Source organism: Vitis vinifera, chromosome 18 (assembly GCF_030704535.1).
Source record: "Vitis vinifera cultivar Pinot Noir 40024 chromosome 18, ASM3070453v1".
Lineage (NCBI taxonomy): Eukaryota > Viridiplantae > Streptophyta > Magnoliopsida > Vitales > Vitaceae > Vitis > Vitis vinifera.
Genome location: NC_081822.1, coordinates 10453184 through 10582766, shown reverse-complemented (window position 1 = coordinate 10582766; position 129583 = coordinate 10453184). Strand labels below are relative to the sequence as shown.

General features: G+C 35.0%; 11 protein-coding genes, 2 long non-coding RNA genes and 3 other non-coding genes across 25 annotated transcripts; 8 read left to right on the top strand and 8 right to left on the bottom strand.

The window, feature by feature from the left end:
* Positions 1-16030: 16030 nt before the first annotated feature.
* On the bottom strand, positions 16031-18200 carry LOC104882555 (uncharacterized). Of its 2 annotated transcripts, XR_002028802.2 has the most exons (3): positions 17914-18028; positions 16316-17549; positions 16031-16245 (listed from the first exon to the last, which is right to left on the bottom strand). It is a non-coding gene; the product is annotated as an uncharacterized LOC104882555 (long non-coding RNA). The 2 variants fall into 2 exon arrangements; XR_009465027.1 differs by having other exon boundaries at positions 16031-17549; positions 17914-18200.
* Positions 18201-28060: 9860 nt separating this feature from the next.
* On the top strand, positions 28061-33528 carry LOC100267647 (uncharacterized). The gene is made up of 5 exons (XM_002281456.4): positions 28061-28322; positions 29782-29843; positions 29937-32297; positions 32420-32528; positions 32682-33528. The coding sequence occupies exons 1-5, from the start codon at positions 28214-28216 to the stop codon at positions 33305-33307; spliced, it is 3267 nt and encodes a 1088-aa protein (XP_002281492.1). The 5' UTR covers positions 28061-28213; the 3' UTR covers positions 33308-33528.
* Positions 33529-35630: 2102 nt separating this feature from the next.
* LOC100257468 (glucan endo-1,3-beta-D-glucosidase) lies at positions 35631-40070 on the top strand. 2 transcript variants are annotated; one of them, XM_002282700.4, is made up of 5 exons: positions 35636-35891; positions 36341-37005; positions 37079-37402; positions 37555-37858; positions 39826-40070. In XM_002282700.4, the coding sequence occupies exons 1-5, from the start codon at positions 35825-35827 to the stop codon at positions 39861-39863; spliced, it is 1398 nt and encodes a 465-aa protein (XP_002282736.1). In that variant the 5' UTR covers positions 35636-35824; the 3' UTR covers positions 39864-40070. The 2 variants fall into 2 exon arrangements, with proteins under 2 accessions (XP_010664681.1, XP_002282736.1); XM_010666379.3 differs by lacking the exon at positions 39826-40070 and having other exon boundaries at positions 35631-35891; positions 37555-38157.
* Positions 40071-42701: 2631 nt separating this feature from the next.
* On the top strand, positions 42702-46711 carry LOC100247211 (protein LIKE COV 1). 2 transcript variants are annotated; one of them, XM_002282757.5, is made up of 6 exons: positions 42702-43064; positions 43618-43670; positions 44829-44938; positions 45788-45955; positions 46040-46264; positions 46365-46711. In XM_002282757.5, the coding sequence occupies exons 1-6, from the start codon at positions 42933-42935 to the stop codon at positions 46469-46471; spliced, it is 795 nt and encodes a 264-aa protein (XP_002282793.1). In that variant the 5' UTR covers positions 42702-42932; the 3' UTR covers positions 46472-46711. The 2 variants fall into 2 exon arrangements, with proteins under 2 accessions (XP_002282793.1, XP_059590814.1); XM_059734831.1 differs by having other exon boundaries at positions 42713-43064; positions 45788-46711.
* Positions 46712-48158: 1447 nt separating this feature from the next.
* TRNAE-UUC (transfer RNA glutamic acid (anticodon UUC)) lies at positions 48159-48230 on the top strand. Its single transcript has one exon. It is a non-coding gene; the product is annotated as a tRNA-Glu (tRNA).
* Positions 48231-48847: 617 nt separating this feature from the next.
* On the top strand, positions 48848-64349 carry LOC100252335 (glucose-6-phosphate isomerase). 6 transcript variants are annotated; one of them, XM_002282738.4, is made up of 24 exons: positions 48848-48981; positions 49363-49423; positions 49505-49581; positions 49750-49831; positions 49907-49954; positions 50205-50360; positions 50437-50533; positions 50687-50729; positions 50843-50910; positions 51022-51106; positions 51502-51550; positions 52511-52583; positions 52662-52722; positions 59762-59828; positions 60221-60277; positions 60393-60446; positions 60524-60652; positions 61622-61685; positions 61786-61859; positions 62157-62210; positions 62288-62356; positions 62947-63036; positions 63227-63334; positions 64106-64349. In XM_002282738.4, the coding sequence occupies exons 2-24, from the start codon at positions 49373-49375 to the stop codon at positions 64154-64156; spliced, it is 1707 nt and encodes a 568-aa protein (XP_002282774.1). In that variant the 5' UTR covers positions 48848-48981; positions 49363-49372; the 3' UTR covers positions 64157-64349. The 6 variants fall into 6 exon arrangements, with proteins under 6 accessions (XP_002282774.1, XP_059590258.1, XP_059590257.1 ...); XM_059734275.1 differs by lacking the exon at positions 64106-64349 and adding an exon at positions 63799-64014; XM_059734274.1 differs by lacking the exon at positions 64106-64349 and adding an exon at positions 63794-64014.
* Positions 64350-65129: 780 nt separating this feature from the next.
* Positions 65130-66948, bottom strand: LOC100242070 (deoxyuridine 5'-triphosphate nucleotidohydrolase). Its single transcript, XM_002282804.4, has 3 exons — positions 66208-66948; positions 66013-66104; positions 65130-65649 (listed from the first exon to the last, which is right to left on the bottom strand). The coding sequence occupies exons 1-3, from the start codon at positions 66597-66599 to the stop codon at positions 65405-65407; spliced, it is 729 nt and encodes a 242-aa protein (XP_002282840.1). The 5' UTR covers positions 66600-66948; the 3' UTR covers positions 65130-65404.
* A 4741-nt stretch (positions 66949-71689) lies between these two features.
* LOC100262487 (protein ESSENTIAL FOR POTEXVIRUS ACCUMULATION 1) lies at positions 71690-90013 on the top strand. Of its 2 annotated transcripts, none has more exons than XM_010666376.3 (10): positions 71690-72207; positions 74925-75013; positions 75212-76126; positions 76216-76333; positions 76419-76484; positions 76848-77642; positions 77804-80498; positions 88787-88980; positions 89060-89119; positions 89281-90013. In XM_010666376.3, the coding sequence occupies exons 1-10, from the start codon at positions 72138-72140 to the stop codon at positions 89661-89663; spliced, it is 5385 nt and encodes a 1794-aa protein (XP_010664678.1). In that variant the 5' UTR covers positions 71690-72137; the 3' UTR covers positions 89664-90013. The 2 variants fall into 2 exon arrangements, with proteins under 2 accessions (XP_010664678.1, XP_002281503.1); XM_002281467.4 differs by having other exon boundaries at positions 76419-76610.
* Positions 90014-90577: 564 nt separating this feature from the next.
* LOC100264357 (uncharacterized) lies at positions 90578-92968 on the bottom strand. Its single transcript, XM_002282841.3, has 3 exons — positions 92485-92968; positions 92184-92399; positions 90578-90960 (listed from the first exon to the last, which is right to left on the bottom strand). Exons 1-3 carry the CDS (start codon positions 92710-92712, stop codon positions 90883-90885), a joined length of 522 nt encoding a protein of 173 aa, XP_002282877.1. The 5' UTR covers positions 92713-92968; the 3' UTR covers positions 90578-90882.
* A 2127-nt stretch (positions 92969-95095) lies between these two features.
* LOC104882553 (uncharacterized) lies at positions 95096-97393 on the bottom strand. Its single transcript, XR_788300.3, has 2 exons — positions 97205-97393; positions 95096-96950 (listed from the first exon to the last, which is right to left on the bottom strand). It is a non-coding gene; the product is annotated as an uncharacterized LOC104882553 (long non-coding RNA).
* Positions 96297-96377, bottom strand: LOC132253303 (small nucleolar RNA R16). Its single transcript, XR_009465178.1, has one exon. It is a non-coding gene; the product is annotated as a small nucleolar RNA R16 (small nucleolar RNA).
* Positions 96690-96776, bottom strand: LOC132253304 (small nucleolar RNA R16). The gene has a single exon (XR_009465179.1). It is a non-coding gene; the product is annotated as a small nucleolar RNA R16 (small nucleolar RNA).
* Positions 97394-98427: 1034 nt separating the features above from the next.
* LOC100257372 (uncharacterized) lies at positions 98428-100050 on the bottom strand. Its single transcript, XM_002281474.4, has 3 exons — positions 99516-100050; positions 99070-99408; positions 98428-98962 (listed from the first exon to the last, which is right to left on the bottom strand). The coding sequence occupies exons 1-3, from the start codon at positions 99798-99800 to the stop codon at positions 98468-98470; spliced, it is 1119 nt and encodes a 372-aa protein (XP_002281510.1). The 5' UTR covers positions 99801-100050; the 3' UTR covers positions 98428-98467.
* Positions 100051-101427: 1377 nt separating this feature from the next.
* LOC100252240 (transcription repressor OFP7) lies at positions 101428-102822 on the top strand. Its single transcript, XM_002281479.4, has one exon. The coding sequence runs from the start codon at positions 101505-101507 to the stop codon at positions 102711-102713; it is 1209 nt and encodes a 402-aa protein (XP_002281515.4). The 5' UTR covers positions 101428-101504; the 3' UTR covers positions 102714-102822.
* A 2641-nt stretch (positions 102823-105463) lies between these two features.
* LOC104882551 (uncharacterized) lies at positions 105464-113263 on the bottom strand. Its single transcript, XM_010666373.3, has 6 exons — positions 113083-113263; positions 108397-110431; positions 108210-108288; positions 107176-107597; positions 106104-106202; positions 105464-105993 (listed from the first exon to the last, which is right to left on the bottom strand). The coding sequence occupies exons 2-6, from the start codon at positions 110359-110361 to the stop codon at positions 105820-105822; spliced, it is 2739 nt and encodes a 912-aa protein (XP_010664675.1). The 5' UTR covers positions 110362-110431; positions 113083-113263; the 3' UTR covers positions 105464-105819.
* Positions 113264-119280: 6017 nt separating this feature from the next.
* On the top strand, positions 119281-128779 carry LOC100259086 (outer envelope pore protein 24B, chloroplastic). Its single transcript, XM_002282872.5, has 3 exons — positions 119281-119587; positions 119812-120168; positions 128501-128779. The coding sequence occupies exons 1-3, from the start codon at positions 119384-119386 to the stop codon at positions 128579-128581; spliced, it is 642 nt and encodes a 213-aa protein (XP_002282908.1). The 5' UTR covers positions 119281-119383; the 3' UTR covers positions 128582-128779.
* Positions 128780-129583: the final 804 nt, after the last annotated feature.

Here is a 129583-nt window from a genome sequence, read left to right as displayed (position 1 = left end):
AATAAAGTGCATGACATGAGTATGCAATTTATGAGTGACAAGGAAAGTAAAGGAGTGGTTCAAAATAAATTGAAATCTTTTATAAGTGGTAATCTTATACATTGCTTGTACACTTAGTACATTTCCCTTATACAATTAGTAAATACCTTTGTATAGTGACACAAATTTCATATCTCCGTAGTACATGTATATCTATATGTGTATTAAACATGATTCTGGTAGTTTGATTAAAAAAAAATGACGAAAAACTTAAATCCAATTTTTTTATGAACATATTACATTTTTGTGAAAAAAATATACAATTGACCAATTCCTTTATTTAATTGTGAACATATTATATTTTAAAAATAAAAAAGAATAATCAATAAATGAAATTTAATTCTTTTTATTATCTTCATATAAAAAAAATAGTATTAGGCAAGGTCTTCAATTTTCGTTTTTAAAAATATTTTTCATTTTTTAATTAAATGTATTTTCAAAAAGAGACAATATAAAAAATAAAATTTATTTTTAAAAATAAAAAATAAAAACTAGAAAAAATATTTTAAAACCAAACTCAAACATAATCTATATAATTTTTAACTACTTGTTTTCATTTAAAATGAGTAAATATATCATTTAACCTTTTTATATGAGAAAAATTCAATCTCTACTGTATTATGTATAATCCATTTCTAAATACCAAAACATTTTAGTTGGATATTTAAAATAAAAACTCTTCATCTATCATCTTTCTCTCTTTTTCTTTTTTCTTATTTCAATAAATTTTCAATTAATTCAAATCATTAAAAAAATTCCTTAATAAACAAATTTGGAACATTCATATAACTTATTACCAAAAGTCTATGTTCAAAAAAATATTAAAATATGGAAGGAAAAAAATAAAAAAATAAAAAACTTTAAACCTTTTATTTTATAATAGTAAAAAAAGCAAACTTTAGAATACTTTTTCGTATAAAAGAAAAAAAATAGTAAATACATTTATTTTAAATAGTGTTTTAATCATTAAATTATTTACTTCTAAAATGTAAAAAATAATTTTTATTCATTTAAATTAATAGTTTTTTCGAAATTATTTTCCAAAGTAATTTTTGAATCATTAAAATAATTTTTGTTTATTTATAATTTAAAAATAAAAAATTATGCTGATTTTTTAATTATTTTTAAAAGAGTTTAAAAAAATAAAAAAAATAAAAAAAATGATTAAATAAAGGAGAATTTTATGAAATGACATATAAAGAGTGGTGATATAAAGACAAAAATGATGAGTATAAGTCAAATGAGTATTTTTGTCTATTCCAACCTTATATTCTTGTAATCAATTATGGGTGTTTGAAGGACTTTTTATTAATTATCAAACCCAAGGTGTAAAACACAATTCTTCCAAAGAATTACTATATTTTATATAAAAATTATTATTATCATTTTAAAAAGGACAAAAAAAAAAAATGGAAAGGAACACTAAGTATAGTATGTATAATAAATATAAGTAATCAATAGAATAATTGACTTACGGAGGTTTAGTTTTTCAAAGAAAAATTTTATTTATTTACTCTCACACTTCAATCCCTTCCCACTTTCTTAAATCATTATTCCTTTCACACTTACATAAGTAGATTTGGAGTCCGTTTGAAAATGATTTTAAGAAATATTTTTAGTATTTTTAATATTTGAAAGATACAAAATTTTAAGTGTTGAAAATATTATAATAGTTTCTAAAATCATTATCAAACATATTTTAAGAATATGTTTAACAGTTATTCCCAAAAATGTTTTTAACTTTTCTAATAATTGAAAATATTTAGTTTTTAAGTATCAAAAATGTTAAAAATACTTCTCAGAATTACTACCAAATACACTCTTAAAATATGTTTGATAATGATATTAGAAACTATTATAATATTTTCAACATCTAAAATTTTGTATCTTTCAAATATTAGAAATACTAAACATATTTCTTAAAATAATTACTAAACATACTCTTAAAATGTGTTTGATACTGTTTTTGCTTGAAGTATTTTTAGTGAAAATATTTTCTTTAAAAACGTTTTTAGAAGAATCATACATCATGTTTTGTTTTTTCGGAAAATATTATAAGTGATTTTTTAATAATATAAGTAAACACCTAATCATTGATAAATATATAATGCAACAAATAACTAATATATCCTCAAAATTACACACTTTAAATCTATGGTTAAATTTAGATTATTAAAAAAAGAAAAAGAGATCTAGGGAAAAATAGATGAGACCTAGACAGATGTGTAGCCATTAAAGGCCCAAAGAAGTCACATTCCCCAACCTCAAAATTCAATAAATTTAAAATAATAATAATATCTAGAATTGATTATAAATTTTAAAAAAAGGAAAAATGAAAATTTTCCCCAAAAAAAACCTTTATATGAAATAAAAATGAGAAGAAAAAAACAAACAAACAAACACATATAAATTTTGAATAGATTTTATAAAATATTTTTTTTTTAAAATTTTATTTCATGTAAATTTTAGGTCATTATTTTTTAAAAATCTTAATATACATCATAAAATTATACTAAGTTAATTTTTTTTTTTGGGTAATTTTGTTGTTGAAATTTTATTACATATTTTTTTTAGGGGTGAGTTTTGTAGTGCTTGATTTTGAGATACTTAAAATACTCTTAGATTTAATTAAATAATGGCTAATTTATATATATATATATATATATATATATATATATATATATATATTTGTTTAATTTGATATGTTATATATCTAGAATTGTTTATTTTGTTGAATGATAATGAGAAGGGGATGAACTATTTTTTAAATATGAATTAAAAATGTTATGATAGTTCTAATTTTGATATTTGCTACATCCAAGTAAAGTCAGCCAAAGGTTTGACTTGCCATTGTAGATAGGACAAAACAGTGGTTGGGATATAATATAATGTATTTATGAGTTAGTGGCAATACCTACATATAAAAACAAATCATGAGGGGCAAGAATCAATGATAATTTTTTATGAAAAAGAAAAAAAATACACCAACATATCTGTAAAATAGAACAAAATCTTAATTAATATTAAAATAACAACAACAAAGAATATTTAGAGTATGGTTTAAGGTAGAAATATTTTTAGTGAAAATATTTTATTTAAAAGTACTTTTATGAAAACTATCTATTAGATAGTTCTTTTAAAAAATTGTAAGTGATTTTTTAATATTTAAAGTGATTTAAAAAAAATTTAAAGTGTTTTTAAAATTTTGTCACCACCTATTTTTTTTCTTTTCAAAAACATATTTTAAACTAAAAATACAAAATAGAATCACCATCAAGGAGACTATTGTCGCACAACTTTTTTTTGGGAGAATTACCCTTAAGGGTAGGCTGGGGGAAAAAATGACTGAAAAGGGTGGGTAAGTTTGATAATTCTTTTGAAGGCCTTATATTTTTATTAGACTAATTTACCCTCAATTGATTGCTAGTTCTGCCAGTCCCAGAATTCCAATTCCTTGGCCCCTTATCACCACCTCCTTGGCCCCAATTGACAGCACCATTATGACCTTTCCACCCTTCCCCATTATTGTTTGACTCTTTGTTCCATTCAAAGGACTTATTATTCTCACCAGAATTGTTTCTATTGTTCCAACCACCACTTTGATCCCTCCTTCCACGGCCCCTACCTCCAAAACCACCCCTGTCAGAACCCTTGTCTTTGAACCTTTGGTGACACATTATAATATAAAATTGCATTTACAGTAAATTGAAAAGTATGATTTGATTTTCTTTTTTTTGGGTTGGCTTTTTTCTCTTTTTTTGAGCTGACTTGGTTGGTGGAAGTAGTATGGTCAATTGAAAAGGTTGATTTGATTTTGCTTGTGTGAGGGGTGATATATTTTTGGAGACAAATTGAAATGGAAGATTTTTATTCCACTAATTTGATACCCAATTGGCTAATTTGATACCCTATGGAAAGCAAATCAGGTTATAAATTTACTAATTTGATACCCAATTGACTTATAATTTCCTTAATTACTATTTGCAAAACGGATTGTGGCATATTTGTAATGAAGTTTATGCAATTATGGAGTAACCGTGGAATTTTTCGTGCAATTGCAAATGTATTATATTGTGGTGAATAAAATATATATATATATTTTTTATGATCATGAATTTTTCTTAATATTATATTATATACTCTTTTGTACAGGACAAGGTCATAAAGTACAAGTTAGGGATATGCCAAAGAACCCATAATTGCCCAGTTTCATAAGAAATTTGACATTTTCAAAATTTTACCTTATCGTAATGTATCGTAATGTTATTGTATTTGTATTGTAATTGTACTGTATTTTTATTATACCTCTATATTTTTATATAAAAAAAATTAATTTTATAGATTTTTTTTTTATCCATCATTGGATTATCATCAACAACTATTTCACAATATTACAATCAATGAAAATTGAACAACGAATACAAAATAAACAAATGAAAATTATAATAAATTGAGAGACATATTTTATATAATAAATAACAATATTTGTTGTATATTATACATGTTAGAGATATGCCAAAGAACCCATAATTGCCCAGTTTCATAAGAAATTTGACATTTTCAAAATTTTACCTTATCGTAATGTATCGTAATGTTATTGTATTTGTATTGTAATTGTACTGTATTTTTATTATACCTCTATATTTTTATATAAAAAAAATTAATTTTATAGATTTTTTTTATCTATCATTGGATTATCATCAACAACTTCATGTATTGAAATTACAATAGTGTATTTTTGTTGTTGTTTTTTTTTATAATTTTGGCTTGCAAGGATGCTTTATGATAGGAATACAACATGATAGCCTAGAAATGCCAAATCAGTAAAAAATAATTCAATATTTTGTCATTTTGGTATATTGTAATGTATCATAATGTTAATATTTTTTCATTGTAACTATATTGCATTTGTATTGTACTTATACTTTATAACTGAAATAATGGTTCTTTTACACAACCTTCAAACTACTAGGCATTCGACTCATCATACCAAAATAATACTTATACAAAAAGGTAACAAATTTATAACAAAAATATAGTGATCTTAATTCTTTAACAAATTCATAATAAAAGACAAAGTGGTCTCGTACAAAGGGGATTTCGGTTTTCAATGACAATCCAAATATGTTTATAAATACACAAACAAAGTGGTCCCAAACAAGCATGAAACAACTGAGAACATTTTTTCTTCAATCATGTCAAAAAGTCTTAACAACAAAACTAAAGTGCAAACCTTTTCAATGGAAATCAATAATAATCATATCAAACAACCCACCCAGCAAATAAATTAAAAATAAAAACACATCTTCAATATGACCTAAATAATATAAAAAAATTCAAAATAATAAATTTAAATAACATTTAAAAAAAAATGTAATTTCTTTCTGAAAACCTCATTCAATATTTCAGATCTAATATCTTACAGCTACATTGTTAAAATTATTAACTTTTCCTTCATTCAATCCGATTTTTAAATTATTTATTTATTTTTCCATAAACTGACGTTTTTTTTTTGTATTAAAAAAAAAAAACTGACCTTTAATGGATTTCTTGCTAGATTCACAAAAAAAAAACAAGTTTTGTGTATCGGTTGCAGAGAATGACCTGAAGTGCGCACCTTTTTCCTTTCCCCTTTTTCTTCTGCAACTCGGCTCCAAATAGGTTAAAGAAAGGAAGAATAAACTCTTTTCCAGATAGGTTAAAGAAAGGGAGAATAAACACTTTTTCACTTTCCGTTGCTTTTCACTTTCCTTACTTTTCACTTATTAAGGGTAGTATTGGCATTTAAATAAAATAAGTCCTTTGGAAGAATTATCAATATTTTACCTTACCCTTTACAAGACTTATCAAAGTTACCTACCCTCATTGGTCATTTATTCCCTCAGCCTACCCTTAAGGGTAATTCCCCTAGGAGATTGTCAGGTATCCTGTCAACCAATGATTTTTTCTAAAGGTTTTGTTGATTGTGGAAGGAGAAAGTTTGTCCATTTTATTGTTCTTTAATCCCTTTTTTATAGGTTGCATTTACTAGATTTTGATTGATCGGAGGAAACAACCTTTTTCTTGGGAAGTGGTACATCAAGAAGTCAAGCATTGGGGAACCCGTCGAGTTTGCTGTTGGCTGGCCAAATATGTGTTAAGCAGCGAATGGCTAACCTGTAGGGAAACACCTCCTGTTGATGAGATAAGACGAGATTCATTTGAGGTATTCCTCATATATGAAGAACCCTAGGGACCAGATGCCTCTGAAGAGGGTGGTCAATCGTGCCAACAAGTTCAATACCCTGATCAAGGGTATTGGATCGAACATGTGGTCCTAGTCCTATGAATCAATTGAGTCAACAAACTTGGGTGGTTCACATAGCTTGCTTGGTACCAATGTCTTGGATGTGTCCATTTTGGTACTTAGTTCCTTCAATGCCTTCTTCAGTGATGCAAAATAAATGTGTAGCTTGTGACAATTAATTGGGAAAAATTGTGCTAAGAAAGTAAAGATCATGCACGTTACGGTGGAGTTTCGCATTGCTTGGGGAAGTGCGCCAATTAGTGCAATGATTCTCTCTTGACTTGGTTTGCTATGTTGCATTAAATGCCTTGATAGAGCCTGTCTTAGGGTATAAATAAGGTTTGCTACCATTTTCTAGACTTTTTTTTTTACCGAGGGAGAGATCTTATGTGGCTTGTGAGTGTTATCCACGAGGTTTGGATTTTCAACATATTTATCTAAGGTTCCATCATCAAAGTTATATGGTGGACAATATGTTTTATTTTTTTATTTGTTTAGTTGAGTTGCTTTTCTCACACAACTCTGATTGTTGTATAGGATTTAGGGTTTAGGACATAAGTCATCATTTACATATAGATAAATGTGTTTGGCCTTAAGCGCATAACACAAGGAATGGGTGGCACCCCATTTCCCTTAGCTCTAGTTAGGTCTTACGATATGGTGTCTCATGATAGGTAGATCCAAAGATGCTATGAAAGTCATTGGAATCGAAAAGCACGAAGCGAGAAAACACCTCTCTCTGCACAATGTTGCCCATGACTTAGTTGATGCATCAATGGGTACCTAGTTTTCAGCTAATTAAGTGGACTCCTCAATGATCGAATTTCATACCCATTACTCCAAACTGAAGATGGTTTGTCTAAGCTTCTCGAACAACCCAAATAACATGAGGTCCATAACAAATTTGTTGAATGTGAAATTTATCTCACCTAGGAATAGTTCGAGGCAGGGCTTCGATTGTCATTTTCCTTTTTGGTGAGACACTATGCAAGCATGCATCCAACGCACATGTATCATGAGATGTGTCGTATTGAATAAGTTGTATGCATTGGAGCTTATAATGCTTAAAGTTTTATTTATGTACATCAAGCAATGGGTTAATCAAGAGGTTCATGTTCTTGGCTCAATGTCTCGAATTTCAATTTGTGACAAACCTTCCGAATTTTGGAAAAGGATAGGCATGGAGCAATGTGCTTATTCTGGAGCCTATGAAATGCCATTGGATGATTCGAATAGAGACGTCCAGGTGAATAGGTTGACTATATATCTATGTATATATGAGTCGTTCTTCTGCTTTTGTTCTTATTTTTTTTCTATTTTTTTAGGTTATTGATTATGGCATGGTGTAAGTCAAGATAAGCGCAACCTTGTTGAGTAGGTTGAAAAAAGCATCCTTCAATCGGATATGTCGGCTCCTCCACATTGAAGCCAACCCTCGAAGTTGTTGAGTGCTACTAATGAGCACAAACCTAAGAGACATTTAGAACCATCATGATAGGTTTGTGCATCTTGTTTTGTTGCGAAAAGGCCCTTATCTGCTAATCCAGGGAAAAAATTCATCATCAAGGACATCAAGAATCATGAACAAGCCCATGTAATGGACATAAGATTCGAGTACATCCTCCTTGTGCTCGTAATCACAAACTTCAAGTATACACCTCCTGTGCTCATGGAAACGAACAACGAAAACAAACCATCTGTGTTCATGAGAACATGGATGGTCATGAAATAAAATAAAATGAAAAATGAATATTTTCTGTTATGGGGAAATTTTTCAAGACGTGACATGTGTCCACCTCGGGTTTGTATAAAAACTGAAAGAAACTTTAAAAGGGGACTTTTTTTTCACCAAAACAACCCACACATAGAAATAAATGGTGCACCAAAAACTTTTAGCTGAAATGAATCACAAATGACGAGAGGGCACCTTAAGGTAGACTCAACGCCACATCGCTTAAGCAATCTGTTGAATTTGAGAAGGTAGCCCAATTGTCAAGCCGAGTAGTATAGAAATGCGTTGTCGGCTAGGGATCAAGAGAAATTGATCCTACTATTCTCATTGTTGGTATTGAGGTGTAGAGGAAGAAGATGAGCAAAGTGGGGTTGAGTGGATCGCACGGTATTGCAACCTGAGAAAATTCAATAAAATGCCCAACTACTAAGATTTTAAACTCCTCACTATGATCAGAAGAGGTCCACCAGACTAGCCTTAAGGCCATTATTGCGGTTGATAATACCCAGGTTGCTGAAGTTCTGCCAATGCCACAAGTGACAACCCATATGGACAAAGCCCTCTCTTTGTAGGACATGTTTGCTGCTATGTCACTGTTTTCCTCTGAGGAACTAGGCATTTTAGTGGGAGTTCATGAATTCATGCATTTAGACTTTTTTTAGTGGGTGTGCGAAAATGAAGTACTAATGTTGTTTTTTGTATTTTGACTATTAGTTTTGATCTGACATCAACGATTTTGGGAAGAGGAAGAATGAACTTTGAGGGTTGCTTTGCGACATGGATCATCTGAAATTGAACGCTAAGGAGGTAAAGGAATATAACTGGGAATTGGTTTAGAAGCTTAGGGTGGCCAATGCGAAGAAGCAAGAGTTGGTATGGGCCTTGGAGAATGACAAATGTTGGTGTTGTGCCAACTAGATGCAAGTCCATTTAGTTTCACTAGAATCAAATGGACTTCTTCCCTACACAAATGATGTTCGGACAGGTGATCGAAGCACGCATCTTCGAAGCTTAAGTCAAAATCTAGCAAGAGTGAATCCAACTTTTTTAAATGACTATGTATGTATACATTTTTCATGCTTCTGGAGGGGTTTTTATAGAATATATGACATCATCATCACAACATTGATTGTGCATTCATGCCTTTCTTACGTTGATGGTCATCATCATGGCGGATACTATGCCTTAATAAGGTAATCAACGCCATAATCTTAGCACGAATTGGGCAATCATACCAAACAAGAGTTGTTGATTGGTGCCATTTGTTGGTTGTCATGTAAGAATCTCGGACCATATCGTTGATTGTGCATTTACGTTTTTCAATGTCACAGATTGCGTGTAACAATTTATTGACATTGATTTTTGGGTGTAAATGTTATTTTGATTGTTGCTCAAGCATTAGTAGTGATTAATCATTTGTCTAATGCTTGGAATTTTCGGCTGAGTTGGCTTGTCCGTCTAGAAGTCTCACTCAGCTTAGTTTGTCCATTTCGTCTAATATTAAGGAAAAAGGAAATTTGTCTTTCCTCTTATGCCATACGGATTATCTACTTATCTTGGATTGTCAAAGGGTCTTGAGCCTAGGAAAGCCTAAAAAGGCCATGTGGAGGGAAGCTTCCCACAAGAAACAAAGTCACCAAACGAAAGTAGATGAGGCCTAAGAAGGGCTTGCTTAGGCTGCAGAGGAAGTGGACGATCTTTAGGAGAAGTTTGCAAAAACCCAACAAGATCTAGTGGGTCTCATCCCAAAGTATATGAAGTGGACCATGCCTATAAGATGGGCTCTGATTGTTGTGTGGTGAAGCATAGTATTCAAAACAATTAGGACAATAATAAGGAGAGGGAGACCGGAAATAGTGGGGTTAGATATGAGGGTGCATGTGTAGCTGGGGAAGCTAAGAAGAATGTGGCGGGAGTAACGCTTGATCAGTGTGGTGATTTTGATCAGTGGACCGTGCTTTTATATGTTAATACTTGTCATGTAGTCAATGCTTTGTCCTTAAGCGTTTATACTTAGCATTTTGATGCCTTGATGGTCGGGGGTGGCCTAGGCGGCTGTCTGCCAGGTGGTAATGTTCTAGACCGAATGCTTTTTGAAACTTAAGGCTTGGTCGATTGCCTTTGGGAACTCAAGGCTTGGTCGATGCTACATGGCACTTAAGGCCCTTTTCAAGGCTTTATGCTTAGTTGAGTGCTCCATGATACTTTGGGTGAACAATAGGTGATTCCATCCAAAGTTGTCATTGAATAAATCCACGACTACTAGTGGTTCAACAATAGGTGATTCCTGTTTGTCCAACTTTGGGTGAAAATCGCTCAGTAATTACTATTTCTCCCCGTTGGCATTGCCTAGGAGAGAGTCTTTGTTGGAACCCAAGAAAGTAAAAACCTGATAACCTCGTCGAGACGACGTCTGATCCCTAAATATATCAACTTGCCCCCCGTACGATCATGTAGCTCACTTTCAACCCATGGATCTGTGCACGACTAAGGATACCATTATATGGGTAAGGGTCATTCATGATGGAGAATTTCACCATCATTGTTACTAATCTGACTGTTATCGGGGAGTACAACATTTCCCAAGGATAGACATCGGGCAATTAAACCCCTTTAACTCTCTCCTAGGGCTTTCCAAAATGTTTGTTGGCAAATTCATCTACTTGAAAACGAAGACATGCAAGAGGCCCCTCAAAGCTTCCTTGGTCAACAAGAATGCGGCATACGTTGTAGTTTGCTATGTTTAATGTTAGGATGAGAGCCTCCTTATGCAGTCGGGCTATACGCAATAGGTCTACTTCAGAAAATGTGATTGGGCCATCAATCGGAGCGAGGCTTTGGGAGTGAATGCGCCACTTACGTTGCAAACTTAGGCCATGAGCTCAGTAACTTTTATCATCGTTTTGGTTTTGCGTTTGTCTTTCCATTAGTTTTCAGTTGGTTCACTGTGGATCACATAGATTACCTACCTTGGTTCTGCAAAGGATCTGTGAGGTGCCTGACCGTCACTTGGCGTCGTTGATAGGACAAGGAAATATTTATTGAGGAGACCCGCCCATACCATTGGCTTAATCTACTAATTGAGGTGTCAACATTCTTCGACAGTGTGCCCTTTGTCTTTATGGTACTCGTAAAAGCGACTTTGATCTCTCTAACTCGCTTATCCCCGCATGAGGTTTAGCTAACGAAAACCTTCTAGGTTATGAGCCAAAGGCAATAATTGGGTGAAATTGAGTCAGTTTCATGAATTAGGTTGAAGTCGGGTGTCTTAGTCTCGGCCCTTGGGGCTTCTTGTCGAACGGGAATCCCGACCCTAAGAGCCTCCCAAGCATGTGAAGTTTGCGTCGGTTTGAGTTGTTTTAGCTCTTCAAGGCACAAACGCTCGTAGGGCATTCTCAAGAATTGCATATTTGTTAACCCTACGGAAGAAATTGTCCATAATTTTTTGTGATTTCTTTGATATAGATTCAAATAAAAGGGTTCACAGGATTATGCTTCGCTTGAAAGTTTGCATGATTGCGTCGATGCTGCAAGGGTCCATTTGGATCAATACTTATCTAAACCTTCCCATGAAGTCTCCGAGAGACTTAAGACTCCATCATCTTCAGGTTGCTCAAACTATGAAAGTCCTGCTTTTGCCTGGCTAAGCATAGTAATGGACAATGAATATTTCTGATAGCTCACGAAAGTTGTTGATCGAGTTTGTGGATAAACAGTGGAACCAAGCTAAGGCAAGCTCGTGAAGACTGATTGGAACACTTTGCATAGGAGTGCATCATCACCTACGTCCAGTGTCATTACTTGGTGGCAGTGCATGAGGTAACCGAAAGGGTCTATTGACCCATCATACATGGCAAACTTAGGAACCATGAACCCAATCGAGTGCTTTACTACACAATGTATGAAGTTAGAGGTGTCGACAGCACAGGTGGTATCAAGAGGTGCTTTTCTAGGAAGCTCCCAGGATACATTGCATGCTTCGTCCAAGTTTGTGCAAGGTTGGCTTAGTGGTAGCGCTTAGTCCTTTCCTAGACGAGGTTGGTGTCTTTGCTTGGTTCCAACTCTTCCCACATGAAATACAGGCTCTTTTAGGGTCGCATTGGTCCGCGCCCCTTTCGCCTACGCCTAGGATTTCTCTATTTGGACTAAGTGCGCCATTTGGCACGCCCGAGAAGTGTTTTTTCACCAGTCTGGTATGCACTTACTCATTAACCGAATGTGGCTAAGCGATCTCATTGAGTTGTGTCACCATCACTTCATTCTCCCATCTGAGCTAATTGGTGGTCCCTCTCAGCTCGTCCAATTGTAGTCAGAATTTGGTTAGCTTGGTCTTTAGCATTCATGATGCCCCTTGAGGCCACTTCGATTGTTGATGGAACATATGCATTTTTTTGCGTGACTAACAACCCATGTAGTCACCATGTTTGGTTTTTTGCTCTCTTCCCATAGATGGCACCAATTATTATCACACAACCGTTTTACAAGTGATATCCACAAGATACTGGGTATCCAATCAACCAATGATCTTTTTCGAAGGTTATCCAACCAACAGGGAAACACCTCCTGCTAATGGGACAAGACGAGCTTCATTTGAGAATTCATTCCTTGTACTTGTCCCATGATGCCCTTTGTTAATGGGACAAGACAAGCTCTACTTTGGGATCTATTCCTCACATGCGTCCCATCACCACCCTCAGCACCCATGCCAGTGAACCCCCACCCTGGTAGTTCTTCTCAAATACTGAGAGAAACCCTAAGGGTCGAGTGCTTCTTGAGAGGGTAGTCAATCGTGCCAACAAGTTAAATACCCTTGTCAGGGGTTTTGGGCTAAGCATATTCTTGAGAGTGTTCAAAAGAATATGAGTCAACCTGGTTGATAATCCCAGGTTGTTGTCTCGGATGTGTCAATTCCAGTACCCGATTCCTCCAAGAACCAAGCCCTAATACTCCACAATCTAAACAAGTTCTAACCATTTTGAAAACCAAATAATTTCCAAGCCCCTAAATATTATTCTTATCTGCTGGCAAAGGTCAATTCTTAAAAAAAAAAAAAAAAAAAACGTATGGTTAGATAAGCGAATTTAGTGAAATAGGATAAAAAAAATAATTAAGAATGAGAGGAGAAGGTGGATGAAGGTAGAGTTAAAATGATTTTATTTTATGGAGGATTGGAGGAAGAAAAAAAAGTACATTAGAAATTTCGTATTCATAAATAATTAAATTCAAAAAATAAAAAATAATAAAGAAAGGAAGAGGTGTGTGAAAATAAAAATGGGAGTACATCCGTTCCCTAAATAAATAAATAAATAAAATCTCATTTTAAACATTAAAAAAGAGAATAGTAATGTTTCTCATTAGAAAGGAATCTTTCAAAAACCGAAAACATTAAAAAAATTCAGCCTCAAAATGAAGTTACGTACAAAAGGTTGCGTTGACCACAGAATGCCTGAAAGAATATAAGCAGGGTCCAGGTGGAGTCGAACCACCCGCCTCTCAAACCATGCAGAGGCTGTTTTGAGTACTCTAACCATTTTGAGCTTGGATCCACCCGACTTTTACCAGACCTCTTTCTATTACCACAATTTACATCACCAGCGTTCTGACAATCATCATTTCAAAAAGCAAAGACATGCATGATGTTCAAATTCCAAAGGGTTCGCGATTATTAAAATTAAAATAATTAATTAATATTATAATAATTAAATTATATGTCCAAGATTTCAGCGCGATTTTAAGTTTAGAAAATTTGTAATTAACGTTCAGCTCTAAAGAAAATGAGAAGCATATTATCTCTAGATACTTTTTTCCGGATGAACATTGATCTTTATTAATGAACTCCGATTCCATTTCCTTATCTCAATCTTCTTTCAACTTTTTATTCATTTCCAATTTGAAAATTTTCTTCTAAATTGAATGATTAAAAAATGCACGACAATAGGTTGAGGCCATTTTTATTGTGAGACTACAGTGGCTACACCTTCCCACCATTTTCTTACCAACTTCCCATGCAATTTACCAAAATGCAAACAAATATGGAAGCAGCGCCAACAAAATTCAATAACACAAATTCAAGAATTAGGGAAGATAATTAGAGCCCGTTTGGTAGTGATTCTAGTAGAAGTGCTTTTATTTGAAGTGTTTTCTGCTATAGTGTTTATGTGAAAAACACTTTTATAATAATCAGAAAAAATGATTTTAAAGTATTTTTGATAATATATTGTATAAATATAAAAACACTTTCAATATTAATAAATTACCAAAAAGGACATACAATTTTAATTAAAAAAAATGGTATGATAAACAAAAAAAACTTTTTATTAATGAAAAAACATCTAAATCACTAAAAAAATAACATTAATAAAAGATAATTTTAAAATTAAAACAATATATGGTTACCTATTAATTTCTAAAAAAAAAAGATTTTTCTAATTAAAAATAATAATTTTTTTATCACTATACTAAAATTTTAAAAAATATTTACAAAAAACATAATCAATAAAAAAATAAAAACATTGAATAAAAGATAATTTTAAAAGTAAAACAATATATGGCCACCTATTAATTTCTATAATAAAAAAAAAATTTCTAATTGATTTATCATTGGGGGCATTTTTGGAATATTTCAAAAAAATTGAAGTGTTTTTTTTAAAAAAACACCTGTCAAGTGATTCTCTAAAAATCACTTCAAGTGTTTTTCCAGATTTTCAAAAGTGTTTTTTAAAATTTGCCAAACACTTTATTTTCATCCCAAAAATACTTAAAAGTGTTTTTAAGGGTAGAAACACTTTTAAAAATCACTGCCAAACGGGCTCTTAATCAAGTACAACCACCAAATCAAGTAGGAAAATACCTTTTTTGTAGATATGCTAAATTGGTGTGACACCAAAAACTGCCACATGAGTGAAACAAATTAGATGCATTCTAACATACCCAATGCAATTTGTTAACAATCCTAAACCTTAGATACAAGGGCAACAGGAAGGATAAACCAACAACCACATCTTCACCTGAATTAGAAATAATAAGAAGGGACTACGTAAATGAATGAGTTGGCCATGGACCTTTTTTGCCAGTAAAATTCAGGTTGTACTTCCATGGCTAGTTTCAGGCTCTACTGGAGATGCAGAAAGGCCAAAATTTGAGGCTATCTACTATTATGACAATTGATTTCACATTCAAAATTTTCAAAACATAAAAAATACGACTTGCAAACCTAGAAGTGTTTTATAAATTTTCAAAATTTATAGAGCACTGGTAGAAATTTGAAAAATCAATTATCATGCTTTCTGGAGAAAAACTTGTGATTATCCAAAAACACGGTTGTAGAGATAACACTTCCAAAAGCACTATAAATCCCTAAGCAATTTTTAATGACTGAAAATTACAAATCAAATGGAAAAAATACAAGTAAATTTTGCAAACCATAAAAATGTACTTTAAGAAACACAATGATGGAATAGGAAATAAAAAATTTGTGATCCGGTTTAAAATACTGCAATTCTGCTTAAAAATATAACTGGTCGCTAAAGCCTCAAACAAAGGCCAAGCAACATCTTTGCACCACCTTAGTTAACTGAAATAGGATAATAGGATAATAGTTCAATCAAAATAAATTAGTTATTAAGACAATGCTCTGAAGACATGTGGGCAAGAAGATCACAACTTATCACAGCTAAAGTTACAATCAAATAGGCCTAGAACTCCTCTAAGCCCAAATTGCCTACCATTTGCTAAGCCACGAATAGACATCTATAATATTAAATGGTGCAAATTAAAAAAATGGAGATACTTGCTGAATCAAAGAGGAAAAATTAAGCCCCTGTCATGGGTAAAACATAGTACAAGTTCAAAAAGTAAACAAAAACATAACATTGAATGCAGTAGCAATGGCAAAATTAACTGAAATGCCTAATATTAAAGATCATGTAACAGACGTACACAGATGATGCAGATTCATATCAAGATACAGCATAGAAATGTCAATCTCACAACCCTTTGTAAATTAAATTGCTGACACCATGCTTCATGGCCATTTATGTCATTTCAATCCTTAGTCTGAATAAAATCACAATGTTAATCCAACGACTTAGAAACCACATGACCACAACTGTAAACACTTACAATAGACCATCTGCTGCTGCAGCATATAGAATGCATCTAAACCCATCATTACAAATAGCTTATGTGCCTGCATTGAATCAGTAACCAGAATAAACAGACCAAAATATTCAAGTAACAATAAATTTAGAAGTAATTACCATGATCGTGAGAACCACTAGTTTTCTTCATTGAAACTCATCTTGTCTTGACAGGAAAACAAACACAACCATATACACAAATTCCAAGCAGAATTCTGAAAATTTTTGAAGCAGCTCCAACTGGAATGGTTATCCTCAAGAAAATATTTAATGAACAACCTCTTTTACAAGATATAAAGATATGTTGAAAACAAACAGCCTCTGAAACAAATGTTACAACAAACTCAAATATGGAGCTATCCAAACCCAAAACCAACCACCAAAACTTTGCGATTGAAGCTACAAATAGTAGTATTTCAAACAATGGTCCAAGATTTTTAACAATGGTCCAAGATCTTAAATGCATACTCGCCAGTATACCAGCAAAATTGTATATTACTGATATTTATAACGATTCTGTAAGCCCAACAATGGAATGAATCACAATGCATTGAGGGGGAAAATGTTAATTGTGTTAAATGGGCAATGTTATGGAAACCGTAACTTTGCTGAGAACGAATTTGTGGTTGTAAGAATGCTATCAAATAAACATTTCTTCGTGATATAGCCCAAAAACTATGAAGAACATTGGCTCATATGATGTTATGAAATATTAATGAAGAACATTGGCCTATATACTTTCTTGGCATGACACCATTCACGATGAGTATGAAGAGGCCTCGGCATTTAACCACACAAGTTATTCGATCGGAGATTCGGAGGTAGGACCGAAATCCAATCAGTCCAAATGAGAATGGCCAATTGATGGTGGCGTGCCAGGACAAGGAAAAGAGATAGAGAGAGAAGAGCGACACACACCAAGTGGGGGAGCCGGCGACATACGCCGTGCCATCCCCCACAAAAACCAAAAAAACTGAATAATTTTATTAGGTTATTTGACCTGCCATGCAAGCGCACCTGACATGGCAAAGGTCATATCAGAACAACACGAGACAACTGTCATCCAATATGCATAACTTAGAATTTTCACATCTCACCCTCTTTCTTTCTTGCCCTTCCTCATCCTACCGTTACCATACAAAAAAATTTCCGTGTTGGTATATGGCTGCATCACGTTGTGATTCAAATATGCAGAAAAGAGGTGCTTGGGGATCTTTCAGCTTTGGAAAACATTCACATCGGATCCGAAAAAAGATCGTCAAACCCGAAAACAAGACATACACGTAGAACAAATATCCAGCGGCCTGAACCCTAATTCCTCTTCGGGATCCCAAACAAAAAACGGTTGCAAATTCTGATAAAACGAAAAAATTAATAAGTAAACAATACGTAAAGATAAATCCTTCTCCCAAACACCAGGCTGAACTCATCATCTTTTTCTTGAAAAGCGAATAAAGATCCAGACCAAAGGCATGAAAGTTCAACCCAGCGACATCCATTTTAATAAAGGAAAAAAAAAAGCCGATCTACGAGCATCACTTATGACAGAGACGATCGAGAAGAAAAGTTGAAATCGGGTCCAACGAACTAGGGTAACAATTCAACCACTCGGTATTAAACAAAAAAAACTATGTTGCGAGAAAAATTGAAAGCTGAAAGCATAACGATCGGCAGTGAAATCACAAGAAGCCATAATAAAAGGTTGGTCGTTGACTTACGCGCCTGGACATGGAAAAGAATTCGAAGATTAAGACCTAGATGGACCAGACCTCTTAGATAGGACATAAGAGACGCAGAACGAGAAATAGGAGAGATCCTGTATTTATGGAAGGGCTAGAATGATCCAACGACTGGGAATGAATGGGTTTTAGTCTTATGGAGCGATGGACGGTTGCAGATGATTGCTGTAATCGTGAGAAAATACGCCAAACATTTTGCCGTGTATAGCGTGTTCTCTGTTCTCAGCGTGGTTTCAACCCACAACCAAATATTGTTTGACAGGTCGAGTCTCTATATTCCAATCAGGAATGAGGATTTCTTCGCACCAGTTAAGAAAACCGGGCACGGGCTTATCAATTCACAATTTTCTCTCTTTTACCCTGAAAAGAAAAATAAAACACGTTTTTCAATAAACATTTTTATTTTTATTTTCATGGCTTAATGACAGCTTATTGAGAAAATTGTACAAATTAAATTTTATTTATCAATGAAAAATAAATAAATCAATTACCATGAATAAATTTATTACTTAAATGATTATATTAATTTTAAAATTTTGAATATTCATATTGTCACATAATAATAAAATAAATAAATTCAATAATATTCAATTTTTAACTTTAAAAACTATCATATCAACCTAAGTGTTATTGTCAAAATAACTTCAAACTCAAATAATTCAAACATGAATTAAATTTTAATATCTAAATAATGTCGAAAATAAAGTTTGAATCAAAATTGTAAAAAAAAAAAATTCATCGATCTAACCATCACTTATCGCCCAAACTAATAGTACCTGAAAAATTATCAATGAATGGGCATGAGTTTAAAGCTCAATAAGGAACATCAATATAATTTCATGAATCAAACATTTTTAATTATAATTACAAAGTGGAGATACATCATATAATTATTTTTATAAAACTTTGGAGTTCAAAATGTAAATACATTAAAATGTTTGAACAAAATTTTCTCATATCCATTTCAAAACAATTTCACATTAAAACTAAATCAAATACATTCAAAATATATTTACTTCGATTATCAAATGACAAATGGTGTCCAATTAGGTGAGACTTCATATATGAGTTATTAGTTTCAAATTTGTTTTATTTAAGATAAATAAAACCAAAAGTTAACAATTATAACCTATTGACTAGAGTCATGAGGTCAACTATTGTAACCCGTTGACTAGGATCATATAATATCAACTATTAACCTATTGATTAGGATCATAAATGTCAACCCATTAACAACAGTTATAGAAATTAAAGTCAAACATTTTATTTCATTCATTCAAACTTACAAAATAAAACATCACATCTCCACAATTTTCATTTTTCGTAAATAAAGAAAATATTCAAACATATTTTTCATACAAAACATATATTTGATACATGCATAGACATAAAAATAATATTATTCATTTTACAAAATCTGCATTAATTTCCCTTACATCAAAGAAGTACTTAAAAACCTTGAAGAATTTACTCATCACCTAATATAATATCGTATACAACTATTATTGTTGATTATTTATCTAAAAGTATAAATTTGACAATCTTAAAAATATTTTATTTAATATTAGGAATCCTAATTAATTTTCCATACTAATATTATTATCATCCAATATTATTTTCAACTTCCTAAACAATAATAATTTAATTAATGAGTTTTCAAATTTTTATAAAATTAGGTTCATTTCAAAATCTATTTTCAATGATTTATTTATCTTTTATAATTTATCTAAATTAAATCTTTTAAAAAATATTTATTTGCATTAAACTATTATTAGTATTATTTTATTTATTAACTTAAAATTATTTTTTTTTATTAAGTTTCAAGTGCAATACCCAACCAACCCATTACGCTTTTATTTTCAATACACGGACAAAACCCTAAAAATAAAAAGAGTGAAGCCATGTTTCTTCCTATTATTGTTATTATAATAATATATTTACAAATAGACTTTTTCCCCTACCAAAATCTCTTCCCTGGCAACACGCGTCCCTCCGTTATTTTTTTTTTTAATCCCACAACACTCTAGGGTCACCTCCACGTCCCTCATCATATTTATTTTTTTATTTTTTATTTTATTTTTTTTCAACCAAAATATAATATATATATATATTCTTCCATACCCCAAACTATAATTTATTTTCTCAATTAATTCGAATATTCAAAACTTTCCGATCTTTAATCAAACTCTCAAGTCTTTATAATTGGATTTCAAACATCAATAAACACTACAATTAATCCTTCAAATTTATCCTCAATTGGAAGACTAAATACTCAACCTTACTTGAAGAATAAAAAATTAAATCACTTAATCCTAGCATAATTAATGAACAAGTACAAAGCAAAGTTACAATGAACACTAGGATGCACTAAAAATGAGAGTTTAATACACTAAAGAGAAAATAAGAGCTTTTAATATGATAAATAAGTCGGTATAGAGTTTAATGTAAGCGTTCTCTTCTTAATAAATAAATGAAAGTTCTCTATTTACAGGTTTTCAACCTTGAGTATCAAAAAGTGCACCAATAGGTTTTTCCTGATCAACCGATTATACTTAGTAAGTGATCATTTGAGGTTTGACTAAACCTTGATTGGGGAAAGATAATCTTTGATTGGGAAAGGATTTCCCTCAATCGAGAGAGCAACCCGGAAAAAAGAGAAAGGATTTTTTGCACCCCTCGGTCGATTATTGACCGAGAAAACACAATTGGTCAATTGGTTCCCTAACAAGTTTAGCCCATCCTCGACAAATTGAATATTTTTAGCTCAAAAACCTATCTTTTTTCATTCCAGTTCATTCTAACACTTAGGCAATATCTTTAAGCAGTTTTATGAAATAAATTTGAAAGGTTTTTTTGCCTAATGTTTTAGACAAATACTCGAGTTTATCAAAACTACAATCATTAAAGTTTAAAACAAGTATGAAAAAATACATGTGAATTAAAAATTCTAAGTGCACCCAAGTGATCACCTTACATTAAAAATTCTATGGTTCAATGATTTTCATGCTCTCTTGATTTTGCACTTCTTTGATCCTTTGATGATTGAGGGCAATTAAGTTTTTCAATTAATACCTACAATTTCTCTTGATTTTAAATTGTTAGTACAATAACTATGATTTCTTATCATCAAAACGTAATCTGGGGACCTTTGGGCTAACAATAAGTTATTTATAAAATACAATAATAAATTATAATATTTTTCAATGTTGATAGGAAGAACACAAATGCCACAAATATGCTATACAACATCGGAAATTATATTAAAAAGGACATGGGAAATTTGTGACAATGATATACAATAACCATTTTTATATTTTATTTTTACCACAAAATAAATAGAATACATTTGACCTCTCTCGATTTCAAATATTATTTTGATTTTATAAACGTTTGTCCAAGATAATAAAGTAATTAAATTCCCTTTCACTTATCTAAAAAAAAAGTTAATTTTGCTATAATATTATAGCATAAGTGTATTTCCAAACACTAAATTAAAAAATAAATCAAGTATCACATATACACAAAAGTAAGTAAAAAATTTCATATAAAACATGCTACAAATGATTTATCATTGTTTAGTTATAAGCGATTTTATTTGGTAATAAATGTTGTTGAAGAACTTATAAATATATATTCACCCAATCTCCATAGATATCGACTTAGTATATGATTTTTTTTTAGGTCAAAATTACCCTTTTTAAGGAAAGGGCAAAATTTTAATACACACTCAAATTCCTCTTTCTTCTTCTAAAATTTTTCATACAAATCATGCTAGCAATGATCTATCATTGTTTAGTTATAAGCAACTTTATTGGCTATAAATGGTGTTTAAAAAATTACAAATATGTATCCACTTAATCTCTTTAGATATTCACTAAATTATGATTTTTTGGGTCAAAATCACACTTTAGTGAAAAAGGCAAAATTTCAATATACATTTAACTTCCTCTTGTTCTATTTTTTCTTTTCCAATCTCCCTTAAACCCTATCAAAATTTTTAAAGAAAATTGTGTTTTTAAAAACAATAAATAAACAAATAATAATCTCCAATATATTTGAAGTATATTTTTACCATTTTTTTTTTCATTTTCTAAGGTTTAGATAAGGATGGATAGAAAAGAATGTTTGAAATTGTAAGGTTAGATGATTTTTGAAGCATTCAAACACTATGCCTCAAAACACCTTAAAGAACATCCAATCTTTTAAATCCAAACACTTAGAGGGTGTTTGTTTTTTTAGTTTTTTGTTGAAAGTAATTTACTTTCAAACTTTAGGTTATTTGTTTTTCTACTTTTCATAACTTATTATAAACTTTTTACTAAATGGAAAAAACAAGATGTTGATTTTTATTTTATTTTTACTTTTTAATGCTTAATAGAAATAAAATATTATAAAAACAAACAATTTAATACTTAATACTATTAAACATTAAAGTTCTATTTAAAGTTAAGTAAAAAAAATAAACATCACCTTAGTGACATTTTTTTTCTTCAATTTCCTTCTATTTTTTCAAATATTTTCACTTCTAAATTATATTTATATTATTCCTAAACATTTTTCTAGTAATTTGCTCTCAATCATGTAGATATTGTTCTATTTGGTCTTAAAAAGTCCTCACGGCTTTAAAATGAACCGACAAGGTTAAAAAAAACTCAAACATTTATAACGTCAAGAACTTCTCCTATCTAATGTGAATTATCACAATCACCCCCCATGCAAACATAATTTCATTGTGCCACATAGGATTACAAGGCAAAATAAATAGACACCCCTTATGAGACCAAACAAACTCCCACATTGTGATCAAAAATTGACTCTAATACCATTTGTAATGATTTTATCTCAATATATGTACATAGTTAAGAGCGAATCATTACAAATGATATCAAAGTCAATCTTTAATCCTAATGTGAGAGTTTGTTTAGACCCATAAGAGAAGTTTTTCAATTTGACTCCGCAATCATGTAGGACATAATAAGGATGTTGTATCTACATAAGGGTAATTATGGCATCTTACATTGAAAAGGGGAAAAAGTTTTTGATACCATATATGTATAAGTTCGTCTTAACGTTGTAAATGTATTTTAAAGTCATAAGGGTCATTTGGGTCCAAGGTGAATAATATTTACATAGTTGGAAGCAAAATATCTGAAATCGAATAGGGGAAAAAGTCTATAGTGCTATATATGTATGGACTCTTATTAACCTTGTAAATGTATTTTAAAACTATGCGGACTTTTTAGGCTTAAAGCAAACAATATCTACATGGTAGAGTTTGAGTTGTTATAGAAATTATCACCGTTAATCTAAATTAAGATGCCTTATGATAAAATGATATAACAATTCTTTGAAATCCAAACTTAAACATAAAACCACTAAACAAATGATGGATTGGAATTACTAATTAAGTTAATACAATCAATGAAATAGTAAGTGGTAGATAAAAAATCGAAAACAAGTACATGTGCCTTAATTCAATAACACCATGATCAAGGGAAAGATACCAGACCATATGCCTTAATTCAGTAGTTAACTCAAAAAATAAATTTTTGGAAATAAAATATGGCCTATGGAGTTCTCTTTAATGTATAGAAACACTAGAATGATCCAATGATAATGATTAACTAGATTGAGGAGAAGTACACAATCAAATGTATTTAGGTATTGTTAATGGAGTTCTCTATATGTGTTCGCCAACTTTGTGGATTAAAAACCTAATAAATAAAATGCAACAAGTGTTGATGACATTAATATTTATTATTACGGACTTTAGATATTTCTTAAGCACACATGTGACACTTAGAAACTCAACACTTAAAACTGTTAAGTCAAGTCTCTCAAACTTAGCTTGTTATGTTGGGTGATAATACGTAACATAAAAGTTAAAACGAATAAAGAAAGCGACACTTAGAGAACTGAAAGAATGAAAGCTTGTATCATATGGTGTTTTTATCAAATAGGATTACCATTTATTTATATGCACCATGGGAACTCTCTAGAAGCCTTTTCTTAAAATTTTAAAAGCATATATGTGTAAGCTATGAACAAGTCACTTACAAGAGTTTACAAAAACTCTTTAGGATACTCTCTAGAAACCTTTTCCTTAAACTTATAAAAGCATTTATATATAATCTATGAACAAGTTACTTAAAAGTGTTTACATGAACTCTCTAGATAGTCCACACAACTCCAAATATTCTTATCCATTTCTTGAGATATGTAGATGCCTCTATGTTAAGAAATTTACCACTTCAATAAGGAAAATGAAAATTGTCATCTAACATGAAGGAGAGAAGAAATGAGGAAAACTAGGAATGAAAAAAAAAAAAAAATCATGGAAAAGCTCTTAAAATTTTATCTAAAATTTTATTATAATTCTTCTTAAATTTTCTTAACTTAGAAGTTGTGTTTAGTTGTGGATTTCCTACTAATTAACCATCAATAACCACTTAAGTATGTAACCAAATCAATAATATTGTAAAAGAAATTATGTGTTTGATATTGACTTAATTTTATTATTTAATTAATTTAATTAGATATGAGTCATCATGAAACTCATAATTCTCATCATATGATTAATTTAATATTTCAATTTAGTTCAATCTACTTACTTAAAAGGTACTTATTTGAGTTTGAAATCATCTCAATGTAACCCACCTCTGTATCTTCCCAGATTAGTTTATTAAAAAAAAATAAGAGACTATATTCTACATCGATGGACATACTATATACCATTGATTGATATGATAAATACTTTTTCCTTGTTTTATTGATAATAATAAACATCTTTAAATATTATATTAGATAGGACATGTTAATAGAACAGGAGGGTCATCCTCATCCCAACCTCATTCCATTTATTCAAAATAATTCTCATATTTGTCTTATATAACTTTTTTTTTAATTACATGAAAATAAATATATTTTATAAATAATTAAATTATTATATTTTGTTATAACTTATCTTATAGAAAAATATTTTATTATTATTATTACCTATGTATTAAAAGTAGGAAAATGAAAATTAAATTAAATTAATTTTATAGATAATTGGGGTGAGGAAGGACAAGGAAATACTCGAACCCACTCTAAACTCTTCTCGGGATTTTAAAAAAATCCAAAATTCATCTCAAACTCATTTATTTAAATTTGAAATCTGTTTCATTAGGGGAGGCAAATCATAAATCTTTTTTATTCTTGTAACTCCTTAATGACCACTAACAATGAAAGTAGGTTGAAGATGCCCATCACTGCATCTGCGAAGTTGATACCACATATTTTGAATGATAAGGCTCAATCATGGGGAAAATGATGACAACGATAATCACCAACTTTGTCATATCCAATAGTTGCAAAACATTCCTTATTGTCAATTCACTAAGTACGTCAATGTTCGCTAATATGTTATGTATATGACTTTACTAAAAATAATATTTAGCATCTTGTTTTAATGAAAATTAATATTTTTCTAACTTGTTTTCAATCACTCTTTTAGGCTATATTTAGTTTTCAGAAAATTTGAAGAAAAAAAAATGTATAAAAAAATAGAGAGAAAAAGTAAAATAAATTAATTAAAAAAATAAAAATAAATTTAAAATTAATAAATTATTTTTATACTTTATTTTAAATTTGTTTTACTTATTTTTAATTATTTCATATAAAAATTAAATAATTTATAAATACATAAATTTATAACTAATTTTAATTATATTTAATTTTCTTTAATATTTCTATAATTTAATTAAACATAAAAAAAAATTTAATTTTTTTTCTTTCTCTAATACTTTTCAGAACCAAGTATAAAATTAATCAAAAAACTTTTTAAATATAAATAAATAAATTTATAAAGAATAACTTAAAAAGGTATTTTTCACTCTTAAAAGTTTTTTTTTAAAAAAAGTTAACGTTGCTAAACCTGCTCAAACCGTCGGTTATTGTACAAAAATTGCTTTAATTAACGATCTATTTAATTTAGGTTGATATCAAGTCATATGATTTGTGTTTGGCACTTTGTTTCTCCTTGGAGCTCCTATTTTATTATGTTCGTATGAAAGGAACTGGAGGCCTCCTTACAATAATACAACGAAAGCTCAAAAAGGGCGGGAGCCAGGTAGGGATGGCAATGGGACGGGTTTTTTCGGGTGTATGTCCCTAATAGGATGAGATTTAATTTTAATAAACGGGTTTGGGACGAGTATGGGATTTTTTTTTTAAACTCGGGGTGGGTTCAGATATTGCCCCATCCAATCCTGTCCTACCCCCATTATATATAAAATTAATTTTAAAATTAAATTCAATTTAAATTTTAAAATTAATTTAATTTAAAATTTTATTTTACTATTTTTAATATATAGATAATAATAAAAAAAATTAATAAAATAAGTTATAAAAAATATAATAATTTTATTATTTATAAAATATATTTATTTTAATGTAATTAAAAAATTTAAAAGTAATTTAAAAAAAAAAAAAGAATTTAAACGGGCGGGAATGGAAATTGTTTTTAATAAACGGGGCAGGGTTGGGATGGGGGCGACCTGTCCCGAACCCGTCCCTATTGCCATTCCTAGAACCAAGTCCAAGAAAATGAGCTAAGAGTTCTTAAAGGTTGTCAAAAAATAAATTTTAAAAAGAAATTGTGTTCTTAAAAAACATCAAAATTTTAAATATGAAGAACAGTTTTTTCTAATTTATTTCTTTTATGAAAGTATGAGGCACTTGCCTATGATAAAGAATTCTGAAAGTATTATTTATATTTTTAATTATTTTTTCAAAATATTTTTAAATCTAAAAAGTTTATCAAATTTATTCTAAAAAACAATAACATGTTTAATAACCGTTTTCGAAAACAATTTTAAAAAACGGTTTTTGAAAATTATTCTCTAATATTTTATAAAATAAAAGTATATTTACAAACATCTTTTGACTTATTTTAAATATTTTAAAATATGTTTTAAAAATAATTTTTATATGTAGTGTTTTATTTTTAATCATTCTACGTGTATATATAATTATTTTTAAAAACAAGTAAAAATAAATAAAAAATAATTAAAAGATATTATATGAAAATATATCATTTTTGTTCTTAAAAACAGAAAATAGAAAATATTTTTTAGTTATCAAACATGTTTTCTTAATTTTTTGTTTTAGAAAATAAAAAACTGTTTTAAAAAATAATTATCAAATAAGCCCAACATTTTTTTAAAACAATTCATCCGTTGAAAATCTATTTTCAAAATCAGTTTCTAAATGGACCTAAGAATCCACTTTTTTTTTGGACATTTTTTAAAAAAAATTTTAAAAATTATTTTTTGGCTATAATCCTCAAAAATATTTTTTAAATTATTGGTAAGAATAAAATTCATTATTGGACCTTCGATACAAAAAATAGTTTTTAATATATCAAGAGATTAAAAAAATAAATAAATAAACAACAACATCCTTCCTACCCCGGACAAAAATAATAATAATAATAATAATAATTTAATAATTTTAAACTCTATATTGTATAAGATTCGTATAACTATCACTTCAAAGTTAAGGATAACAATATGCTATACCTTAAGATTTTCTTTTAAACCTTCAAGGTTTAGAATATTATCTTGTCATGTACAGTACTATTTATATATATAATTAAATAAAAAATTATTTTAATTCATTTTTTGTTTTAACATTTATAAATAAAAATTTATTTTTCCAAGAAATAATTTATAAGCATTTATAATTTTTATTTATTTATAATTTATATTCATTTATAATGAAATTAGAATTAAAAAATAAAAATTAACAAAAATAATAAAATTTAAATTATTAAGAAAATGAACCCCATTGAGTTGATGAACACCTACCATATACCTTAATTGCGATATTAAAACATGAAATTGCCCTTTCACCTTAGTTTGGCACCAATTTTCTGAAGCATACAAATTGATATTAAAAGCAGATGGCAGGGTCAAGAAGCTTCGAAGAGAAGCCCATTGAAATCTCTGCCATTGCTTGGATTGTAATCAAAGTCAGGGCACTAAGATTCAGAAGTTGTAGAGATCCCCAGAGAGGGCTAACGTTCACGTCAAACTTTCCAGAGTAAATTTCAAACTTCTTTTAATAGTTTCGGACTGGACTTCCCACCACACCCAACTTTGACAGCACCCGCCCAACCAAAAAGGAAAGAGAAACATTCCCCTCTCAGTAAGAGCTAACAAACCAAAAGCATAATCTAAGGCATTCCGCCATTTGCCAAGGGAAAGAGTTTGGAAGATAGGAACTTCGGAGCACTAACATGGCAAAGAGATCAGATTTTGCGCAGAAGCTGTTGGATGATCTGCGCTTGCGGAAAGAGCGGATGGCTGCTGGTCAGACTTCCGGCCGTTCTTCGACAATGACGGGAGGTAATTTTGATTCACAAATTAAACTCTGTTAGCTGCTAATCATTTAGGCGAGTTCAACCGTGAATCAAAATCCCTTTTTCGAATCCAGAGTTGTTCTCAAGCGTGCGTGCTGAGTTTTGGAATCAACTTGAACACCTCTTTTTTCCTTTTTCTTTTTGGTAACTGAGAAAAATAATAAACTTGTGGAAGTGTTTTTTTAATCATTGTAATATTTTAATGGTTTTAATTATGTAAAAATAAATAAATTATATTACATGATGATGAATATGTTGGACTAAAGGAATGGTTCAATGAGCGCCTTTGGAAACTATTGCTTTATCTAAAGAGGGATTTGAGAGGTTGGAGATTGTTATTAGATAAGCCCATTTGTTTGCTAGGTAAGGCCATTAACAATTATTAATTCGTTCCCAAAAATACAATAGATGCCATAACCACTTGTTTGCTAAGTTATAACTTCTTGGATGGCCGGTGTGTGTTATGGTAAAGAGTTTCAGATACTATATATATAATGAGCTTCTTTTAATCATGTAGACGTGTTTTAAACTATAATTATTCAAAATGAATAATATGCTACATGAGAGGGAGCAACTTGTCATAGATGATATCGGAGCCAACCTAGTGTGAGATTATGTCTTTGACACTATAAGAGGTGTCTATCTATCCATCTAACATGCAATTTCATGGAACACAACGATAAATTGTTTCTTTATGAAAGATGATTATGATATCTCATATTTGTTAGGAAGAAATTCGGGGACTATATATCGAGTGGCATAATAAAGTGGATTTCTCTTAACCATATAGATGCGATTTAAAACCATCTAACACCATTGGGCCTAGAATAGACAATATCAATGTACTCGTCACACAATCTAACCCAAAAAAAAACAACCATGGGTTGTATGTTTTCCAGGTTTCGGACAACCAAGCTATGGTTTTGACTTTTGAGCTCTAAAATTCTGTTGCTCCTCTTGATGGTATGCTAGAACAGTACTGATACTAATCATCTAAAGGGTATTACTGATGGATCATTCATGGTTTTCAGTTTTTCAACTTCTAATTGTAAACAGTCTTATAGAAAAACCAGGGGCAGATCTCATGGTTAAAACTTAACTAATCAGCTATTTTTATATATCTTTTTTACTTGGTAAATTATTAGTACTCATCAAACAATGATCCAGACCATTTTTTAGGACATTGACATGATTATATAAGATGATAGTGAGGGTCCCAACTTACCAACATGAAACTAGAGAAGGACAGTAGGACCCTATATTTATTTGACCCTTTTTCCTCCCAAATTCACTAATCCAAGGTGTAAATTTTGTGGCTGGTAAGGGCACACAGAGTAGCCAAAAACTTTGAATATTGACCCAATTCCAAATTGTAATGAAGTGGTTAGAGTTTGAGCATGCACTGACATCTATAATTCATTGTTGTTTTCCTGTGAAATCAACAGAAACATATAGTTACTACAGGCAAACTCAAAAAGGATTTACAGAAATAAAAAAGCATGATATTGTAAGTTTTCATTCCTCAACTTTCAATCTTTGCTTGAAACAGTTGAAGTAGATGGTTCAAACTTCATTAGTTGAGTTTTTTCATGTGCTGCAGTTTGGTTCGAAAGCAGGACACACACCCAAAAGGTCAAAGGGAGAAAACAGACCACTGACCATTGGAGATTCCTCCAAACAGATTGTTTCCTATGGGAGAGGCCGAGGCTCAGAACAGATGGGAGATCTTTCTTTGGCCCTTGCTCTTGCCTTGGAGAATGGAGGAAAACTCGGAAAAATGAACTCCTCAGGCAGTAATTCAGTGCTTGGTTTCCTGCACCAAATTGGTAGGAGATCAGGGAACTTTGGGAAGATGGAAAAAGGAAGAAGTGTCGATATGCACATGTCTTCAACTAGTCAGTTTCCTACTCTCTCTCCTCTTCAGGTCAAAGAGATATCAAAGGGTGCACAGAAATTGAATCAAATCCTCAGAGCCTGCTCTAATGGTATTAACTTTGACAGCTATTCTATAGAAATTGGGAAGGAACTTCTGAAAGGCGCCATGGATTTGGAAGAGTCCCTGAGAATGCTTGTAAACCTGCAGGAAGCTTCAGAGCACATGGTCACCCCACAGAGGAAAAACCGGATCAAACTGCTGGAGGGTGATGAAGATGAAGATGATGACATTGTCAAAGTTGATGAACAGAAGCAGCTGGACCGACCGATATTCTCCTTTGATAAGCCCTCAAGGGGCACACACCAAGTTTCAAGGACTGGTCTCAAGCAGAGGCTGACTCTGACATACTCATCAGAAGCTTCCAACTTGAACCATGAAAGCCGAGCTTTAGTTGCCTCAAATTCTCAATCAGGATCAGCTAGATATGTCAATGATTTCAAAGCTCTTGGTGTTCTATCCGAACACAAGAAAACTTCAAGTTCAGCAAGATCAAAACCAGACAAGGGTATTCCAAATATAATTGCCAAACTAATGGGACTGGAAGAAATTCCAGGAGCTATGGATTCAAAGCATGGAACTCAGACAGATTTGAGCTCTAGGCAAAAAATGGATGGAAGGGATTCAAAGAAAACTGCACTTGAAAGCACCAAGAATGATGAACCAAAGTCCAAACATGCTGAGAATATGGCACTCCAAACTGCAAGGCAGAGGTTGAAACAGTCCACCAAGACGCTGGTGACCCAGAACACTGCATTTGGGCAGCAAGCAGAAAAAAACCCAGGGACTCGCAATGCCAACCTTGAGATGGTGGTTCATAATGGAAAACCACCTTGGAAGGACTCAGAAAATGTTGAAGGTAAAAATGCGGGGACAGCCACAAAGAAGGCCACTGCAAAAATAAGCAAGCAGCAACAAAGCAACATTCAATTGACAGAAATTACTGGAAGTCAAAATAGCATACTGGAAAATGCAAGACGGCGGGATGATACAATCCTCAGGGAACATAAGGTCATAGAAAGGCGTGAAACAAAAGAACCGTTCTTAAAGCATGTGCAGCTCCAGGTGGCACCACCTACACATATAATTCCAGAAGCTGCAAAGGGACTGCAACATAAGACAGGGCAAAATGGAAGTACACCTCAAGCAGAACAGAGATATGCAAACAGGCTTTTCCCAAGCAATCAACAAAATATGGTAAATAATCTTGGATTGCAGCAACTGAACATGATCCAAAAATCTGAGCATCAACAAGAAAAACATCAAGCAGCAGAGAAGGAGCAGAATGTCAGGCAGAAATCACAGGGGGGAGTACAGAAAGGAATTGAGGTAGTCTCGAAGAGTTCATCAAAAAGCACGCATGAGACTGTGAATCTGCAAAAGAAGCATCCACATTTGAACCAATCCACACATGGTAAGAAAAGTTCAACAGATGCAACTGATGCGATGCCACACAAAGGATTTCCAAATACCAAACACCATGAAAATATGGTCAGATATGGAAGTCCTACCAACTTAAAGGTCAACATAAAAGATTCAATGCACAAGAACTTCGATCAAAGTGCCTCACGAACAGATGTAGAACCTCAATCAAAAAAGGCAAAAGCTAACATTCTGCCTATTATGAAAGAGAAGGCTGTTCACGTTACACCCGCTCAGAAGAAGATAGACAATACTAAAGTGCATAAAAGGGAGACCCCTCAAAAGATTGATGAAGTAATGACCAGAAGAAATGGAACTAACTTGGTAAGGCCACTGAAGCACCCAATATCAATTTTGCAAGAAATGAAACAGAGAAGGCAGGACAAAATTGGAGGCACCAAAAGAGCTGAACAAGGGAGTGCTGTCAGACACAAAGAAGCAGAGGTGCACATTATTAATTCCAAGAAATCAGAAGCAAACACCCAACCATTTGCTGTGGCACAGAAATTGCATAAAGATGCTGAACTGGCTTCCAGTTTGTACGGTTCTGTGGGAAATGAATGCCAAAGCCTAAAAGAACCACATACTCTAGCTCCAAATGACACTGTAAGTTCATCTTTTCTAAAGATCTGCAATTTGTTTCACATCATATCTAGTTTGAATTTAGATGGCATCCAAACAAGTAGTTATTATTTGAGCTGAGACGAGTTTTCTTGATTGTTGTACAGTGCCAAGACATAATCTCGAAGGGTTCCATTGATCAGCAAGGCCAGGCACCTCTTTCTATCAAAGATCAAGAACCAGGGTTTCTCAAAATTGTATCAAATCCGCTTATTGGTAAGTACAACGTTCTATTTCAAGCTTATGTACCGACAACATCCCTGCTATGTGTTCTAATATATGACAGTTTCCTTATATATATGTATAATATTACAACAACAAATACAAAAAGTTTGTAGCCAAAGATTGTTTTTTCTTTCGTTGTTTCAGGAAATCAAGAAAGAAGTGTGGATCTCTCTCATACTGTTCAACTGGAGCCCCGGAAAATTTCCAAATCAAGGACACAGCAGCAACCACTGACAGAAAATGAAAACCACCTCAAGCAGATACTAATAAAAAGCCAACTATTTCTTAACACAGCAGAGGCACTCTTCAAACTCAATGTTCCTATTGGCATTCTTCATGCTAGTGGCCATAACTGTCATGATGAGGAAAGCAGGCTCATATTAGATTGCGGCTATGAACTAATGAGAAGAAAAGGGAAAAGACAAGAACTCAGTGTTCATCCTTTCGTGAAGATATCAATCAGTTCCACAAAGATAGCTTCTTTGGATGACTTGGTAAAGCAGTTGCATATAGACTTTGAGAAGTTGAAATCATGTGGCAGGGATGGGAGTGATGAGTGTGATGCTGCAGACTACCTACCAAAAATGCTCGAGCTAGACGTCCAAACCATGGATCCAGATGTGAACTGCTTGTGGGACCTTGGTTGGAATGATAAGATGTTTGCATTTATTGAAAAAGATGATGTTATAAGGGATGTGGAGAGGCATGTATTCAGTGGACTCATAGGTGAGATTACCAGAGATTTTTTGCATCTAAGCATACCAAATTGATTGAAACAGAGCAGTGTAGAATGATTTGAGAAGAATCGGTTTTCTGCTATTTTGTTGTAGTAGGGGAATTTCAAAGTTGTATGTGATTTTGTAAAACATAAATTAAGGGTAATCCGTTTTCCAAGTTCCAACTCATAAATACACGTATGCTGTTCTTTTTATGTTTTCATTGCATAGAAAAGGCAATATGTTCATCCCATCCTGAAACATTTGGATGCTTAGCCACTTCTTCTTGGTTTTTTATACACTTGGAACCATCGGTCAGGTCTCTCTACCAACCCAATCCAAGCTGAGATGTAGAAATGGATAAAAGTTTATGAAATTAAGGCCTTTAAAAAAATGTAGAGATAGAGAAAGTCCATGCTTTTGCAGGCTGAATTGTTAGGAGTAAAGACATCCATCCTTCGCAGAGGAGATAAAGATACTGCAAACTTGTATTTTTAAAGATCGGTGGCCAAAATCTATCAGAAACGAACCCGATTCACTATATCTGGTATGAGATATTGGCTCTGTATCTTCTTGGCGCTTGGAACCATCCTCTAATTATAACTTGGAAACTGTGGGTTATTGGCTTATTAGGCAATTCTTACTTTCTCAGTGATAGAGAAAGCTGGGATATTAATGCGAAAGACGCTTTAAGACTCACTTACATCACTCCACGGATCTGACTGACGCTGCACATGATGTATACAAAGACTGCAAGCTTGGTATCATCTGAAAGGGGAAGATACTAATAACCAAATGCTTAACATGATGTATATGAAGGCTGTGATATTGACAAGAAAGATGCCTTGGGGCTCACATATATTGGTCGCCAGTTCCAAAAGATGCTCCACAGAATGGATATGAAGGTAGTGGGCTTGGCATAATCTGAAAGTAAGAAGATACCAGTGCTTTAATAAAGTTTTCCCTCCTCTTTTCTATTGGGGTTCACACTTAACTCATTTATTGAATGACGGGTTTGCTTCTATTGTATATTGTTACAAAGGAAAAATTTACGTGCAGTCACAATTGACAGGAGAATGAGCTTCTTCGCCATTATAATCTTTTTGTCTTTGTTTAATTAGTATGTTCTTAAGTATCAGTGTACTCTATTGCCACCTAGAGATTACATTGATCATTAAACCACGTTAAATTGTATTAACAATGACAATATCACATATATACGATGAAACTTGAACTATGAAAAAGAACCCAGTTTCTTGATTTTCTACTGGATTTTTCTCAACTCAGTACGGGTTTTTCTTCCTTTTCCTTTTCTTTTTCCTTTCTTTTTCTTTTTTTCTTTTTTCTTTTTCTTTTTCTCTTTCTCTTTCTCTGTGCATTGCTTTGAAACTTGCTTTGATTGTATTGATTAGGTTTTTATAACCAACCAAGAAGCAACTTTTATAACCAAATGATACTCGTGGAGCAGCTGCATTGATGGAAAGAAAGCATGAGTTAAGGCTACAAATGTAGTCAAGATCCTGTGCTTAATTGCGAGTGCTTTTCTATCAAAAAAAAAAAAAAAAATCAATCAATCATTCATAAAGTAGTTCTTGAAAAAGCGTCTGATGAGATAAGTGAAACAAAATGGACAAAGAAGCAGCTAGGCAAAGAGCTTAATTGCGAAGGTTTGGAAAGCTCACTTTCCATTTTTAATTCGAGTTTACTTGCCCACCAATTATGCTTAACCCAAAGCTTGTCCTCCTTTGTGCCTTTGTCCCTCAAGCAACAAATATTCTACCAGTGTGTGAGAAGAAGAAGCTCCCTTTTAGTATCTGCCTTTTCTGCTTTTGCCCATTGGAAATTGGAGGGGAAAGCCATTTCTTAGCATGGAAGGAACAACCAATCCAATCCAAAGGCCTGCTCAAAGATTGGAAGAGTCGTCGAGATTGCTTTTTGTGAGAGAATGAAAATGCAATAAGGGGTCCTACTGGGGCTTAACTCTGATAAATAACGTGAAACTTTACACAAGCAAAATGACAAAAGTTTATGTGGTGCTTGGCAATATGCGGTGTTAAAAAGACAGCTTTTGGGCAAATCTGGTATAAGTTCAAATGAACCATGGACCTGGATTTTAAGCCAATATAGAAAACGGAAGGGATCTTGTTAAGATTATGAACCTGGATTCAAATCCACATTTGACATACCGTGTTAATCGGGTGTAATGGGCAGAATTAAGGCATCTGGTCATTTTGAAGCTTGAACGGATGTCCAGTGAAATTCCGAAAAGCAACACTGAAAAAGGAAAAGTTACTTTCGGTTGATGTTACCGCAAATAATTTAAAAAAAATCAAAGTGAATCCCATATCTACCCTTTTCCATACTAAGTGGCCATGCTGGCTACTAAGGCTCCACGTACAAGATGGAAGTTCCAGCTTCCGGTTTCCAATTCGGTGGAATTTACTCTTGGCATCAGTGACAGTGCCTGGTGTACTTTAAAGTTCTCTTCACTTTTCAGTATTTAAATCTCCACGGCTTTGCCTCTGTCACCTCGTCTTCATCTGCTCCACCAAAACGATAAGCTCTCCAGCCATGACGACGTTTCGTTGTGCTTCGGTGGCCTTTCTTTTCTCCCTCCTACACTCTGTTCTTCTAGCAAGTAAGACTCCTGAATCTTGCATGTGCAGGCCTACAAGATATGACCTGCGTCTGTTTCTTTGAGATCCATGAATACTGTTTCATCAATATCTCGTGTTCTTGCAGAAACTAGTGTTGTGAATAATTCCAGGGTGTATTTTATTTCTTGGTGGTCTGTGCTTCTGATATTCTGTTCTTCTGAAATGAATCGCCTGTTTCATGTCATTTTCCAGAGAAATTGAAATAATAGTCTTGAGAATCCTTTTCCTCTTTTGAGACTCGTTTTTTTTTCCTTGCGGTGGCATCAGATTTAGAAAAAATCGATCATGCCGACTTCAATAATTTTTTTTTTCTTTATTTTGAACGTAACGGCTAGAATTGATGTTTGAACTCTGAAAAAATTCGGATCGTTACGACTTAACTCGACCTAGGCGAACTAGTTAAATCTGATTAATCCCTCTGTTTGTGCAGGATCGGAGTCGTTCATTGGTATAAACTATGGCCAAGTCGCCGATAACCTCCCCCCTCCATCAGCAACCGCAAAGCTTCTACAATCCACTTCCATTGAAAAAGTCAGGCTGTACGGAGCCGACCCAGCTATCATCAAAGCCCTTGCCAATACCGGCATCGGAATCGTCATCGGAACAGCGAACGGCGATGTCCCGGCACTAGCTTCCGATCCCAACTTCGCCAGGAATTGGATCAATTCCAATGTCCTTCCCTACTATCCCTCTAGCAAAATCATCCTCATCACTGTCGGAAACGAAGTCATGACCTCCGGCGACCAGAATCTGATGACGCAGCTCTTGCCGGCGATGCAGAATCTCCAAAATGCCCTCAACGGCGCATCACTTGGCGGCATGATTAAGGTATCCACCGTCCACTCCATGGCAGTGCTGAAGCAATCTGAACCGCCTTCTTCTGGAAGTTTCGATCCGAGCTTCGGGGACCTGATGAAAGGACTGTTAGGGTTTAACAAAGCCACTGGTTCGCCATTCGCGATCAATCCATACCCTTACTTCGCATACCGGAGCGACCACAGACCTGAAACGCTGGCTTTTTGTCTTTTTCAACCCAACTCCGGACGTTTCGACTCTGGGACTAATATCAAGTACATGAATATGTTCGATGCCCAGGTGAGTCCAACATCTGGACCCTCTATGCAAGTGAACCGGGCTGAGATTAAGTTTTGGGCTGGGCTTGTTTCAGGTGGACGCTGTTCGAGCTGCATTGAACTCGATGGGCTTCAAGGAAATTGAGATAGTGGTTGCGGAGACGGGCTGGCCCTACAAAGGAGACAGCAACGAGGTAGGCCCAAGTATTGAAAATGCCAAGGCTTACAATGGGAACCTGATCTCGCACCTGAGGTCACTGGTGGGAACGCCCTTGATGCCTGGGAAATCAGTGGATACATATCTGTTTGCACTCTACGACGAGGACCTGAAACCTGGGCCGGGCTCAGAGCGCGCATTTGGGCTTTTTAAGACTGATCTCACCATGACCTATGATGTTGGCCTCTCCAAGGGCGCCCAGGTGAGAAACTGTCTGGAAGAAAACTGTGCCAATTATTTATGATTTGAGAGCATAGTTTTCTTTCATTTTATTTTCAGTATCAGTGGCAAAAATTATAGTGTTGTGGTAACAAAAACGGTTTGTTTAACATAACTTGTAAATCATGCTTAAAGAACACTACTCCGGCACCGGCAACCCCCAAAACTCCGGCCACTCCATCTCCATCTCCATCGACGAACGGAACGTGGTGTGTGCCCAAATCAGTTGTATCAAATGCCCAACTCCAGGCTAATCTGGACTACGCCTGCGGACAAGGGATAGATTGCCGTCCAGTCCAACCAGGTGGGGCTTGTTTTGAACCCAACACCGTAGCATCACATGCTGCTTATGCAATGAACCTCTTCTACCAAAATTCTGCTCGCAATCCATGGAACTGTGATTTCTCACAAACAGCCACACTCACATCTAAAAATCCCAGTAAGTCTTCTCAAACCCCAATGCCTTTACAAATTGTTCATCGGCAGCCTCTCTGCCCATACCTTAAGCTTGATTATTTCTTACTGTTGAAAGCTTACTATATTATAATTATATATTTAGTTATTGTATATTTATTTATTTAGTTATTATATCTCTCCTTTATTTAGTTATTATATTATAATTTTTTTTTCTTTTTAGGATGGTAAATTAATCTTTATTTTCTTGTATTATGCCTACTTAAATTTGTACTTATTTTCAAGAAGAATTGGTAATGAGAAATTCTAAATTTTCTTTTTTTCTTTTTTGTCTTTTTGAATCTCTTTTTGGATTTCAATATAGTATCTAGCAAAATCAATCTTTAATAGGACTTTTAATTTGTGATCTTATGGAAGAGAGTTTAATCTCATACACTGTTTTCATATCTGTTTGATTGTGGAATTCTTTTTTCATCTTGTATGATCGTGGAATATTATAATGAATGGTCACATCATTTTTCTCCTATTTGATTCTAATATTTGATTTCGTATTCATTTTTTTCGGTTCGATATGCTTCTTTTAATTGGTAGTTGTTTATTGTTTATGACCGGTGAACGAGATAATTCTCTTCAATCTATTAGTGGGTGATTGGATAAAAAAAATTATTCATATTAGAGTTATGTGATATAAATTTTCTAAAAAACAAAAAGATGTGAAGTTACATCATTGGCATTTTACGCAAACCTATAAATGAAAAAAAAGGAAAAATATGCAAGACAATGTTAGATGCTTGGAAAGTAAGCTATTCGAAAATTATTACTTGGATCAACAACTCCATTGGTAATTCGATAAACATACAATTGACGAAGTATGAAACTGTTAAAAAAAAAAATTGGGAACATTTTAAAAAATTGTATACGCTTATAATTGACGAAGTATGAAACTATCAAAAAAATTTGGGAACATTTTGAAAGATTGTATACGTAATTTAATTTTGCATTTTTCCTATTTGTTTGTTGGATACAATTAATTTCACAATGAATTTAAATTATTTGATAGAATGAATTTTAAATTTTCAATCAAATTTCTACCGTTTGAGAATTGTTTCAAAATTTATTTTTTTATTGGTGTATTTAAGCTTCTTCTATATTGTTGAATATAAATCCAAATTTTGTTTCTTACTCTTATAGTTTTATGTCTTCGTTTGTCTTTTTTCTTTTTTTTTTAGAATGTGCCTGATTAGTATTTCTTTCATATCTTCTTCTTTTTATTCTTATTTCTTTCTTTGATGTTTTTAGTTTTATATCTTCTACTACTTTTTCCTTGAGCATATACCTCTATTTTCTAGTCATATTTTTGGATGATAAAAATAGTTTTTATAGAGATTGGTTTTTTATTAACATGCTCCTTCCTCTCCTCCTATAGCTACTTCAATACTTTTTAAGATTGTGAATTCTTCTCTCTCATGATTTTCTTATCGTCTTCCAAGTTATGATCGAGGAACTTTCTACTTTATATAAGACTAATACTTGATATTTGATACTTGAATTAAATGGTACAAACTCGATCGATTGCTAAGGGATTTTCTCAACAGCATTATTGTGAATTTATTTATAAAGCCACACTTGTTTCCACGTTTTCAATTTTTTCTTTAGCAAACTCTCAATATTTATTGCAACCACATCCTGGGTTTGTGAAGGATGTTAGAAATTATTAACATATTTAGTTACTATATATTTATTTATTTAATTATTATATCTCTTATTTATATAGTTACTATATTAGAATTATTGTATTTCATTTTAAAAATAAGGGTAAATTAGTTTTAATTTTTTGTTAATTAAGCCTATTTAAATTCTAACAATGTTGCACCTATTTTCAAAAAGAATTCATAATAAAAAAAAATCCAAAATTCCCTTTTCTCACTTTTTCTCTTCGAATCTTTTTTGAGATTTTAACACTTAACAACGCCATTCCTTCCCGTTTGTCAGGCTATAAGGGTTGTATTTACCCTGGTGGACGTACCTGAAGAGTAGAGATGTTGCATTTGGTAAGAATAAATGAGTGACGGAGGTGGGTTGCGTGCGGCTTAATGGAGGAGTGGAATCTCTACTCTTCGTTTTCCCCGCTTCCTTCTTCTGTGTCTTTCAAGTGTAAAGAAATGAGGGTGCTCCAGGGCTCGTCATGCTTGTGAACTGGGAAACATAAATTACATAACAAAGATTCACTTGCAAGATATACCGACCAATATCTGTGGAGATGATAAACATTTTCTAAAAAAAATTTGTGGAATTTGGCTATTTAACCATTCAATAAAATTTACAACGATGAAGATGAAAGTTACCTTCATATTTGAAACCTTATTTGAATCTTTTCTTTATCAATTTCTAGAAAGTGCTTAATAAATCAGTTTAATAATGTAATATGATTAATTATTTAATTTAAATTATCACATGCAATGAAATAATTGAATATTATAACTTAAAGTGATAAATAAAAATAAATACTATTTTTAAAGTCCCGAATATTTTTTGCTCTGTTGTCTTATATGAATGTTTGGAAAACTATTTGTTGTTTCGTGTTTATTATGTAAATTTGGAATTTCAATAATTTATAGAAAATAAAGTTAATTTTTATCAAATAATCTTAATATATTAGAAATAAAATTAAATAATTAAATTTAAATGTTCAAATTACTCATATTTTAATTTTGACAATATTTTAAATCTTTAAACATTAACTTTTACTAAACATCCTAGTGGTTTTTTTTTTACTTAAATTTTAATGTATATATATATATATAAGTGTCACATTTGAATATATTTTTTGTTTTTAAAAAATAGAAACTCTTACATAAAATATTGAAACTCTTCTACAAGAAGAAAAAAATTACTTCATATTTAAAATAAAAAATTCAACATTTTTAAAATTGGAGGAAGTAAAAAAAAAAATTTGCTTCCTTAATTAAAAATTTTTTTTTTAAATATTTTCAAGTACATAAGATATTCGCCAATTTTTTGTCTTAAAATTTGAAAATTTTGTTATAAGATTTTTATAAAAATACGTGTTATCAATATCTCTACATGCGATTTGTTGAGACATAAACCTTTCTTTATTCCCTTTCTTTTCTTTCTTTTTTTATAGGAAAGAAGTTGAATGAATTGAATAAATATCGTCATTTTTTATTCATTATTCGGGTTGATAAACTAAATCAGATAGTTATATGAGTGAAATAAAAAAGCTTATAAATTCGCAGTAAAATGATTAAGTCTCATTTCCTATGTACAAGAGTTAAGCGGAAATAAACATAAGCAAGTAGTAGAGACTATCTGTTTATCCCAAGATTAATTGATTAGGCATCAATCACGACTTGAAGCAGGTTCAAAAGACCAACTGTATGGAGTTTTGTTTTCACTATCTTTTCTATGTATTAACATATATGTAATACCATAACAGGGGGATTGAGCAAAAATAAGTGGATGGCTAAGAACACCAAGGTACATAAAGGATTAGTAATGGAGATTATGTAAATTATCCAAGGGACATTTTTGCATAAAAGGAATACTAATTGGAGCTTTAAATTAGTAAAAATGATCAGGCAATACTCCCCATGATTCCGATCCAAAGTATGCTCCTATCCACTAATTAAAGAAATAGCTATCAGGAACAAAATAATCTTTTACTTTCTTTTAAAGCCTCCTTCACTTTTTTTTAGAAAGAATACTACGAACGAAAAAAAAATGTAATTACAATAGAAAAAATATTTTCTTATTCTTTCTTTCTTATATCCATATTCATAGAGATAGAATTTTTGTCAGGATTCATGAACTAATATAATGTTTAATTATTTTTCGTAATGGAAAAGGCGTCTGTATATATTATCCACTTGAACCTCTTAAAATGTATCTACAAGATCACACAAACAAACAACCTTCATTGGACCAAACAAACTCCCACATCAGAATCAGGATCAACTCTAATATCATTTGTAATTATTTGTACCCAATCACGTAGATATCCACTTTGACCCCAAAAGAACTCTCACGGTTTTAAAATGCATTTACAAGTTGAGAAGAGTTCATACTTCTATAATACCGTAAACTTTTTATCCTATCAGATATGGGATATTATAATTTTTCTATTATATATATAGTTAATGCAGATAATGAACTCAAGTTCTACATATATTAAATACTTTTAAAGGAAATAAAGAAAAATGAATGTGATTGTAAATTTCATGTTTTTCGGTTTTTAGTTTTACATATGTATCCCACTTTCTTTACTCTCACTCCTTTAATCTCTAAGTGTCAGGTTTGTTTCACCTCTTTAATTTCTTTTCTATTTAAAAAAAATATTTTTTCATTTTTCTTTTTATGAACAAAACTTAAAAAACGAGATATATTAATAGAATTTTAGTAACATTTTTTAAATTTAAATTTTTTAATTCAAATAATTTAAATTTATTATTGGTTTTAATTTTTATTTTTTTTATTAATAATATAACATTTCAATAACATGATCAACGAAACTTTCATTAAATATAATATTAATAATAACATTTTTTAAATATAATTTTGGAGCTCTTTTTTTTAGAACTTTTGTATATGTTTTAGAAATTTCATATGATATGCATTATTATTATTATTATTATATATATAAAAAAATCATGTTAATAATAATAATAATAATAATTTTTATATAAAATATAAGAAATTTTAGACTTTATATTGAAAAAATAATGATTTGAATAAAAAACTTAAATTTTCTGAATGTGATTTTTTAAGATATTTTTTAATATTTTACTTTTTACTTTTTATGTAAAAAAATTCAATTGAAAGTGTGTCCAAAACCACAAATATTCTGGTTCGGAAAAAAAGAATAAATAAAAATGGGGCAAGGCTTGCATTGCCGACAACGACGTCGTGTAAGTGGTAGACAAACCGTACCTTAGGTCGGCAAGTCTCCCGTGGAAACTTCTACCCAGCGATTTTAAAATTTCGGTTGAAAACATCCTGGTGTCCCTAACTGAATTGGGACTTCGGGCTGGAGCAGAGAGAAGGAAAGAGGAGAAAAAACGAATCTGAAGGCGAGAAAAAAAATGGGTTCCAGAGAGAGGGACAGAGACCTCGAGCTCCTGATCCCAGTAGCCGCCACCACTGACAATGTTGCCTCCAAATCATCGCCCTCCTCTCCATCCTCTTCTTCTTCCCATCATCACTCCGGCCGTGAGGTCCGTTTTTCTCGCTCCTGTCTATTTTCTCCAAATCCATTGCCATTGTTTGTGGTCTTTTTTCGGATTAATCGTTTCAAAACCTGTTTCTAAATTCAGAAACGTGTGGATTGGTTCATCGATTTTTCCCTAATTTTTTGTCGCTACCACCAGATATTTGTTTTCCTTATTATTTAAGCCAGAGGAATTCGAAGGGACGGTGAGCGTACAGATCAAACCAGTTATGAAATTTACCCAGTGGATTACAAAGATGTTGAGAAATTTTCCTTTCTTCCACGCCAATTAAAGTATTTCGTGGGAATTTTTATATTTTCGATGCTTGTTAGTGTCAAGCCAAGAGAATCCTTGAGACAAATTACTAGAAGATTTTTATTTTTTTTTCGGTGATTGTTATTAATGCTAATTTCAAGATATATGAATTTTGGATATATAACCCCTTTTATCTCACACCGAATTTTGTGCATTTATTGTCAGTTACCTTTTTCTTACCCATATTTGATCCCAACCTCTTATGCCCACAACAAGATAAAGCTTTGTTTCTATACCTGTGTAGGCATTTTCCAAAGTCATCCGCAGCTGGGCCTCAAAGAAGTTTATGTCTGGATGGTTAGTTCTTTGCTTCTCCCTTTTCAATGATTGGACTGGCTTAATTTCCTTGATGACATATTATTCCTGTCATTTGAGAATAGCTTTGCTGAAAACATTACAATTTTATCATTATTATTATTATCATTTTGGGTGCAATCACTGCTTACAATCCTTGCAAACACACCCCCTCCCCTGCCTGTTTACTTAATTTAATGTGATTTTACAGCCCTTTTTTGGGGCATGGATTAGTGATAAGATCAGAATTTTTGGATTTGGGAATATCCTGGGTCTATAGACTAGTAAAGAAAATATGCAGGTGGGATAGCTGAACAAAATTCAGCTATAAAAGTAGCATGTCTAGTGTTAAAGATTTACCATTGAAACAGAACTCACCAACTCATTCAGGAGTCTCAGTGAGTTCATTCATGATATGTATTTTACTCCATGGGAAAAAATTCTCTAGTGGTATGATCCTGATGTGAGAAGCAATGCTGTAGTTTAAAGTATCTCGAAGACATATAAATTAAACATATTCGAATCACCTCGACTTGCATCCAAGAAGAAGTATGTCCATCTAATATATGAAACATTTATTGTTTGGCCAAGCAACTGGATGACAGCGATCATTGTGCAATGTCTCCTCGCTGGCATAAATGTTGACTGTGCAGTGTCACTTGCATGAAATCCCTTAGAACTCCATATGAGTATAATCAAAGCAAATAAACAATGTTCCTGAAGTGTTCACGTGTTCATATTAACTTCATGCAGCTGTAAAATTTAGCCCTCCAGTTGTTTTTCTTTTTTTTTATTTTTCTTTTTTCCTATTTTGAAAAGCATATCAGTTTCAGATATTCACATAAACTTGATTGAACAGTTATAAGGAATTCAGCAAAAGAATTCATCTTGTTGCTAGCAAAAGAGTTTCTCATGTTTCTTATCTTCTAGTATAATTTCTTATTGCCTATCCAAAAAACCAAAGAGAAGTGTCTAATGATATTGATTATTCGTCTTACGCTTGCCATATGCATATTATGTTTTTATATTTAACATCATGGTACTGAAAGTTTTATGATTCTTGTAGCTACTCTGTTTGGCACGCACACACAATGGAGTATGTAATAATTAGTTAGGAACACTCTGGATATCTCTTACGAAAAAATCTGATATTCTTTGCAGTGTCATTCTACTTCCTATTGCCATTACATTCTATATCACTTGGGGTTTCTTTCATTTTGTGGATGGTTTCTTCTCCCCAGTTTATAATCAACTAGGCATCAATGTATTTGGTAAGTTCACTTATATTCTATTGCAGTTTCTCAGGATTAGAACTACTTGAGTTTTACTACTGTAATGTTATAGATCCAGCTATTCAGTTTCTGATGAACAGAAAAGGGGACTTTGAAGTTGATTGTGAATTTTCTGATCAAGAAAGAAAATAGTTCAATCCTCATCCAGTTGAATTGGAAGGAAAAGGTCATGCTATATGTTCGTGTTTCACACAAAATTAATGCTACAGAGAGAACAATTTACAACTCATTAAGGGAATAGATTGATGTGAGAGTTTTGATGGACCTTATCAAAACTAAACAATAACTGGAATGATCCTCTGAGATTCTGGCACCCCAGGAAGTGGTTGACACATGCAATTGTTTTCACTTTCTTAAATGCAAGTCTGTTACCTCGGTTTTCTTTTTAAGTTGGCTTAAAACACTTAGATTTGAGGATTTCAAGATAATATGGCAGAAATGCTATTCTCAAATCCCTACTACAATTATTATCAATGCATGACCACTGTTGCCACCGCACCACCGCCACTTCCCATATCATTGCCACGATCACTGTCTCATCATCCTATCAATACTTTATATACTTATCCAAACACGGAAAGTTTCAAATGAAGGAATAGTCATTCCCTTCATTTTAAATCATTTCAGAATCCCAGAAGTGATTCTTAATCTGGGATCAAATGAGCTTGATGGAATTCTCCCCAGCATCCTCATTTGTGCTGAACCAGGAATCAAAAGAATGTTTCCTAATCAATTCATCTTTTGTAAAGATTGTCATACTATTAAGGACTTCTCTCCTTTCAACTTGATTTAAGTTGTTCCCGTTTGGATAATTTGGTCAACCTGCAGGTCTTGGATTCATCACTTCCATCACTTTCATCTTCTTAGTTGGTGTTTTCATGTCTTCCTGGTTGGGAGCTTCTCTTCTCGGCCTTGGGGAATGGTTCATCAAGAAAATGCCACTTGTAAGCTATATATATTCTGCCTCAAAGCAAATTAGTGCAGCAATATCACCAGGTAAATATATTTATTTATTTATTTATTTTCTAGTACAACCTTGCAGATTTCTAAACTCTGAAGCATCCGGTAACAATGCTACAGATCAGAGTTCTAACGCATTCAAGGAAGTGGCCATCATAAGACATCCACGAATCGGGGAATATGCATTTGGATTTATCACTAACACAGTTCTTCTTCAGAGGAACACAGGTGAAGAGGAACTGTGCTGCATTTACGTGCCTTCCAACCACCTCTATATTGGAGATGTTTTTCTCATCAGTTCAATGGATATTCTTAGGCCTAATTTGTCTGTTCGAGAAGGGATTGGTATAATTTTCACACTGCATATCATATCATCACAGGAATATCCTTTTCAATTATGAATCTAATGATAACGTGGCTTTTGATCTTTCTTGCGTTTTTGCAGAAATTGTCATTTCTGGAGGCATGTCAGTACCTCAAATTTTAACCACAATAGATGCACAAGCCATTCCAGCATCAAGAATCGGCAATTTGGTAGCAGCAAAAGTCTAATGCTTGATCATTAAGCTTGGAACAGACCTCAAGTTAACCAGTTTGGCCATGAAGTGATGGATGTGATCAAGGAATTTTGTTTGTTCTTTCTTTAATCATTTCATCCACATGCTCAATGTGTAACAGGTTTACTAAGATTCTTTGTGAACTCTTTTTTTAACATGTTGTCATAGCAACATTTTATGTTTTTGTTGTTTAAATTTTGGCAAATGAAATACTCCTTCTCAACTTTCCTGTAAATCAGCATCAAATCTTGGTTCCTGTACTTCAAAACAAGGTTCAATCATATTTCTTATATTGAAACTTTATGTATATTGCATCAATATATATGAGAAGCAATTTTCTGGAAAAAATTTATGTTTCAATGTATTCTTAGATTGTCCCTGCCCTTTAAGGCCAGTATATCGGTGGTTAATTTTGGCCTTGTGTTTTGTTTTGGCAAAGGTCTCAGTCTTAGGTTTTTTTCCCTTCTCAATCTGACCATATGCAGGACTAATTAGTAAGGTGGTGGTTTTTATTTTATTTTATTTAAATCTAAATTGAATTTAATTTAGCTTAACTTCCTATACAATTTAATAGTATTAAGTATTAATTTTTTTTTTTTATTAAATATTAATAGGTTGAGGGTTCGTATAGTAAAAAAAAACCAAATAATTTGGTTTTTTTATTCATTTAAAAAAAATTTAAAAATTAAAACTAAATCATCTAAAGTCGATATTTATTTAAAAAAACAAAAACTGCCTAAGTATACAACAAAATCATATTTGTCTAGTTTTAACCTCGGATCATGACAACCCTTTCTCCTATTACCATCGCCTCTCATTTTGTTCCCCAATTTTAACCATAATTTTATGATATACAAAAAGAAGATAATAAATAAACAATTTTAAGAATAAATTAGTCATGAATTCTTTATTTCAATGATGAGCACTTATGTTGATGAATTGTTTTATATATATATTTTCAATGTTTTTATTATTTTTGTCATAAATGTTCACTTGTTCTCATAATTCATGATGAGATTGGTTTGTAGTTTGTACTATTCTTCAAATTCGTTTGAAAAAATCCCTCTTCCCATTCTCAATTTTTTTTTTTTTTGAAAAAATATTTTTAAGAATCAAAAATTTAAAATTGAAATACCTATTTTAGTGTTATGAATTATTTTTTTTGGAACAATATCACTTGAAATCTTGTCAGCGTTAAAAGACAAGTTCAACCCTTGTAAGAGCTTACTGCGAGTGCTTATCAACCAGCTGAGCCCAAGCCCAAGCCCAAGACCAGCCCGTGATCGCTCTCATTTATTTTTTTTGCAAACTTATATTTATATTAAAATCGTGTATTTGAAAAAACAACAAGAAATAACAAAATACGAAAAAAGAAATATTTATTAATAAGAAATTGTTTTTATAAAATTGACTATTTTAAAGTCTTGCATTTTTATAAATATTAATTTTAAAAAATATTATTTAAATAAAATGTGAAGTATTGGGATTGTACAGAAGTAATTGCATTGAAGAAGCTTGTTCTGCTCTTTAATTCAAATTCATCAGGAGGGCCTGAATTGGCAAATATGCAAATTCCCTTTTTACCATTAGGAGTCGACGCACCATTCTTCATTCAAATTGCATTTTGGATCCCCTTATTAAAATTTGGGTTTTATAAAAGTGAGATACCCATTGAATATCATTCCGTTGTCGTCCAGCGGTTAGGATATCTGGCTTTCACCCAGGAGACCCGGGTTCGATTCCCGGCAACGGAACTTTTTTCCACTTTTTTAAACCTTCTTGGCAGTTGCCACTGTTTACTGATAATTAATTACATTTTTATTTTGCTTGTACCATACATATAATTTCTAGTAAGAAGAAATACACTCACCACCCCTAAGCTTAGGCTATCTTTACAAGGGTCACCCTCTATTTTGGACAATTAATATTTATTTAAAATGATGTAAATACATAAAATAACTGACACTTAAAGTTAAAAACAAATTTAAATTGTAATATTAAATTATCATTTTATCAAACACATTTAATTTATTTAATAATTATTGACTTTATTAAATACTTTTAAAATAAATTTTTATTAAGTAATAAATGTTAGATAATTAATTTAAGGGTAATTTTATTAAAGCCAAATTAGTATCAAATTTTATTTAAATTAAATTGAGTATTAAATTTTACCAAATATTTATTATTATTACTGGTTAAAAGGTTTGAACCTCATTTTGCTTAAACCGTTTTTTTTTTCTTCGCTTGCACCGTAGCTTTTTTTTATGCTTTTCTTTTGCAAGGAGGGGCACCCGATCCGCATCGCAAATGAGATGCCGTCTTATCAGCTAGTCTCTCACACGTGCCATACCTCCTCCTTCACGTGACGACGTGACATCTCTCTCTATAATCTGCACTTTTTTCAACCTTCTTGTTTTCTTTCGGTGCTTCTCGCATTTGCCCAGTCTCATCTCTCTCTCGTCTCGTCTCCGTCAAACATCCCATTTCTCTCACTCTCTTCAGGTGTGTTTCTCAATTTTCTACTTTTTTTATTTATTATTATTATCTGTTCATAAGATTTATGACCATCAATCGCGGTTTCATTTTCTCCTTTCTCTTTTTTTCAAAACCAGTAATCAATGTTCACTTCCTCTCTTGGATCCTTTTGTTTCCGTTTATAACAAATCATTCGATCATCTCTGAATTTCAATTGCTGGAGCTTTCTTTCCACTTGATTTCTGAGAAACCAAGGGGAAGGTAAAGGAACAATTCTTTTCCACGGTTTTCTACTTAACCAAACAGGACGGAGTCTCAGTCTTTTGAGTAAAACACGGATCTTTTTAATCGGTTTGCCTTTTTAGGGTTAATAACCGATCAGTTGGTGACATTTTTGTTTGCTTTCAGATAATTTCAGATGGCTTCCTCTACTCTAATCTGCGATACTGAGCCATGGAAGAACTTGAGGGTAACTTGGCCACTAGTTTTAGCAATGTGAATCGTATTCATAAACCTGAATTTGATGTGAAATTTGTACATCATTGTGCAGGCTCACGTTGAGGATATTAAAAAGACTCACTTGCGTGATTTGATGAGTGACACGAAGAGATGCCAGTCAATGATGGTGTATGATCCTGGTGTTGGACTCGTTTAAAATTTATATATTTCTCTTTGTTACCTCAATTTGATATTAGTTGTGGCAGTAGAGTATGCAAGGGAATGTTGAGTTATGCTGTATAAATTTTATTTACAATGCATTTCGAAATCTTTTTAATATGGATATGTTTTCTATAGCGAGTTTGACGGGTTGCTGTTGGACTACTCACGGCAGTGTGCCACTCTGGAAACCATGGATAAGCTCTTCAAATTGGCAGAGGTGATTTGGACTATTTATTCTCTTGGGGATACAGAAACTATGGTCTTTAATTAAACTTTCAATGTTCAAATGCAGGCAGAAAATCTCAAACAAAAAATTGGCAGAATGTACAATGGAGAGCGTGTAAGTCGAGTCTTTTCTTAGCAATCAGGTCATATGTAAAAACTAACATTAAATGGATTTATTTTTATTTTAAATAATAAAAAATAAATTTCACTTATTTGGGCACTCCTCATTTGCATTTAGACACCCTTTTGTATAACATCTGCATGATAACTTGTTATGTATATTTAAAATAATAAAAATATTTTTCAGATTTTTGTATGTATTGATCATTTGGTCTTTTGCATTATAATTTGGGTGGTATGTACAGATAAACAGTACAGAGAATAGGCCGGTACTTCATGTAGCTCTCCGTGCTCCAAGGGATTCTGTTATACAGAGTGATGGCAAAAATGTGGTCCCAGATGTCTGGAAAGTTCTAGACAAGATCCAAGTATTTTCTGAGACAGTCCGCAGTGGTTCCTGGGTAATCAAAGTTGTTTATACAAGTCTAATTCAGATATGTAATCCATAAGTGTAAAGTAAGAATCGATTTTTGGTAGGTTGGAGCCACTGGAAAAGCATTGACAGATGTAATTTCTGTGGGCATTGGTGGCAGCTTCTTAGGCCCTCTTTTTGTGCACACTGCTCTGCAAACAGGTTAGATTCATAATTTACTCAGCTGCCTTAAAATTTAGTTTAGTTCTATCTTTTAAATAGGGGGCTTTGTTTCTGTTTTCCCTTTGAAATGTCTGAGATCGTTCTACATTAAACTCTGCCTAATATTTGTAGTTCAATCCTGACAACCTGCAGATCCAGAGGCTAGTAAATTTGCAAAAGGGCGCCAGCTGCGTTTGTGAGTAACATGTTAATATCACCTAATACCATTTCCCTCAGTTTTCTTTAGCAATGATCTGATTATATTTAATCTTCAATTCAACTTTCTCTTTTACCCACATTTGCCTACAGCCTTGCAAATGTTGATCCTGTCGATGTGGCTAGAAATATCACAGGGCTGAACCCTGAAACTACTTTAGGTAAATCACAACCCTTTGTTTAGTCATATTATTGAATTTTGTTATATCTTTGTAAACACGGCTACTTTTGTGGTCTCACATAATGGTTGGTTTTTATTGTGATAATTGCAGTTGTGGTGGTTTCAAAGACTTTTACAACAGCTGAAACTATGTTGAATGCCCGTACTCTAAGGGAATGGATTTCAGCTGCTCTAGGGTTAGTGCTATTCATTCTTCAAGGATGTATATGGTGGTAATTTTGGGATTCAGGAATTACTTAGCATCTGACAATTTGGAACTTGGGATGTGGATTGGGAACCATAAGGAATAATTATAGAGTATGAGAATGATTTTTAGAGTAAGAAAGGTAATGCATGTCAAGGGATGAAAGAGGGATGTGTGTCATCCTAGAGTTCTTTGGGATAATTCTAGTATTTTGGAGATAAATTTGGAGTTATTTTCAATATTTGGGATTCTTGAATAATTTATAGAATAGAAGATATATATATTGGGTTCATCAAAAAAGGTCATGAACTTTGATAGTGAATAATGTCTGACCATACTCTTCTGTCTCTCTGGTCATAACGCACATGATTTGGCCTTTATTTTCAGGCCTTCAGCAGTAGCAAAGCATATGGTGGCTGTCAGTACTAATCTTACGGTATCATATTTTCTCTCTCTTGCAGACAGGTGTTGAGTATTTGCTGCATTCTAACTTTGTTAGCATTCTTTGAGAGAAAAAAGGGGAATTCTCTTCAATTGCACTAAATTTATCCCCTGGAAAGTACTCTTATTGTTCTGAATGTCTAATGGTGCCCATTGTGGTCTTTTCTAGATCAAGGCTTTTGTTCTAATTTTAACAGATTTACTTGCTTGAACGATAACAAAGAAGTGAATTTTTGGGTCTGCATACTTGTATGATAGAAAGCTGCATCTGGATTACTGTCTTCCCTCAGCTTGTATTTTGAATGGTCTCTATTTATTTCTTGGTTCCTCATTATTCTAATATATTGCTAAGATGAACTCAAGTTCTTGGCAATGTATGTTTCATCTTTAAGAACCTCTAGAAGTTGAACTGCTTGCACTGGATAACATTGATCTCCTCTAAAACACCATTTCATCTAGCAGTTGAACTGCACAGGATTACACCGATCTCCTGTAAAGAACAGTTTTATCTACATTGAAAGACAAGAAATTTGAAAATCCTGATTAAGGTTTTTGAAGTCAACTCTATCCCTTGAGCAAGGATAAATACACAGGCATCCAATGTGCTGATTTGTTTGGCAATAGGGAGACTAATGGAGATGATAAAAATACCAGAACAGGTCAATTGTAATTGGGAATTTGCTAGTTTTTCATCTTCTTTTTCAATATGTGAAAAATCTTAAAGAATATTCTACAATTTTGCCATGTATTTGCTTCCACTCTTAATTTCTAGACGTAAGAGTTTGGTTATTAATATTTTCTTCCATGTACAAACTTGATTCTTTGCATGCTTTTATTTTTTTATGTTTTCGTAATCCAATTTTTTTGTTTAGTAATGAAGGAAATACAAATATAAAAAGTTCAATAAATAGATATTCAAGTAGAAGTCTAAATATTCTTTTTGTTTCTAATGCAGCTTGTAGAACAGTTTGGCATTGATCCTAATAATGCTTTTGCATTCTGGGACTGGGTAGGAGGCCGATATAGTGGTAAGTATACTTATCTTTTTGGTGAAGGATCTTACAGTTTATTCAATATTTGACTGGTTTTTGAATTATTGCTCGCAGTTTGCAGTGCTGTTGGTGTGCTGCCTTTATCTCTCCAATATGGTTTCTCAGTTGTTGAGAAGTATGATAACTTATATGCTCTTTTTATTTTATAGCAAGCGCTACTGGATGGCTTTATATTTAACTTTAACTCATAAAACTTTATCTGACTCTGATAAGCACTGAAAAATAAGTTAACCATTAGACCCATTTTTCTGTTTAAAGGAAAATATTAGAGTTGTTAAATGAATTTTATTTTCCATGAAACATGAAGTATCGGGGTGCCTTTTCGATCTTCATTTTCCATGTCTTGGCTCTTCCTAGGATTCTACAATTATCAAACTTTGTGCCTGAATATAAAAAGCCATCTTGACCTTGTGCACCGATTTCACTGTTAACATGCTATTTAGGCGAAATGGTATCCCCATATTGTGGAATCATCGGTGTTCCAATTCCTATAAAGAAGTTCCTTTGGTTCAGCTTAGGTGTTACAACAGCTAAATGTTTTCTCAGATGATGATATTGATTCTGCTGCAGAGGCCCTGAATGATGGTGCTTGGTTTTCATGGAAGAGAGAGAAAGACCTAGAGAGAGAGTGTGTGAAAGCGAGGGAGATGAAAGATGGTCCCAGGGTGCGATCGGGGACTCAGTGAGCCATTTCCAGTCAGGGGGTAGGAAAAGGAGTTTTGGGATAGAATCCAAGAATTTTCTGGTCGAGACAGAGCAGAAGAAGGGCAAGATGCAAATCCTCATAGTGGAAAGAAAGGGAGATGTTTCTTCTTGGATCAAGTTGGGGCCGGCAAGTTTAGGGCCACTCATTGAAGGCTTGGTATCTTGTTCAAAGGACATGAGAGCTGGCTACTGGGAGAAACGCTGGCAAGAGAAAGGGAGATTTTTCTCCCTAGTGCGAGGCGAAAATAAGGGGGGATGTTTCCTTCGATTGGGGGTTATTGATAGGGAAAAGAAGAGGTTCAGTATCTTTATCCCCAAAGGCAGAGGAGCAAAAGGAGGCTGGATCCTATTGGCGGAGGCGCTGCGTGAGATGGAGTCTAGACCAGGCGGGCAAGCGGGACAAGAGGACAAGGGCAAACTTTGGATACCCATGTGGGGAAAATCCTTTGCGGAGGTGGTCAAGCAAAAATGCAGCAACGGAGACGAGGTGGTTAGGGTAAATGTGGATAGCAGAGCTATAAGGGCGAATTTGGAGAAGCTGAACCAATGCCTTGTCGGTAGTTGGAACCCAAGGCGTGGAGAGGGGGAAGATTTAAGGAGCTGGGGGAACCAAATGTCAAAAGCGTGGGGGCTAAAGGGCAATTTAGGCTTGGCCAAAATGAACGAAGGAAAGGTATTATTGGAATTTGAGTTGGTAAATGAAGCTGAAAAAGCCCTAGTTGATGGGGAAATAGAGGTCGAGGGCCTCGTCATGCGACTGGAAAAGTGGAGCCAAAGAACGGGATGTTTGTCGGAGGAAGAGAAGGAAGGAGAGGCCTGGGTAAGGATTGTGGGTCTTCCCATTTCCCTATGGAATCGAGACATTCTGAGTAAGATAGGAGAGGGGTGCGGGGGCTTTGTGGACATAGATGAGAAAACGGAGAGGAAGGAGGAGATACAGTGGGCTAGAATTCGGGTTAGGATAAATGAAGGGAAAATCCCTAAAATGGTGGAAGTATGCGTTGAGAATCTGTGCTATTCGCTCTCTCTGTGGTGGGAGACAAGACCGACGATGCGTGTGACGTCGACCATCGAGAAAGGAAAATCCATCGGAGCAGACAAAGAGGATGAGGGTGGCGGAGCAGAGGGAGAGGTTGAGGGTGAGGTCCAGCCACGCGAGGGCAAGCGCGTGAGGAAGGTTGGGGGAGGCTCGCGGCTCGAGGAGCAGCTGCAGAAGGTGGATGGGACGCGGAAAGCGACTCATGGGTCGGGGCGATCCACGGAGTGTTCTCGTGGGTTGGGTGCGCTGCAAATAAGGCCCAAGGGAAAAGGGATTATGCAGAGTGGGCCTATTGAGATGGGCTTTGTGGTGGAGCCTAGTGGGTCTGAGGGTTTAAGCCCATCTTCTTCCTTTGTGGTCTCTATTGGACAAAAGGGGAAGATGGATTCCAGACGAATTAAGGCTTGGAAGCCCACGGTGGATATAGGGCTGGTAGAAGATGGTCAAAGGCCAATGAGGGAGCCAAGCGGCCATCTTGTTGAGGCCCAAAGTCGCGGCCCAAGCTCGGGAAGCCCAATCCACGAATGCTCTCTGTTTTGGGAGAAGGATGAGCTGCGGAGGCTGAGAGAGGCAGAGGCTTTCCACAAAGAGCAAACGAAGACTGATCTGGCCTTGGTAGAGGAAGCGAAGAGGTACGTCCAGCCCGATTGCTTAAGCCATGAGCCTCCTCTCTCCCCTTCTTTTATTTTTGGTCGGATTCCAGTGGGGGAATTTTGCGACCTCTCTGGGCCTGGAAAGAAATGTGATGAGGATGAAAATCCGCTCCAAATGATCATGGGATCAGAATCCCCCTTGAGAAAAAATGGAGAATGTTGGGATTTGGTGGAGGTTAGTAAGAGCAGCACTGACGATGTTGAAAAGGATGTGAGCTCTAATCAAATAGTGCCACGAGTAAGTAAGGCAGGGGAGGAGATTAGCTGGGAGAACAGTGATTTAGCCAAGTTCAGTAATTTTCTGGGGTTCTCGACGGAAGGATTGGAGAAGGATATTATGGAATTTCTGGTTAAAATTCGGAAGAGAAGGGAAAGAGTTCATAGTAAGAGCATTTTGGAGAAATCCAAATTTGAGAGGGAGTTGAAAAGATTAGAGTGCTCTATTAACTATGAAGGGGGGAAGAAGCAAAATGTTGGTGGGCAAGTAAGGGGGTGCCAAATTATGGAGTTTAAATGAAGATAAGAATACTGAGTTGGAATGTCCGGGGGGCCAATGACAGCGCCAAAAGAAGGGTCATTAAGGCAGTGATTAGAAGTCAGAGGGTGGATCTTTTTTGTCTTCAGGAGACCAAAATTGAGACATTGTCGGAGGGAGTGGTTAGAAGCCTGGGTTCTGGTAGGTGGTCTAATTGGACGGCTTTAGATGCTATGGGCACTGCAGGAGGGATTCTGGTGTGTTGGGATAAGAGGTCTCTGGAGGTGATGGAGACGGAGGTGGGGAAATTCTCAGTCTCGTGTAGGATTAGGAATGTGGAAAATGGGATGATTTGGATATTTACTGGGGTGTACGGTCCTTTTACCAAAGAAGACAGGGATTGTTTGTGGGAAGAGCTAGGGGCGATTAGAGGCTTGTGGGAGGAGCCATGGTGTATTGGGGGGGACTTCAATGTCATCTTGTCTCAGCGAGAAAGGAGTAAACAGGGAAGATTGTCTGGGGCCATGAGAAATTTCGCCCAAACTGTGGATGACTTAGAGCTAATTGATCTTCCTATGCAAGGGGGCATTGCCACTTGGAGTGGGGGAAGGAATAATCAATCCTGGGCAAGGCTAGACAGGTTTTTGGTGACCCAGCAGTGGCTAGATATGTTCAGTGGGGTAGCCCAATGCAGAATGCATAGACCTACGTCCGACCACTTTCCTATTTTGTTGATGGGTGGAGGGTTAAGGAGAGGCCCAACTCCGTTTAGATTCGAGAACATGTGGCTGAAAATGGACGACTTTAAGGGTCTTCTCCGGGGGTGGTGGCAAGGGATTGAGGCAAGAGGTAGGGCTAGTTTCAGATTGGCCTATAAGATGAAGGTTGTGAAACAAAATATTAAAGTCTGGAATAGGGAGGTGTTTGGAAGGGTGGAAGTCAATAAAAATTCTGCCCTTTAGCAGTTGGAACATTGGGATGGAGTGGAAAGTGAGAGGAGGCTGTCCATGGCTGAAGCTGAGCAGAAAAAAGAAGCCAAGGATGCTTTTTATAAATGGGTGCTAATGGAGGAAATTCAGTGGAGGCAGAAATCTAGGGAGCTGTGGCTAAAGGAAGGGGATAGGAATACCGGTTATTTTCATCGTATGGCCAATGCTCATCGCAGGAATAATTCTTTGGATAGGATTACAATTAATGGGGAGATGTTGACTGAGGATCAAGAGGTGAGGGAGGGGATAGTGAATGCTTTCCAGAATTTACTCTCAGAAGAACCGGGGTGGAGAGCAGATATTGAGGGCCTGCAGCTCAAACAGCTTAATTCCCGGGAAGCTGAAAATTTGGAGGTGCCCTTCTCTGAAGAGGAAATTCATTTTGCACTAATGGAGATGAGGGGTGACAAAGCTCCAGGTCCGGATGGGTTCACAATGGCCTTTTGGCAAGATTGCTGGGATGTGGTGAAGGAGGAGGTGATGGAACTGTTTAAGGAATTCTTTGAGTATGGATCCTTTGCCAAGTCTCTTAATACCACCTTTTTGGTTCTTATTCCCAAGAAAGGAGGTGCTGATGACTTGGGGGACTTTAGGCCAATTAGTTTGCTTGGGAGTTTGTATAAACTTTTAGCCAAAGTCCTAGCAAATAGGCTAAAGAAAGTGTTGGACAGAGTGGTCTCAGTTGACCAAAATGCCTTTGTGAGAGGGAGACAAATTTTGGATGCTTCTCTAGTAGCTAATGAGGTGATTGATTATTGGTATAAAAGAAAAGAGAAAGGGTTGATATGTAAGTTGGATATTGAAAAAGCTTATGATAGTATCAATTGGAACTTCCTTATGAAGGTTCTTCGGAAGATGGGATTTGGGTCTAGGTGGGAGGAATGGATGAGGTGGTGTATTTCTACCGCCAAATTCTCTATATTAATCAATGGGGTTCCAGCTGGTTTCTTTTCGAACTCAAAGGGGCTGCGGCAAGGAGATCCCCTCTCTCCTTATCTTTTCGTTTTGGGTATGGAAGTGCTTAGCACCATGATTAGCCGGGCTGGTGAAGGGGGCTTTATTTCAGGCTGTAGGATGCGGGGAAGAGGGGGGGATGAGCTGACTGTTTCGCACCTCCTCTTTGCTGACGACACTCTAATTTTCTGCAAAGCTAGAAGAGAGCAACTGACCAATCTAAGTTGGATTTTGGCGTGGTTTGAGGCTGCCTCCGGCTTGAGAATTAACCTGGCTAAGAGTGTCCTTATTCCGGTGGGGGAAGTGGATGGGATGGAGGAGTTGGCGGCTGAGCTGGGTTGTAAATTGGGGGCTTTACCCGCTGTTTACTTAGGGCTGCCCCTTGGAGCCAATCATAAAAACGCCTCTTCTTGGGATGGGGTGGAAGAGAGAATGAGAAGAAGACTGGCCCAGTGGAAAAGACAATATATCTCCAAGGGGGGAAGAATGACTCTTATTAAGAGCACTTTGGCCAGCATACCCATCTACCTCCTTTCACTTATTCGAATTCCTAAGGTGGTGGCAAAAAGGATTGAAAAAATCCAAAGAGATTTCTTGTGGGGGGGAGGTAGTTTGGAGGGGAAAGGCCATTTGATTAATTGGCAAGTGGTTTGCAGCCCTAAGGAGGAGGGGGGATTAGGCATCCGAAAGATAGATTTGTTGAACAAAACATTGTTGGGCAAATGGGTATGGAGATATGCCTATGAGAAGGATAATCTATGGAAAAAGGCGATAGGGGTGAAATATGGTCAAGAGGGATGTGGGTGGAGGACTAAGGAAGTTTGTGGGCCTTATGGGGTGGGGTTGTGGAAGGAGATAATGAAAGAGGCGGAGTGGTGTTGGGAGAGCATGGACCTTAAGGTTGGGAAGGGGAATAGAGTTTTGTTCTGGATGGATAAGTGGTGTGGCAATGAGGCGCTTTCTCAAACTTTTCCTCAGTTGTTTACCTTGGCGGGTCATAAGAATGCCAAAGTTTGCGAAGTGTGGGATGCTAGTTTGGGGCAAGGAGGGTGGAATCTCAGTTTGGCTAGAGATCTCAATGATTGAGAGATAGATCAGATAGGAGAAATGCTGAATCTTCTGAAGGATTTCAGGATTTCTCAGGAGGAGGACTCAGTGAGATGGAAGCGGGAAGGCAACGGCGTTTTTGGGGCCAAGGGGGCCTACGGAAGTTTGAGCGGCTACTCAGTTGGTGCTTTTCCGAATAGACGCATATGGATAGATAGGGTTCCAACAAAAGTGTCTTTTTTTGCTTGGGAGGCAGCGTGGGGGAAGATCCTCACTTTGGATAAGCTTCAAAGAAGGGGATGGCAGCTACCTAATCGGCGTTATTTATGTGGATGCGAAGAGGAAAATGCGAATCATATTCTCTTACATTGTACAGTGGTTAAAACTATTTGGGAGATTACCCTTGTCATTTTCGGAGTTCAATGGGTGTTCCCAGAGTCGGTTATAGAGGTGCTTCATGGTTGGAGGGGTTCTTTTGTGGGAAAAAAAAGAAAAAAAATATGGAATTCCATACCGCTGTGCATTTTTTGGACGGTTTGGAAGGAAAGGAATAGGATAGTGTTCAGGGGAGGGTCTTTAGATATTCAGAAATTCAAGAATTCTTTTGTTTGTAACTTGTGGGGTTGGGCTAAGGTGTACATTGGTGAGGAAACCTACTCTCTGTTAGGTTTTTTGGAGTGGCTTGGGACCACTTGAGGGTGGGTGAGGTTTTTACCCTTTTTTGTTGTTTTTCCAGCCTTCTTTGGGGCTGGTTAGTATACCCCCTGTATACATGCGGCTTTTTTAGCCTTTTCTAATATATTTGGCTGTTTATCTATCAAAAAAAATGAAACATGAAGTATCGGGTGTTTTCAGTGGCCACAACGTTTTTCTGTTGTTTTATTTTTTTCAATCATTGCAGTATGAGTTGAAAAGTTGGACAATTGGCCTCTTTTTCTTTCCAGAGAAAAAGGTGAGCTGACAATGAATTGGAAATGTTTGTATCAAAATGAACCACAACTGAAGAGTCATGTGGTTGCCACTTGTTCTGCAAGACATATTAGGATATTTTCTGTTCCATTGTTATCACAGTGGCTATTAGAATTGCAACAGTACCAAGTATATAGACAAATGGATAGTGTACAGTTATTGTTCTTGATCGCTCTACTCTGATGTTGTTATGATCCTTAAAGTAAACTCTGGCTTTTAAACCATCCAAATTTTATATATTTTGCTGACCATCATTCATCATTCTGTTTTGGCCTAACTTTTTTCCATGATAGCATAATATATTGTATTTTTCTTACTTTAAGGTTCCTGAAGGGAGCTTCAAGCATTGATCAACATTTCTATTCAGCACCATTTGAGAAGAACATACCTGTACGTGTCCCAAGTACATGATCTCTAGAAGTTGTAATTAATGTTACATGCTGGATGTGCCAGAAGATGATCCACCCAGGGCTTTTACCTATTTCTAAGTTATTACACTGGCATGGGTTCAGAAACAGACCAATGCACACAAGGAACCTTATCAGAGATAATGACTAGGCCCATCGTGTGCTTTTTTTATTTCCCACTTTCATGCGTTGGCTGTTTGTCTGGGTCTCCCATGTGGATCCATTGAATACCAGGTTTAATGGCCCTGTTTTGTGCCACATGCTCCACTATGGTCTGGTAGATTATCATGATAATTTTATGGCTTAGATTTTGTTCAATATTATATGTATATATATATATATGACCTATTCTATTATATCACATCTGTGCTTCAGGTGCTTTTAGGTTTGTTGAGTGTATGGAACGTTTCATTTCTTGGATATCCTGCAAGAGTGAGTAACGATAATCTTTTTTGTACTGTTTTTAAACTGCCAGTAGTTATGTGTGCTCTAATGATGCCAGTTCACTAGCTTTTCTATTATCCTGAGACCTCTAATATGCCTTCAGGCAATCTTACCATACTCCCAAGCCCTGGAGAAGTTTGCCCCACATATCCAACAGGTGTGTGCCATGGCCTCCTGCTCGAGTTTTTAATCTTAGAAGTGTCTTCTCATCATGCAAAATTATTTTGGATTTAGGTTAGCATGGAGAGTAATGGAAAGGGCGTCTCAATTGATGGTGTGCCACTTCCATTTGAGGCTGGTGAAATTGATTTTGGTGAGCCAGGAACAAATGGTCAGCACAGCTTTTACCAACTAATTCACCAGGTAATTTGCTTTTCTGTTGTATTGAGTAAAATAGTTTCATATTCTTTTGTTTAAGTTTATTGGTTTATTCTCTAATTTCATAATGTACGAAAAAGTAGTTAACTGTGTATCCTTGAAGCTGCTCTGGGACTCTGCCAATTTCAGTTGTGTTTGATACATGCATTTTTGTAACCCTGGTGCATAATGCAGCTTTCACTTTCTAAAGTACATCCAAAGCAAAAATTGGTTACTTTGTGAATCCTGGCAGAAATTTCAAGTTATTTGAGCATTTTCATAACCTCATCCCAACATCATAGTTTAATTAATTTGTAACTTTTCTCTGTTCTTGTGATTTTCTTTCTTTTATCTTTTATTTTTATTGATCTGGTCCATTTGCAGAGCTAATGGTGTTAGACGAAATTATCTCTTTAATGGTCTGAGAACAATTCCAATTTGTAAATGTTGCTCAACTAATGGGAATCCAATACTCCAATTCATGAATTTTGCTTGCGCATGAGTGGGAGGATGGTCTGCATGGTTCATGGGTGTGCTATCTCTTAGAATGTGATCATATGTGGGCCTTTTTGAATTTGAGTTAGATCCTACCTAAATCCTGATGGATTTAGCTTTGCTAGGTTGGTATTTTTATTATCAAGAAAATGGTAATATCATCAACAGTTTACCAAAGAGTTGAAAGACGCGCATCCATGATCCATGAGAAATTAAAACTCTGAAAGCTTATGTTTTCTTGACTTGTGGTTTTCTGTTTTCATATTATTCGTATGAAAAGCATATTGAAAATTATCATTCTTTTTTTTGTTGTAAAAATCAATTAATTTCTACTCTCTGTTCAGTTTAGACCTCCAATTGCTCATCATCTTGGAGGAATATGGAATTGAGTGTTGGGTTGCAGCTGTGACTGTTTATACAACGAAAATATGGCTTCAATTCATGTTCCAACATTGTAACTCATCTTCTTGGAAATTTCAGGGTCGTGTTATTCCTTGTGATTTTATTGGTGTTGTAAAGAGTCAGCAACCTGTGTACCTGAAAGGTACTTAACTCCATGAAATGGATATTTCTGATGATCTGATGTTTAAGTTATTGTGTTCCTACTTTGCATTTCATAATTCTTGATTGAATTTGATTTTCAGGTGAAGTGGTGAGTAACCACGATGAGCTCATGTCTAACTTCTTTGCACAGCCAGATGCTCTTGCTTATGGAAAGGTAGGATTTATTCTCTCTTACAGATATCTCTTTATCTCCATTTAATATCTAGATAACTTCCAGTTTTAAAAGAATTTTATATTTTGGCTCAAATTAGATTGTTTGTTGCATGTCTAATGATTTATAATCCTAAACAAATTAAAAAAATTTAAAAATTAGAAAATTTTAAAAATAAAATAAACTTTTTGGGAATCTGGTGCCTGTGTTTTTGATCGGGAATGGTTAATGCTCCAACCATCTTCGGGTCAGAGCATCAGCAATTATCTGGATATCTAACAAGACTCCAGCTTCTTGCAGACCCCAGAACAATTGCAAAATGAGAATGTTCCCCAGCATCTTATTCCTCACAAGGTAAATGTCCTTCCAGTTTGCTTAAGTCTTCCATCCACAATTAAGCATTCGGCCCTAATGATGGCATTTTCTTTCAGACGTTCTCTGGCAACCGGCCTTCTTTGAGCCTTCTGCTTCCATCACTGAATGCTTATAATATTGGACAGGTTTGAGACTTTTTACACCTTTTTCGTCCTTTAATTAACCATCTTGTTGATGTTGATATAAATGTTAGAAGTTTTCATGGAGCTTGAATTCATTCAATGTGTTTGCTGTAGTCCAAGGCTTGAAGTTGTAGACAATCCATTGAGGGCTGCTATGTGTCTTCCATTTCCATGCATAAACATATCCAAGACATAATAAAACAAATAAATAAATAAACAAATAAAGAGTGGGGAAAAATGATGAAAAATCACTTATCATGAAAGAAAGTTTTCACAGGATTGTGTAGTCATTCTCTTACTAAAATAAATAAAGATGGCACATTTTTTTATTCCGCACTCTTTACTGCTGAACTGATAGTATTTTCTTTGTGGATTTTGCTGTCTTTCTCACATGGCCTGGCTTGCCTTATGCATATTTCTTCCACATGCAAGTGTGTCTATCATTTCCTTCATTATTTGTTAAGGTCACAGCAGGACGTAATTTCTGATGAGTACAGAGCATGTTGTGCTTGTTAGTTTCTTTTTCTCACTAAATATTTTACATAATCTTCTTCTGTGGCTTGATCCCATTATTTTTTCTTGCACATCTTCAGTTGTTGGCAATCTATGAACATAGAATTGCTGTGGAAGGTTTTGTATGGGGTATCAATTCTTTTGACCAGTGGGGAGTCGAGTTAGGGAAGGTATGTATTACACTATTACCTTGAAGAACGTCTTGTATATCTTTACTTCATAATCATGTGGTTGCACTATTCTCATCTCTTTCTTTTTCAGCTAATTTTTGTAGATTCAGTTTTCAAATTTGTTGTAACTTTTTATTAATTATTCCCCCCACCCCCCTTGAATACACCATTTGCTCTATGAAAAATGCAGTCATTGGCATCCCAAGTCCGAAAGCAACTTAATTCAGCTCGAACGAAGGGAAAACCAGTTGAAGGATTTAACTACAGCACTACTACTTTGTTAAAGAGATATCTGGAGGTATGGCTAAGCATTTGGGCACAAAGCCATGCACATAGAGTTGTACCAGCCATTATAACTTCTAATAAGCTCATAAGTTTTCTATTGATTTCTAGTAGCTATCTTTTTAAAGATCTCATTCAAAATAAACAATGATATGTAGGCACTACTGGTACCATTGTCCAATCATTTTTAGGGTTGTTGGATAGTTTATTACCCCTTGCTCAGGCCTGGTGGCTGGAACACTTCAGAAGCCCATGATGAACCAATAGAAAAGACTTGGACCGTCAAATTCACAATGCTCTTTTGGAAAGTCTGCAAAACAATGCATTCATTTCTTAAAATTGGATGTTTCTAATGTTGGGTAGGATCAATTAAGTTATGGATTCGTTCCCATCTGGAATCTTATGCGATCTCATGCATGTTTTGTGATATCTGTGCATGGTTCATAATTTCACACTTGTCTGCATTTGACTGTAGCAAAGATCTAGAATCTGAGAGAGCCTTTATAAGCATTAAATTTGAAAACTTGACACATGGGGCTTGCATTTTCATTGGTTCAAGATCCATGATCGATTAATCGGTTCTTGGTGGAGTATTCAGCTTGTTTTGATGATTGTCACATTTAATTTCTTCAATTTCTTGGGAGGGTGAATGGAACTGATTTGTAAATGCATGCCTCCTGTGAAGTGAAGAATAAGGTGCTTATAAACCTCTCTACTTTAGTTTCCAGAAAAGTTTAATCCAAGCCTTTATTCTTCTGACAATGTTAATTTATTTCTTCCTTGGCAGGCAAGTTCGGATATTCCTTCTGATCCTTGCACCCTTCTACCACAGATGTAACTGTTTTGTGTTTTGGTTGTTGTTCTCTCAACTCAAGTTTATCTATGGATGCTGCTAATCCATAATCCGCAACCGAGTTTTTTGACCATTCTGAAGTTCATTTGCCTTGAATTCTTCACACTGCATAATTTTGACTTGTATTATCCTCACAATTTTCCATGTTCCTAATTTGGTAATTTCCTGCTTTTGGTTATATTTTGACGAGGCTGCCTGTCTGGAATCTGGATGATGTAAGCATCTCAAGGACGTGTTAATATGACAACCATATTGATGGGCTAAAAGAGATGCAAAGAATGAGGCCGTATTACCACCTCGCAACCTGTGGCCTACTCCAAAGAATAGTTGACAATGGACGTATCATAACCTCCCATCTTCGTTACTAAGGCTAGCTATGAACCTTCAGAGGCCCACAAATCTGCCATTAGGGATAGCAAAACCCAAATGATCACACATTGCTCCCTCATTCAGCTTTAACAAACCCATTGAATAAGGGGAAGTTCATTTACCATACATCAAAATGACAGTTAGACTAGTCACTACCAATAACAAATTACTTATTATTTCAGTAGTGTAAATTTCACTTTCAAATACGAGACTTTTGCATTGCACGCATTAAAACTATTTTTTCTAATGATCTTCTGTATCACTACCAAATAATTCGCTGATTCACATATTTGATATCAAATTCTAGTATCCACGATTCACCATTATCCCTTTAAAAACTCAACCAGTAGGGTATAGCCCTTATCAAAAACATTATAGGTAAAGCAAATGCCAAGGCTAGACCAGTATCCAGCATTAATTCGTATCAAAAAGAAAAAAAGGTAGGCCCAATATGTGGGTTCAGCGTGCCATTGAAATGATGCAAATGCCATCAAATGGTTAGCAGTAAGCGCGGACACACCCTCCACCAACGTTAGAATTTAAACCACCTGCATTATGTTCAAATCATGCAAAATATAAACCACTGAACTACAGTAATAATTGTCTACTTCCATTAGTTTTGCCAAAATAGTAGAGCCCATATGGCAACAGTCTAGCGACTAACCCGCCATGTTCGTGCTTTACTACTAGTATCCAAAAGTTGCAGTGCCATACAGGGCAAAAGGCTAGCCCACCATCTGTTCTACACGATTACTCAACCAGCTTGTCCCACGCGTCTCTCAACGCCCGACCAGCCTACTCCCAACCCCACAAGAAAAGGATAAAGAAAACTACAACACACGCCCACCCATATGCGTAGGAGGTTCAGACACCGGTAGATCCGAACCCTCCCACACCTCTCTCTGTAGAATCCAAGTCCTCGACCTCCATAACTTCGGGAGTTATAATCTTCTCGATTATCAGTTGAGCAATTCTATCACCAACTTTCACTTCAAAATCAACGTCTGAGTGATTGAATAAGATGACCCCAACAGGTCCTCTGTAGTCAGCATCAATCACACCGGCCCCAACATCAATGGAGTATTTCCATGCTAGACCCGACCGCGGAGCTACAAAAAACAAAACAAAACAAGGATATCGCCTATTTTTAGAATACTGACTACTGAGTATAAATAGAGAGATATACGATCAAGAACTAAAACCAAATTCCGTATTGCTCTAATTTGTTGCCGATAATCATGATGAAAATGTGAGGGATTAAAAAAAGAGGTCATGCATTTTTTCACCATGCGCTTCCTTAGAGACAGGGAAATAGCGTTTTTTTCCTTTTCTATTTTGGTTTCTTATGTTGGAAAACACATGGATGAAAAAGTATAAAAAGCTGACTCACGCCCTCTCTTTTTCCCCTATATTTTCTCACCAGCCAAACAGAACGACAGACAACAACAACAAAAGCAGAAAAATAAACATACCAATGCGGGCATATGTTCCCTCCGGTATTCCAATGCTTAAATCTGTTGGAACCAGAGCTTTTCCTCTTGCCGGTACCTTGGTCTCCGTTGCACTACACGTAACATTTAAAAAAAATTATGAAACAGACTTCCTTCTCCGATATTCTAACAAGGTCTCAGACAACAAATAAAACAAAACAGAGCAAGTAAATTTACCTGGAGAGATCATAACCAGCGGAAAGAGGAGAAGCCCTTGAAGGCAAAACAGCCCTTTCTGAAAGCTTCTTCACTCTCAGAAGAGAGAGGGGGCATTGGGAGTCTTGAGAAACGCCATTTTGGTGAAGCTTCTGAAGTTTCGGTGCCGGCTCTTCGATTTCAGGGCTTCTGCACTGTGGATCATGCTGGGCCATTCTTAGCAATCGATTGAGAGAAGGGTTACGAGATGAGTAGTTACAGAAAATTTGACCTATTGAGGTTTTGAAAAAGGGGAGAGCGGGTCTATATATAACAACACCCGCGTGGGATGGGGTTTTCGCGGTAATGGCGCCGAGAATTCCCGCCATAGTACATGGGTTCATGGGTCGGACTAAAAATGCCCAGCCCAACATAGTGGAATCGTTTCTGAACCGTTTCGGCGGCTGAACCCAACTCTGATACAAGCGACAATTCAGAAAAAGGTCAAATACATCATCGTCCGATTCGGTTCCTCCAACGACGGAGCCCACGCCTCGAGCGTTTCCATGGTTTCGAAACCTGCAAACTCGGGGCAGTCCAGCGGCCCCGACGAGGATTTAGGGTTTGTGCTCTAGGGTTTTGGGATTCGGGTGGATCTATTTGGAAAATAAAAGCCGGATTTTTCCGAAATAATTTCAATTGTCAAAAATGAAAAAGTATTCGTCATATCATTACCCTTAAATACAATAGTGATTACGTGTCAATAAACTTTTGTATTTAATGAATATAAAAGAAAAATTAACCTTCAATCATCACTTGTCTATCATTGATGATTTAAATGGGATGATGCGTGTAGCACAATACTCTTTAAAAATGGAAAAAAGGAATCGATAACCATTTGCAACACATCATGAAAATGTTTTTATAACGGGATTGCTCATTAACTCAGGAAAAATTATAAGTTCACGAATATGATAGATGGTCAAACAGGTGATGTTATAAATATATTTTATATATTATTAAAAAAAATTAAAAATTTTTAAATTAATATAAATAAAAATAAAGTCAACAAAAATATAAAATATGAACAAAATGTATAAATGATTCAAATTTAAATTGATTTAATAAAGATAAATAATAAATAATGAATATTCACTAAATCAATATGCAATAAAATATTGAATATTAAAATAAAAAATAAAATGCAATATTCCAACTTTGCAACTTCATTGAGTGATTCGGAGGATTGTCGATTTCTTTGTCGATAGCGAATCCGATAGTACTATGACAATGGTGTAATTGGAAGAGAGTGTGAAAATTGAGCAAGAGGAGGCAACGACAGGTTAAGCTTGTTGGGTCGTAAGGGGAATTGGGAAGATATTCGTTTTGATGAAAAAAAAAAAAAACAACTTTGAATCGTTCGATTCAGAGGGAAGTTGATTAGTTTAATCGATTCATCAGTTCGATTATTGGTTCATCCGGTTTGTAATCGATCCAAAACCTCTCCGACTCAAATCATCAAATCGAATCAAAACGGTGACTAGTTGATCCGATCTAGTTTTTAAATCAATGCATTAAGACTATTGATCAATAAATATTCAAATTTATCCCAAGTTAAAAGACATAAAAGGAAAAAACAAATTTGTGTTTATATGTGTCACATCTATAGAAGCAAAGGCAGGTCTTTACAAATACAAGTCTCATTATTCGTGGTTGACAAAAGAAAATTAGGTGAAAGCAGTTAAAATTCAAATGTTATGCTAATTTTGGAAATCCACTCCACAAGTACCCTTAATTTTATTCAAAATTTATTGAATATAGAAAGGATGATTTTATTTATATATTTGATGTTTAATCTTAAATATATTTAGTTGTTCCACATTTGTTTTTTAATAGATTTTGATCAAAATGATTTTCAATAGATGTAAATCTAATAAATATATTTACTACAATGAAATTTGAAACCCGATGGGGTTTGAATGGATTTAAGATAATATAAATAATGTTTTAAAAAATCAAATATAATGATAATTGTTTTTTTGTTTTTTTATGTATTTAATTACTTCAAAATATTGTAGGTTTTCTATTTTGTCATGTGATTGGATTCTTTTATAGAAATAGTAGTCTACCGTGTGGTAGTATTATTCTTTGTGCAATTAGGGTTTCTTTGCTATAAAATTTATTTTTTATTTTAAATATTTTATTATTTAATTTGCATGTAAATATCGTCCCTCTTTAAATTTAATGGGTGAGGTTCTTACTTTAAAATTGTGTATGTATGGATCATACCATACACTTTTCACATGATCAAACAAATTCCAATACATAGGTTGAGATTCAACTTTGATACCATCTGTAATGGTTCGTATCAAATTGTATAAATATTGTTTGTTTTGAATTTAAGGTATCCTCACAGTTTTAAAATACGTTTACAATGTTAAGACGAACTCCATACTGTCATAAGTATCAAATTTTTGACTAATACCTCTTTCTATAGATGTATATCATAATGTGTATATAGATTTTATTTATTTTAAAATAAAATTTATTTTAGAAAATTTGTTAAACACTCGTATCCAAAATATTTTACCTATAATGTCTCTAAAAATTAAATTTTATAAATGAGATAAATATATAAAAATACTAATTAATGAATTTGAAATTTGAGTGTGATTTAATATAATTACATAAAGAAAAATGAGTAAATAACAAAATGAATTCTCATTTTGCATTCACATTGGTAATTTGGTGTTCATATGTAAATCAATTTTGTTAAACTTTATTTAATTCATATACCTTTGGGTTTGAGTTAAATATATCTAACCCTCGTTTTTAAATTTCATCAAAATATGTCGTTAATATTGGGTGAGGATGTTCAAGAAAGGTGGATAAAATAAACAATATAACTTGAACAATTATCAAAATAATTTTACTATTTTTGATAAAATATTTAAATTTATCCGCCACTAAAAGATAATAAAATATCAAGTCAAACCCACCATAAAGAAATAAAATAGATAATATAATTCAACGGTTATCAACTTGATTTTGTTATTTTAAAAAGATCGTTTTAATTTATTTTTTAGAAACTATCTTACTAAGTTTTCAAATATGAAAAATGATTGCAAATAAAATGATAAAATATATTTTTAGAAACACGTTTACAAACACACGATATAAATTAATAATATTTCAAAATTTCAAATGGATTTTTATTTTATAAAATATTAAAAAAAAAAAAAAAAACCTTACATTCTGATTGCTATTGTTAATATTCAGATGAAAGGGTAAATAAAAGGATGGTTGAAACCAAGAAGAGATACCTGGAAAGACATGCTACGAGTAATAACTAAAATTACATGGACTAATAATCATCATCAACATACTTATGCCATGGTCCAGCCAGGCGTCACTCCCTAAATAATAATGTGGTAACGACAAAATTATATGAACATTAATTAGGGTTGGGTTTGATCTATCTACCCGCATTTATGTTTTATTCCAAACTTTTAGCAGCATCTCCTTAGCCCAAAAGCTGGCCCCATGCCTCTTTTATGTTGGATTTATGTGTCCAAATTTAATTGTTTCGTTAGAAAGTTGGGATAAGGCATAGTAAAATTAAATTATTTTTTTAAAATATAATAGTAGAAAAAAAGGTTTTTGACACTATAAAAATATAAGTTCCTTTTAATTATCGATCCCATTGTATGGGGTTTGTTTGGGTGGGAATATGTCTTATTGACATTATCATTTTTCAATTAAAAATATATATATATCTTAATAAAAATTATCAATTACCATTTTTAAAATAACAACTAAATATATGGTTATAAATTTTTAAAAATATAACTAGTGTTGCTATTATTACATGATTGAAATTGTAACTTATTTTATTTGTTTTTTATATGATTAGTTATTAATTTTTTTATGATCAAAATACAAGTAATTGAATAATTTATCCAGCTTCAAAGGATAAAAAGTAATAATACTTTTTTTATTTTATTATTATTAACAATCTAGGATTTATAACTTTATATTTTATTTTTGTGTTTGTTGTATCGACTATTAATCTCTGATAGGTTTCTAAATTATTAATCTAATGGGTTTTTAGAATTGATTGATGTTAAAGTTTAACTCTATGTTTTTAATACAAAACTAAAGTACTTATAGCATAGATGATTATCTCTTAAGATATAAATATAACTATTACTTTCTCGTCATAGTAACATCAAAGTCATAAAAAACAAATAATTGATTTACAATTTATGCTTTCTTAAATATAAAAAACTTAATAAAAATAAAGTACTAAATTATGTTTATAAATTATAGCATAGATGATTGTCTCTTAAGATATCAAAGACATGTTTTTTTTTTCTAAATAAATTATATTTATTAAGAAACAACCTATCTTCTAAGAAAAAAAAAATTTAATTTATATCTGTCTCTATATATATATATGTCAAATAAAATACATTTAAAAAGTAAAAAAATTAGTTATATTTAAAAAAAAAATTGTTTTGATTTTTGTTACATATCATCCCAAATTTACTATTATTTTTGTCATATTTTAATATATATAAAATATATAATATTTAAAAGTTAATTCAAATTAAATATTTTATTATTCACTTTACACATTACAATCAATAACAAGTTTGTTTTGTTACAACTTTTGCAATGATTAATGATAATAACAAGTTCATATTGTTATAACTTTTGCAACTGTTTAACCAATGGTGTAACAATGTATTTTTTGTTTTAATGAGAATATAAAAAGTGTAAATTTATAAGGATAATCTTAATGAAAAATGATAAAACGATAAGTTTTATTTTTTGGTTTTAGCAAAAAGATAAAAGATTATAAATTTATATGAAAACGTCAAAATATAAGTTTTATGAATATAGAGTGACTCGTAGAACAAATTAAAAAATAACTTTATTAAAATTAATATTATCTTTATTTTTGATATTAAATTCAAATTTAAACTAAAATTTTCCTACATTATTTTTATTTATATAGTTGGTTTCTTTTTAAACTCTACGATAATTTTATTTTATATTTTGTTTTATTTTTTTATACGGCACATAATACAAAATATTAAAGTTATTATAATCCAATGTTGACACGTGTATAGGTTGTTTTAGATTTTATGTCGTCATATGCTTGAAATTATATTCAGAAATATTTTTATATTTAATTTTATAGTAATTTTATTGATGTTAAATTGGCGGTTTAAAAGCTCACGTTTCTCGTCAAAATATTAGAACGGACATGGTGAGAATATTTTCGAAATATCAGTATTTCAATTTATTTAAAATAAAAAAATTTAAATTACATAAAATAAAATAACAACTAAAATAAGCCCATTGGAGGCTAGGGTTACCGTCACAAAAAAGCCAATGATGCAGAAAGATTACGCAAGCATGACACGTGTTTATCTCGGTCGTTGTAGCCGTCGGATCACTCCCTCGCTACCAACTGATCAAACGCTTCTCGGTGCGAGTCATAGCGTCACTTTAAGCTGCGCCGCCCGTGGCGCAGTGCGCACCCACCGATAGGAGAAAGAAAGGTTGGAAAGTGTACAATTACGCATCATCGCACCATTCCATCGCGTGTGAAGCACTTCTATAATCATCGGCACACCGACACGGTCAATCTCTCGGGTTGATTAGGTCTTTCCATCGCGTGAGCCGGCTACACGCTCAGTCATCGCGCGTGGAAGGTCATACATCGTGAATCATAGGAACTCGTCCAAGAGGAAATTGGGTCAGACATTAAACTCACGGGGGAGGCTAAGTTACGCCGCAGGTGCATAGGGTTTTAACCTACTCGCATCCCTTTTATCCAACCCAAGCCCTTAACCTATATTCCCCCACTCCTCATTTCTCTCTCACAACTCGCGAAGCAAAATCAGAGCAAAAGGGTTTGTTTGGCGTCTCCAATCTCTCTCATCAACTCTCGCCGATCATCCATGGCTGACCGCACTGATTCCGATTCTCGTCATAACCTTACCCTCACCACTCCTCACCAGATCTCCAAAGGTAGTTTTGCATTCTTAAATTTCTCACCTTTAATCTATTCTTTGATTCTCGAACATCTGTCCTCACAACTTGATTTCCTGCTCTACCCTTGTACTCTTGCACAAAACCCTAATCTATCGCCGAGATTTGAACTGTCGTCCTTCTCGGTTTCTTCTCCACGACACTGACACTGTAGATTTTGTTGTGCTTTTGGTTGATTAAGCGTGTCTCTTTTTGATTTTGGTGGAATGCATGTATTTAGGGTTTTGTTTCTTTTTGAAGTCACGTCACTTTTGGTTAACTCGTTTGGTTCTCGGAAAAATGGTAGAAAAAGGAAAGAAAAATGATTAAAATGGGGCTAGGAACGTGTTTCGTTGTCAGGACTCTTCTTTTAGGTCTAAATTTTTTGATCCTCAAAAAGCAAACTGGGAGTAAGTGTAAACAGACAGTCAATTTTGTCGCACACATTGGTGTGAATATCCGTGTTGTGGTTTATGTTATTATAAACTCCTATGTTTCGCTACACGGGAAATAGACTTTTATCATTATCTTCTTTGCATGTTGTTTCTTTTGAATCAGTTGCTGGGTATTAGCAGTTTGGTATCTATAACAAGGCGATTCATTGATAATATGCCACTAAAATATGTACATAACGGTTTCCAGGCTAGAGTCAAGAAATGAAGTAAATTTCCCTCTTATTGTGCACCCAAGTGTTCATGTTTGCTTTATTTTCTATTACAATATCATGTTGTGGGTTTGACTGGAAGCTGTAATCTTGAATTTTGCCACATCCTCTTTGTGATAAAATTTTACTTGCATTGCAAGCCGGAGAGGTTTGTCCCAAACTTTCTGTGACACATATGATGAACCTGTGGAGTCTAATTTCACCTTTGCCATATTCTCCAAAATCCTTTATTTTTCAACTCTTGCATTATCTCATTTTTTTTTTAGCTCAAAATGCTTCTGCTTTATTTGTTTATTTATTTTCTATTGATTTGTTAAATGTAAATGCTATATAAATAACATATACCTAGGGTTTAGCCTTTAGGAGTATCTACAGCTAGGACTTTCAAACAGATCAACATTGTAGCATTTTCTGTTAAGAGAGAGGTGCCTAAATTTTTATGATTTTAGACAATTTTAGGAATTGAAGTGGCTTCTGCAGTAGAAAAATCATTTAATGATTTGATGGTATTGTGTACCAAGTAACTGAGTAAAATTAAATTAATGGCCATTGTTTATGGCAGTATTTTTGGAATATTAATTTGTTCTTTAGAAACAGGGAATGTAAATAGTCAGCTGGGCTTTAAAAGTGAAAGGATGAAGTGAATTTACAGGTGACAAGCAGCTTGCTGTCTGAATGTCCACTGGTTGAGGGTGTCTTTCTCACTACTTTGAATTGCAACTGTTGGTAAAATGAGCATAAACTATTCATCAGCAGATTTGAAATGGCCTCATACCAGTGGCACTGATGTAGTATGTTTCCCTATGAGTGTAATTCTAGCACATGTTAGTTGACCCTTCATTGCAATTGCCACATGGCAATCACTGTCTTGTCAAATGTACTTTACATTTACTTTTCCTCATTGCTTTGAAGGTTTTCCTGACCAAAATGTACTCATGTCTCCTAGGATTCATAATAACAATTTCATACATGCAATGTTTAGTAATAATTTTATTTAGTCCTAGTAGCTCTTCATCTCATTAGCATTGAGATGGTCTTTTTGCAAGGAAGCCGACCTTTTGGTTTGATTTCCTAAAAATTTGAAGTGACCATTCATATTAAAATTCTTCAATTAAGAAGTTCAGTTGCCAAATTCCTTTTCCCTTTCTTTTAATGAATTTTCACCAAATTTGATTGTTCCATAGTTTGGATTGTATCTTAAATCGTTTTTTTTCCCTCTTCTCTTATTTCTTCTCTCCCTCTCTTTGCTTTTCTTTTGTATTCATCGTCAGTTCTTTTATTGTGCCTGCAAGCTCCTCCACTATTATGCCTTGTTTGGGGTAGCTTTTTTGCTAGAAACCGAAGCTAAAGCCATGATTTGCACTACTGTCATCACTTTTGCATCACAGGGAGAATGATACTTGACTAGAACAAAAGTTTTAATGCTCTAAAATCAGAAAGTTGGTTCCATAATTTTATGGTGGCATATAAGAAGCCGAATATCATGCATCTATATCACTTGTTGGGCAGATATTTTAATATAGTAAAAACTGACATTATTATTAGAATGATCCATGTTTCATCTTCTAATATCCACTATTCTCCATTTCTTAATTTTGTTTTCCATTGAAACACTCTATTAGCTTTTTTCCTCAACAAAAATGACATCAGTGGGTTTATTCTTCCCATTTCTCAGATTTCTTCACCATTCATCAAAATAGAGTAAACCAGCATTACAATTTTAATGGTCCACAATACAGCTATCTTCCATTGTTCATCATCCTCCATTTCTTAATTTTGTTGTCTGTTGAAATGAAGGTGATATGTCAATGATTTATTCTCCAAACATGATAGTTGCATAAAAAAAGCTGGCCTATTTCTCCATGCACAAAGTACAGGTTGATTGATGGGTGGAATAGTCAAAAGCATGTGATTGATGGTTAGAATAGTTACTAAATTCAGTGCTAGTTATGTAAAATCCGTTGAAGCAATAGCTAAACTTGTTGTTTCCAAATTCCTGCACTGGATAATTTGTCAAATTTTTTTTAATTGATTCTTCTGTTTGATGGTGCAGATGTGCAAGGATCTGACAATCCTATTCCACTTTCACCACAGTGGCTTCTCCCAAAGCCAGGAGAGAATAAGCATGGAATGGTGACTGGGGTGTGTTGTCATCTACTTTTGCTTTTAAAATATTTTCTTGTTTAGTCAGCCTGTATATGGCCTGCTTATGTTCATCAAACTTATGATGCTTTATGCATAAAGTACTTTCTTGTAAGTGTACATTTTTACATCTACTTTCCAGGATTTATTCATCGTAGTGCTTCAACTGTTCTGCTTTCATTTTTTTTTTCTATACAGGAAAATCACTTCGGCCCATACCCTGGTTATGCCAATCGTGCAGATACGATGAAATCCTCTGGAAATGGTGATGGAATGCTTGATTCTCTGAAGAAAAAAGATGTTTTTAGGCCAACCCTGCCTGATATGGAAACTGGGCGTCGTGATCGCTGGCGCGATGAAGAAAGAGACACTAATTCCTCTATTCGCAGAGATCGTTGGAGGGAGGGAGATAAAGAGCTTAGTGATACTCGCAAGATGGATCGTTGGACGGAGAACTCATCCACAAGGCACTTTGGAGAAGCCCGTCGTGGTCCATCTGAACGTTGGAATGATTCGAGTAACAGGGAGACTAATTATGATCAGCGGCGGGAGAGCAAGTGGAACACACGCTGGGGCCCTGATGATAAGGATACCGAAGGTTTGCGTGAGAAGTGGATGGACTCTAGCAGAGATGGTGAGATGCCTCTTGATAAAGGATTGTCTACTAATCATGGGAAGGATGAGAGGGACGGGGATCTTTATCGACCATGGAGACCTAACTCTTTGCAAAGTCGGGGCAGGGCAGAGCCTTCTCATCATCAATCTCTTACACCTAATAAACAAGTTCATACATTTTCTTATGCTCGTGGACGTGGGGAGAATCCTCCTCCAACCTTTGCACTTGGTCGTGGCAGGGTTAATTCTGGTGGAAATCTGATGAACAATTATTCTACTATTTCTCAGTCTTTAGGAACTGTATCAGACAAATGTGAAAGTGGTCATGGAGAGCCTTCTCCATTACGGTATAATAGGACAAAATTGCTTGATGTGTACAGGATGACTGACATTAGATCGTCTGGAAAACTATTAGATGGCTTTGTGCAAGTGCCTTCTCTTTCGCAGGAGGAACCATTAGAGCCTCTTGCACTCTGTGCACCTACTTCTGAAGAATTGGTAATTTGTGATCTTAATGCATTTTGGTGATTTATTTATTTATTTTTCAATGATTTCCAGTTGAACCCAATGCTTTACTGCTTGAGTAGGTTATTTTGAAAGGAATTGATAAAGGGGACATAGTAAGCAGTGGTGCACCTCAGATTTCTAAAGAGGGTTCTATTGGACGGAACTCTGAGTTTCTTCCATCAAGACGAACCAAGCCTGGTAGTGCTGCTGCTTAATATATATTTCTGGAGTAAATGTAATATACTTCGCTATAGGCTAACCATTTTGTACCTTATATGAATAGGTAGTAGAGAAGATTTACCCCTTGCAGTTGATGATTCTAAAGATGAAAGCAATGACAATTCAAAAGGTGGTTATTCAAGCTACTCGGATGGTTCGCCCTATGAAAAGCAGATGCATTATTATGGTTCCAACTCAAAAATGGAAGCCATGGTGGACCATCAGATGTATCCAGATAACAAATTCCATGCTGAGGGTATTTCATTATATAATTGCTTAGAAAATCTTTTCTTGTTATGCTGTGTTGGTGGTCTGTGGCGGCTATTTGAGGGCCCATAAAGAAGTGATCCTGGTTGGAATGTGCTTTTTGCTGTTTATATTTCATTAGTATGACACATGCCTTAATTTTGAGGATGTGTTATTGCAGTTCCTTCTTTTATTTATTCATTTATTTATTTATTTTTAATTTTTTATTCCCCCTCTCTATGTGCAGCTTTGAGAGAAGATGGCACGCCTTATAGAAAGTCTGATGAGGTGCCTATTAATAGAGACTTGAGCATGCATGGCAATTCCTCTATTCATCCTGGGAACACGTGGCGAGCTCCATCATTGGGAGAACGGTCACATACAGTCACTCATGATCGGAGAGATATTCCAACTGATGTCAGGTCAGTACCATCTGACATGGGGTGGGCACAGCCAAAGAAGGAAATGAATAGTGAATGGACAAGTGGTTTGGCTAACCCACCTTACTCTAAAGATGAATTGAAATGGCAAATCAGCGAGGATCCCATTATTAAAAGGCAGGCATCACTGGTTTTGGACAGGGAGCCGGAAGCCAGAAAACTTTCACAGCCTTCCCCAGAGGACATGGTCTTGTATTATAAAGATCCCCAGGGTGAAATTCAAGGTCCATTTTCTGGAAGTGATATCATTGGATGGTTTGAGGCTGGATATTTTGGCATAGATTTACAAGTTCGCTTAGCAAGTGCACCAAATGATTCCCCTTTTTTTGTGCTTGGTGATGTTATGCCCCATTTACGAGCAAAAGCCAGGCCACCGCCTGGTTTTGGTGTTCCAAAACAGAATGAAATTACTGATGCTTCAAGTAGGCCAAACTATAGTAGCTTTGGAAATCTTCATGCAGGTTCAAGTGAGATTGATGTAATAAAGAATGAACCAAGGCATAAACATGGTTCAGCAACAGAAGCTGAGAATAGATTTTTGGAGTCACTGATGTCTGGTAATATGGGCAGTCCCCCTGTTGAGAAGTTTGCTTTCTCTGAAGGTTGGTTTCCTCTATTTTTTTTTTTTTTTTCTTTTCTTTTGTGCAGAATTTGGATGCAAAATTATTGTGTGTTTTAGTCTATGCACGCTTTTTCATTTTTATTATCTTTAGATCTTGAGCTTCAACCTTAATATGACTTGCATGTGTATATTTGATTGTAGGTTTGCAAGGATATATTGGGAATAACGCTGGTGGTGCACCCCCAATGGGAGTAGAAAGTGGAAATAACCTATACCTCTTGGCTAAGCGAATGAATCTTGAAAGGCAGAGGTCTTTACCAAATCCTTATCCATATTGGCCTGGGAGAGATGCAACTTCCATGGCTCCAAAGTCTGAGATGGTCCCAGACTCTGCGGCCCCACATCCAAAACTCCTATCTTCAATGACTGACAATTCTCGTCAATCTTCTAATTCTAATGCAGACTTGATGTCAATCCTTCAAGGCATATCTGATCGGTCTTCTTCTGGTGTAAGTAATGGAGTTACTGGATGGTCAAATTTTCCTGTACAAGGTGGCTTGGACCCACTCCAAGATAAGATGGACTTGCAACATGGTCAGAATTTCCCTCCCCAAGCTGCATTTGGAATCCAACAGCAGAGGCTGCAACCGCAGAACCAACCCTCTCTAACAAATTTACTTGCTCAAGCTATGGATAATCCCTCTGGTATTTTGGCCCCAGAGAAGCTACTCTCTTCTAGTCTCCCTCAAGATCCGCAATTATTAAGTATGTTGCAACAGCAGTACTTGATGCAGTTACATTCCCAGGCAACTGTTCCTGCACAACAGCTCTTGTTGTTGGATAAACTGTTGCTCCTTAAGAAACAGGAGGAGCAGCAACAGTTGTTGCGCCAACAACAACAATTGCTTTCTCAGGTTCTGTCTGAGCATCATTCTAACCAGATTTTTGGTCAGGCTGCTGCAATGGCAGTAGGAAATGCTTCTGTGGATCATTCTCGGCTTCAACCACCTCAAGAGTTGTTTCAGATGCCAGTTCCCGCTATGCAGGATGAACGGGCTACTAACCTTGCAAGTGGTCCTCCGCCAATCTCCCAGGATGCGAATTACAATGTTAGTTCAGAAGGCTCTTTTCTACATCTGCCACATCAAATGTTTGGGAATACTACCCACCAAAAGAGCTATGGTACTATGCTGCCAGAACAGATTGACGAAATTCAACAAAAGGAACCATTGCCAGCATCTGCAGTGATTGATAGCTCAGCCTTGTTGCTGTCAACCAACCTATCTACTGAGGAGCCTTCTGCTTTGCAGAATTCCACCCTTACTTCTGATGGCCAGGCTGCTGAAAACCTGGAGAAGAATTTACAGGACACCCTGATAATCAATGAACCTGTCACTGTTGCAAACTCTGTGGGTGGTGCAAATTCTGTGCCTCTGAAGTCTTCTGGAAAATCTATTGATAGGTCATCTGAAGGAATTTCTGAGAACAAAATGTTCAATGACATGGAGGTTCAATTGGATGTTACTCCTGAGGAACTGCAGATTGAAAAAGAGCGATGCAATGATGAGCCATCTTTGGAGACAGAATCAAAAAGTGTTGAAGTACGTGAGGTAAGAAAAGCTTCTGAAAAGAGGACAAGAAAGCAGAAGTCCTCAAAATCGCAGTCTTCATCGGACCAGGCAAAGGGAGTATCTAAGACAGTTTCTTTGCAGCAACCAAAACAATATGAAACTGAAGGAACAATTGTTGGTAACACAAAACCTGAGACACATATTAGCCCAGGAGAAACAACCTCTGGAACATCTCCTCAAAAAACAGCAGATAAAAAATTTGGTATTGTTAGTACTGAAACTGTGGATTCTCAACAAGTTAATGGCCCATCTCCTTTGGGAATTCCTAGAGATGATTCAAAAACTGCAGAAGGAAAGAGTGAGCCACAGCTAGTTGGGTCTGTCCCAGTGCAGAATGCACAAGTACATTCTGGACAACGGGCTTGGAAACATGCTCCTGGTTTCAAGGCTAAGTCATTATTAGAAATTCAAGAGGAAGAACAGAGGAAGGCTAAGGCAGAAATGGTGGTTTCTGAGATCCCCTTGTCTGTTAATGCTGTGAATTTGCCAACTCCTTGGGCTGGAGTCATTTCCAATTCAGATTCTAAAACTTCTAGAGAAATTCATCAAGAAGCTGCTAGCACCGAGTTAAATTTGGGGAAATCTGAAAGCTTTCATAATACAAAAGCCAAAAAGAGCCAGCTACATGATCTGTTAGCAGAAGAAGTTTTGGCAAAGTCTAGTGAACGAGACATGAAGATTCTGGATATTGTTTCTAGTCTGCCTTCGTTACCCGTTGTGTCCACCAGTTTAGATGCTATTGATGATGACAACTTTATTGAGGCTAAAGACACTAAAAAGAGTCGCAAAAAGTCTGCAAAGGCTAAGGGTGTTGGGGCAAAGGTCTCAGCTCCCAGTGCCTCTGTTGACATATCTGTGGGATCAAGTCCAGTTGAGAAAGGAAAAATTTCTCGTCTTGTGCAGCAAGAAAAGGAGGTGTTGCCTGCACCCCCATCAGGTCCTTCTTTAGGAGATTTTGTTCCATGGAAAGGGGAGCATGTGAACCCTTCCCCTGCTCCAGCATGGTCCTCAGACTCTGGAAAGCTTCCTAAACCCACATCTTTGAGGGACATCCAAAAGGAGCAAGGAAAAAAGGCTTCTTTAGTCCAAAACCATGTCCAGATACCAACTCCTCAGAAATCCCAGCCAACTCAGGTCACCCGTGGGAGTGGTCCTTCATGGTCCATTTCTGCATCATCTCCTGCCAAAGCATCTCCTATCCAGATTAAAGGAGAGGATGATCTATTCTGGGGCCCTATTGATCAATCCAAGCCTGATTCTAAGCAGTATGCCTCCTTTCTTTGAACTTCCATATTTATATTATGACTGCTTGATGGTTTGAGTTGCTTTATAACTTTACTTTGTTATATCATAGGGTTGCACCTCTAGGGGTGTAACAATGTTTGACAATAACTATTCAAGGGCATTGGGGAGGTGACAAATTGTTAGTTTTAGAATTAGAAAGCCCATTAAAACATTGGTACTCACCACTGCTAATAAACCTCATTAAGATTCATTATTAGGTATTGCAGTCCTTCCCCTCTGAATTGACTATTGACCACAATGGTAGTTCTTGTCAATTAGTGATGTAGGACAACCCTATGATGGTTGTCTCTGCTCAAATAGGTGGGTTAGGGTTTTTATTTTTACGGTGTAAGGAGAGGAACAAGGAATAAAGTTTATGGTAGAGAAAAATAAAATAAAAAAAATAGATCGGAAGAAGATACAATGAAGAAAAGATAGAAACCTTAGAGTCTCACTAAGGTCTTGTAGGAGTCTTACCTAGAAGAAAATCAATGGGGTCTCACAATTGAGGATTGTAATACTTACAATAAAAAAACATAATATTATTAATATCAATCAATTCATTCCTTTGATTTACTTCGATTAGCATTATTTATAGGTTTCTTTAAGAAATCTAGAGTCTGAGGATTCTAATAACATATTATGACTCTAATTCTAATCATCTTATAACCTAAGTAATTAATCCTAATTTAATTCCAATAAATGTTAATCATACTTTAATTCCAACTAATACTAATTCTAATTTAATTCCAACTAATATTAATCCTACTTAAAGTTTGTTTATATCTTTCCTTTTCTTTCTTGAATAAACTTTAAAAGACTTCCCCCCATCAATTAGGCTCTTGTTTGTACTTCTTTTATTCTAGGTTATTTTGGTGATTTAGAAATCAGGAATATCTTTTCAGTATTCAAATAAGATATCTTAAGGCTCCCCCAAGGAGCCTAAACGAAAGACTCCAAATAAAAGTTAGAAAGTCTATCGAAAAAATCATGTGGGATGCAAATTTGATAAGTTCTATAACTATAGAATACCTGTCACATGCCATGCTGGGTTTCCTTCTATAAACATATAGTGGAAAATCGTTATAAAATTTATAATACTAATTATTTATAAAGAGGCAGATAAATGATACTTGTTCATGTTGGAACACATGCTATAGACATTAGGACTTAAGACCATTTCTAAGGTCTGAATCAGTAATGACCAGAGATGTTTCCACTAACCATGAAATTACTTCAGTACGGAATTACATGAAATTAAAATTCATTTCAATTCAATTAGATTTTAAAGGATGGTTTTGGTAGATGATCAAAGGACACTTATGACTTGTGCCTAAACTTTAGTTACCAAATGGTTTGTACACTTGCAAATCCAGTCCGTTAGTAATTTTCTCTTTATGGTTTATTCACTTGAGTTGCATTCCCATGATGTGTTTCTATGAACTTTGCTTATTTAAATTTGAAAAGAAATCTGTGTGCCTATTTTTCATACTTGACCCTTATCCAGATTTTCTTCAATATTTCTTCAGTAAGCCTAAATTAAGTTAGTCCAGTAAGAAAGAAGTCTCACAAGTGTAGAGGATTAAGATTATGGCCAAAGATAAGAAAATAATAACAAAAAAGTGGTGAAATAATTAGGAAAGGGTTCAGGCATTTTATACTTGAGTTTGCAAAATGAAAGATGCTAAAATAGCATGCTGTTCTGATAAAAAAATAATAAAATGCTGCTGATTCATGGCCTAAAATCAGTCATTGTTTTTTTTTTTTTTTTTTGATAGGAAAAAGAGCAGAAGATATATTAAAGAGCTACAAAAAGGCTACACTAGGTACATAGGAAGTATACATGTGTGCACCAACGAAAAAACACAAAAACCCTCTTCTTACTGGCAACCTAACTAATCGATAAAATCAATCATAGAGAAGGACTCTTGCCCTGGATCTTCTTTGGTCCATTCTAAAAAGTTACAAACAAAAGAGAATTTTAGCTCTTTATTTGAAAGCTCAACATTATGAAAAGCCCTTCTCTACCTCTCTTTCCAAATAATCCAAAACAAACAAAGAGGAACAATATTCCATGCCTTCTTTTTCCTCTTCCTAACAGATCGGCTATGCCAACTAAGAAGCGTTGCTTGGACTAAGGTATGCAACACCCTAACCACTCCAAAAAGGAGAAGACCAATTGCCATAACAAACTAGCCTTAGAACAATAAGAAGGATGTGATCCCAAGATTCCTCCTCGCCTTTGCAAAGAAAGCAAGTGTTCACCAAAGTCCAACCTCTCTTCTTCAAGTTGTCCATAGTTAAAATCCCCTTCCAAGTTGCTTCTCAAACACAAAAACTCACTTTTATTGAGGCCCAAGAATTCCAAATAATCCTTGTAGGGAAAGAATCTGAACCTCTCTGAACCATCCCATCATAGAAAGATTTAACTAAAAACCAGCCTCCCTTAGTAGCCATCCACACTGCCTTGTCATCCACCTCCCTACTCATTGATTTACTATGTAAACACAAAAGGAGTGCTTCAACACAACCTAACTCCCAATCTTGGAAATTCTTTACAAAATAGGGGTTCTAACACCCCCTAAAATTAGTATGCTCCCAAACATCACATACCCAGGCTCCCTTTGAAGTGACTATAGTGAACAAAGAGGGGAAAGAGGTACTCAAACGGGTGTCCCCACACCAAATGTCCTCACACCTAATATCCTTCCAAAATCTTACCCTTCTTCCATTGCCTAAATCATAGAAAGATTTAACTAAAAATCAGCCTCCCTTAGTAGCCATTCACACTACCTTGTCATCCACCTCCCTACTCATTGATTTACTATGTAAACGCAAAAGGAGTGCTTCAACACAATCTAACTCCCAATCTTGGAAATTCTTTACAAAACAAGGGTTCCAACATCCCCCAAAATTAGTATGCTCCCAAACATCACATACCCAGGCTTCCTTTGAAGTGACTATAGTGAACAAAGAGGGGAAAGAGGTACTCAAACGCGTGTCCCCACACCAAATGTCCTCACACCTAATGTCCTTCCAAAATCTTACCCTTTTTCCATTGCCTAAATCATAGGAAATCTTGCTTTTGAAAGCATCCCATCCTTTCCTAATAGCCTTCCACAATCCTACGCCATAACCCTCCCTCACCTCCAAAGACCACCAACCCCCTTCTTCTACTCCATACTTACCAATAATTACTTTTTTCCAAAAGGGCTCCCCTTTTGACATGATTCCCCAACTCGATTTTCCTAAGAGAGCCTTGTTCAAAATAGAAAGATTCTGAATGCCTAGCCCTCTCTTCGCTCTTTGCTTACAAACTTTGTGCCAACTCATTGAGGCTTATTTTCAAGAGACCACCCTCCTTAAAGAAAGCCCCTTTGAAGTTTTTCCAATCTACAACACACCCTTCTTGGAATAACAAAAATGGCCATGAAATAAATGGATAGGCTAGACAAGGTACTTTTGATAAGAGTTGATTGCCTCCCCTTTGACAAGTATTGTCTCTTTCACCTTGCGAGCTTTCTTTACAACTTCTCTTCTATCAAGTCCTATAGTGTTGTCGATTTAAAGGTAGCACCCAAAGGAAACCCAGGATACTTGGAAGGTATGACCCCACTGTGCGCCTTGGAACCCTTCTAATTGAGATCAACTCACTTTTTTCGTGGTTGATCTTAAGCCCAAAAATTGCTTCAAACCACATGAAGACCCAATGAAGATGCAATAGTTGATTCTTAGAAGCCTCACAAAAAATCAATGTGTCATCCGCAAACAAAAGATGAGGCACCTCCACTCCTTTGCCACCTCTACCTTCCACCTTAAATCCTGAAATAAAAGCCCCTTCCCTAGCTTTCTCAAGGAGAAAGCTAAATGCCTCCATAGCCAAAACAAATAAGGAGACAAAAGATCTCCTTGCCTCAACCCTCTTGAGCTATGAAAAAATTCAATAGGGGTCCCATTGATCAAAACTGAAAATTTGGTTGTAGAAATACACCAATTAATCCACCCAATCCACTTATGACCAAAACCCATCTTATCCACAACCACTAATAAGAAATTCCAATTTGCATGATTGTAGGCCTTTTCTATATCTAACTTTTACCTAAAATGCCATTAGAACCACTCTTTAACCTCAAATCAATGGCCAATTGGCAACAAAAACTGCATTAAGAATTTGTCTCCCTTTAACAAAAGCATTTTGAGAAGAAGAGATTACCTTTCCCGCTACTTTTTAAAGTTTATTTGCTAGAACCTTGACCAATAGTTTGTACAAGCTCCCAACCAAGCTAATAGGCATAAAACCCTATAGATCATATGCACCACCCTTCTTTGGGATTAAGACCAAAAAGGTAGCATTCAAACTTCCTTCAAACTGCCTTACGTCAAAGAATTCCTTAAAGAAGTCCAACACCTCACCTTTGTCAAAGTCCTAACAAAGATGTCGGAAAGCCATAGTAAACCTATCAAGACCTGAAGCTTTATCCTTGTTCAAAGCTGATAGAGCTGAAAAAGACTTACTCCTCAGAGAAAGGATGCTCCAAACTCCTCTTGAGTCAAAGACTCAAGAGACAACCCATTAATGCTGAGTCTTGTTTTTGATAAAGGGATAACTAAAAGCATTGGTCACCCCTGCCTTAATCTCATCCTCTCCAGATAACCAGCTCCTAGCCACCCTTACTCTACCCATAAAATTCCTCCTACAGTGAGCACTTGCCATTCTGTGAAAGAATTTTGTATTTTTATCTTCCTCTTTCAACCATAACTCTCTAGATTTTTGTCTCCAATAAATCTCTTCAAACAATGCCCACTTCTTAAAATCCTTTGTAGCCAATCTTTTAGCCATAATCTCATCCCCACAAACGGAGCTTCCCTCTCCCTGGCCTCCCAAAAACCTAGCCGATTGAGAGCATTTGCCTTTCTATTAGCCACACACCCAAAGACCTTCCTATTCCAAATCTTCAAGTCCTTCAGGGCTTTCAATTTGGAAGCTAAGACAAAATTGTTGTTGCCCTTGAAACTGTGAGAAATTATTGGTTAAAAGGGATGAAATACTTCCCATATTTGTGAATTTATCTCTTTCCATGTTTTTGTTTGAAGAATAACCCATTTTTATCATAAATGCCCTTAACTATATCAAGTACTTACGATATATTTTTTTAAAAAGGGTTATTTTTACAAGAAAACAAGAAGAACATTTTTGTCAAAATAAGGCTAAAAAAGGATGAAAGGTTAGATTTCCAAAATTGGGTTTCCAATGACCCTTTTAATCAAATAACCCAAACTGTAACTCATCCACCAGCCATAAATTAATTCTTTGAAGGGAATGATCAAAGACCAGACTCAACAAGACACACTACAGAAGCCCACAAAATGATTCCCTCACTCTTTTGACACCAGGAATTGATCCAACCTAGACATGGATTGACCATTTAAACCTCCACACGAAGTAAAGGCTCCTCAATTCAAAGGGATATCGATCAACTTCAACTCCTCAATATTCTCTGGGAATCTCTGCATAGCTTCGAACAACTTGAAACAATTCCTCCTTTCCTTTGGAAGTTTGATCATGTTGAAGCCTCTCTGATGCACCATGGATCTCCCCACAAGCCTCTAATGTCCCCCAATTTTGCCCAAAAATCATCTCGTTCACCCCTTAGCATTGGCCAAACAAACCCATCCTAACCGTTTTTAAAACAACAAGAAATAGAGAGAGCACCTACCTCCATCTTTAATAACTCCAACACCCTATTATCCCAGAAAGCCACAATCCGTCATTGTTGCAGAAGTTCCTTTCTTTAGGGCATCAGTTTCTTATTGGACCATGGGCATTGTGGTACTTAGGGTTATCAAAGGCTATCACTTGGGTCACTTAAACTATCAAGTGTAGCAATGGCAGCTGGGTGGGTTCAAGACAGGTCCCTTCCAACCCAACTCTCTATTTGACAATAACTGTTCTAAGGTACTTGCACCCCCCCTCTCAACACATACACAAAAAATGGGATGGAGTATGAGATTTTTTCATACTTGCCCTACCCAGCCCCGAATATATAATTTAAAAATTTTTAATATTAGTTACAATAAAAATAAATATATTTTATAAATAAGAAATAATATAATTATTTATAATTTATTCTTATGAGATATATATTAAAAGTTGTGTTAAAATAGGGGAAAATAAAAAAAATTAAATATTTAAATTTAATTATATATATATAAGCCAGGGCGGGATAAGGCAATATTAGAACTTGCCCCAAACTTGATTTGGGTTTAAAAAATAAAATAAAAATTCTCAAACCAGTCCTATAAAGGGCAGGGTGGGTACTTGAGAAAACCTGCCCCATTCAAGCGTGTGGATAGACAAGGCTTGTTACCTTTTGAAAATGCAGGCATGATATATCTAGGGATATGATGCCGAGGCCATAATCTCAACTAAGGCCTTAAGCAATTGGAGGCTAATGTTTTTTTTAAGAGAAGCCAATGTGTTCCTTTAAAAAAACATGGATTCAAAGATGATAAATTGAATTTAGTGATGACTATGATAATGATATGTAAAGCTTCTTTAGGATGTGCACTCTTTCAATGTCTTATTTTGAATCTAGAAAATGAATTCTGGACAAAGTGAGCTTTTAGTTTGAATAACTTTGATGCTTTATCTAATGTGGAGTATGACATCTGATGTTGAGGAAACCAGTCCTATAAAGGGCGGGGTGGGTACTTGAGAAAACCTGCCCCATTCAAGTGTGTGGATAAAACAAGGCTTGTTACCTTTTGAAAATGCAGGCGTGATATATCTAGGGATATGATGCCTAGGCCATAACCTCAACTAAGGCCTTGAAGCAATTGGAGGCTAGCATTTTTTTTAAGAGAAGGCAACACGTTCCTTTAAAAAAACATGGATTCAAAGACGATAAATTGAATTTAGTGATGACTATGATAATGATATGTAAAGCTTCTTTAGGATGTGCACTCTTTCAATGTCTTATTTTGAATCTAGAAAATGAATTCTGGACAAAGTGAACTTTTAGTTTGAATAACTTTGATGTTTTATCTGATATGCGGAGTATGACATTTGATGTTGTTAATTATTATTATCATTTTGCTAATCCCAAGATACTTAGGGTGTGAAAATTTAATTGGGTTGATTGTTGAATTAGATTATAAATAGTTGTGACCATGATATTTGTATTGTTTAAGCATTACAGCAGTTAGATCAATATATGTATTTTTATCACCTTGTCTCCCTCAGGCTCTATCCTTCTTTCCTTTTAGAATCTTGCTTTGTTTCCTTTCAAGCTCTTGCCTGGTTGCCCTCAACGCCTTGTTCTCACTTTTTGCCACCTAAGGCAACGTAGGGTCTTATAACCTGGACATCACCTTTTGCCTTTAACAATGCTGGGTACTGATCCTGAGCCTTGATACAGAAACTGCAAAAAATAGGAGTGACAGTATTCTGTTAGTATTAAGTACCTCTCTCAACAATAATCCGTTTAATTAAGGCTCTCCATGCTCACACTTTGATCATCTGCAGCAATTATATGGAGAATGATTAGAAGAGTGAAAATTGCTGCTTTGTTCGCTCCACCATAATTACATGGTTGGAGTGGTTTCTGAAACCCCCTCCAATATCAACCTATCCAAAGAATCTCATAGAGTACTAGTCATCAAGTATGAGTGATGTTTTGAAGAACTATATGGGTGGACTGAGCCACTACTCTGTCTGCAACTTTCAACCTTTGATTCCTGCATTCGTTGAATGGTGCAGAAATGGAACAGTGTGTGTTATGTTTGAAGGACAGTGCCATATGAATTGATGTCTGGATAATCCTAACTTATTTGGATGTTTATTGTCTCTCTTTTGACCATAGTTTATAGGGGCATGCTAAGCATGCCTAGACCCACTCCCTAGTTATAGTACCTTGCATGCCAAGGTGTGCACCTTGTTGAAGAGGTTCGCTCCATCTACTTCACCTTTCCTTTTTAAACAAATCTTATTCTTGAGATTTCTAACTAAACATTGAAATTTATATAATTTCATTACTTTTTCTTGAATTTTTCTTTTAAATGTTTGGAATCTTAAACTTTTTATTGATTGAATTAGATTTTGGATCATATTTTATAAAATTGATATGCATCTGAGATTATGTTTAACTTCACTCAAGTGTGTACCTTGTGTTGCGCCTTGTGCTTTACCTGTAAGAGACTTTTGTATCATGTGTATTCTAAAACATGCTTTTGATCAGCTCTTATTTTCATTTTTATTTTCTGTGAGCAGGGTGGATTTCCCTCATCTTGCAAGCCAGGGCAGTTGGGGAACCAAAAATACTCCAGTAAAAGGAAGTCCAGGAGGATCATTGAGCCGTCAGAAATCCATGGGTGGGAGAGCAACAGAGCATTCTCTTTCATCTTCACCTGCATCAGCTCAATCATCCCTAAAGGGAAAAAGGGATGCCATGAGCAAGCATTCAGGTAAATCATGACCTGAGTGAGGTTTTTATGTTAGAAATTTTTATTAACTTTTTTGTGTTTTTTCCCCCTTCCATTGCAGAAGCCATGGATTTCAGGAATTGGTGCGAGAGTGAGTCTGTTAGGCTCACTGGGACAAAGGGTATCATATCACTGCACTTTTCTCCAACATGTTCAATTTTCCTCAGTGATTTGATTTTTGATGGCTTAGGTGTTAGCCATAGAATTAGGATGCTCAAATTCTTGGTATATAAAGCAGCTAAAATTCTTCTAATGCAGTGATAATTTCTTTCTTGTTATTAGATACTAGTTTCCTGGAATTTTGTTTGAAGCAATCTAGATCAGAGGCTGAGATACTTCTGACAGAGAACCTGAATGACCCCAATCACGAGTTCATTGACAAGTTCCTTAACTACAAGGAGTTGTTATCAGCAGATGTACTTGAAATTGCCTTTCAAAGTCGGAACGATTCAAAGGCCACTGGATTCAGTGCCGGGGACATGAATTCTGACAATTTAGGTTTTGGGGACTTTGAACGAGATTACTCAGCTGGTGCTGATGGATCCATGAAAGGGGGAGGTAAGAAAAGGGGAAAGAAAGGGAAGAAAGTGAGTCCTGCGGTTCTGGGGTTCAATGTGGTCAGCAACCGTATCATGATGGGAGAGATTCAGAGTGTGGAGGATTAGATTAGAAAGGAGGTGGAAGGTTAGATGTAAATACATTTCACTCAACTGTTTGTAAATGATTTTCGTGTAGGATTTTTGTTCCCACCTTTTTATAGAGCAACTGCAGCAGCACTTATTTAATCTGCTCATGCGATTTTGTGAAAGTAATATTTAAACAGTAGAGGCCCTTTGATTCTAGTTAATACAGGACTCTTTTATCAAGGTTTTATCTCTTTGCTTGAAAGGCAACCTTGTTTTACTAGCTTCCTTGTTCCGTCATGTGTGTAGGTTAGTTGTAACACTTGTAAGCCTTTGGATATTTAGCCATTGCAATGCAATGCTGCGAGTGTTAATCTCTGTTCTTTATTTAACTTTGGGTTGTTTAAATTCGATTTGTCCGCCCCTCAAGGAAGGAATGCGGAGTTGTCATGGAAGTGGTGGGATTGTTTAAGACTTGTTATCCATTCGGGGGTGGCATTTTTATTATTATATGTCTTTAATTTAGTGCGGACTGATCTTGTTAGAATTGACTGATTGCCTACCACTTACCAGCTGCTGCCACAGTTGGGAGAATTTTATTATTATATATTTCAGTCATTTTGGCTTTGAAATTTGGGGATGCATTTCGGCTCTTTAAGTTGAAGCGGGGCCCAAGCCCAACAAGGGTGCCGGGATAGGGCGCTGCTCAACTACCCCTGTTTGGAGATGAAGCAACTTTCTCGTGATAATGTTTTTGAGTCGTCGTGTGGTGATCATCCTGGGCCCATTCTAGTGTTGTCACATTCTGAACGAAGACATCTGCTTTCAACCATAAAGCCTTCAAAGTCGTAACCATATCTAAGCGTAGGAAAGTTTCCAAATTGTTGGATGCGTCACAAAAATTATCACTGGAGTATGATAGAATGACGACATCAACGAACAGAATTCTGTTGCACTGCCAAATCCAAATATTCGAGTGCTATTTTCCTCACCAATTCCGATAATCATATCATACAATTGTTGAATGAGATTCATATGGAGTCATTTACTTAGTTTTACATTCTTGGTTCCCTCATCACGAACATTTGGCTTTTCTTTGAAAGCAGAATTATCTTTGCTATGACATTGCAAGTAAAACAAACTGTAAAAGCTTTCCCAATCACAGTCTTCATCCTCTGTTCAGTTCTAAGCAGGAAGACAAAAGCACATAAGCACAAGGATAAAATTTGATAGCTGAGTAGTGGTCCACATTCTTTCCCACTTATTGACTACTATTAACACCAGATACCTCCTTCCCTAGTTCTGCTTGCTTCACATTCTTTCTTGTTTCTCTTCTACCCTGGAAAAGCATAAGAATAAGACTGCAAATCAACATTGTATTCTTGGAGAATCTCATTACCTGAAATTTCATCTTTCTGTCATAAAGCAAAGCATTAATAGTACACAATAAACCTCATGCCTGCCCAACACCATTTAAAAAAAAAAAAAAAAAAAACTTATTTGGGATTTCAAATGTCACATGAGACATTTATTACTTGATTGCTGTGAAAATAAATGAATGAAACTACTTTCTCCACACCTTTTCCTTCATCTAAACTGTTAGAAGCCCGAAATTCCTCTTACCCAAAGCCTAACCCATGTCCTTATAACCTCTCCCAAAATGACAATATCACACTTGAAGGAGGTATTCTTGGGGAAATAACAGGGTACATGGACTCAGATCCACATGGGATGGAATTTTCATGGGTCTGGCCATAGAGCCTCTCACTGATATCCCAAGTTGTGAGTGCTGTCTACAGTGCACCAGGAATTTTATGTAATATTATAATGTTCCTGAATAATCTGAAGGGGGAGTATCAACCTAAAGGAGAAAGGAAAACTTACTTCTTGAGGACATGCTTTCTTATGACACTCCTAAAACAATACCATAATTCTAGAAAGAGTTGGGCAAAATAAGGAAAAATCAACAAAAATTAGATATGATCATACTCAAACCAGATTTTGAATGGCAGTTAACAACAAAAGAATGATCGAATGTCAATTCATCCTCTTTACTTTTTTTTGGGTCTTCTAACAAAAAGGAGAAATAAAAGAAGAAAAGGAAAGTAAGGAACAGAAGAGCAGTTACAATTTCATAAGGAACACAAAAGAAAACACATTCCTGGATTTACAATTAGATAAAAGTAACCAAAATTATGAAATTGTGACAAGAAAGAAAGGGCTATCATTAAAATTCCTTTGTCTTAATCTTGGTGTAAAACAAAAAAAATAATTTGAAATATTCAAACCTAAAACACAAATATTGGTTTCAAATTTCAATATATGGCCAATTACCCACAAATGCAAATAGATATTCAAACAGGGGGCAGAGGAAACCAACCCTCCTAGTTCCCATTGCAAAACTATTTGTAATCGAGAATCATGCTCAAGCTTAGACAGTAACAGTTTGCCAAAATCCCCCAAACCATTCAAGAAAATGGATAAAAGACGATAATAAAAAATAAATAAATAAAAACCCTAAAAATGAAGGAGAACAAGAAGAAAGGGAAGGGAGGGACAAACAGTGGAATGGAGAGGAAGTGGGTGGAGATGAATGGAGCGCAAGGACATCTTGGCAATCTCGAGGACGGCGGCGTTTCGGACGGAGGGAACATCGCTGGCCAATTCCATGTAAGCAGCTTCAAAAGCCTCCTCCCAGAAACGTGGCAATCGGGAAGTGGTGGTATGAGTGTACAAATCCCACATATACCTCACCAGTTTCTCTCTCTCCTCCACTTCCTGCCAAGTGTCGCCCACAACCATCAGTCATCAACCATCAAAAGATAAAAAGAGGAGAAAGAAAGAGAAGAAGAGAAAGGCCAACCAGGACGTCGAGATCATCGTGGGTGGGAGAGTCGATGTCGTCGGGGAAACGGGAGAGGTTAGAGGCGGACCATTTAAGGGTGACGGAGCCAGTGAACATGGACCAAAAGGCCAGTAGGAGAATGGCCGCCAGAGCCCAGAACTTGTACCCGCCTTTTCCCCCAAATGAGTTACCGCTCTCTGAGCTATGCATCTTCATACTGCTTGTGGTCGCAGGATTCCCCTCCATTTCCACTCTCTGCTTTTCCTGCTCTTACAATCTAATTCTAAATTCTAAATTTCCAAACCCCTTTGCCCTTATCCTTATTCCTTTGGGGAGAGAGAGTGAGAAACAGAGAGATGAGCGTGAGTGTACATGAGTGTCGAATGGTTGGGACGGGATTATTGGCGTCTTGTACTACACTGACGGTGGAGGGGTAGTTGGTCACTAAAAGACTTTCTATAATTCTATCTCTCTGTCTCCCCACACCAACCGCATTCAACCCATTCCAAGTTTCCAACTACCGACCTAGTGGCGAGTGGGGACACCTCAACCCCCCGTCCAGCGGCCCACGGCCCACGGCCCATCCCTCACCGGGGTTTCACATCAACCTTCTTCTTTGCCCTATAATTCCCTCCAACTTCACCTTTCATTCTCTTTCACCGCTGCTTCCACTTTCCAACCATTTGGCTGATGGACATCACAAATGCCTAGTGTTTTTATTTAAAATATTTTTAAGAAATTATCTATCAAATGGTTATTCAAAGAAATATTACAATTGATTTTTCAATTCTTCAAAAATATTTTCCTAAGTCTTATTAAATCACCTTATTTTTCTTCATTGATTTTAACGAGATAAGGTAATGATTAGAAGAAGAAAATAGTATTTTTCTCAAAAATTTTACTATCTTTTTAATTATTTTTAGATGACAATTAATGATTGATTTGCAGTAATTACCAGCCACTTTGAATTAGTAAAGAATTTATAAATCATTTTGTTTTTTCAAAGCATCTATTGCCTGCGCTAATGTATAAATAAAATAAATAAAAAAGGAAAACAAATTATACACTTTTGAGGTAACAGGTATTTAATGAATCAATTTATTGATTTGATAAAAGGGATAACTTTATCTAAGCTATTAAATATCTTGGGTAAAGTTATTAAAACTTAGAATTAAAAATAAATTCCATAAATTAATTTAAAAGTTAAAATAAAAAATCATAATTTGATTTGAAATCACTTTAAATCATTAAATATTAAATTTTATGAAACCCACTTAAAAGTGAATAGTCTCTCACCCAATAACCCCATGCCAATGCCCGTAACCATTCAATTAATGTTTTCGCTCTCAAAATTTTAAATTCTATTTTCAACCGACTATCCTTTCTCTTACTATTTGGTAACTATTATAAAAAATAATTCTATTTTATTTTATAAAATAAAAATCTTGAAATGTTTTTAATATTTTAAAATATGTTATATTTAGAGTTTTATTTATTTTTTATTCTACATATTTATATAATTAATTTTTTAAAATAATTATTAAAAAATAAGTAAAAATAATTGAACACAACAAAAAAAATTTGTCTAAAAATATCTTGGTTTTTTGTTTTAAAAGTACAAAATGGAAAAATGTTTTTAAATTATTAAATGTATTTTTCTACTTTTTTATAAAGAAAATAAAAAACTATTTTTGAAAACTATTATCAAACAATTCCTAAAACATACCTTAAACGATCTTTAAAAACAATTAGAAAAGGAAGACATAAATTAATATCAAATTATTTTATTAGGACATGCAGAAATAAACATAAAACAAAATATATTATATATTTCGTACATATTTCTTGGTTGCTTACTTTGCATTAAATGATAGGGAGGATCCTCAATCTACATCACGGAATGAGGATAGAACACCTTAAATTGGTACAATTCTATCATTGGACACACGCCACAACTCCTGTTACAATCTTAAATTAATTTTCCAAGAAAAGCATTCGAAGTCTAAAATTTTACAAAATGATAACTAATCATATAACCAAACATGATTCAATTTAAGACCACTCGAAAGACAAGATACAACACTTAGAAGAAGCACGCGGCCTAAAACAAATCAAAATGAAAAAACTTCAATCCCAGCTTTCGAAAACGGTGCTAAATTCTATTTGAAACAATTGCTCATGACTCTTTGTGTTTCTAGTTCATTTAGAAAAATATGACCTATTTTAAAACGGTGCTAAACTTTAGCTTCCTCGTTTCTCTGGTTTATTCATCTAATAAATCGCATGTGAAACACCAGTATTCTTAATCTCGATTACCAGTTCTGTGGGTTGAGTGTTTTTGAATTTTGAGTCCAAGAAAGTGAACTATTCTCTCCATGGCTGGAAATAGCCGACCAGAAGAATCCGAAGGTGGTGGGAATATTGACTGCACAACCATGGACACAAACAAGGGGCCGGGAATCACATCCTAAATCTGACCGCACAACCACGCGAGAATTTATAATAGCTCCAAGCAGATAATCCAAAATTCTTTCTTATTAATACATAAATAATCCATTGTCAGCGGCCCCTCAGGCAAGACGGGGTTATATTTCCTGGAATTTTCTGAAAAGAGACGAAGACAAGTGACTATCGCTTCAAATCCAAAGTCCATTTCTCATTCCAAAAATCCTGTTTTGGTTCACATGTTTCAATGAAATAGGAAGAAACCGTAAGTCCATCCTAAAAAGATGAATATTACTAATTATGTCAAATGAGTCCAACTCAAAAAGATGAAATAGGAGGAAACCGTGAGTCCATCATAATAATATCACTATTTACGTCACATGAATTGAAATGGATTTGAGTGTCCAAGTGAACCGATCCAACCCCACCCATTTTTTAAAAGTGGAGGCGGCAATTTCTAAGAGATTTTTTTTTTTTTTTTGCTTATTTTTTGAACAACAAAAGAGAGTTGTCCTCTCTCTTCGAGGTCTAGAGACTTGTGTTGTAAAATTTTTGAGTAGTTAATATATTCATAGTTCCATTCATGAAGGACAAAAATCTTACTGATAAAATAATCTAATTGGAATTCTTGGCATCTCTAAAGGTAATCTGATTTATTTATTTTTTTTATTAACATGAAATCGGAGTAGAAACCATTTTCCAGCATTCCGAAGGTTGCTTTTTGAGGAGATTATGAAGCCAAACGGCCGACAGAAGAAAAACTAGAATAGAGAACATGCGAGTGAAATGAGAGGATGGAAAGAATTAAAAAATGTCCAAATTAGAAACCAGACATGCTTTCTGCTCAGAAGATGCATAACAAATCATAGACAAACTTCATATGTCCAGACATAAATAAAGCACCTCATCATAGCAGTTCTATCAAACAAGTGCTGCTGCCTCTCTATTTGACTATCAATTCAATTCAGTTTTAAATTAAAATCAATCAACAAAGGGAAATGCGGAAAGAAAGAAAAAAACACTGGATGCCCTCTCAGAGAAATTCCACAAGTGGAACTTTGCAGACAATCAACACGGCATCAGATTCAGACCGCCCGTCTGCTTTTTCTCATCATCGAGTTCTTTTAAGCAAAAATGTAAAAACCTAAATGGGCTATACTTGTGGTCAAATTCCTCCACTACAGCTCATGAGAGCTCACAGCATTCAGGTGATCTCATTCATACAGGAGGATTATAGCAATTAATAATGACACATATCACAGCAATCATGGTGTTTCAATAACAAAAAGGAAAAACAGCTAATAACGATGAAATTTATTTTCAGAGAAAAAAACAGAAAAGAAAAAAGAATAAAGGAAAATACTTGGATTCTTAACCAGGAGATAGAAGGCATCAGATAATAAGCGGAGTTATAGTCTACATTAACTTCAGAGTGTAGGATAAGACTATTTTCATCATTTGCCTTCTCCAAATCAAATGTCTCTGATCTATAGCTTGCTGTTTATAGCAGGCTTGCTATATCAACAAACTTGATACAATGTATTTTTTTTCCACCAATAAATGCTATTGAAAATAAATGAAAACATCCAAATTGCCACGGTTGTGCAAGAATCAGTTGAGAAGATTCAATCAGAGGACAATCTCTCTGATTGAAAAACCAAAACGAATATAAAAAAACCATCAAAGGAATAAAAAAAGATAGATAGATAGATGATTGATGATTCCAGAAGAAGTTCGGCCAAAAAAGAGAAACAAGAACATTAGGAAGAAGAAAATTTCAAGGCATCAGATAATAAGCGGAGTAGTAGTCAACACAGTTCAAGATCAGTGTGTAGGATAAGATTTCATACTCATCATTTGCCATTCGGAACAACAATATCATAAAGATCAAGCAAATGAAAATTAATAAAGTAAAATCACCGAAAGGAGAGAATTTCGGTAGGTCCATTTGACCTCAATGCAATACAGAGTGCGCAATGGGCTGGTAAGCCAACCTCTTGCTTTCTGCATCCATTATATCTCCTTAGCCATTAAAGTAGCTGCATCAGGAGAGGGTAAACAAATGCAAGACATAGGATCAATTTCTTCGAATCTATGGAAGTGGAATCAAGCATTTCATATGAAACACACAGATAATCAAATTCTTCAAATCCTTCGATTTGAAATCAAACATTATAACGAAATTCTTCCAAATCCCCATGGATTTGAAATCACGCATTTCATGTAAAACTAACTATGCATTCACACACGGATCTAGAGAGGAAACGAAAGAAAATCGAGGCTGAAAACCCACCAAGGAGAGAATAGGAAAGGAACAGAGAGATGAAATCGAAACCCCAAACCAGAGGCGGCAAGTGAAGAGAACTAACGTGCTAGGGTTTTAAATAGGGGTTGGCACCATTAGGGTTTTACTTCATAGACCGACTCTTGTGGGGGGTTCCGCGTTCTGAGATAAAACGACGCGTTTCGATGGATAAGTGTGAAAAACGGCGCCTGGGGTTTTTGGGATAAAAGTAGTCATTTGCCTGAAATATTTTAATCATATTATTTGAATTTAATAAACGTCAGCAGTAAATTGAATATAACTTCGGGCTAAATTTAACGATTTTTGGGTTAAAATTTTATAAATATTAAATGGATTTCATTTATTTTTATTTATTATTTTATAAATATTTTGTATGCTCTTAATTTCGAAATATTATCTGATTTTTTGGAAGATAATTGCAGAGGCTACCGTGAAAATTATTCTTCTTTCAATGTCCACTCCCTACTAGGAATTATCAGCAGTGGGCCAAGCCCAGCCCGTGGACCAGTAAAGGAGGCTTGGGCCAAAATTATGACCCAACTAGGCAGTTCCATCAAAGAAGGCTCGACATAAAAAACGTGACTAGTCAAGTCGTGTTATCTACTTAAAACTTTTAATCACGGGATGGCCAAAAGGAACTTAAGTGATGTTTGTTTTTTTGGTTTTTTATTGAAAGTAATTTATTTTTAAATTTTAAATTATTTATTTTTTTACTTTTTAATGATTTATTATAAATTTTTTATTAAATAATAAAAATAAATATATATAATTTTTTTTAAATAGAAAAAATATTATGACAATTTTTCTTTATTTTTTAATATTTAATAAAAATAAAATACTATAAAAACAAATAACCTAATATTTAACAGTATTAAGCATTAAGGTTCTATTTAAAGTTAAGTAAAAAAATAAACACCACTTTACAATATGTTTGATAGTGATTTTAAAAAATATTTTTAATATTTATAATACTTATAAAATAGAAATTTTCAAATATTAGAAATGATAAAAATACTTTATAAAATTATTATCAAACCCACTTTTAGAATGTATTTGATAATAAATTTAGAAAATATTTTTAATTTTTTTTAATGTTTGAAAGATATGAAAAATTTTTAAAAGGTAGAAAAGTTATAAATACTTACTAATATAACTATTAATGGCACTTTTAAACTTTTTTGTAAAATTAATATTTTGAATTAAAACCTGTATGTACACAAAAACTAGATCTCCCATCGTAGCTAATTGCTTTTACTTCCCACCGTCCTGATATATCTTGAGATCAGCAGGGGGCAGAAAGGACTCCATCGTCAAACCGCATATATTGAAATCAATCTCTTCAATGCCCCACGTCTCCTCAATCCTTCTCTTGTGGTTTGACGCCTCTCCGTATCTGTACAGAGTCGCAGTGGTCTTACCGCCGTGGGCTATATTGATGCCGTCCACGTATCTGTAGTCCTCGATCACGGATTCCAGACTCGTTTCCCAGAACACGCTCTCTTCTCCCTTGACAGCCTTCATTCTTACTAGCTTTGTGTCCTCGAACTGTATGAGCAGCCCAGTTCGCATGCTGAAGTATCCCCACACGGTATGGTGAACGATTTCCGTTTTGGGCGTGCTCTGCCCCTTGAGGACGCTGGCGCTCGTCTCCATCTTCAGAATGAAACAGTCTTCATTGTTGATGGTCTTCTCTCCAATGCACACTGCGTCTAGGAATAGGTTGGCTGTAAACCTGGGGTCCAACCCCTAATGAGATACATACATCACACAATGAAATCAGGCCTTTCTTTTTAATTTCCTATTTTATATTTTTCGTTGGGTTTGAGAGAAGATACATTTATGTACGTACGTACCTGAAAGAAGCGGCGCAAAGGCCTTGGAGGGCCTCTGTTAGCGTGAGACGCTTGAGAGGAGGTCTGACCCCAGGCTACTTTTCCGTCACTACCGGCGCTGACCTTGCAACCGGAAACAACGAGTTCAAGGTACCACAAGTCGGGATTCTTTTGCCAGAGGACGAACCCACCAACTTCACCGTTGCCTTTGGGGTCGACTCTTTCCTCGCCCTCGCTCATATCCGATGATATCATCCTGACCTGCCCCACCGCGTACATGCTGTGCACTGCATTTAATGCTGCCCACCCTCCCGTTGCCGCTATGTATTGTTGCACTATATACTTTGCCGTCGAAGCTTCCTGTACGTGCGTTCCATTCGTAATTACAAAATAGCTTTTACTATCAAATCTCTAATTGTGTTGAGAAAAAACAGAGAGATGATTTATGAAAGAATAATATAGCTCACAATAGAACAATCTTTGATAGGGAAAGTAGCTCCATACTCCAAGGGAACCTGAACGGGGATAAGAGGAGAGCCAACAAGTTTAAGCAATAACCGAAACTCAGGGCCACATCCATCCGACAGGCGGGAAGCCTTATCTATACATTGCCCCTTCATGAAAGCACGCATGTTCTGCCATCTCAGGGCCACATTGCTGCCCATGCTCTTGAACATCTCCTCTGGAATGGGCACCTCCAGCACTGTCTCCAGCCCATTTTCTTTGTCAAAATTCGGACACAGCTTCCTCATGGTTCAATTCACAAATATATATGTGAAATAGAACAGAATGAATGAATCGGAAAGAGGAAGAAGGATAGGGGTCCCGAATGGACTCCTTCCTCCTTCTGGCTTTGTTTCAATGGAGCGGATGCTTTTTTGAATGGGCGGGCAATGGGCATTGCAGATTGAGAAGGCCCCTTGGCCTAAGGTGCTCCTTGCTCGTAGCTGTCGTGTGGGCACGATTTTAGGGCAAACTAGTATGTTTATTTTAGGACCCCGTGCCTCATAATCCAATACAGACCGGACATGAAAGGTTATTTCCACTTATACTGTTGCCAATGACAGCACGACACGTCAAATTTCTGAGTGTTTCAAAGGTATGTTTTAGGTATTGGGGCGTGGCAGATGAAGCCGTGAGGGTTGACTTGCCCATCTGGAAGTTGGAGTAGTGGCTCAAACATCATTGTATTCTCCCTCTCTTATGTTTTGGCGACCATCTCCAACTGCTTTCAAGCCCAAAACAATGTAATACCACGTTTGATCCAGTGGGTAAGCGATTAAATGGGCCTGGGCTTGGTCTTGGGCCCCGGGACAAATTAATCTGCTATAAGAAACTTTATAGTTTTCCTAACAAATTCTTTGGCATAACATAATCTACATTTAATTTTTTTTTTTTTAAAATACACATAATAAATTGATGTATTTGTGGAAAAGAACCGGAAAAAAAAAAGGGAAATCTAAAAATCTCCTGACAAAGTCATTAGTTCTTTACTCTTTAGCTGAATTTATAATTTATATGGCACATCAAACAATTGATCGCAGCCGAGGTGGCACAACTTAAATCCTATTCGTGGATTACCGTATGAGCCAAGAGGAAGAGAATTTTCCATCTTGTCCAGAGTGGTTATTGTTTTGTCCAGGTGTTGCATGATTGGATCTCTTTGCCAGCCAGCTCTCGACACGAGTTTTGTCAGAATCAAAATAAAATAATAGATGCTATAAAATAAAATATGTAACAAAAACACAGAGAAATTAATGTGGGAGACGTACTGTAATGTGTAGTGTTTTCATAGCCGGGCTGTAGCGTTGAATCCGTCGTCAGTGTGGCTGGATGCACCTCGTTCCTCTCGCCTGTATTTGAAGCTTTCTTTTTCGCCATTGAAGCCGCTCTCACTTGAATCGGAATCATTCCGCAAATACTATTTTCCTAAAAATAAATTAATTTACAATTTCTCACTGCATTAATTTTCATGAGTCATAAATGCTGACCAAATGTGAGGGTGCTTCTTCAACTTGTTTTTTTTTTTCAATTACTTTTTACTCTGAATTTAAATAGCTCATTAAATAGCTGCACAGGAAAAGATTTTAAAGCCAACTTCTATAGGAAGATTGATTTGTGTTCAAGGTAGAACACAGAGACATTTCCTTTTATAATTATATTATTTCCAAAAGCATTTGATTTGGTAATTAATTGCCTCATTTGCTTTTGAGGAAACAGTAGAGTATGGTGGTCACTTCAATGGCTATGTACTACGTGGTAGTAGGTTTATTCCAAAGAGGCCTCTGGCAGTGAACCTAAAGGAGGTACGTCCATTTTATATATTGTCATTTCGCTTTGTAGGCATTTTTGAAATAGTACATAGAGACAAAGGGAATTCAATTTAGTGAGGATTCTGGCATTATCACTTGGATTGAGTCATTCATGAAAATACAAAGCTGGGGGGTCCTACTCTAATGCGTGTGGATCATATCTCTAATCTTTGCAATATTGAAGCCGGCCTCCTGCTTATATATTGCAGCCTTGGAGTGACCTTTTTTTTCTCAGGAGGATTAAGGATTTTAGAGATGGGTAAGGGTTTCAAGCTCCGATTCTCTCTGATTCATTCCCTCCAATTCTGCCGTTCCAGAAACCGTTCTGCTCTACCGGAAAGTCCTGTGCCGGCGTCTCATAGGCTCTCGACGGTCAACCGTAAGGGGTTGGACATTGCTTTTCCAAGCGTCCCCGATCCTCCACCCTCCACACCGTGGCACCCTTTTCGCAGACGTCGTGTGAAGACTGTACCAATGGGATGCGGTTGCCGGCGAGGATCGGGTGTAAGGTCTGAAACCTCCTACGACTGCGACACCGAATCGGTGGAATACTCGTGGAAGAAGGATGGAAAGTGGCACGTAATCTCCAGAGTCTACGAGGACGGCCCTCGCCGGAAAATTTGCTACTCCCCTTTTCCTGGCGAATCCGATGGCGACTTGTCGCCGAATCAACCGCAGAAGATGGCCAAGGAGAAGAAAGTGAGAAAGAAAAAGAAGAAAGGGACGGTCCCGAGTGTCCGCACAAGCACGTCTTCGGGAGATAGTGGCTGGTTCAGCAGCGAAGGTGGTGACTATGACGAGGAGACCGAAACCCTACTCTCCTCTTCCAGAAGCTTCTCGAACGACTCTTCTTTCGAATTCAATCATCCACTAGAGACCATAAGCGAAGAATCAAAGAGCGTCGTAGGCAAGCGCGATAGGATGAACAATTCAAAGAAGGCTCGACGACTGAAACGCCACATTTCGAAGAACTGCAGAACAGGATCATCATCCTCATCATCATCAGGCAGCGGAAATCCAAAAACGACATCGTCGCCAGAAGCTGAGTCGCCAGCGAGAGTGTCGGTGTACCAAGGCAGGATACCGTGTAGATTAGATGGGAAGGTGAGAGAGAGCTTCGCGGTGGTGAAGAAATCCAAGGATCCGTACGAAGACTTCAAGAAGTCGATGGTGGAGATGATAATGGAGAAACAGATGTTCGAAACAAAGGATTTGGAGCAGCTGCTGCAATGTTTTCTATCCCTGAATTCGCCGCAGCATCACGGAATCATCGTGGAGGCCTTCTCCGTGGTTTGGGAGGGTTTGTTCTGTAAATCACCACCAATGGCTCGACGTGTTTCGAGGTGTCTCTGAAGAAGAGGATCACCAATTCGATTTTATTATGTCATACTCAATAATATATGAGAGCAGCAACTTCAAACCATTCTAATCTTCCACTTTCAACACCTTCTATTCGATGAAATCTTCTTATTTAATTATTATTTTACAAATTCTTGTATCTTTGTTAAAACTTAGGTATGAGATATCATATTAGTTAATATTGATTACTTCAATATTATCCGAAGCATTGAAGTATAGCATAAATGTCTATATATTATTTTTGCAAATTTATAATATATTCACAATATCCTTTCCAAATTTTTAAAAATTTGTCAAAACACTCGAGCAAGTAGACTGAAAATCTATGCTATAGGAAAGGTAAAAAAGACACCACTCAAATGGAAAGGGGGAGAGGGTGAGGCAAAAGGCATTCCACATGTTTTCACTTCTAATTACATAATTATTTTTGCAATCTGGTTTTACCTATAACCAGATTTATAATTATGTTGCTTGTATATATTTTAGCCACATTTTTCTTAGCCTCTTTTTTTTTTTTTGTTATGTCTTTAGCATAGTTCAAAATTCTACCCCTTATCTTCAATTGAGGGCACATCATCCATTTGACAAGTCATCTCATTTCGTACTAGATATTTTGGTATATTGTCATTGTTGTCTCATTACATTCTTCTTTCTTATAATGAGGTACTTTCTACTCTTCGTTTAGAAATGTCAACGACATTTTTAAAATGGAAATGGAAAATGCTAATAGAACGGAAAATAAATACTTCATTTTAAATCATATGTACATATATACACGCTTCCTCAGAAGTCTAACTGCTATTTGGTCGTTACACGCTTCCTTAGAAGTCTAACTGCTATTTGGTTGTACTTTTTATTTATTTTTCCCAAAAAAAAATGGAAGAAATTTTTTTGGGTAACTTGTGGGGCAATTCGGGAAATATATAATTTTTGAAACCCAACTTTATAAATATGAGAACCAAATTTTAAAATGGAAAGTAATATTGTTTTCATGCACTCTGAGCCGACTCTATTTTTTGTGCCAAAATTGCCCTTCGGGTCTCTATTACCGATCCAAAAAAAAAAAAGGTAGAAATTGGGTTTAACTACAATGGTGGCAGGGGTGATGGACTGATGTGGAGTTATGGTAGCCTTGGCACCTCCGGATTTTTCTTCCACAATAGCATCCAAGCCTCCATGTTAGCACCGATTGAAATTTGAACAGGTTTCCTGGGTCATCTTTTCGATTTATCATCTTCTTTGTTTTTTGGGTTTTTCCACTGAAAAAGAGAGAGTTAAAGTAGAGTCACTATACGATCGTCGCATGAGGTAAGTGTCAGCCATTGTCGCCATTAATCACCCTCAATCGCGGCCAAAACCCACCATCACCGTTACAGTTTTTTCACATCTCCAGTTCCGACAACTTCCAACTCTAAAACCATCTCCGTCTTCACTACACCAAATTTCAATCCTTCAACACCTATTCATCGCTGATCCACCTCCATCTTAACAATAGTTGTAGTAGCGGAAGGAAAAAAAAATCCAGAGGTGCCAAGGTCATTGTCGCCATAGCTCCGCATCGGTCCATCGTCGTCGCCACCACTATAGCTAAACCCAACTTCCTACCTATTTTTTTATCGATAATGGAGACCCAAAAAGGGAGACCTGAAAGGATAATCTTGGCATAAAAAAATGAAATCAGCTCAGAGTGCATGAAAAACAATATTACTTTCCATATTAAAATCAAAATCTGATTCTCATATTTTATAAAATTGGATTCCAAAAATCATATATTTCCGAAATCATCCATCAAAACACAAGTTTCCAACAAATTTTGAAAAGAAGAATTTGTACCGCAAAATATGGAAAGATTACCGGAAGTGGACAGAAATGAAAAGACCAAACGCTGGGCAATGAATTGGCATTATTCTGTTGCCAAAAAGGCATGCTGTACGTGTCTGACTACCTTCTGCTCTGATAATTAAGTTTTCCCTTTGCCAGTTGTGTTCAGTTCAGACTTCAGACCCCTCTCTCCAGCACATTTCGATTCAATTCAATTCCAAATCTCTTTTTTCAAGTTTTAAAAAGAAAAAGTTTTGATTTAATTTCTTTAGGACCTTAAAATTAACGAAAATTGAGAGCCTTTGATAATGACAATTGATAGTTGAAAATTGATTTGGCATCAATTCTTTTTTCTGAAATCCTAAATCCACTGAATCTCGGTACCGACAATTGTTACGTAAAGAAATGAGAAATTATTAAAAATGAGAATTAAACACAAGAACATTTTAATTAAAGATGAAAAGAGAAAGGTTAGGAAAACACAAGCTCTCTCACCTGATTTTTTTTTTATTTTTTATTTCGACATGCCTTGATAAAATCCTTCATCTTGGTGGGAACTCAACAAATTCAAGATCACCCTTTTCACCCAATTATTAGTCAGTAAAATCAAACCAATAAACCAAAAACAATAGTAACCATTTAACGTTTAAGTTTTAAAGCGACTGGGCAAATTTACTTCCCTCTTACTTGTGCTTGTCCGCTCCTCCAGCACAAAAACAATATAGAAAATGCAAATCATCGAACCGAAAGAGGTTGAAAGTTAGTGCGCCAATCATATGTCAAAAGTAAACCATGTTTCGGGACATGGTCAGTAATAATACCAGCATGATACTGGTTATGATGACCTTGTCCCCCGAATTAATAACCGATGTCTCAAAATTTTCTAACACATGATATGACTACACAGGCTCCAAAAAGCGATGTAAAAAGAATATGGGCTTTCAGATAACTACTATCCGGAGAAATTCCACCTATTTCATGCTCGGCAATCATCCATACTACTATACAATGCAACATAATTGGAGATGTAAGCAAAAAGGAAAAAGGAACCCCCAACAAAAAATAAAAAAGAGAACATTGCAGTATAACTAGCAGACATATTCAAATATAGAAGATCACAGCTTTTGGGTTTACCTTCAAATCTTGAATGCAGCGAATGCAAGACAAGCATCTACAGCTCTTCATTGAAATTATCCTTAGGTGGGAGCGTTTAATTAGCATAGCATCTAAATATCAAGAAGAGTATAATGTACAGCACAACAAGCAAACGCTTCTCAGATTATTTAGCCATCAGTTCCTGTTTCTCGCCATTTGGCTCCAATGGAGAAGCCATGCCATCATAAAAAAGCTTGACATGGCACAGCACTCCACCAGCTTCATCCGCAAAAGTAATCTTTTTCCTCTCCTTGTGGATTGTATTTCCAGAAGCAACAGACTCATTCTCAGTCAGTCTCTGCAATTGATCAAGGCATGTGGGAATAAAATCAGAACAATTAAACATCACATACCCACAAGTGATGACTCATGTTTTCTTCTTTTCTTTCAATAGTATAGGAAACAAACCATGATTTTACAGAATCGGTTGCAGTCCCTTGCCATCATGGAAAGCCACCTTTTTGTAGTTTCTTCAACTTTATTTGCATTCTCAATGGCTGTTCTTACCTATATAAAAATAAAAATAATTTAGAACAAAAGCATCATATCATTCCTACATGCTTGCATTTATGAACATATGCTTGCATATATGCAAAGTCAAGATCTGTTCAAGTGGAAACTGTATATGTACACAAGAACTTCTTACAAGGTTATGTACAACTTCAAGAATGAAAAGTTTAGTTTTCACTTCTCGACATAAAAGTGTAATTCTGAGATGTTCCTGGAAGCCTATTCGCTGCTTAGGGAATGCAAAAAAACATGAGGGGACAAATATGAAGGGCATCTGTAAATTGCATAGGACCATTAAGATTATAGGTTACCAAAATCCTCCATTTTTTACTTATCCCAGCTCATGTGAGCTTGAGCTTGGGCTGTCTGATAACCACTCTAAGTTAACAGGAGACAAATCAAATTTTACTGCTGAGGCTCCGACAGGGGATAAGCCACTAGGTTTCCCTAGTTGTGATATACAGCTAAACCAAAAACCCATGAAAAACCTAACAGAACAATCTTCCAAACAAGCAAGAACAGTACAATGTCCAATTTTAACTAGAAAAAGGGTAACATGGCACAGATTTGAAAATAAGAATGCTATTTGGAGAAGGTAAAGGCAACTAACTTTGTACAGATGGGAATCCATGTTTTCAGTCCAACCATCAAATATACGTGCTAGTGGACAAGGAAATGAAACTAATTTGCAACTCTGCGTCACTCCTGTAAAAGCTTGTGGTATGCCCACATGTTTAGATCTATAGCTTGGACTTATTTTTTAGAAATTGTCATTAGAGGAAACCAAAAAACAATGACTTCAATCTCCCAAGTTGATCTATTAGACCTATTCACCTAATGCATGCAAGGTATTGATTAAAACTTAAAGCAATAAAAAAATATATATGGACCTCACAAAAGTCAATTCAGAGAAGAAGGTTAAAATCTTATGTATTGCATTACAGTTTTGGAAGCAGCATTTTTCACATACCTCATCAGTGCCATATCTCGATGATGATGGGCACACTTCAGAGTGCATCGTTTCTTCCACAATGTCCTTCATGGATTTCAACTCTCTCGTGAGCTTTGCTGCAAGACATTCAATGTCATGCATCTGTCTCTGTGAGAATGAAATGGCACTCTGTGAATAACTTTGGCTGGAGGTGCACGTATTGCTAAGATGTGGTAGCCCACGAGAAAGCTGGGGAACCTTGAGAATGCCTTTAGGATGGGAACCTTTCATATCATTCTTTCTTCTCCTAATGCTCTGCTTGGAAATAACAGTGACTTCATTTCTACTGCTTTGTTCAGGCCCTCCCGGACCAATATCTACTTCATCTCCCACAAAATCTGGTTCTGCTGATGAAGTCCTGCCCTCTGTCCGTTTTGCAAAGCGTAGCTTAATTTTACATTCTGGGAAAAGAAAAAACACAAAAATCAATCATAGAGAATGTAACAAAGAGAAAATTTGGGTGTATGGATATTGAACAAAGATGAAATGATTCAATTCTGATTTCTTAAATTTTTCAGTGGATAAATGGGGGCCTTGCAAAATGGAAAGCAAATTATAGGCCCTTATGACATTATCTTAAACGGGTTAAAAGAAACAAATAGACTAATTTCAAAATCCACATGAAAATGCCAAACACACTTTTCAGATGTATGTATATCAAATAGGAAAAATTCATTTAGAGCAATTTTCAAACCCCCATCCACGTGTTTTGAATTCATTAGCCCAGAAGAGTTGCCTGTAGTTATATTCAAAACAGTTGCCTGACATTGCTGCTGTGAAAACCAAATAAAATTGTTATCCATCACTCAATTGATTTCCCTTGTACAGATGAACGTATTCCATGTTAGTCCATATTATTTTTGCAACTTGTACTCTGGTAGTCTTTTAGTATGTTTTCTAATCTTTGGCAGAACCTGGGTACCAACGTTTTTAACAACCACTTCATAGGTAAAACATGCATTTTGCACAACATAAGAGACCCATAACTTTAAATCCATTACTTCATGACTTACCATATGGTTCCAGGTTATCACACAAGTCGATGGAATTCATAGCCCGACATAGCCTTTCCTGAGAAGTTGGAGAAATTGCCTGAAAAGTGAAACCATATTGTTAGTATATCATCTTTCACATATGATATCCAAAAATTTGCATAGCACCAAACAAGCCTAATCAACATCCAACAGGAGAATAACACACCTTTCTGGTAGAAAAGAGCCTTTCAGGACCATGCTGAAGCTCTGAATGTTGATAATTTTCCATTACAACTGATGTGAGTTCCTCATCAGTAGTGTCACAAGAATGACTCCATGAGCAGTTTCCTGCTGCATCAGAACCAGCAAACATTAGGAGTTGCTTCACCTCTGTTGCAGGCAAATCATCACCCTCAGGAACCAAACAGCTAGTTGGACCATGGCATAGATTGGAATTCCAAGATGAGCTGCACTTGCCACCAGGGATGGTTGCAGAACTGGCTTGAAGAGTAGAAGGCAAATCCCCTGTATGATCGTCCTCGAACACAGAAGCAACACCTCCATAACTAGGTTCCATGCAATGAAGGCTATTATCAATGGCAGTATCAGGCACTTGAACCCCATTACTACTGTTTAAAGAATAACTTTCGGAACTATTGCATGTGTCAGAACTATGTTCTGGAGAGATGTCCTGGGGAGAAAGTGTTTGTGGAGAGATGCCCTGGGCCAGTAGATGTACATATTCTTCATTCCTAAATTCTGATCCAGGCAAAAATGAGGCAGAATTATGTTCCTTGGTGGGAGAAAGTACTTGAGGAGAGATGTCTTGGGTCAATAGCTGTATAGTGTACCCTTCATCCTTAATCTCTGATGCAGGAGAAGCTGAGGCAAAGTTATGCTTCTTGGTGGGAGAAATTGTTAGTGGAGGGATGCCTTGGGGCAGTGGATAAGTAATGAAATCCTCATTCTTAAATTCTGATACAGACAAAACTGAGGCTTGGTTATTGCTTTCTGGATTATCCAACTCTAAAGTTTCTGCAATCGTAGGACCTACATTAGGAAGAGAGTTAGGTTGGGCATTTTCTCTATATTCATAGGAGATTTCATTAACATCACACTCTTGAGGTTGTTCTGTGAAAGTAATCGAGTGTCTAGTCTCCAAAACAGATTCACTGTCATTTTCAAGCATTTTACTGGATACTACTTCACAAGAACCCGCTTGCTCATTACAATCCGAGGAATCATCAGCATTGCAGGTCACGCTTTGCGTTGCGGAGTAATCCGGCACAGGAACCTTAACTTGCTCATTACAACCCATAGAGCAATTATTAGCATCACCTTGACTATCTGAGTAATCAGATGCAGGAACCTCATCCTCAGCAACACAAGTCACATTTTGGCTACCAGAGTAATCAGGTCCACCAACCTCGACTTGTACCATAGAGCAAACATCAGCAACACCTTGGCTATCTGAGTAATCAGGTTCAGGAACCTCAACTTTAACTTTAACAGGTGTTGGTAGATCCCTGGTAGATTGCTGGAAACCCTGATCACTTAGGGTAAGTTTAGATTTAACAACTGAGACAGCACTTTGGGAGGATGTAGAAATATGCTCACTGGTGCACCTCTTCTTAGCCTTCGAATTCTTAGTAAGCCTTGCTTTCCAGCTAATCAGAGGTTCCTTGAGATCAAATTCATCATCCTCCAGCAACAAGTCAGAATATTCTTGCTTTACAGGGGAGCAAGTTTCAATGTCTTCTTTAGTCAAATCAACAAATTTTGAAAGTTTCCTTTTCTTTGTTTTGCATCTCTCCTTCAGTTGTTTCAATGTCATGCTGCTGAAGCTAAAATCATCATCTAAGTCGCTGTTTCCTTCTTCACAACTACCATGGCTATCAGACCCATAAGTTTCAGAATCACTTCCAAATGTTTCAGAATCACTTCCAATCGGTTCTCTCTTTGTAATTGGCAAACATGTCCTGTCAATCTTCACCCTAATACCGTCATTCTCAGCTGTTGGCTTAAGCATTGAAACTGAATTAGTTTTGGCATCTTCACTGACATAAATATCTTTGATCTGCTTGAACACAAGTGCTGGCTTTCCACAAGAATTTACATTCAGAAACTTTGTCACTATGCCTCCCCTGATAGCCTGGATAAAGTGCAGATGACTGCAACTTCGGAGCTCCATTGGATGAATAAGAAATTTATATTCCTTTTGCTATTGTATGCACATTCATCACAATGTCGAAAATGTTTTCCTGCCGCAAAGAATGACTTCACTTATATGTAACATAGCAGCAGTTTTGAAATTAGCATCGATCTTGGATCCACAAATTTAAACAGAAAGTTGTAGGGTTTTAACTTTCCAGCGGGAAACCAACACAAATAAATTGAGCATGAGAAGGAAACTAAATTTTTTATAGCTAAAGGGCCAGCCCACCCATGTGAAGATAGGGGAAGCCCAAATTTTAAATGTGTGTTTTGTTGCAACATTTACAAACACCTATTCTCCGTGATTGTATATCTATTTATTCACTTTTACATACACTTGTACTCATCAATTCACTACTACATTTCTTTGATTCAGTTTAAAAACACTCACACCTATCAATCCACGTTTTTACAAAGACTCGTATCCTTAATTCATTTTTACAAACATTGATATCCTTTGATTAACTTTTACAAACACCTATACCTCTTGGTATAGGTTTATAAACACTCATAATTCTCACCCTTTTAGTTCACTTTAACTAACACTTTTACAAGTACTCATACTCCTCATATTACTTTTACAAATACTCATATCCCTCAATTCACTTTTGTTGACACTTGTACCTCTATTTAAAAGTTTTAATCAATTTGCTTTTACTAATACTCTACCTCCCTATTCATTTTTAAAAATACTCCTATACTTTGATTCACTTTTACTGCATAGCCCCTCAAAAGTTAACCCTACAATACACAAAATATTTACCAACCGGTCTCCATCAGAAAATCCTAATCTTGAGTGTTTAATGTTACAGACCAACCTTATTTTCTTATTCCTAAATGAGACTATAAAAAATAAATAAATAAATAAATAATTGTCTTTCTTTATAGATTTTGTTACAAAGCAGGTTAAAAGGTATCCTAATTATTAGGGTATTCTCTTGTAGAAGTCAAGCAGAAAAAATCACTTTAACTGAAGTATTTGCAATTCCATTGTTCTTCTAATTTTCCTTAACAAAATCACCCAAACATGACATTGATATCATCAATTATAGCCATCATTACCTAAGCTCTATATAACATCAACTGCAAAGACTATATGCCTATTAACTCTATAATTTGCTTGCTAACAAAGATTTTTCACTTCAGTCCATATTTCTTTTAGGTACCCCCTTTTACACTTAGAACCTTCCTTCCACAAGCTCCTCGCTAGAACACAATTCCACCTCATTTCCGAAGCAGCAATTAAACACACATCCACTTCATCCCCTAAACTCGGTTGTAGAGGAAATAATCAAATTCTCTAGCTTCAGGCAGTTCATCCATGGATCGATAACATGAAACCTTCTAGAGGCTTCAGCTACAGATCCCAATAATATGACTAAGCAGGCAACAAGCTCAATCAAAAATCCCAAGAACAAATCAAGGAGTAGAAATTCCAAAAATGTTTAGGACCTGTTTGGATCCTAGAGGGTTTGAGGGAAAATATATGGAAAATTCTGAAGAAGAGAAAAAAGAAGGGTTGAAGCTTTTACATACACATCTAAATTTACTTCACATTTTTCTCTTTTATATGAAGAATAAAAATTTTAAAATATATAAACTCTTAAGTAATTTTCATTGTATTTTATTTTCAGTGATACTTCCATGCTGAACCAAACAAACGAATTTAGCTTCTTTCGTATTTTTTTTTTCCCTTGAACTTCCTGACATCCAAACAGATCCTTAGGAAGTGAAACTAATCTATCAATCCCCCTAAAAATGATTCAGATTATGGGACTTGATAGGAGCCATCCTCCAATTAACTGAAAACATAACCACTTTATTAGAAACTTGGAGCAACTTAATAACTCCATTCTATTGCAGTTATGCCTTCTTCAAATCATGCACAAGCTGTGAGGCTGTGCAATTTTCCTGGACGATATAAATTAGATCAGCTTATTAATATAGAAAATGTTGAGAAGAAAATTATGTGATGGGGATTATAACTTAATGTAGCCTGGCCATGATGCCGCATATATCCATCCACCTCTCTAGCTTCCTCCCAAAACTTAGTTAGAGAGTGCCCTCCACAAATATTTTTTATTTAAATATTGTATGTTTTATGTAATATTTCAGGGACGTTATTAAACAAAAAAATTTAGCCTCATCAATTTTCTCTCGCTTTTTTTCCTTGAATGCACAAAAAAACTGTTAGAAGCTGCATACAATAATTCACCGGGATGTCGATCTCTTCATTTTTCATCTACACTTTCCTTCAGATCTACAACACACGAACTCTTCAATGTTGCATAACACCAAAAAGAAAAAAATTAAAAAAAAATCCTATGGTAATCGAGGTTTACGAAATCACATCATCGTACAAGTAACTAAAGCTTTCTCAACAGCAATCAAATCCAGAACCAACCAGATTGATCAAAACCTAATCGACAACCAGTATTCACAAAAAATATATAAAAGAAATGCTAATTAATTAGAATCGGGGATTTAAGTTCCGCGATTTCAATTACGAGATCCTAATTTCATTTCTAGACTATGTCTACCGATCTAACAGCAAAATGAACGACAATAAAACCCTAAACACCAAGATCATCGGAGAAATAACACATCCAATGAAATCAAAAAGGAAAAACAAGGTTTTCGGATCTAAATGCATTGAAAAAAAAAAACATACTGATTGAAAAAATAAATAAAAGCTCACCTGAGAATGGCAGCCCAAGCTCCACCGCGAGAGTGTAGAGAGTGATGAGAGAGACATTGTGAAATACAAGACAGAAGCGTGTAAATATGGCGCCAAGTTGTTTTGGCGGGAAGATTGGAAGTAGATGGAAAATAAAATAATAGGTAAAAAAAGAAGGCGCGCGTTATCGCTTAAGGGTTATTACATATTACTTATTACACGACCTCGAAAAACGCACCGTTTTAGGTTCACCGTTGATTTTTCTGGATGGATCATGGAGCTGGGGGCACATAATTAGAATCTGGGCCTTGATCCTTGTCTTTTGTGTGGGTCTACGATTGTAATTATTCATCGGCCCAAATAAAATCCAGACCCATACACAGAGGCCCACGTTGGACGACCTTATGGCTTATTTGCAATTTTGTATAATTTTGCTATAGCTTTCTATCTTACTGGTCTTCAAAATGTTGATGAAATTTTATTCTTTTTGAATCATAAAATATGATTGATAAATTTTTAATAAAAAAACATCCAAAAATTAGTTGCTTTTATAATAAATTTAAAAGGTTAATTTCATTCATCACCCTTCGGATTTTGGCTAAATATATCTAACTCCAATAAATTTGAAATTTTATTAAAAACCTTTATTATCATTGTTGTTTCTAATCTTTACTCATCTACGATCCTCTCTTTTCATTCAAAATAAACAATGTTTTTTATAAAATTTCAAACTTACGAGGACAAAATGTATTTAGTCAAAACCTCAAATAAGTAAATGAAATTAACTCTAAATTTAGATTGTTTTCAATGATTTTATACAATGAAAATTGTGAAAATATTTTGATAACATTTACATTATATACGAGTTTATGGTGTTTTCATCTAGGGTTATTTGGTTAAAAATGTCAAAATAATCCTCATATTTGTAAAAATAACCTACTGATCAAAAAATACAAAAAATAACATAGTTAGACAAAAATACCCCTCCTACTATTTTTCTCCCAACACTTGCAACTTATTATATTATGCTCTAATATTCCTCATCTTTTCCTTTAGAAAATAAATATATATATATATATCTTATTCTTCTACTTCATTCTCTTTTCTGGTGCACGAAACATAAAACTCATCTTAACCAAATAACTTTTAGTTTATTACCTTTTTTTTTTTCTTTTATAGTCTGTTTGGTTTATGAGAAAAGTGAATGGAAAATGAAAAGAAATAGAGATCTCGGATTATTTAGGTACTATTTGCCCAAGCAATTATCGGGGTGGGTCGAATCTTGTAGTTATTTCAATTCTATTGTTGATTTTGGTTGTAGAGAAAATAATGGGAAAAAGCAATAGTGAAATTATTGAATCATTTGTTTGTCATTTACTGATGCAGCTATTTGGTTCGGTTGAGACAAGAAAGTTCAATTTATTTAATTTCATATGTTTTGTCTTCAAATAAACAAAGTTTTAGAGGTGTTTTGTTTAATTTCTTTCACTATCTGTTTCTCATTTACCATTATTTGGTTGTTGAGAAATTTTACTGGAGAAGAAAATTAATCAAAATCTTGAGAATTTATTATGTCATTTGCTAATTCAACTATTTGGTAGGGATTTTTTTTTTCTTGTTTGTTTTTCACTCTTTTGAAATCATAATAGAGTAAAACGTAAGGCTCTAGAGTTTAGTTTATTTTACTTTCGACCATTTTATAGAGAAACAAACGGAGTGTTGATAGGTTAAATTTTTCAATAATTTGAGAGTTTGATTGTTTTTTCTTTTAATTTATAAGGAAAAAAAAATAGAAAATCTATAGCGGACACTTCATCAAAGACACCATATGAAGAAAGGGTTGAAAGAGTTTCATTGAAATATGGGAATTTATTAGAAAATGAAACAAATAATTTCAATAACTCGAGTGATATTTTTGATGCAGATGTCAAGTCAAATTTTAGTTATTTGAATTTTGGTAAAAGGAGTTCAAAGGCTAAGAAAAGTCAGGATCATTCTAAGGACAAAGCTAATAAATGAGTTGTTGAAACTGCTCTTGATATGAACACAAATATAAATGAATTGGGTGGTATAAAGATGGAAAAGGAAATTGGCAAATTGAAGTCCCATGTCCAAAATGCAAGCACATCCTAAAAATCAAAGCAGAGTTATGATTAGCAATTTGGGAAGAGAGGCGAGGTGGAGGGGTTTTAGAGAAACCCAATAATGGATATTGGAAAAGGTATGAGATATTCGCAATCTATCTACTTAAATGAGGGACCATAAAATTATGGTTATGGAAAGCCATCGAGGGATGGTAGTAGTTCCTTATATGGAGGTAATAAAATTTAAATTTGACTATGTAATAGGTTTATCTAATGTTGAGGGTTGATTGTTATCTTAGATGAATTTGATTTGATGCTCCAAGTTATAATTTTTGCAATGTAACTATAATTGTCAATTTAACTATAGTTAAGTTATTTGTTAATGCAACTCAACAATTGTTAAGTTTAAGTAAAATTGCTGACTATAAACTTAACTATAATTAAGTTATTTATTAATGTACCTCAACCATTGTTGAGTTCAGGTAAAAATTTTGATTGTGAACTTAACCTTAGTTAAGTTCTTTATTAATATAACTCAACAACTGTTAAGTTCATGTGAAAATTATGATTGTAAACTTAATTGTAGTTAAGTTTTTTGTTAATGCAACTCAACCACTATTAAATTAATGTGAAAATTTTGATTGTGAACATATTATGACTGTAAACTTAACTACAATGAAGTTATTTATTAATGCAACTCAACCATAGTTAAGTTCAGGTTAACAATAGCTGTCAACTTAACCATAGTTAAATTTAACCAATTAATTTATATGATAAAACTGAAACATTAACTTAAATTTTCAATCCTTCATTCAAAAAAATTGATTTAAGCATATACACAAAAATTTCATTCCATCATGCCTTTATAAAGAAAAAAGGTGTAGATACATGGCTAAATCATCCCTGAGAAAGAAATCATATAGTAACATTATTAAAATGACCGATGAACTAGTTGTAAGAAGAATTTTTGAATGTTGATATTACTCTCAACAATATTGATACGATTATGTTCACCTTTAGGATGTAATGGGATTGGTCGTTTGCATGTTTTTTTTATTGTGCCAATCACCACATCTATCACAATATCGTGTGCACTTAACATCTCTATTTGAACGAATTCTTTCAATTTTTGGCCTTCCTGCTAGTCATTTGTTTTTTTTTTGTGATAGCACAACTTTATAAGGGATGTTTTTTATAATTATTCAATATTTGTTATTTCCAATAGGATATATAGACTTTGAGTGTAAAGATATATACGATAATGGAGTCTCCATATTTTACCTATAATGGTGAAGTGAAGTTTTAAATTTTCAAGAAATAGAAATAAATAATATAATAATATATAAAAAAATTTGTTGGTTGCTTACATTTTTAACATATTTTCACAACCAATAATAAATAATAGATGAAACAATGATGAGACTCAAACTTTTTTTTTTTACAGGAAAACAAAGAGAAGGAGCAATTGGATGATCAAAAAAAATAAAAATCTAATATGTTATAAAATAAGGGGAAAAGTAAAAGTGTATTGAAGAGAAAAATGAGGTATTTTTGTATCAACTGATCATTTTTTGTATCTTTTAAATGATAAATTATTCTTACAAATATGGGGTTATTTTGACCCGTTTAGCCAAATAACCCTTTCATTTAATAACCAATTTTTAGATATAAAATCTAAAATATAATTTTATTCTTAAAAACAAGTAAAGTATTTTCAAAAACTGTTTTTGAACAACTATTTTCTAAAACACTCTCAAACACATCTCTATGTTATATAAAAAGAGTACATGTTCCAAAGAGTTGCGATGGCCGATTTTATTTTCCTTTGAAATGTCTAACAAGATAGTGTAATTCACGCTAAGTGCGATGTAATATGCTATTACTCACATCCATAATGAATCTATTCATCAAATCCACAAGCAAATGATTTCTGATCAACGGATAGTTGAACAAAACCTCTTTCAAATCCAAAACTTGTTCTAAATCACTGGATTCCATCACTTCAACCTCTATCAGCCTCGCCAAAGCCTCGTAGCTTTCCTTCACTCTCCGCTCCCTTTCCTTTACTTCCTCCATCATTGCTATGTCTGCTCCTGGACCCGGTTGCTTCTCCTTCTGCTTCAACTTCATTCCTCTTACCATTTCCGGAAACCTCTCCCCCTCAGGTTGGCACGCACCTTCCTCCTTATCACACTTGTTTGTCTTTTGACTCTTTTCCTCTTCGTCTTCATCTTCTTCTTGGAGCTTCATTAATTCACCGAGCGACTTCGTATTTCCTCCAACACGCTTGTTTTCTCTCAGAATGTCTCCACGTCTCCCGAGTCTAGCGCAATGGTGAAAGCAGAAGAAACCGAGGCTGTGACGTCGACAGTTATCGTGTACGGCTTTGGTCAGTGATTTTGACGATTTGGTGAATGATCTCAAGGTTTTCGAGAGCAGCTGTATTCGAGTCATCATAATTAATTTGGTTTCTCCGTCTCTTGTTCTCAATGGCTTCATTTATACACGATCACTTCCGAGCTCCGACTCAGACCTTGGGATTGATAGTTTGCCATCATGCACGCCCAAGCAGCTTTACATAAAGGTTGGTTGACTTGTGATAATTAGCTCTCCACATTTGTCTCAAAACCCTTCATGGGAAACTCCACTAGTAATGGACACCATCGCCCTAGAGAATCGTGCAATATACTCTTCACAAAGAATTTTGCAAACGCAGAAAATTGAAGAGCATGTTGGATGAACGAAAAAAACTTCATATCGATCATATTATAAGTTATTTATTTTTTAATTTTATTTTTTGGTATGTTTGAAATAGACAAAAAGAAGGACAAATGAAAGTAAACATGCTTATTATTCCTCCGAGTACAGCACCTAACTCAATTGTCCTTGAAGTCGAGCACCAACGGTGGTGCTTGCGTCGTGTGTGACCTTTCGAAAGGTGGTTGGACCCCGTCCTAGCACCACCTATGGGTATTGTTTGGACCAGCCTGGTCCAATCTCACATGGGCTCGTCACGCTGGTGGTCTTGCCCGTGGGTCGGTTTGTACTTGTGCATAGTAATGCAGATAGGCACGATGTTGGCTACGGTTATCCTGAACTGCTGATCTCATTCTCTTTTGTCCTCTGACTGGACATGGTTCGAATAATTCACTGTGCCCATATTCTGATCCAACAAACTCAGGCCCACTAATGCAAAACTAGTTTGTTGGGTCTAGCACATGAAACTCAAACACGGGGTCCATTAAGGTTTGTCAGGTTTTACTGAGGCCCATAATTAATTAAGTATTGAAAGGTAACCAATGATTTAAATTTGTATAAAAATGTAATTAATTATTAATTATAGGACAATAGTTTGTATGCTGTTAATTTTTGTTAGGAATAAGAAATAAATCTGTTTCATATTTTTTATTTTTAAAAATAGAAAATGATAATATTTTATACCTAAGATGTAAAGACTTTCCTTAAAAAGATAATAAATTTTAAAAATTCTCTTTACATTTTTATTTGTTTTTTCTTTATTTTTCTATGTTAATGATAACATTGATATGACTCCTTCCTATTCTATAAAGTTTACCGTTTTTGAAAAACAGTGCTATATTATTTAAAACGAAAAATTATTTTCTAACTTAAAAATATATATAATAAAATTTTTCAAAAAATTATATATTTTTTAAAATATATTAAAAAAAAATTTGTAATTTTTTTTAAAATAATTCCAAAGAGGCTCTCATTTTGCATTTTTTATTTTTATTTTAAGCACATTTATTACACTTTTGAATTTTTTATTTACTTATAAATTTTCCTATTTTTTAAATTTGTATTTATCACATTTAAAATTCAAATAGAAATAATTTTGGAGGGAGTTTTACTATTTTTAAAATTTGTATTTATCGCATTTAAATATTTAAATAGAATTAATTTTGGAGGGAGTTTCCCGAATTATGAAATCGCTGCTTGATTACTTCACCATCTTCCATAGGACATTTTCTTTGTAATTTTTTATTTCGTTCTTTCTCAATTCTCATTTTCTTCCCGTAAGAAATGAAAATTTGGTTGGGTTTATTTATAGTTAAATATGAGTTATAAAGCATATGCCTTTAAGTTTGGTTAGATTCACACGCAAAGACTCTGCTCCGCGACATAGTATATAGTGAAACTTGTCCGTAACAAGTTCAATTTCAAAGGCCGAGTATCTCCACCTAATCCGCCTCGGTGTGCTCGTCTTCTCATTTCTCTGGATGAATACCTCCTTGAAACTCAGCTATGGACTCGAGAAAAACAACGCCGCCGCCTTCGCCACCGTCGCCGCTAAAGCCGGCGACGTCAAATTTAAAGCTTCTATGACCGACGCCACATTCGTTAATGGCCCCAGCTTAACCGGATTGGCTCTCGCCGTCGAGAAACCCGGCTCTTTCGTCATCGACTTCGACGTCCCCAAAAAGGTTTGTATTCCCAAAACCCCCTTTCGTGAGAGAAATTGCTGGGTAATTGTGACAAAAGCTAGGTGTGGAATTCGCTCTTCAAGATTTGTAGTTTTACATTTTTTTCCCCTTAGTTTCTCGGTAACCAAACGGTGGACTAGGGCTTCTTGTAAAAGAAAAAAAGAAAAAGGAAAAAAAACCGCTCTCTCTTTCTACTCTCTTACTATGGGGCTTTTGTGGCGCAGGATTTTAAGTTCAGGTTCATGAACACAATTAATGTAGCGGGGAAGCCGTTGAATCTGACGTACATGCATAATAGAGGTGAAAATCGGACGACATTGGATGGAGCGCTTGTGGTCGATTCGGCTAACAAGGTTTCGGGTAGTTACATGTTTGGCACGAAGGATAATTTCAAGTTGAAGTACACCTATGTGCACGGAGGGACGACTACGTTCGAGCCCTGTTTCGATTTCGCTGGTAAATCTTGGGACTTTATGCTGTCACGCAAGGTTTACGGGGATGATGTGGTTAGGGCTACATATAAGACATCCAATCGTGTGATAGGACTGGACTGGTCCAGGAATTCCAAGCAGTCTTTCAAGGTATACAATTTTCTTTTCTTCTTTAACTGGTTTAAATGCTGGCCATGAGTTCCCATTTGAATTGCATTACTGAGTGACGTTTAGGACCATCTGCTTGGTTGGAATGGGAGATTGGAGATTGAGAATGGTATTATAGGAGTTTAAAAGTTCTCCAGAGAGATTGGAAGGAGAAGGCATCTCTTAGAAAAAAAAAAAATAGTAGATAAAAAGTTGTATAGAAAGAGCCCTTTTTTTTTAAAAAAAAAAAAAAGTAAAGAGAGGCAAAAATATATTAAAAAAGAGGCGCTAAAACAACGACTCAAACTAAACAAAAAAGATACACCGATCCCCACCCAGCATGAATAAAAAGGGTTGTCAACAAGGAGGTACAAAAAAACCCACTCTCAATGAGAGCCCAACCAATCAATGAAACCAACTAACGTCGAAGGACCATCTTTTATGAATAATTTGGTCTCAAACCAAAGAAAACAAACAAAAAACTTTTTAAGTTTTTGGATGGCCAACACATCATCTTCAATCACAATTTTGTTCCTTGTTTTTCCAAAGCATCCAAAAAAATGCATAAAGGACTTACTCTCCAAACTTCCATCCTCTTCTTTCTCACAAATGACCCATGTCATCCTAAATGTGTCGCCCTAACTGATGAAGGCAACACCCATTGCACCCCAAAGAGAGTGAAAAACATCTCTCATAAAGTCCTTGTCTTGTCACAATGGAGAAGGATGTGATCTACCGATTCTTCATGCATTTGGCGAAGGTAACATCTATTTGCTAACAACCATCCTCTTTTTTGAATTTGATCCAAAGTAAGAGCTCTTCCCCATGTTGCTTCCCAACCCAAAAAACTCACTTTGGGCTGCACGCAAGACTTCCAAATGATATTTGATGGGAAGGAAATTGTAGAGCATGGTTCTAAGGCTTTGTAGAGGGATTTAATAGAAAACTTCCCGCACTTAGTCTTCGTCCAAAGCACCTTATTCTCTTCATCCCCTTGAACACTCTTCCCATTGAGACTCAATAAGAATCTGTCCACCTCATCCACCTCTCAATCATTGAAGGGTCTAGAGAAATGCGAGCTCCAACTCCCTTTTCCATCAGCGGAACTCCACATATCATTCACCCAAACGTCCTTGGAGAGGGCTAGAGCAAATAATGAAGGAAAAGAGTCACAAAAAGGTGAAGCCTCACACCATTTATCCTTCCAAAATCTCACCCTCTGTCCATTATCTACCATAAAAAAAAATCTACTACTTACCAAGTGCAACTCCTTTCTAATTGCTTTCCACCTCCCCACATTGATACGATCCACTTCACGAAATCGAGAAACTTGTGGATCAAGAATGACTCCAAGATTGTCTAGAAACAGATTTGTATGAAACCGCGACCCATTGCTTATATGGAAGTAAGAACTTTGGTATAATGAAGATGCCACAATCAATTATGGAAGGATTGATTGATAAGTCGAAGGAGAATGCCACATAAAATTTTCCAATAAGTTCAAAGAGTTCTAAAAGAACCAAAGAGAATTTTCTCTCACAAAATTATAAATGAAATCTATATAATTTTTCAATAAATCGATGACTATTTAAATATAAAGAGGTCCATGAATTTCTAATTTATTACTTCCACATAAAATTTGAAAATTAAAATATCTTGAGTTGGATTCTAAAAATTGAATCCATTATTTCCTAAAATCATGCTTACCCCAAAGTAAAAAGGAAATAAGGGAATTTCTAATTTATTACTTCCACATAAAATTCGAAAATTAAAATATAATAATAAATAAGAAAGGTAATCTAGTAGTCTTAAAAGATTGCTTTAGATTGTGCCAACCAATCTCTTTAATGAGTCAAAATCTAGTAATCACCAATTCAGGAAACTCCATTCAATCCATGCAATAGGCCCACCAGCCCATTTTTCCACCAAATTAAGGTCCACCCTAAACCGCGACTGGGCCATAGGTCCACTCTTATATGGGCCCCTAGACTGAGGCTCATGAGCTCTATAAACCAGCCCGCACCTCTTCTTACCAACCTCGGCCCAATTGTCTTTAGGCCCACTCCCCTCCCCACTCAATCTCACTCCAAAAACTGCTAGAGAGTTCCTTTCCTTAACAACTGCTTTCCCCCGCCCACCTTTTCCTGCAACTTGTCTTGCACCCCCAACAATACCCAAACCGTGCAAGTCAGAGTCAACAACCACCTCCCTTTCTATGACTTCACCATTGGAGCACGCCACTCCATCTCCAGCAATATGCTCTTGCGCTTGTGAAAACCCCATGCACCTCCCTGCATGTGTATCCACCCTTCCTTCCTCCCTAACCTTTGGCCGCTCATTTTTCCCATGCATCGACACCACCATCGAAACCCATGGTGGCATTTCCCACCATAGTTGGATTGCAAAACAATTAGATCCCCCCACCAATTGTAACGTCCCAGGTTGGTCTTTTCCCTCAGACCTTACTAAGAGCCTGGCCCATTGAAGCTGTGGGAAGTTAGATGTGTCGTCATCCACAACAACAAACCCTTTGCAATTGTCCCCTGCCTTTTTAAGCACCTCCCAATTCCAAAAGTGTAACGACAAACCAACTGCCCTCACCTAGATTTGATTAGCATGAACTCCAGCCCAAAAACAACCCACCTCGGGTCCCCACCTCTCCAAATGAAGCACCTTGTCCTCAAAGCGTCGAACCCCCCTTCTCAACATCCTCTATGTTTCCTCTGCAACTTTGAATTCCATCATAAAATATCCATTGCTCAAATTCGATAGGCTCACCCTTCTCTTCAGGTTCCAATGACGCACCCCCATCTCCTTAACAAATTCAAATCCGGAACCTCAACTATTGCTTCTCCCCATCGTCCCACCAAACAGCTCCCCAATTGCTCCTCCCTACTCCTCAAGTCTCTGCCCCCAAGTTGAAGCCACACTGCATCACCTAATCTTCCGAACTTTGCCCTTGCAACCTCATCAAAGGTCCTTCTCCCATCCTCTACCTCAACCTGGTCTCCACCCCTCTTATCGACCCGTTCACCAACAAGGCTAGAACCCACCTTCGCTTCAACAGGGGTGACAACACCAAGAGAGTGCAGCTTCTTGGCTAGCTTAACCCAGCCCCCAAGGATCCCTCTTCTTTCCAAAAAAACTAAACAAAACCTCTTTGCTTCCAGATTGAGAACAGAATAGAGGATGAACCTTCACGCCTTGTTAGAATGCCTCTTCATTCTAAATTTCCTACCCTCATCTTCCCAACTTTTTACAACACTCACACACATTTCCTTCTTGCAGCAGACTTCCACCCCTTCCAACAAACATCTCAAACTGAAGTCACCGAACCTAATCCACGAGGAGAAACCTTTACTTCTCTCCAAAATAATTCCATGTAGCTTCCCATCAGCATTCTCGACCGAAATCTCGAAAGACTTCTACTCCTTAGCAAACCAACAACTACCACCTTTGCTTCCCCTAGACATATTTTTATTTTTTTCGATTGACATTTTTCAAATCCTAAAAACTAAATGCGTCCTCCTCTGTTTTTTATCTTTTATAAAATTAGAATAACCCATGGGATTAATTGATTTGTTTAAAGCCACAGTATAACAGTAAAGAAAGTGTGGATCAAACTCTTACAGTGGGGAATGGGGATCTAATCTGACTTCAATAACATTTGACTACTTGGCTTTTAGTCTCCTTGCATTCCTTTTTGCTTTGGATTCTTGTTTTTGTAAGCCGTTATAATGGGAATCAAATCTCACTTCAATAAGATCTAACATTGGCTTTGAGTCTTCTCGTCAACGTTAACTTGCCTTTGGATGAGATTTTTGCCATGTGATTAGAAAGTATCAGATTCAGATGCTACATTTCTCCCTTAGTCCTGGCACTATGCCTTTAGGACATGTGACAAGGGTCTCTATTTGATCTTCTTGTAGAAATCTTGGCTCAACCTTCTACTTTAGCCTCTTATTTCCTTCTTGATTGAGCTTTGAATTGGTAATTGTGCAATTAGTATCTTATTTTAGCTTAGAATCTACAAAAAATTAAAGAGAAAATGTAAAAATTATTTTCCCATGAAACTAGAGGGTCATTTTTTTTTTTGATAAGTACCATGAAAGTAGAGAGTCATACAACAAAGAAGTTATAATAATGAGAAGAATCCTTTCTAAAACCAATAGTTATAATTAATAAAATTATAGATAAAGGAAATTTGAAGTTAAAGGAAAATTCCTTCCATAAGTATCATTCTCCTTCCTAGAATTAAAGAGTTGCATTCACTCCTCATTTTTTATTTTATTTTATTTTATTTTATTTTTTCAGCAGTTCTAGAAATGAAGTTAGAAAATTAACATATGTTTATAGTAGTCCCACTTTTTAATATTTGCTCTACTTTTTTGGCAACCCCCATTTTTTAAAATTAGTTAAATAAAAGAATATGTTATTTCACAAGTCTTTCAGGATTTTTCCAAGTATATTCGATTTGTCGTAGGAGATGGGGAAAAAATTTGCTTTTGGGAAGATTTGTGGTGGGGGGACCAAATCTTTAAAGACCAATATCCAAGACTATTTAGAGTAGTAATGGATAAAAATATTCCTATATCTTCAATTGTTGGTTCGGCTCGCCCTTTCTCATGGAACTTTAATTTCCGTCGTAATCTAATCGATTCTGAGATAGAAGATCTAGAACGCCTCATGCACTCTCTTGATTATATGAATTTATCCACATCTGCTTCAGACGCGAGATCTTGGTCCTTATTGTCTTCAGGATTGTTTACAGTCAAGTCTTTCTTTACAGCCTTGTCCCAAATGCCTGATTCATCTCCGTTTTTCCCCACTAAGTTTGTATGAAAATCTCAAGTCCCTTTCAAAGTTAAGGCCTTTGTCTGGCTTGTGGCACACAAGAAGGTAAATACCAATGACTTGCTACAATTGAGGAGACCCCACAAAGCTCTTAGCCCTGACATTTGTAAGTTGTGTATGGAGTAAGGAGAATCAACAGATCATCTCTTCCTTCATTGTTCTATGACGTTGGGGTTGTGGCATAGACTATTTCAACTAGCTAAGATGGATTGGGTTCCTCTGAAAAGCATTTCAGACATGATGTTCATCAATTATAAAGGTTTTGGCAAGTCCAAGAGAGGGTTAGTTCTGTGGCAAAACGCGTGCATAACTTTAATTTGGGTTGTGTGGTGGGAAAGAAATGTTAGGATATTTGAGGACAAAGCTAGGAATTCAGAGAATCTTTGGGACTCCATTCATTTCCTTGCTCCCTTTTGGGCTTTTTGTTCTGCGGGTTTTAAGGGCATTCCCCTTTAATGTATTACAACTTGATTGGCTAGCAGTGTGTAGTTCTAATGGGACGGTCTAGTGTATTGTTATTTTTTCGTGTTGTTTAGTTTTACTTTTGGCGGGAGGATTCCTCATCCTCCTTTTGTACTTCCTTTTCTATCAATATATTCATGTGTGGTTTCCTATAAAAAAAAGAATATGTTATTTTTTCTTCATTTTGTTGGGAATCTAACAAAAAAATTTCACCTTTACTGATTGAAGAATGCAAAACATGAACTAAGAAACATTGTGTATTCCTTCTCCCATCAGCAAAAATGATATAAAAGATAAAAATTATGAAAATGATGAATACAATTGTATTTTCTCTTATTTTCCTCAACTAAAAGAACTTGTAAACCAAAATGATAGAAAATGTGAAATTTTATAAAGATGAAAATTTTTGTTTGTCATTCATATCCTTTTATTTTAAATATTTGTTTGTCTTTTTCTTGAAGGGGAATAAGCAAAAATAACTAGGGGGTGAGGAGGAAATTTATAAGTGTTAGCATGGATGAGAATGAAGTTTTTGTTCCCATTTTAGGCTCTTACTTGCAACCAAATGCTAGAATGGGCCACTAATAGAATAACATTCTCATTCCACCACTCCATTAACAAATGCATTCTTATTTGCTTTAATTTTATTATTACAATGACTTCAAGATTTAATCAAGAAAAATGTTAGTATAGGTCATGAAAGGTTGTCTAACATAACTGTTTTTGCCCAATGCGAAAACGTTGGATAGGTTATGAAAGGTTGTCTAAGATAACCTTTTTTGCTAATGCGAAAACCTCGCATAGGTTATGAAAGGTTGTCTAAGATATCTTTTTTTGCTAATGCGAAAACCTTGAAACACAATTATATGAAAGCATAACAAGTACGTTATGTTTAGATTAGATAGAGTGTATGTTTGCAAGGATATTATCATTTACTTAGTCAGGTGTTTCATAAGCAACCTGTGTAGCAGTTATGCAACTCAAGATACTTGAAGTCAACATATTCAAACCAAGCTAGTGACATGGAAGGATGAACAAGGAAAGCCATGCTTAGAGTTTGGGAGAATGTAAACTCTTTACCATACGACATGCTTTACAAAACTTGATAGTGCTTGAGTTCTTGATGTCTCAACCAAATGATGCCATCACTTAGTCCATCAAGTGAGGTCATTAAATAAGCCAAATAATGTGATCACCTATTTATAGGCAACCATAGAACCTTCCTTTGGAACACTTATAAACAATCTAAATAGAATATAACTTACAAGCTATGTAGAAGTATACAAGAATAATATTTTGCACAACTCTAGAAATTCCAAAGACTTTCAGCCAATCTTGGAAATTTTGGGAGATTTTTGGTCTCTTCTGAAATCTTTTTGATGCTTTGACTGTTTGAAAGAAGCTATTGCCTGTGGGGTCATTTGCTGCTAAATATGTAGAGAATGAAAAGTTTGTATTCTAGAATCTTGCGGCCATCTGTAAATGCTCAAGTGAATGATTGTTTAAGCAGGGCATGATTTTTAGAATTTAGCATGATATGTGTCTTGGGTAGAGATTTTGAATTCATCCCATCTGGTCAATGTTGACTAAATGAAAGCACAGTTATTTTGAATCATGTTAACATTTTGCTTGTGGTGCTTTTAGTCACTTTAGTAAATAAGTAGGAGTGATATGATAATCATTTAAATCATTAAAGAAACCTTGAAGGACAATAACATGTCACACTAAAATGTGAATTGCATTCTTTTAGACACTACATTTCCAATGAAATGCTGACAATCCCCTGAGACCTTTTTTTTTTTAAAAAAAAGTTTTTATTTTATTTTATTTTTTATACTTTCCCTTTCCATGAAGATCATAAAAATATCTCAGTTTGGATCTTTCATATCATATTTCTTTGATAATTTCCTTCCTGTAGTAGCTAACAGAATACTCACAGAATCCTTATGATAGTTAGTTAAGGTCACTTTACATGTATTCTCTTTGTATTATTACTAATCACCTTCTCTAGTTTTAACATGGTGGAATCTTTTTTTTTTTTTTTTTTTTCTGATATGTAAATGTTTAACATGGTGGAATCTTGTCACTCTTGCTTTTGCACACGAGTTTTTCATTCTAAAATTGTTTGACATCTCTGATTTTTACTCTTGGTCATGTTACATGTATTCTCTTTGTATCATTACTAATCCCCTTCTCTAGTTTTATCATGGTGTAATTTCGGATTCATTACTGAAATTCCAATAGTAGATGTTCCTTGGGGATGGAATTGTTGCATTTTATTTTACATAATTCATGTAAAATACTAGTTGGCACCTAAATTAAAAGTGAGGGCTGTCACCCTTATCACCAAAATGATAATGTTAGGATGGAAATAAGCCGTGTGATGGATTTTTTGTGGGCAATAACTGATGCTTGAGATTCATGGTCAATGGTCATTTCACCTTCAATATATGAAAAACTTATGTTTAGTTCAGAAAGAGTTCTTTCTTAGTGGCTGCTTTTTGAAACTTGGTGAGTCTATTAATGTTCCTCTCTTTTGAAATGATGTAATGATGATATGGATAATATCTTCACTTTAGCTATTTGATGGGGGGAATTCTCTTCTTCCCACTTTTCTAGGTGATGGGCACCAAAACTTACAAAATTGCACAGATGTGTATTTGAAAGTCAGTTTTATTGCAAGAAAGGTTCTGTCATCATCAAGTTCCTTTTGCTCCTACTTTGCATAACAATGTTTTCTATCAATTTGTGGGAATCCCCTTCTAGTTTAAAGGGATCTCGGATTCCTATCATGAATATGTTTAATGAAAAGTAACTAACCAGCCAAACATTTTGGGAATTTTGAGAAATGCTTGTTGCTTAATCGAATTTTGTTTTTTTAACTGAAATTTATATCTCCTATGTGGAATTATGTTTGCACTTATTTTTTTGAACTGTTTGATGCCAAGTTAATGATCATCGTTTCGGCAACTTGGAGCCAGTGAAAACGTTCTAACTTTTTGTCTTATATTTCTCCCAGATTTCAGCCATCATCGATTTGAACGAGGAATCGAAAGTTCCGAAATTATTTGCTGAGAGCACATGGACCTTCGAATCATGATCTTTATTTTTTTTTTACTCTTCTAATTTGAAGTTTGCACATTGAAATAACTTACATGTTATACAACTTCCCATTGGTCATGTCCTTGTTGTTTTGAGCTTCTTTTGAGGCCTTTGAATAATACTGTCTATGCTGATTGCGGACTAAAGGCAGTTTATGGGTATTAAGTGCAAGAAAATTGGCTTCTCCAAAAGAAAATGTCTTAACCTTTTTTGTTGCTATAGTTGGAAAATGTGGCGAGTGGTATTTCTTTTACCTAACATCCGCAAGGCATAATGTAGGGTCTATGGTGAATTGGGAAAAATTATTATCCTCAATTCACTGAGTGTCTTTAAATTAAGGCAGAACTGGCTATAATTATCAGGCCATATATGGTTTATTTTACATTGGAGAATTAGTAGAAAACAAATTTACATCTGGGAAGAGTTTTCTGAATGGTCAAGGTATGACTGAATCAGTAGGCATGCTAAATGTTGCTTTGATCATGCATGTGGTGTTAAGCTATTTACTTATATGACTTGAGATTGAGATAGCTAATTAGTGGGACCCATTCTTGGCCCCTTTTGTCTATACTGTTTCTGGAGAATTTGGGTTTATGGTATAGTGGTCGAAGAAAAATTTCGAGAATAATATATATAAAATTGAATTTTGATTATTCTTTTAGTCGGTCGTAATGTTCATAAAATTTGATACATCCAAAACAATTAATACTTTATAAAATTTATTAAAATAAAGTTTTCATGCGGAATAATACATATATAAAATTAGGCATCAATCTGGAACTATTGATTTTATTTGATAATTATTAAATGTTTCCATAAATATCACATAACAGTGAGATTAATTGTCAAAATAAATTGAAGTCTTTTTTTTTTTTTTAATTTAATTTTACTAAATTCATCATTAATGCTAATATAGTCTAATGGAAATAAATATATAAGTTGTTAATATCTTTTTATTATTTTTAAGTAAATTATTGAGAAAGCTAAGGCTGATTTCTAC

What these genes read in the sequence shown, in the direction of transcription:
- LOC100264357 (XM_002282841.3), bottom strand. Translation starts at nt 92,712, where the DNA reads ATGGAGGGGAATCCTGCGACCACAAGCAGTATGAAGATGCATAGCTCA. An exon ending in ACGATGATCTCGACGTCCTG is followed by an intron (nt 92,400 to 92,484) that starts GTTGGCCTTTCT and finishes GACACTTGGCAG; the next exon opens with GAAGTGGAGGAGAGAGAGAA. An exon ending in CACTTCCTCTCCATTCCACT is followed by an intron (nt 90,961 to 92,183) that starts GTTTGTCCCTCC and finishes ATGCTTTTCCAG; the next exon opens with GGTAGAAGAGAAACAAGAAA.
- LOC100252240 (XM_002281479.4), top strand. Translation starts at nt 101,505, where the DNA reads ATGCGTGTGGATCATATCTCTAATCTTTGCAATATTGAAGCCGGCCTC.
- LOC100262487 (XM_002281467.4), top strand. Translation starts at nt 72,138, where the DNA reads ATGGCTGACCGCACTGATTCCGATTCTCGTCATAACCTTACCCTCACC. An exon ending in GAAGTTTGCTTTCTCTGAAG is followed by an intron (nt 77,643 to 77,803) that starts GTTGGTTTCCTC and finishes ATTTGATTGTAG; the next exon opens with GTTTGCAAGGATATATTGGG. An exon ending in TAGGCTCACTGGGACAAAGG is followed by an intron (nt 89,120 to 89,280) that starts GTATCATATCAC and finishes TCTTGTTATTAG; the next exon opens with ATACTAGTTTCCTGGAATTT.
- LOC100252335 (XM_059734272.1), top strand. Translation starts at nt 49,373, where the DNA reads ATGGCTTCCTCTACTCTAATCTGCGATACTGAGCCATGGAAGAACTTG. An exon ending in AAAGGGCGCCAGCTGCGTTT is followed by an intron (nt 50,730 to 50,842) that starts GTGAGTAACATG and finishes ATTTGCCTACAG; the next exon opens with CCTTGCAAATGTTGATCCTG. An exon ending in GCAACCTGTGTACCTGAAAG is followed by an intron (nt 61,686 to 61,785) that starts GTACTTAACTCC and finishes TTTGATTTTCAG; the next exon opens with GTGAAGTGGTGAGTAACCAC.
- LOC100257372 (XM_002281474.4), bottom strand. Translation starts at nt 99,800, where the DNA reads ATGAGGAAGCTGTGTCCGAATTTTGACAAAGAAAATGGGCTGGAGACA. An exon ending in CTATCAAAGATTGTTCTATT is followed by an intron (nt 99,409 to 99,515) that starts GTGAGCTATATT and finishes ACGCACGTACAG; the next exon opens with GAAGCTTCGACGGCAAAGTA. An exon ending in CTTTGCGCCGCTTCTTTCAG is followed by an intron (nt 98,963 to 99,069) that starts GTACGTACGTAC and finishes GTATCTCATTAG; the next exon opens with GGGTTGGACCCCAGGTTTAC.
- LOC100259086 (XM_002282872.5), top strand. Translation starts at nt 119,384, where the DNA reads ATGAATACCTCCTTGAAACTCAGCTATGGACTCGAGAAAAACAACGCC. An exon ending in ACTTCGACGTCCCCAAAAAG is followed by an intron (nt 119,588 to 119,811) that starts GTTTGTATTCCC and finishes TTTGTGGCGCAG; the next exon opens with GATTTTAAGTTCAGGTTCAT. An exon ending in ATTCCAAGCAGTCTTTCAAG is followed by an intron (nt 120,169 to 128,500) that starts GTATACAATTTT and finishes TATTTCTCCCAG; the next exon opens with ATTTCAGCCATCATCGATTT.
- LOC104882551 (XM_010666373.3), bottom strand. Translation starts at nt 110,361, where the DNA reads ATGGAGCTCCGAAGTTGCAGTCATCTGCACTTTATCCAGGCTATCAGG. An exon ending in GGCTCTTTTCTACCAGAAAG is followed by an intron (nt 108,289 to 108,396) that starts GTGTGTTATTCT and finishes TTCACTTTTCAG; the next exon opens with GCAATTTCTCCAACTTCTCA. An exon ending in CGAGATATGGCACTGATGAG is followed by an intron (nt 106,203 to 107,175) that starts GTATGTGAAAAA and finishes ATTTTTATATAG; the next exon opens with GTAAGAACAGCCATTGAGAA.
- LOC100267647 (XM_002281456.4), top strand. Translation starts at nt 28,214, where the DNA reads ATGGCAAAGAGATCAGATTTTGCGCAGAAGCTGTTGGATGATCTGCGC. An exon ending in CTCTAGCTCCAAATGACACT is followed by an intron (nt 32,298 to 32,419) that starts GTAAGTTCATCT and finishes ATTGTTGTACAG; the next exon opens with TGCCAAGACATAATCTCGAA. An exon ending in TGTATCAAATCCGCTTATTG is followed by an intron (nt 32,529 to 32,681) that starts GTAAGTACAACG and finishes TCGTTGTTTCAG; the next exon opens with GAAATCAAGAAAGAAGTGTG.
- LOC100242070 (XM_002282804.4), bottom strand. Translation starts at nt 66,599, where the DNA reads ATGTTGGGCTGGGCATTTTTAGTCCGACCCATGAACCCATGTACTATG. An exon ending in GCTGGTTATGATCTCTCCAG is followed by an intron (nt 66,105 to 66,207) that starts GTAAATTTACTT and finishes TGTTACGTGTAG; the next exon opens with TGCAACGGAGACCAAGGTAC. An exon ending in GGGAACATATGCCCGCATTG is followed by an intron (nt 65,650 to 66,012) that starts GTATGTTTATTT and finishes TGTTTTTTGTAG; the next exon opens with CTCCGCGGTCGGGTCTAGCA.
- LOC100257468 (XM_010666379.3), top strand. Translation starts at nt 35,825, where the DNA reads ATGACGACGTTTCGTTGTGCTTCGGTGGCCTTTCTTTTCTCCCTCCTA. An exon ending in ACACTCTGTTCTTCTAGCAA is followed by an intron (nt 35,892 to 36,340) that starts GTAAGACTCCTG and finishes CTGTTTGTGCAG; the next exon opens with GATCGGAGTCGTTCATTGGT. An exon ending in TGAATATGTTCGATGCCCAG is followed by an intron (nt 37,006 to 37,078) that starts GTGAGTCCAACA and finishes GGCTTGTTTCAG; the next exon opens with GTGGACGCTGTTCGAGCTGC.
- LOC100247211 (XM_059734831.1), top strand. Translation starts at nt 42,933, where the DNA reads ATGGGTTCCAGAGAGAGGGACAGAGACCTCGAGCTCCTGATCCCAGTA. An exon ending in ATCATCACTCCGGCCGTGAG is followed by an intron (nt 43,065 to 43,617) that starts GTCCGTTTTTCT and finishes ATACCTGTGTAG; the next exon opens with GCATTTTCCAAAGTCATCCG. An exon ending in AAGAAGTTTATGTCTGGATG is followed by an intron (nt 43,671 to 44,828) that starts GTTAGTTCTTTG and finishes TATTCTTTGCAG; the next exon opens with TGTCATTCTACTTCCTATTG.